The 105,612-nt window shown below is 40.0% G+C and overlaps 5 protein-coding genes across 10 annotated transcripts; 2 read left to right on the top strand and 3 right to left on the bottom strand.

Moving 5' to 3' along the window:
• Positions 1-5,711: 5,711 nt before the first annotated feature.
• garre1 (granule associated Rac and RHOG effector 1) lies at positions 5,712-17,851 on the top strand. The gene is made up of 13 exons (XM_055154791.1): positions 5,712-6,961; positions 8,922-9,134; positions 9,559-9,699; positions 9,778-9,873; positions 12,423-12,584; positions 12,731-12,886; positions 13,344-13,441; positions 13,662-13,787; positions 13,870-14,990; positions 15,315-15,483; positions 15,622-15,759; positions 15,832-15,907; positions 15,970-17,851. Exons 1-13 carry the CDS (start codon positions 6,464-6,466, stop codon positions 16,306-16,308), a joined length of 3,333 nt encoding a protein of 1,110 aa, XP_055010766.1. The 5' UTR covers positions 5,712-6,463; the 3' UTR covers positions 16,309-17,851.
• On the bottom strand, positions 17,816-18,870 carry ss18l2 (ss18, like 2). Its single transcript, XM_020941351.2, has 4 exons — positions 18,624-18,870; positions 18,243-18,319; positions 18,084-18,174; positions 17,816-18,007 (listed from the first exon to the last, which is right to left on the bottom strand). Exons 1-4 carry the CDS (start codon positions 18,690-18,692, stop codon positions 17,945-17,947), a joined length of 300 nt encoding a protein of 99 aa, XP_020797010.1. The 5' UTR covers positions 18,693-18,870; the 3' UTR covers positions 17,816-17,944.
• Positions 18,871-19,392: 522 nt separating this feature from the next.
• Positions 19,393-27,130, bottom strand: lsm14ab (LSM14A mRNA processing body assembly factor b). 2 transcript variants are annotated; one of them, XM_020941582.2, is made up of 10 exons: positions 26,796-27,130; positions 26,270-26,433; positions 26,061-26,193; positions 25,755-25,952; positions 25,543-25,620; positions 24,825-25,001; positions 24,599-24,749; positions 22,118-22,144; positions 20,156-20,390; positions 19,393-20,082 (listed from the first exon to the last, which is right to left on the bottom strand). In XM_020941582.2, the coding sequence occupies exons 1-10, from the start codon at positions 26,917-26,919 to the stop codon at positions 20,059-20,061; spliced, it is 1,311 nt and encodes a 436-aa protein (XP_020797241.1). In that variant the 5' UTR covers positions 26,920-27,130; the 3' UTR covers positions 19,393-20,058. The 2 variants fall into 2 exon arrangements, with proteins under 2 accessions (XP_020797241.1, XP_055010769.1); XM_055154794.1 differs by having other exon boundaries at positions 19,393-20,079.
• Positions 27,131-27,572: 442 nt separating this feature from the next.
• LOC110175325 (transcription initiation factor TFIID subunit 4-like) lies at positions 27,573-80,924 on the top strand. Of its 3 annotated transcripts, XM_020941483.2 has the most exons (15): positions 27,573-28,920; positions 29,439-29,593; positions 31,975-32,115; positions 33,271-33,417; positions 33,933-34,055; positions 34,268-34,357; positions 35,176-35,361; positions 37,936-38,011; positions 38,888-39,002; positions 46,053-46,222; positions 49,181-49,311; positions 51,491-51,616; positions 53,508-53,564; positions 63,880-64,002; positions 79,226-80,924. In XM_020941483.2, the coding sequence occupies exons 1-15, from the start codon at positions 27,597-27,599 to the stop codon at positions 79,397-79,399; spliced, it is 3,138 nt and encodes a 1,045-aa protein (XP_020797142.2). In that variant the 5' UTR covers positions 27,573-27,596; the 3' UTR covers positions 79,400-80,924. The 3 variants fall into 3 exon arrangements, with proteins under 3 accessions (XP_020797142.2, XP_055010767.1, XP_055010768.1); XM_055154792.1 differs by lacking the exon at positions 31,975-32,115; XM_055154793.1 differs by lacking the exons at positions 51,491-51,616; positions 53,508-53,564; positions 63,880-64,002; positions 79,226-80,924 and adding an exon at positions 49,827-49,989.
• Positions 80,925-81,531: 607 nt separating this feature from the next.
• On the bottom strand, positions 81,532-103,093 carry LOC110175461 (BTB/POZ domain-containing protein kctd15). 3 transcript variants are annotated; one of them, XM_020941646.2, is made up of 5 exons: positions 102,581-103,093; positions 100,606-100,781; positions 95,009-95,153; positions 90,055-90,360; positions 81,532-83,791 (listed from the first exon to the last, which is right to left on the bottom strand). In XM_020941646.2, exons 1-5 carry the CDS (start codon positions 102,587-102,589, stop codon positions 83,633-83,635), a joined length of 795 nt encoding a protein of 264 aa, XP_020797305.1. In that variant the 5' UTR covers positions 102,590-103,093; the 3' UTR covers positions 81,532-83,632. The 3 variants fall into 3 exon arrangements, with proteins under 3 accessions (XP_020797305.1, XP_055010603.1, XP_020797304.1); XM_055154628.1 differs by lacking the exon at positions 102,581-103,093 and adding an exon at positions 102,284-102,370; XM_020941645.2 differs by lacking the exon at positions 102,581-103,093 and having other exon boundaries at positions 100,606-100,808.
• Between the last annotated feature and the right edge of the window lie 2,519 nt (positions 103,094-105,612).

Here is a 105,612-nt window from a genome sequence, read left to right as displayed (position 1 = left end):
AAAGGAAACTCATTTATGTGACACATTTGACATTTTGACAGTTTTGAGGATTAAAATGTTTGTGTTTCATATGAACTTTGCACAAGAAGTGGTTCAATAAACACTTTTAGTATCACAGACATGATTTAGCCTTTATTTTTTATTGAACTGTATCAAATCGATTTGAAATGTATCATATCGAATTGAAAGTGCACTGCATCGAGATATGTATCGTATCGTGGCCTGTGTATCGAGGTATGTATCGTATCGGCAACTTCTTAATGATAACCAGCCCTAGTGCGCGCCGTGGTAATTAATTATATGTGTAAATGTTATCATTCACACCTCTATTCACAGCTCATTTACATATCAATGCTGGTCCAGTAACCTATATATACGGCCAATATAGTCACTTTACAATAGGACAATAGAAGAGAAAGCCTGTTTGTGTGGGAGCTACAGCAGCTAATCGCTAACCAATGAGAAATAACTAAGACTAGCTTCAAAATCGACACATTTCCAACACTCACCGCTCACACAGGCTCATCCTCACATCACATGTCTGCACTAATAAATGTCCTTTTAATCCTGACTTAAACCAATTGTCCGTAAAAAGAATATAATCTTAGTGTTTGAATCTATTGCTGCAGGTGTAAACAAGAACATGTGAGTGATGTGACTCTGGGGGTGCATTCATTGACAGTACAGCCACACACACAGACAAATAGGTAGATAAATACTGATGTGGAGCCACATATTAGGACATTTATCTGTCTGTAAATTGGATTAAATGAACATAATGTAGAGTGTAAGCTTATTGTTATAAGTGGGTATAACATGCCCATATGAAATATCAGCCCATATTGGCAAGATTTAGGCCGATCGCCGATATGTTTCCAGGCGCCCGTATCAGCCGATAATATCGGCCGGTCCCTAATTTGCAAGTTTGAGTGACCCTTTATTATTAGTTGGTCTACATCTCTGAAGCTGAAAATGCTCTGTTCTACCTTGTGATGTCATGAAGAAGTGGCTTTTATGTTAATGGCTATCTTTTACCTTTTTGTTCAGTAGAGATTGGCAATTCCAGGGCTGAAATTATCCAAATGATTCTGTTGATGGTATGGAGTTTAAAATAAAGTAGACCACTTCCTGTATTACAACATGATCTCACAAAGTGCTTTCAGTCTGAGAGAAGAACTCAGCCTAAGTATGTAGGATTTGAGTGTTAAACATGTATGAATGAAACTAAACGCAACTCTTTTAAAAAAAATGAGAATACAACATTATAACATAGATCAGAAAATGGCGTAATATGGACCCTTTTAAAAAGGAATTCCATTACACCAGATACGCATCAATCATGCATCAAAACACAACACAAAGAAGACACAATACAAGCATCATTGATACATGCCTATGCCACTAATATATTTTTGTCGGCTGTTTGTCCAAGGGAGGAGCATCTCTATGTGCATCCGTCCCAGGTCCTCAAGTTCTGTGCACTCCACCACATATAAGTGTAATTGGTGATATACTTTTGGTGGATCAGTATTTGTAGTTGGGCTATTGGTGTTGTTATTTAGATTATAATAATAATGTTATTATTATTAAAATTTTGACCTCTGTAGTCACTCAGTCGGCTGTAGTTGTATTACAGTAATTCCAAATTCAACATCTCACCAGCCTGGGCTATCATATAGTCCAGCCCAGTAGCCCAGCATATACCTATATTTGAAAGACTAATTTGTTAGTTAGCTGTGAGTTTGCCTGCACCACACTGATACGTCGTCATCCCCCGGTCCTCCTGAGTGCAAAAGCAAAATACAGACTGTATAGATGTGTATGTATTGCACTTAGTAGGAAAAGAGGCTGGGACAGCACCCAGAGATCTCATGGGTGCGCTGTTTGTAAAGGGCTCAAGAAACTTCCAGGGAAGGCATTCCTGTGCTTCATTGGCAACAGATGTAGGAGCACGATTATTCCCCTTTTGAGCTGAACTCCTCGGAGTGTCTAAAAACAGTGGCTGTAGACTGAACAGCAGCTGTTTAGGCCATGGAGGCCGAAATAGACTTCACGAGAGGCTAATACTGGTCCAGGACTGTGGCTTCAGCAGCAAAAGGCCTGTGGCTCGCACAGTGGTGCACAGATAAGGGGCTGTCAGCACGACTGACCAGCAGCTGTCCTGTCTGTATATGGGGCAGGCTAATATCACTTTTTCAGACTTTTTCATGCATGTCGGCCTCAGAGATCCCTTTTCAGTAGGAAAAACAAAGACTTTGACAGTGAATTTACTACAATACAGACATTTATGTGTTAAGATGTGAGAGTTTAGAGTTGTCTGAAACAAAGATTTTATAAAGGCAGGAAAAAGAGCAGATAAAAATGCTACAAATGCACAATGTAATCTTAAAAAATGTTATAATATAAATTCATATGTGGAGTATATGTATTTAATTCATATGTGGTTGTGGTTAGTTGAGGTGGGTGATATCCATTTTTTAATATCATCATACCGGCATAAGACACACATGGTGTGTAAAATGGATCATATAGCGTTCTTTCATTAAGAGAATTTTGAATTTTGTTGCTTTAAATGCAAAATACACAATTCACTGACCAACAAGCCTCTTGTTTCTGTCCCCTCCCCTCTCACACAATTGTCTGCTCCTGCCCACTGACACCTCTTAGCTCTTCTTTGTTTTGCCATTTTAAACCCCAATAACAAGTACATGTGTGAAATTGTTACAGTAAATAACATTGGAAGTTTGATTGTGAAAGTCAGTGCACAAAGACGCATTGACAAAATGACTTTCTTTCCTCTTTTGTGGATGCACACACAGACAGCCAAGCTAACACTGTACTTTAATTTTAAAACACGACTAATGCATTTGAAAATATGAACGACTTGCTTCATTTTGTGCCATATGCGCAGGACAGCAAAATAAACCATACAACTATAGAGCTATCGATCTATTGTAAGAATTTCAATGATTTTCATCTGTGCAACTAATATATGATGCAAATTCATATGTTTAAGAGCTAAACTAAAAAGCAAATGTGCAGATTTGAGAAGATTCCTTATTTGGACTTGAGAGGGAGGAGTGGAGGAGCAAATACACCTATAGATCGATCAAATATAGCCTGGGCCTGTGGCTGGGCTCTGACTGCATGATTGCACTGGAAGTGAGAAATTTACGTTATGTTTTATCAACGGCCTGCTGTTAACGCATGGATATACAATGCGTTCAATTGAAGGAAAACATAGTACTTCTCTGTGTATAAATGGCTTCACTCACCTGTTTGTCTTGTCCAAGTGACTCCTCCTCCATCCAAAACAGTAAATCCAAAGTGAGTACATATCCATGATGCATGAGTTTATAAAGTGAGAATCTTATTCATAGCTTGAGTCCAGCTCCACATGGTCCACATCGCTCTATACGTACTGCACAGTACTCCACTTGATTTGATTGTGATATACTGTGTCCTAGCATTAGGTTATATTTTTGCTCATTTTTGTTAAACTTTACATTCATTTTCATATTGTGCCATACTTGACTCAACTTAACCCTGATAGGCATGTATAAGCACATTTCTGATATGTGCCATAATTCTGTTTTGGTGTGAATATTCTTATAAAGACTTTTCTGGTCATGTTGCCACTTGCCAGAGTTGTCCATGTGCACAGAGAGATACATCACACATGGCTGTGTGATTTACTACACAAGGGCATAGTCCGTCAGTTTTTGTTACTGGCGACAGGGAGCTTGCTCCAGGAAACCTAAGCTCCATCTTGTTGAATCAGAGCAGCTGACATGTGCGGTGAGTGAGGAAGCAGAGCTAACATTAGCACTAAGCTCCGTGTTGGAGGAGGAACAGAGGAAGCTGGCAAAAGGCCAGTCCTTCCGTGGGGAGGACTCTGCATCACATGCATTTGTTTGGGTGCAATCTCTAATACTGGAGGCTGGCAGCCAATGGAGTTCCCTTGTTAATATTTGATGCCTTGTCGACCTCACTTGGGCAAATCTCTTGAGACTTCTAATACTGGAATTAGACATTCTGTTCAATATATTTTTGTACATCACAAAATAACAACAGCAGTGAAGTTAGAAAATCAAACAATCAAATGGTCTTTATCAATAACAGATAAGCAGGTTAACCAACATTCACAGGAAACAAGCAATTGGATAACTGTTCCAGGGTACTTCAGACACTTTGAGGAAAACTCCAGTGAAGGAGAGAAGTGAGAGATTTTCACATGAAAAATTAAGTTTGTTTTGTATTGCCATAGTCCAGTGGTTTTCAATAGGTGAGGCCCGTCTCCCCTGGGAGGCACTAAAGAGCCACTGAGGAGGCGCGACTCATGCGGACTAAACCAGAACTGAACCAGGACTGAGTGGAGGTATGCCCACGTAGACCATCAAGTGACCATGGACAAAAGGACCGGCACGGGGCTCAGCGCACCCGTCGCCCAATTGTGCTATGTGGAAACCCTGCTCCACCGACTTGGGGTTCTCACTCTCTCACTCTCTCACTCTCTCACTCTCTCACTCTCTCACACTCTCTCTCAAGTCCAAGAATAGTCTGGTTTAGACCTGGTTTAGACCTGGTTTAGACCTGGTTTAGACCTGGTTTAGACCTGGTTTATTCAAAAAATATATTAAATATATTAAGGACTGTGTGTGGAGAAAGTGAGCAGGGCGGTTGGCTGTCTTTACTTACTCTAAGGGGAGGCTCACATTCACCCAATTTGATAAACCCCTGCCATAGCCAATCCACAATAATATCCTATTTTATCCTCTCAAAACAAAACCACAGAGATGACACGGTCAGCCTTTTTGAGTCACTCCAGCTCTTCATTTGTATGTCTTTGAATCTCTGTAATCCATAGAGTGCACAAGTTAGCCACTGTTGATGTGATGTTTCCAAATTGAATTTTTTACATGATGAATTAAAATATAATAATAAATAATCAAAAGCCAACAGGAGAAATGCATTTCTTATATTGCTCTGGTATTGAATGAAGATACTGAATGACTCCCACAGCATGAAGACCAACAGATTAGTCTGTTCTCTAACAATGTCCTCATGCTGAAAAGTGTGTGCTTTTCAGACAGCCAGTGAGGTATGAAAATAAAATAATAAAATAAATCCATAGGCCTCCAGATTGACCACCTTGATTTTATTCAAACTGCAGCTTTATAACCTGTCATTGCAGTTTTATACCCATTGTACTGAAAATATAATGACAGCTTCCTCAAATTACCAATGTAGGGCACCATCTAAAGCAATATGATAATAAGAAGCAAATATGATAGTAAAAAGAAATATCACTGGGGACTGAAAAACATGCGAGAAACATCATTTTGTTGGTAAATGAGAGCCCAATGAGCTCCTTCTTTTAACCTGTGTCATTGGAATAAACAAATCTGATTGCACGAACATGTTGTGATTCTATCTTGAGACACAATGGAGGCTGCGGGGACCAGACTGATATCCATCTATATAAAAATACAGAGATATCTTTCTGAATTGCCAGGCAAGATGTCCACTACTCTTCAACATGGACAACTTTAAACAAAATAAATACAAATTAGCTGATGGAAAGACACACACACATACGTGCCAGAAATTCAGAAGGGACACAGCTCTCTGTGAAAAGTTGGGAAGCTACTGTTTGTTCAAAAATACTGAATGTGTTCTTTTCTGTTTCTGCCCTTTTTTCCATAGGAAATGACCAAGAGGCCTTACAGATACATTTGTGCTTTCGTCATTCAGTCTGCTTCCGCAGCCCATAGTGAGATCTGGAAGCACACTTGTTTCCGCAGTGACTGATATCTACCTCAGCCAGCTGACAGGAGAGACCAAGTGCTCCAGAAGTTTAGAACGGACTGAGCCATCGTCCCATGCCCTGCTCTGAAGAGGCGTAAAGACAGACTGGATCTGTCTACCATTTGGCTCCACAGTAACACTACCAACGGGCGCATGAGAAGACCTCCTGTCTATCTAGTTCCAGCATATACTTTCCACAATTTCATGATTTCTTCCATTGATTAAAATGAACTACTGCTCTTAGAGCAAGTGATTATATTTCATATACTTAAGATGTAAATATTCTACTCTATGAAGGAGCCCTCACCCCTCTTCTGAAGAAGTAGTAATGCACTTTAAAAGTTGTGGCTGTACTGTCACCTTTTACCATTCAATAAGGAGGGGTCATCCTTGGCTCCATTACTATGATTCTTCTGTTGGAGACTTTGCTGGTTTTTAAACTGGGCCCGAAGCATCTGCAGCAGTGCTGCAGGTGAGCATTTTGACTGACTCCTCTCACACACTTCTGAGATGTGCCTCTGGCAGGTGGAGTCCCCTAGATTTGTTTTTACAAAACTTGAACAGGTTCAGGACAATTTGATTGAGTTTTTGTGAAGGATAGAATTATTTGCATCAAAGACTAAAAACAGGAGCTTCCGGTGCTGGTGCACCACTTATGTATTGTTGTAGTGCGCAGGAAAATAAAATGGACTACAAGCGTCGCTTTTTGCTCGGCGGGTCCAAGCAGAAAGTGCAGCAGCACCAGCAGTACCAGATGCCTGAACTGAGCCGAACCCTGAGCGCCTCCCTCGCCTCCACATGCTCGGCTTCTTCAATGGGAACAGGGGCGGTGAGTGGCAGCGTACACCCGCCTGCTTCTGGTGCCACTACTGCTGTTGCTGATATTCAACAAGGCATCTCCAAATACTTGGATGCTCTTAACGTGTTCTGCCGGGCCAGCGCCTTTCTCACAGACCTGTTTAGCAGTGTGTTCAGGAACTCTCATTATTCCAAAGCAGCTATGCAACTGAAGGACGTGCAGGAACACGTCATGGAGGCGGCCAGCAGGCTGACTGCTGCAATAAAACCAGAGATCGCCAAAATGCTTATGGAGCTGAGCGCTGGGGCTGCCAATTTCAAAGACCAGAATGACTTCAGCTTGCAGGATGTTGAGGTGAGTTTGTGCTGAGAATATGAGTCTGTGTTGAACTGTGCACAAAGTCGCTTCACTGTCACTCACTGTTGACTGTGGCTGGTTTGACCTGTTATTAGTACTTAGTAATACTTGACTTTGTGCTGTGTAAATATTTTACTTCTAAGGCTTTTGGCTCACTTTTAATCTGCTGAATCAGACCACATCCCAAATCATTGTTGTCTCACATGGCTTTATGGTATCCACTGACTCATGACGTATGCTTTTCCAAATGCTAAGATGCTAATAGGTGTGCTGTCAGCCGCCTGGTTTCATGAGTTTCCCTGCTCCAGTGGCATTCTCACACCCAGTGTTAAGCCTGTGTCAGGATCTAAGCGCTAAGTGTGAAAAACACTCAGGATGTGAGATAGAAAGTCACTCTGCATACCATGCAATCTTTTCACTGCTCTCAATCTGATATAATGCATAATATTTAATACTGATATCAGACAGGCTTGACTTGTGATTAAGCACATGCTATAAGTCTATAAACTGAATAATTGTTTAATAATACAATGTAGTTATTAATGAAATGGGTACATTTATGCCACTGTCTCTTAAATCCCCCACAGTGTAATTGTGAGAGTGGACAATAGCTGTGATGTGTCATGAGTAGGAATGCAATGAATGTGGCTTAAACCATAACAGGAAGCACTTTTGAACCAGTGTTGGTTGGATTCTCTGGGCTGGGCTATTAGTTATACAGTTGAATATTCTCTTAAATTATTTTATGGCAATTATGGTAGTTACAAACCCAGAAGTAACTGGATGCACTTGTGGCCTAAATCCAGGTCATAAAGTGTTTAATCCCTGAAGAATTAAATGCTTTGGTCTGGTAAAGCTAGTGTCATCTGGCAATTTTATTATAATAAATCAAATAATTATACAAATAAATACATTTTAGTTATTTTAAAGAAACACTAATCTACTGATTAACCATCTAATAAATTTGTTAGTTTTGGAGAAGATTTTAATTTTAGTTTGGCTCTGCTTCTTTTTTAAAAAATGGGAAAAAACAACACACACATATTCAAGTCACCTTCCACATTTTTAAAATCCAGCCAGTCCAAATCACCAGTCCAGCATTTATCAACCTGAACACAGCCTTGCTTAGAAAAGGCACCTGTCTCTTGCCACAGCTATTGTTCCGTGTATCAAAATACCTGTGGTATTGTCAGTGGATCAGTTTCTTCTATTTACATATTCTTCATTCACATGTTTACGAAGATTATGTTTTATATATTACATTATGTGTTACTTATGTATTGTATATTTTTGGGTTGTTTATATAGTTATATATTTTCCTCAAATTATGTAATTTTAAATGTACTGTAAACTCACCTACAACGTTTTTTTTTTTTTTTAACTATAAATCTTTAAGAAAGCAGTATAGTCATGTTTAGTGCAGTTATCTCTTCATATTAAAGTCTTAAATAACTTGTGTATGTTCTAGCCAGCAAACTGACCAAAACAAAATATCAACTTGTGCTGTTAGATTTAAGGCCGATAGCCAAAGCGCTAAAAAGTCCATATATCAGCCAGTCAATCTCTACATATTACTAGCCCACTCAGTGCCATGTGCTTTAGTTTGTATTCCCTGTTGTCATCTCACCCAAATAGCAAATACTTGTGGTGTAACAACATAGCTACCCTCTGAAGATATTTTCAGCTGGTACCTGAAAAAGCACCCATTGCCAATAGTGGACTATGTGGTGTCCAGTTTCTGTACTCAGAAGTCTGTTCTTCTGAAAAGAAAGATTTATTAAAAAAACACAAAATTTTAATTACATATAGTATGTCTGTTATGGATGGATAGATAGCTATATTGATACTGCCAAACATTTAAGATGAGTTAAATGATTTAGTCAGCCTTACAAAGTTGTTATGCTTTGTGGCTTCTATTGTGTTTGTAAGCACAAGTGTTTTTCTATTTGTTTTGTAGGTGTTGGGGAGGTGCTTCCTCACGGTGATGCAGGTCCATTTCCAGTTCCTGTCCCAGGCATTGCAGAAGGTGCAGCCTGTGACCCAGTCATGTTTGGCAGAAGCTCTGGCTCAGGCCCAAGAGCGTTGTGCCAATATCCGCTCCCAAAGCTCTGAGCATGCACCCCTTACAGAGCTAGATGAAGCCTCTCGCTCATGGAGAGGAGCAACTGAGGTATGTTGTGGTGACAATGGGTGCCACAGGATCTTGGTTTTCTCATTAGACTATGTGTATAGCATGCCTACACTGGAAAACTGTTCAGCAAATGCTCTACGGTGTACATTGGAGGAAATCTCATTTCCTTCTCAAGTTTGAGATAATGTTTATAACCTCTTTTTTTCTATTGCTGTGTTGATACCTGTGAAAGTTCAGCTAAAGCATTGGTCAGTGGTCATCAATCACATTGGACTTGTGAAATGTATTATAACATGTTGTTTACAGTTTTGTGCTGACAAGAATTTGAGATAAAAATATTACAGGTTGTTAGTGACTAAGTTTGCAGAGACTTGTGTTGGGGTGTTTTTTATTGGCATGTTCTTCCTGTTACATTATTGATGCATTACAATGGTATTTCATGAACTTATTGGACTGTTCTTAGGCAACAGCAAGGCTAAGAGAAAGAGGCCGAGATGGCTGTCTGGCAGGCATCCAGGTTCAGCAACTCTTCTGCTCAAACACCACCACTATTCCTGAGCATCAGCTGAAGGAGCTCAACATGAAGATTGATAATGCTTTACAGGTACACAAAAATCCAATAAGACCAACTTTTCTCATCACTATTTGTTGTAAAGTTTGTTGGTTTGGCATTTAATTCCAGGCATACAAAGCAGCACTAGAAAGCCTGGGGCATAGTGAGTATGCTTTGAAGGCCGGCTTTCACCTCAGCCCCAAGTCCATAGAGACTGCCTTACAGGTATGATCATTTTGTATAAGGATATATATATATATATATATATATATATATATATATATATATATTAGGGCTGGGCAAAAATAAAAAAATGTAATAGTGATTAATCGCATGAGTTTGAGCGATTAATCACGATTAATCACATGTTATACGCAAAACCAATTAATGAATTAAAAAGTAGAGTATAGCGGAAATGTAAATGAAAGAGCCACACATTTGTTGGGCAAACAGCATTTCTTTCACAGGGGAACCCTCTGAGCCTTCAAGGTATTCAGGGAAGGCTCAAGAAAAAATATTGAATGGACGTTTGTACTACTAATATATTTATTGAATATTTTTTTATGCTGTGAGTAATGAACACTACACTAGTAATAATTTTTAGATCAGTGTTATAAACTTGGACTGATATTTCTTAGGAAACAAAGGGTTAATATAATGGAATGGAAATGGACCAATCACATTTTTTCTTCCAATGGTATCTGGGTAAATCAGTTACTCCAGCACTGAACTAAAGAAATAAGCTCAGCTCAGAGCCGGTACCCGCGGCTGAGTCCGCGGCCGGAGCCGGAGCCCGCGACCAACGCCCGCGGCCGAACTCGCGGCCGGAGCCCGCGGCCGAACCCGCGGCCGGAGCCGGAGCCCACGACCAGAGCCCGCGGCCGAACCCGGAGCCCGCGACGAGAGCCCGCGGCCGGAGCCGGAGCCTGCTGCCGAACCCACGACCGGGCCAGCGGCTCGCGGAGGCTTGGGCACGTTGCATCTCACGTGGTCAGAAAAAAGTGTCAAGAAAAGACGTCAAACTTAAAGAAACGCTCGCGGTGGACTTTTTCAAAATAAATGCCAGTGAGAAACAGACGTTTACAATAAAATAAATAAATAAACAATAAAAACTGCGTTAACGGCGTTAAAAAATAATTGTCGGTGTTAATGACTTTATTAGTTAACGCATATATATATATATATATATATATATATATATATATATATATATATATATACTATATATATATATACTAAATATATACTAAATATAAAGCCTGAACCAATACAAGGATAAGTTGAAATTTATTTGATAGTACTATTTGATGACCAGGTCCAAGCCAAGTTTAACCACTGTACCATTAAAGAAATGGGGCCAAAATAATTGAAACCACACTAATACAGGTCTAATTTAAATATTATTTATGAACATGGATTTTTTTTTAATGCATGTTTTGTGAATGTGGGCCATTGGAATACATTACATTGCCTTTTGTGGTCTTGTGTTAAGTTTTTTCTGTAAAACCCATAGACTGTATAAAAGAAGTGGACTAAGTGAATGTGACGTCACCCACAACGTTCAGCGCCACTCAAATAAACCTCCCAATGCTAATGGTTACAGGAGCGAATTTGGAGCCAGTGTCCATATTCAGAAATCTGACCGCGATTATCATAGCACCCACAAGAGCCAGTCATGATTGAGGTCATTAAATGTGCCTGCCCTTCTCACCGGAAAGTGGGAAGGGGGCTTACTTAGCAATGAAATGCATTAGCTGTCATTCAAACCTGCTGCTAACACTAGCGGGAGCGACCTTGGGGAATGAAGGCACCTGATTTGTCCGTTATTTATGTTCATGTCTTGTATTAGAGACAAAATAGTGAAATGAAAAATTCAGGATCATGTAGAGCGGGTTAATACGAACATTTTAAGACCAAAATGACGAGGCTCACTGCAGCAGTTGCAGAGAGAGGGGCGACAAGATCCCAGTGTAAGTGAATTGGAGCCAGGGACAGAAGGAGCCAGAAGAGCCCCTTGGCACACTTCCTATTTGGAACGTGGCTGCTAGCGTGTTAGCTATGTCCATTCATATATATACGGTCTATGGTCAAACCCACATTTTCAAAGAAAATTGTAATTCCTATTTACTTAATTGCATATTTTGTTTTGGACATAGACTGTACAGTCTATGGTTTAGGCCCAACTAGCCTCAGAATTCTCAAATTTCCATCAAATTCCCATTTCAAAAATTCAATTCTTCCTTTCTTTATGGGCTGCAGCTAATAGGCTAATGAAAAGAATGTAAGCATACTGGTTATAAGGTTAACTAACAAATGTGTTTTGATGCAAAAAGCTTCAATTGGTGTTGAGCGGCTTAAAGGTGCCCTCTGTAACTTTTTGGTTGAGGGTCCGTCACCTGCTTGTTTCTATGGATATGTCATTGCTCTGCCTGGAATGTTAGATAGTATGACATTAAACAGTTCGACCTTATGTTTATTTAATTAGAGATGATTTTATAGCAAAAAAAACTAGAAAAAATTTAATTTTGAGTGGGGTCGCTTCTCCACAGATCTGACCTGTAACGTGGCCTGTGTGAAGATAGAAAGATTTAATGCCATACTGTGAAACATCCTAGACAAACCATGGAGAGAAGCTTTTGCTGGACCCTCCACCATAAAAGTTACACAGTGCACCTTTAACATTTGTCATGAGCTTAGGTAGCATGATTTATTCATTAGAAAAAACTAAATTTATCCTGATTCTTACCTAGTTTTATTTTGACCTTTGTGAACAGGGCTGTTGCAGTGATGCAGAAGCCCAGCAGGCTGGCAGGATGCAGACCACCTCTCAGCCAATCCAGTGTGAGCTCCCAACAATCCCGGTGCAAATCGGCTCGCATTTTCTCAAAGGAGTTTCTTTTAATGAGTCAGCAGCAGAAAACCTTAAACTTAAAATGGTACGTGCTATGTAGCATTAGAGACACACAGGTTGAGCACCACTGTTGGCAAGACATATTGTTACCTTCCTACAGGAAAGCATTACTTCTATCACAGAGTACTGGCTGAGGAGTACATTTGTTTTTGGAATTCTTTATTTTTTTAGCACACAATGCTGCAGCTCCTAAAGGATGTGTTGGGCCAAAATGGAGTTACCCCGAATGAGTCTCCTGTCACAGAAGTTCTTAACCAGGTCTGCCCTTCCAGCTGGAGAGGAGCATGTAAGACGGCTGTCCAGCTGCTCTTTGCCCAGGCTGGTCTGGTGAGTTCTTTCATTTTTTGTTAGTCTTTTGGGGGGATATATAGAATTGAATTTATATGACGCATTCAGCAACATCCATGTTTTTACTCCTGATTCTACCATTTTGAATGCAATTTTTATTTGGCTGCTTACCCTATGGTTAGTGAAGTCTATGGTGTATTGAGGAGACAACTCCTGCTTAAATCAAAGTAAAAACATACACTCATGTCAGATTGTTGCCACAAACCCCACTGCCAGCACATTTTCCTATTAGACACCTGTTAAACAATGGTGTAACTTCCTGCATTTCATGATATAAATTTTCTCATTTGCTCACTGTTGACATCGAACTAGCTGCAGTTTTAGGATTAGTTTCTTATTTTTTGTGGTTGCTGGATATGATTCTAAAATCATGTTACTATTATTATTTTTTGCCATGTGGCCTCATATGTATTTGTGAATTTGTGTAATCTCACAGGTGGTTGTTGACACAGCCCAGATAGAAAATAAAGAATCCTATGCCCCCCAGATTACATTGGAGGGATCGAAGGTGTTTGTGCAAGTTCCCTCTACATGGTAAGTGAAGTCACTATGTAGCGCTAGTGCAGAACTTGACATTATTTCAAAATGAGTCCAGAGTATGAATACCTTTAGGCTAATCTTTAGGTGTTAAAAAGAAATATGTATACGGATTGATTTAACCAGGGTACACACAATTGGGGCTGGGTGAGGTTAAAGAGGAAAAGGAACTTTTAAAAAAATATATTATATTTTCTTATATATAAAATATATTCAGGTGCCTAAAGGAGGACCCAGCTACAATGTCCTTGCTTCAGAGGAGTCTGGATCCAGAGAAAACCCTTGGGCTTGTAGATGTTCTGTACACTGCAGTGTTTGATATCAACAGGTGGAAGGAGAGAAAGTATGTTTTAGGCTTATTAAAATTTAAAAAGCATGATACAGTGTGGTAGCTGATAAATGACATGTGTTATTCCTCTTTGAAGAGAGCAGGCCCTGCCTACTATCCAGATTCAGTTACAGCGGGAGAGTCCAGATTTCAGCAACCAGACAGAACTGCCCCCGGGTACCAGCTCAAAGACCTCCAGTGGATTGCCGAAAACTATATCCAAGCTGACATCTAAATTCACCAAAAAGGTCTCTTCTAGCTCTAATAGCGGAGGGAGTTATTCTATTCCTAGCACCCCATCTCGCAGCATGCTAACAAACAATGCTTCTGAAGAAAAGAAGAATCTGACCAACAGTGATGGCAGGCTACAGAGTATCCTACCAATGGGGAGCCTGCCCTGTGGCCCCGCCTCCACACAAAACCAGCTAGCCAATGGATCTGCGGCTGACGACCAGGGAATGAATCTGCCCACTGACCAAGAGATGCAGGATGTCATTGACTTTCTCTCAGGATTTAATATGGGCAAATCCCAGCAGGCCTCACCCTTAGTGAAAAGGAGAAATTCTGTGGCCTCTGCCAATCCAGCTGAGCTTAAGCCCCCCAGCGGAGCCCCTCCAACATCTCACTCCATCTCCCATAGCAGTCTCCAACCTCTCCAACCCACCCAGAGCCTGTCCCAGTCACAGCCACAGGGCGGCCCTCCAGCCCCTATTCAGAAGCAGCAGCCCCAGCCCCAGGCCCAAGCACAGCCAGTCCCTTGTCAAACACAGCAGCAGGTGCCTCAGCAGCAGCAGCAGGGCCCCAGCCCTCAGCAGCCCTCTCCCCAGGCACTGCCATACTACCAGCACCTCCTGCAGCCTATCAGTCAGCAGCAGCCTGCTTCTCCACATCCTCCACAGCCCACTCCACCTCAGGTCCTGCCCCAACAGAGAGTGGCTAGCAAGTGGCTGGGCCCATCTGGACAGCAGCCTACTGCACAGGGGCCCCCAGGCGGACTCTCACCTTTGGGACCCATTGGGCAGTGGGGCTCCCATGGACTGCCAGACCTCAGCTCAGACCTGTATAGTTTAGGACTGGTCAGTACATATATGGACAGTGTGATGAATGAGATGCTGGGCCAAAAGCCTCAAGGGCCCCGTAACAATACTTGGCCCAACAGGGACCAAGGTGATGGCTCTTTTGGTGTCTTGGGAGACACTCTGCCCTTTGATCCGGCAGGTAAGCAATGAATAATTTTCAAATTAATAAATATTTGGAGGTTTCACATCTACCATCTACTGGTGGCGGGGAAATAAATAAATAAATAACTATATATATATATATATATATATATACACACACACACACACACATACCACTAACGAACTAACTCTTGATGCTTAATGATTAATTCCCAAATATAATTATTCACATAAGAGAATTTGCATACCATTGTGTTCAGATTACCATTGTAGCTCAACAATGTGAGCCCTAGGTACATAAAAACAGAACAGCTGATTGTGCCAAAACTTATAGTTGCCTTTATCCTCTTTGTTTGCACAGTTGGCTCTGACCCTGAGTTTGCACGTTATGTGGCTGGTGTCAGTCAGGCCATGCAGCAGAAAAGGCAAGTGCAGCACATTCGTCGCCCCAGCAACAGTCGCGGTAATTGGCCAATGCCTGAAGAGCAGCAACACAGAACCTGGTCTCACCCGGAGTACTACAATGAGAGGTATGTATGTAAAAATGGGAGCTGCACAGTGCCATTAATAACCTGACTGATTAAAATATTTCACTACCACATGGAAGATGACTCTTCTCTACAGCTTCTCTCACCTCTTGATAAACGTTTTTCATATTTTTCGTTCAGCGACACTGTAAATAGCAGTTGGTCAACCAATCAAGGGGATTCCGCAAGCTCCAGTGATGAAACCTCCTCAGCCAATGGGGACAGTCTGTTCTCAATGTTTTCTGGCCCTGATCTTGTGGCTGCAGTTAAGCAGAGAAGGTATGATGCAAATACTAGAACTGAAAGTTAAGCTACTGCTCACTCTGAACTTAAACAACGATCGGTCCATAGAAAACACAGCTGTGGAGAGCCGGAAGTATGCACGCTGCCCTCACCACCACTTCACCACATTGGGGATGATAATCAGGTAAATTAACATTCCAATCTGACAAAGTGTACACCCTATTTAAATTTTAATTTTGTTCACAGGACAGCAAAACTAAAACCTGGCCTCCAAAAGCACCCTGGCAACACTCCAACACTCATACTAACACCATGCCCAATCCCAGCTCTTCCTTGTACCAGATGAATATCCCACCATCATCACAGTGGAGTGACTCAATGCAGATGCTTCAGTCGCCAGTGTGGTCCACTGCCAGCGATTGCTCCTCTGCCACGGGCATCTCCTCTGGTTTTCCCTTCACCCAGCAGCAGCAGCAGCAGCAGCAGCAACAGCAACAACAGCAACAACACAAACACATGACCAAGGGCTTTAAATCCTTTCCCCTCAAACATGAGCACAGGCCTTCTTACCTTCACCAGTACTAAAACTAGTAGTTCATAGTACTGGTACATAGCCTGGAGTTCTGATCATCTGTGAGCCACATGTGTAGGAATGCACTTGATAGCCCATACCTTCGATTGAAGACTGCATGGTAACCTGCCTAGTATAAAACTGTAAAGACACTGGCTGGCTTCATACCATACAAACCCATTTCAACACCAACATTTCTTGAACTGCCATATTTTACGTACCAATATATTTAGCAGTAGAAATGCTAATGGTCGTTTCTGTCTGTCGAACAGACTGTCAAACCAGTCTATCTCCTCAGACAAGAGCTGGAGACTTGCAGCTTCTGCAGCTAAATTTACAGTAAATTTGGAGTGGGTTGCAGAGGGGCAGGAATACTCTTTTTGGGCCCATAATATACTGTGTCAACATAGCTGTAACTGCCAAATCTCACAAAGATGACCCAGACTACAGCTAGCATCTACTGTTTCATAGCTTGTAAAATACTGAAGATAGAATATAAATATTTAGTTCTTTTTTTTAAAAAAAAAAAAGGCTTTGAGCAGGCTCAGCATTAATATAGTTTGTCACTGCAGTGGTGTCATTTGAAAGAAATACACTACTTTTTCAACAACTGACCAGAATTCTAGCAGTAACTGTGTGCCATGTTGGTATTGAAAGCACTTGCAGAATATTTTTTCCAACCAAAGCGTGCAAAAATGACTGGTGCTGGAGAAATGAGCGATAGAAATAAGCAGTGAAGTTATAGACCCCAGTTGAGGAAAGCTTTGGGAGACTTCACATAACTCATTTGTTTTTACAATTGATAGTTTGTTTGAGATTAACACTAACTCCCATAAATGTTTTGAATAATACAATATTTTTGTGCATAGTTGACAGTATTAATCTTATTTTTGTATTTTCTTACATGTTATACCATTACTGTATGTTAGTATTCTTGTAGGCATATTTCATAATACATTTTTCCACCTCCCAACATGTGAAAAGCACATTTTCATATAGTTATTCTGTCATCTTAAAAAGTTACCAAATATGCCATTTTAAACACTACAATTTGGTGTGATGAGGGTGTTTTGGATCCCTTGTTTCTTTGGTTTCCATATGGCAATGGGTTGAATTTAAGCACCCAGAATGTTATCTATTGTGATGTTTGCGGATGCCAATGTTGCCTGTATTTATGAGAAGACACCATGTTTTCAGAAAACTATGTTAACATGTTTACAGAGAATTGTTTGCTGTATATACATAAATATATCTTTTTTATAGTTATGTGCTTTGCACAATCAAGATAGGGTTTGTTGCTTTTTGTCTGTTATCCCCAACTGTTGCAGTCTTCTCACATACATCTTTACAGACCCTGGACTGTAACCGTTGGCTTCTCAGCTGTGTCAAATGGTTTACTAGCAGCTTCTACATAGTAAAAAATACACGTTGCCCTGATAAAAGATATAAAGGGGAACTGCTTGGCTTACGTTGCTTGTTGTTCTTGAGCTGGCAACTGAATCTTTACAAGTGTACCAGCAATGCAAAAAAATAAATAAAATTTATTAGCAGTACAAAGTGTCATGTGGTTCCTATTGTAAAAAGCAAAGAGGTCCTGAACCAATCCTACAATTGATACTTTGATAATGGCATTACAATAAAACTACTCATTTATGATCCATCTAGGTGACCATTTGCCGTTGATGTAGCAGAAGAACCTTCACCAGATGTGGCCTGAAAAAGGAAAGAGATGATGATGCCCTAAACCAGTACATAATACACAAATGTTTCATACAACACTTCTTTATACCTTTGAAGACGAATCCGATGGTTCTGTGTCAGGACTTGCATCAGCTATTGTTCCCAAATACACTATGTTTCTGTGCAATATCTGTTGATACCTGGAAAAAACGACACCAGAATATGAGCATGTCTAAATCGATAATAGATTTAAAATGCTGTGACTTACTGGACACACTCTGCAGCTCTTCCCTTCTGCATATATTCTGTGATACATCTCACTAACTGGTCGTTTTCATCTAGAAGCTGATGTAGAAACAAAACAAACGTTTCGTTATTTTGGTATTAAACAGACTTTTATTATAGTTCTATGATTAAACAAGACATTTTCCACCAACGCAGTTCTGCAGAGTGCTGCCACGACCCTGTTCCTAACCTCAACAAACCATAACACTTGTTTCTAAACCCAAACCACTTGAAAAATAAATATGCATTTACGCTAGCTCCTAGCATTGCATCCATAGATATTAGATTTATGCTGTATTAACAATTTTATAATAGTTTAGTAGACTGCTTGGTGAGCGGTGTGATAGATTAAAACATGACTTACTTGCTGTATTGTTTCTTGGTTAATTTTCGCTTTCCCTCGTAGCCTTTTTGGCACGAAAACGATAGACATATTGATGTTTCGGCGCTTGAGCTAACGTGTTATCCTCATAGACCGTATGGCTATCCTACATCTGGCCACAAAATTATAATAAAAGTCTGTTTATAGATCAATGCATCTTACGCATCTTACGCATCAGCGTTACGGTTTTTGTTCTTCTTCGACTACCCAATATATATGTCACGGTCTGACATCTAGCGCCTGCTACTGGACAGAACAAGCAAAGACAATATGTGCCATACATACGCACCATCTTGTGGACTTAAGTACAACTGCAGTGATCTCATACGCTCAACACGTTTCTTAATGGGTTTGTTTCTTCGACGTTTATAAAATCCTGTATTTAAGGATACAGTTAATGATATACACTTAATCTGCAGTACAGCATACTGTATATTGCACCCAGACATGAAGACCCTTTGTGGTTGAATTATTTTTTTTTGTCTAAACACATAAAAAGTGACCAGTGTGCTTACAGAAAGTTAAAATGTCACTAGCCTACTATACCTTAAAGCAAATAACCTCATTCCCAATTACTCTTAAACTAATCATTGCAGTTTTCATTTTATTTGTGCAGCAATCACTGCAACTTTAACTTAAAGAGAGAGCAGTGAAAACATAAAAATAAAACAAGTCATAGTTAAACAAATTTAAAGACTCAGATACAGATTGTAGTTTCCTCAAAAGAACAAAACCAGACAAAGACAAAATGTAAAACTAAATTTTGGGAAAAAATATCTCAGCTTTATTTTTACTGAAAGATTTGATTTGGCCGCCCCATACAAGAAAATAGCAATTAATAATTACCGACTGTGTTCTGTTACAATATCTTACTGGCTTGGTATATTCACAAATATCAGTGTTAAAAATGCAATGGACAAAATAAAGCGCCAACGCTGTATGTGTGGAAAAATGCCTATGCTTTAGGTTCCCATACATCACTTCCACAGGTGTGCAGATGTAAAAACATGGTTGACAAACAACTGACTGACAAAATGTAAACAGATGAAAAACAAGAGATGAATTCTGATAAAGATACTTTGCAAAATATGAGCAAAACATACATTCATAAATCATTATTTTAGTTTGAAGGCGTTTCCTTAATTTGGCTTTGTTACACTGACTTACTGGAGGAAAAAAAAAAAGCAGAACATAAACTAGCTACTGATCACAAGAAGTGATCTACTCACAGTAACAAAAGTGATTTTAGCAATTCACTTGCATTATCAACTTCTTTAAGAAAAGACTGTAACTGATGCAAAAATATTTCTTAAGGTACAGTCTTCAAACTCTTATGAGTATTAAACAACAGGGGCACAGTTGCGGTTGACAAAATTCATGAAGAGGAGCTTCACTTCTTTGTGGTTTGCTTGTGGAATTATGCTGCAACTTTGTTATCCTTCTGAAAGATGGGTAAAAAAAAGTTACACATTTAAAATAAAGAGCTTGAAAAGTTTATAAAATGGGTAATTTACCCTGTATTCAAAGTCAGAAAAGTCCCGTCCTCTTCCTCCTCTGTATCCCCCTCTGAACCCCGGTGGTGCATCACGAGGAGGCCCAAATGAACCCCGGCTGGAGGGTCGCCCACGTCCTCCTCGAGGCCCAAATCCTCCCCTACCACGAAAGCCGCCGCGGCCTCTATGCCTCAGAGGAATGCCAAAGGTCTCTGCATTCATGCGCCTTTCTTCTGCCCAGGTCGGCCTTCTGTCCCTGGCACCAGGACACAAGACTCAATATACTACTTTATGTAGAAAGCAAAAATAAACCAAATATTTCATGTAAAAGTTCAGTACTGGGTCCAAGACTGTCACTCTAAGGACATTGTGACTGAAAACACAACATAATAATTCCTTAGCATCAACTAAAATATTAATAAAACTACTGTTCTAATTTATGCAGGGTTCAACAAGCTTTTAATGCCATTAACAGATGTGGAAAGAAAGATATTTAAAAGTGCATTGTGTAACTTTTCTGGTAGAGGGTCCATCAAATGCTTTTCTCCATGGAAATGTTATTACTTTGTCTGGAATGTTTCACAGTATGGTATTAAACCTTTTTTATATTCATGGAGACCAAACCAGTCCAAGTAACAAGTCAGATCTGTGGAGAACAATCCCGCTCACAGGCAGAATGCCTGTTTTTCTAGGTATTTTGAGCTACAAAATCACCTGTAATTTAATAAATGTAAGTTTAATGTCATAGTGTGGAGCATTCCAGGCAGAGCAATGACATCAATAAAAACATGGACGTGACGGACCGTCCACCAGAAAACTTGCACAGTGCACCTTTAAGCTTTCACCTTGTCAAAGTGATCTTTTTGTGACCACTCAGCAGAATGAAAAGAACCTATAGTTAGTTATTATAATGCAAACATTTATAAAGCGTTAGGGATTTGGGATCAATGCATATATTGAAAATGTTTGCAGACAAAATTACTGTCCACTATAATATTGCTGGGACATGCACAAGAAACAAATGAAGACACACATTAAGCCGGTGCGACCTGCCCATAATTGAAGGTTTCCTTTAAAATACTCTTGGAGTGGTTGGTCCCAAACTTTTTGTAGTCACATACCCAGAGACTTTTGATGATTAGTTACATAGCTTTCCCCTACTGTGACTCGGAACACATTATATTATCTCTAACAGTAAAAATACTTACATTAAAGCATGTGCAGTTTTAAGTTTTTGTTTTTTTGTCCAAATTCCTATCAAAAAACACGGGCCCAATCATCCTACTCCAAATGTGCAAACTGCACATATATCCATAGACTTGGCACATTATGGAAGTGCAGGTAATTTGACAGTCTTTGCACAGACTAGCTTACACTTGTTATGCATTATGCCACAGTGCATTTAATGTTGTACATACTTTAGACACAGCAGTGTCTTATGTGGCCACTGCAATTGAATGTAAGCAGCATAAAGGGAAATTAAATGCCAAAGCCCTCTGAACAGCTCCTTCATCCACGCGAGTTTAACGGTTAACACTATCCGGGGCTCTTGGTTCCAAGACGCGATCAAACAGCTGAAGTCCAAGCGAGGGGATACAGGACATGCTCCACATTGGAACAGCAGCTTTTCTGCAGCAAGCCTGTCCCCCACATTGGACCACAACGCAACACCTTACCTGTCTACCTCGAGCACTCTGTCTACCCAGCTTGGGGGCACGCTATCAACTCGGCTCAGGGTGCATTCTTTGTTAGCTAGATACGAGAAATATTTTTGGCACAACTGCCAATATTTTTTATGTTGATTGAAATTAAATTTAATGCTTTTAGATAGGCTCCATTTAATGACTTAATGCTTTTTAATGCCCAGCTGAAACCCTGCTTTATAGTGACAAATGTTTGATTATTATTTCAATAAAGTCAAAAGAACAGTTAGGAGAGCATCAATGCTGCCTCCTTCAACATGACTAAAAAGAATTTACTTACTTTGAAAATCCTCTTTCACCTGATTTCCTTAAGAGAAAGAACATGTGGTTAGGTCCAAAAGTATTAAGACAGTAAACCAAACTTATTCAAGCTACAGTTATATAGTTATGGCCGTAGAGTACGGACAACATCATGTCTGATGGGAAATATCAGAAAAGTTTTATCTCAAACAATGCCCAAATTTGAGCAACAGTTCAGGGGCCTCATTTATAAAAAAACTGCGCAGGAGTTGTTGTAAGTTAGTGCGTACACCTAGTAGCTACAACAGGCGCCACGCAAACTCCATATTTAGAAAACCCACCGCACGCACCAAACCACGCAATCTTTGCTTTATAAATCCCACCTGCAACTACAATTTGCGCACGTAAACCCACGTCACGTCACGCCCTCTCCACACCTCCACCTCACCATAAAAGGAGCATGTAAAGTGACCGTGAATGAGATTTCCATAAACATGAGCCGATAATCAGTGGGTTTGGCCGAGACACGCGGGACAGAGGGAGGGGGACGCTCCACGCAGCACCACGCAGTTACGTCAAAGACTTTATTAAAGACTTTATTAAACAAGGTTTAATAAATAAATACAAAACTAAAAGTGACAACAATGACTCATCTGTTCATTTAATTATATTTCATAATATTTAGGCAGCACATCTTTGCAGTAAAGCCCATGTGTTTTTTCGCTGTTTCAAGAGTTTTATCGCTATATTTTTAAGTCTGTCTATGATGTGTGTGTGGACTGGCCCTATATATATATGCATATACACGTAGATATGTGCACGCGCTGATCTGAATGGTCAAATTATGAGCGCGTGCGAGAGATTCAGATGCCCTCCCCTGGAGAGGGAAAGGAGCGAGGGAGGGACACGAGGATACGAGGACACAGATTTATCACGAAACACATCAGATACAGATGTTATTCTGCCAATTAAAGTCCACACGAAACATCCAAACTGCTCACCTATGAGTGTGGGTCTGGGTCTGACCTCTGTGAGTGTGGGTCTGGGTCGGGACGGGCATTATTCTGTTCTTCATACACTCAGAGAGCAGCTCTCATGTGCAAGAGTTCCACATTACACAAAAATGTAGGGAAGATTTTGGTTCGGGTCAGGTTCGGGTAGTAGGCTTCGTGTTGTCCGCAGACTCGGGTCACTCTGGCGCTCGGTGCGTAAAGACTAAAGTAAAAGTGTTAAAGTTGCGTTCATTAAATCAAAGCCTGGCTCCTGCTGCATCCAAGGGAAGTTTTCTCTCAGGTCGGGTCATTATTTCGTCCTCTGTGTTGATCACAGACTGTGCTCTATAGAAGTGTATGGTCGCGGTGTGGACTGTGGGAGACTACGCTACACCGTGTCCGGGAATGTGGCCGCGCTCGTGCACGAGTTTCAAATGTATAATATTGTGGAGAATAATGAATGGAATAAGCAGCCCTTCTCCTTGTTTTGGCGAACCAAACATTTAAATGCGCAAATCTGAAGGTAATTCTTCTATATACGTGGATTTTCTGATCAAACACTTCCTCAAACTCTGTTCACTTCTGCTTCTCTCCACGAGTGTCGCTTTTTCCCTGTGTCTCCAGACTTTGCGTAGAGCTTACAGGAGGTCCCGAGTTGGCGTAGAGTTAAGCCAAGAGTCGAGTCGCCTTAGTCGAGTTTTATAAATACCGCGGTTGGCGTAGGAAGCTCGCTCGCACACACGGATTTTTGCGTAAGCAAGTTTTAGAAATGAGGCCCCTGGTCTTTAAGATGAAGCTGGGTCTTACTGGGGGGTTTAAAGTAATCAGACATATAAAAAGTACAACAAAAATGGGAAAGGTATGGAAATCTGCAGTAAAGACAAACTGGGGACGGCACCCAGAGCCTAGTGAGTCCGTTATTTGTTCATTTCTGAGCACTGAAATAAGGCAACTTTATTTAAAAATAGTTGCAGTTTCTTTATGCTACCCAGGATTTTCCAGATCAGTCTCCATTAAACCTTACAATCTTGAACTGCATCAGATTTATCATTCCAAATGCACTGCACTGGCATGCAGAACTCAAATAATCATGTTGTGTGCATTTTTGAACAAAAAAGTAACACACTACATGTATAATGTTCATCTTCAATATATAGAAAATGATTTGTGAGCAGCATGTGCCTGAGTCTGGAACCCATGGACATCACCAAAAGCTGGTTTGCCTCAATCGTGACACTAAGAAAAGTCTATACAGTTCTTGCTCATGTCCAATTACTTTTTAAGTAGAGCCTTCCTTTAAGTGCAGACTCAGCTTTGATCTGAGAGTATTAATGTCCAAATTAAAGCACACATCAGTTGTATACGGAAAATAAAAATACTACACTGACCACTACAGTCTTTTATCCAGTAACACTACCCAGTTGTGATACTCTTTTCCTGTCATCATTTTACTGCTTTGTTGAATCACTACTTATCCTTATATTTCTGGTATAGGACAGGCATGAAAAGGAACAATTAAATGGGTATACCTTGAGTCATCACAGGACAGGTTATCAAAGAAGGACTTGGATTTGTCATAATATGTGTTAATGACAGTCTCTTCCACAGCTGCCCCCTCATTAGGTGTATGTTCAGAATCAGCACTTTCCTCTCCATTTAGTGCCTTATCAGCTTTGTCATCTATAAGTAGTACCAAACGCAAGTCATTATTCCTACATGTAAATGCAGTACTTATTTGATTCAGCCATTTTATACCTTTGAGTTTAAGCTTGTTTTGCAGTTCCTTATCAATGTCATCTTTATGAAACTGAGCATTGGCAGTTTCAAAGTCAAAATCCTCTTCAAACTTCATCGTACCATCCCTGCGCATGTTTACTCGGCCTCTGCTGCGGTTTCCTCTTCCACGGCCACGCCGTACAGCCTGAGCAGAAGCTATATAAAAAAAATTTAAAAAAAGAAGCTAAAAATAAGGTTCATGTCAATATCAATGCCGATAAAGAATTCCTGATTAAAGAATAAGTGAATGAAAAACAAGTTTATCACCTGATCTACCATAGTCTCAACAAAACACAAATTATACACACATCATTAATACTTAAATTGCTACCTTTAAGATTTTTTTTTCCACAAGGAAGCACTACATGAAATATGTGGCATCATGTGTCTAATGCCCATTCTCTGAATGCCATAAGCAACCTACCAATGTGACAACCAATGTAGATTTAAGAGTATTGATCAGCAATGCTTGCCATTTCTCTGCAACAGTACTCATTACAACGGGTCTACTTTACCAATTTTGTAGTCTTTTCAAAGACAGTATTTAGCAGTTTAAGTGTGTGAAATGAACCAATTCATGTTTGCACTTTGTGTGATAAAGACATTCACAGTTGTACTTTAAAATTAAAATGATCACTGTGTGAAACTGGGGGTGCACATTTTTTATGGAAATTACAGTGGAGTAAAATATTCTTACCAGCTTGGTGCTTATTAGCATCTTGGGTTTCAGCAGTGATGTCACTTTCTGCTTCAGGCAATTTCTGAACTTCCAATGCTGTGAAAAATAAAGTATGCAATGAAATTAATTCAAAATATGAATTCTAACTCATTACATGTGCCTTTACATACAGTTCACCCATTTTCTGAGAAAAGTTCTAAAGCAGTTTATAATGCAAGACTTGCCCTTACATTTTCTCTGTTCAAGAAGGTCTGGTGGCTTCTGGCTGACACTAGTTGAGGAGGAGATGGGGGCCTTGGGCACTGATGCTACTGCTTGAGCCCTTAGCCCTACAGGTGCAGGTGGAGCAGGAGCTGCAGACTGAGGCGGCTTAGCTTGCTCTATGGTTGGGCTTTTGGTTAAGGCATCCAGTGAGGGACTTGTGCGATCTGCCATCATTTTAATGGTTGTCAACTTTTATTACTTAGAGGTCCACATCATACTTACAATTGTAAAACTTTGATGAAATTATATTTGAATTGTAAGACTACATTTACCTGCTACAGTTGATCCAAATTGATGGGCAACTCCAAACTGACCATAGGGTGCCACAGGAACACTGCTGAAGGAAGCAGCAGACTGAAATGATGAGGACGGTGCAGCTCCACTGGCAGAAGATCCAAGTGATGACTAAAACCATAGCACACATAGCTGCAACTGACTTCAGGCACAAAAGCACAATAACAATGTAAAAATTGGAACATACCTGAACAATGGCAGGATCATGTGGAGGGGAGGTAGTAGTCTTGGGTGCCTCACATACAGTCAAGTCCTTTATGTCACTGCCTCTAAAGATGATGTATTCAAATATCTCATCTCGAGGAGGAATGGGTCTATCAGTCGGCCTGTTTTCAGTCCCAAAAGACCGAACTGTGAAGACAATAAAACACAAACTGGTCCTAGTTGTTCTGAAAGTTTGCAATGTAATCCATAATGATTATATATTATGGGCACTTTCCAGGTGGTGGTGTTTAACGTTGTTTAGTTTTTTTTATCTTGTTTTAAAGTGCCCACTGTGTTCTCTTGTGTCACTATGGCCAAATGTGACTATGATTCTGATCCTGTTCTAATTTATCAAAACGTAAACAAAGAACGGAGGACAACTCCAACAATTATAGCATAGCATTAGCTGTAACCAGTTAGCTAACTAGCAACGCAACTCATTTTATTTACCCTCTACAGTTCTAATATTTTCCTCGAATTGTTAACTTACACTAAATTATTGATCTTACCTTTAGCAAGAGCCACAGTCGAGTTTAAAGTATCAATGGTGTACAAAATGCCTTCATAGCGGATCCCGGCCTTAGAAATTAGGCTAATTTTGCTGCCAATGTAAGGCGTCCCTCCTCCACTCATGTTGGTGCTCTCTCAATTTACACGATAAATAAAACCAACTGCGTACGCCCAGTGAAAAGGCAGCTGCAATTTAAACTGCGAGACAAAGCTAACTACATTACACGAGGAAATGAGTTATCCTCAGGTTTGAGTTGAACTGATCTACCACCACGACATGGCCGTTTTCATTTCTCTTCACCCACCGCTAAGCATGCTGGGAGAAAAGGAATGGGGGGGCCAAAACAGGACAAAGCATTTGATCAAGTTTCCTCCTCTTTTTAAACCCGCCACATTTCAATCATGACTTTATCACATACGCATTGCACATGCTGTGCACTTTGTGTATGTTTTACAAATCCTATGCTATAGCAAAGTACTTCAATCTGTGCAAAGAAATAGCGGCATTTGCTCCTTTCTTTTGTTATACATGGATTTGTGTTTTTATTTCTAGATCTAGACTCCTAGACTTAAATGCAAGGCTATAATTAACAAACATTTGTGGGCAAGGTGTTATGTAATTAAACAGAAATAGAACATGATTAATTATTAGAGGGTCACTCCTTCTAAGCCCCAAAGGTCCAGTCTGCACGATGAACCCCCTTGTCTGCTCCCTTTATATAATGACGTAAAACTCATTCCCACAATGCCTAGTAACACGCATGCGCCATGCAAAATACAACAGCTATCTGTGAGCAGAGATGGCGGGCGCCTCCGACCCCCTGGAAGATATGCTCTTTTCAGAGGTGGATGAAAAGGCTGTGAGTGACCTAGTGGGATCGTTGGAGTCTCAGCTTACAGGCCAAAGCAACGCACCGGGTAAACCAGACGAAAACGGAGGTGCTGGCTCAGTGGCACATGCTAACCATCACTTGGGAAAAACGCTCCCAGCTCCAGGAGGTATCATAACACAGGAACAACAACAACAAGGACGCTGTAATAAACCCGGGATGCGCCAGGGTAACAATTCAAAAAGCGCCATTCCAGATAAAAGCATCACCTCTCCTTCTTCGGACTGCTCACAGTCTTTCGGTGAGACATCCACTTCTCCACCTGCCGCTGTGAACGCCTCTAACAGCAGCCTACAATCACATGGAGCATCCGTCACAACACTATCTGCAGCTGGCGTGTCAACTCTGACATCTACGGTCAGCATCAGCACCGCGGCAAACCGGAGCCATAAGGTCTCATCCAGTCCGACCGAAACCTCAACGGGGGTTATATCACCGAGAAAGCGCTTAACTACCCCGCGGAGGACTGCTGCTGCTGCCCGCGTTAAGAGTTTGAACGGAGCCGCTCTAACGACGAGGAGGAACAGCAGCAACACCGCAACAGCAGAATCTCCCGGAGAGAGCAGCGCATCACCCAACTCGCCCAGGTCTGCACCTCCCTCTGCGAACACTTCAACTTTTACCCTTTCGTCAGGGCAGGCTGCGATTGCTCTAGACCGGGGTACTCCTACTATTGCTCTCCACAGACTACCTAACCATATCGTGGCCAGCATAGCCCAAAACGGTACCAGTGTATCCGCTTTGGTAGAGCGGGGTGCTCACATAGGACCCGTCAACACCACAGGAACTCATCACAGTACTAAAGAGGCTGGAGATTCAGTGACTCCCTGTACTGAAGAATCTCTCTCTAAATCTGAACTGTCAAGTCAGACTGCTCATATGAATTCAGATAACAATTCATCAGATACTGCCTCTACCCCCACAACATTAGCAGCTACAACAACAGTAACCACTACAACCACCAATCAACCTCTGAACTCTGCATCTATGGCTCCCAGTAATCTTTCAGTGGTGGCAACATCATCTATATGTGGTACTGGACAATCTACAGTCACTACAATTACTACTGTGGCCAGACCAGCCGCTGCCTCTCCAACACCTGCCGTTGTCACTTCTCCACAGCCCCGTCCAGGAGTCACAGCACCTCAAAGGATTGTAACTCCTCAGTTGATTGTCAGACCACCTCAACAGCAAACAACAATACAGCTCCCTCCTGGGTTCACCATTCCACCTGGTAAGGTTTAAATGATTGAACTCCCAAACAAAAAAAAAAACAAAACTTCAGTTCACACACATAATAAAACATCTAAGACAGTACTTGTTGGGTTTTATTTTTTCCTTGGTAGTGTAAGTATTCAATACAATATGTTTCAATGTCTAAAATGCATTTTGTTTGGTTCACCTTGTCATTTTTGTGTCTTTGTTAATACACAGATTAAAACACTGCAACACACTAACTGTATAATGCAGCAGTTGTCCCCTGTCTCTTTGGAATCCCTCATCTTTTTCCTGCTCCTGCTCATGCACGCTTGAAAAGAGTGTTTGTAATCAGAGAACATAAATATGATAATTTAACAATATTATAACAATATTTCAAATATTTAAAGGTCCTACCTCCAGTGCATAATGAAAATAAAAAGATATGAAGTGTAAGTACAGATATGTGAAGTGTTACCCTGCCCTATTTTGTACAAATCCATATCAATTGAAATAATCCACATTTTCCAATGTCTGTTCTTTGGTAACTTGCAGGAATGGTGTTGGTGCGCACGGAACTCGGGCAGCTCGTGATGGTTCCTCAGCATGCTTTGGCCCAAGCCCAGGCACAGGCACAGGCCCAAAACAACACTAGCCCACGCCCAGCCATGCCCACCACTGGGACTCCCTTCAGAGTTACTACTCCACAGGTTAGACTTGAAGAAACCTACATAGCTATGTGGCATAGTAAAGATTATGATCAACATGAATGCCACATAATTGTGATTTTGTTATTGAAAGTATTAGGTAGCAATACTGGTAATTTCAAATTTTTAAGTACCTAAAATTTAAGTAGCCTTTTACAAAAGTATGTCCATTGTTATATTATTCTTTAAAAAACATTTTCAGAATATTAAGACCATTTAAAATCCCCTTTCATGATTTGTTTTGTATTATTTGCAGAATATGTACACGATTTTTTTTTCAAATCAGTGCCTACCAACAGAAACTAACCTAAAATATAAATTGGTTAAGTTGCAGTGAATATTATCATATGTCATCAGAGGATAAGTAATATTAATAAGTTAATTAACATCTTATTGTTCCTTAATCACATTGGGAGCACTCTCATCAAACTTTAAAAAGGCACAAAATAATTAATAGGATTTTGCTTATTATCACCTTTGGATGAATCATTAATGTAAAAGTGGCCACTGAAAAAAAATGTATTAGAATAATTGGAATTTTTCTATGTCAAACATAAATTACAATGTATTTTAATCTATAGCAAAGACCTAAAAATGACACTAGAGGGCAGTAGTCTTTAGTGTTTCAAGTAGTATTTTCTGCTGACTACACCTGAAATATTTAACCTATAGTACCACCAATGATTTATTTTTTTTGTCATTTTCTAAGAACAGTTTAGAATAATAATGTGAGAAAAATCACCACTATTATTAGCATTAGTTTGGCTATTTTATATGATTCTATTGCATTGTTTTGCTTAAAACCAGTATTGCTAAAACACCAGTAGTTCTACATTTATGTATTGCTGCGTTTACTGTAAATGAGGCAACGTCTAGGTTGGAAGAATTAAGGTTATTCTGCCATACAGAATGAGTCCTAAAGGAAAGCCTCTCTGAAAAGAGAGACACAGATTGTCATTGGCTTTCACAGTCACATTGAAGACAAATTAGCAAGCTGGGGCATTGCCATCTCAACAGGAAAAGCTGGAGCAGAGAAATGAAAGGGAATGGTGTTTATTCCCAGGGCTCAGTGCCTCTGTCGGCCTGTCACTCTTCCCATGACCCTGAGGGGAGAAACGGAAGGCATCCTGAGCTTCCTTCCTTCCATACCTGTTAAATCATTCATCATCCAACTGCCTGATTATTTTAAAAACCTAACAAGGCTTTGGTTCTCTAGTTTGTGTATGTGAGACACGCAGTGCAGGAGCTACATGCTGATGGTGGGATGCATCCGCCGGTGGCTCTAAATATCTCCCAACCTCGTTTGTACCACCTTCACCACTCCTTTTCTAATCCTTCTCTGACTTCCTTAGTGAGCATATTTTAAATGATACAAAACTTTTAATACGAGGTCCCTCCTCCAGTTTGTTATTCTACTTTTCTCTTTGCTGTTCGTCTGTCTCTATCAGAGTTTTGGTTCTTGTACTAGACAAAAACAGTCAGTCATATGTCTTCACCATATTTTTTGCAACCATCATAATTTTTGTTATGAAACTTTGTGGGTGTCTCAGCATATTTTACTTTAACACAGTTTAAAAATATTTTGTTAAATTTTATGTGTAGCTCATAGGTCACTCATGTTCCTTCTCTGTTCATCCTCAGCCTTGTTTGCTTCTTTTTTCTTTCTAATATTCTCTTCCTTGTGGGGCTGAAAGATTATGTAATCAAAATCACAGTTTGATCTGCTCAGATCTCAAAAACAGTGAAATATTACAAAGTCACAGTTTGTCAAAATTATTTTGTTAACTGATAACTGTGAGAATAACTAATATAAACAAATATATATTAGGTCAATATACCTGTAAATTGCTTTTCATCTATCTGTTTAGGTTTGGTTTCATAAAGCTGGTCATTACTAGAGCAAAGGTGATCTTAGACAATGTGAATGAACATTTAGAATTTCACTGTTGTTCAGTAATGCTTTGTGAATAATCATGAATTTCTTCAATAATCTAAACTCCAAAATTCCACATTGTAAAATATTCATAGCCATTCATAAATATTAAAAACATTTTTGTTTATTTATTTTTCTGTACAGTGTATTGAAAATAAAGACATTATACTTGGGTAATAATGAAATTTGAAATTAAATAACAACATACTACCTTTAAATAACTATTAAATAACTAAATTTTGCAATGTTTCATTATTGATGCATATTGAATTTGATGCATATACTACTTCAGTACTCTCTCAAACATTGGAAAAAAAAAAAAAAACTGTAGTAGTAATAGTAAAAATTACACATTTTGCTAAATCATTCAGCCCTAATATCTACTGTCTGTTTGTGTTGTGATAACTTTACTTTATGTGCACTTTTTGTCCTGTGTGTTGCTCTCCTCCAGTCTCCTGTGATCCCTCAGACCAACAGACAGTGTGCTTTGACCCCATCCAAGATGGCCCCTTCTCCCTGTCCTCCTCCATCCAGTCCTGTCCACCAGACCCCATCGTCTTCCTCCTCTTCCTCCTGTCCTGCACTGCGCCCTGTGAGATATTTTCAGTTTGCTTCATTTTAGTTGTGCCCCTCTATCTTTTAGCACTATTTTGTTACTGTGAATTGACTTTACTGGACTATTTTACAATGTGTAATATTCTATTTTTGCAAGAATAACTTAAAAAATAATTTGAGTTAAATTGAACATAATTGTGGAAATTAACTAGAGGACCCATCTGCAAACCTTGAGCTAGACCACTGCTGGATGATTGCTTATTTTTTTAGTTGATGATAGATAACCAAAGTGCCTGGACTAAACCTGGCCAGACACGTGACAATATCCAAACACCCCACAGAATGGCTCCATCTGGGGGTGTTGTGAAGTGTGAGTGCTAGCCACTTTTTTGCCTTAGTACATTGTACATTTCTTTGATCTGACAATAAGATATCTATCTAATCTAATTAGATAAATCAGTTAAATAATATACAATATCTTTGATATTTGTTTTGTAGTACTTTATTATCCTTGTAGGGAAATTGTCCTATAGTGGGGAGCACATGGGGTGCTCGGGGACCCATCTCTGTGATCTTGTTGCTAGGCTTGGTCAGGACTACCTTAGCTGGAGGATTTTATCTATGGTGCATGTTTTTTGGGTTCATGGGGGAAACCGGAGTGCCTGGAGGAGGAAATCCACCCACACAGGAGAACATGCAAACTCCACACAGACGGCCCAGGTGACCCAGGGATAGAACCCAGAACCTTGCTGTGAAGCTTGAGTGGTAGCCACTCAGCCACCATGCCGCCATGCAGAACTGTCCTTTGATGATTCTATTTGTTGTGAAAATTGTCAAGTATGAATGAGCCCTCTAAGATTTAGGAGCTGATACTGTTTCATAGGAAGCTGCTGAAAGGTTGTTTTGTTGTGTTGTTACAGTTGTGTTGTTACAGGTTGAAGTTTTGAATTTCAATAACATGTAATAGATTTATAGATAAAAGTGAGTAAAACACATCCTGGAGATGTCTGTCAAGGCCTTTAGTCTTTCTCAGCCTCCAGCTTGTTCCTCCTCCTTGCCTGTTGAGTGATGCTGAAGTCAGGACACCAGATGTGACAGGACCGCTGTGGTGCCTGCCTCCTGTTCTCTGTGGCCTTGCTCCGAGCAGCGCGTCACGTCCTGTTTATCTGTCTGTCTCTCTGCACTCTTTCAGAAGGGCCCTGTGGCAGTGGCTGTGACGACATCACAGCAGACCCCTGTGGTGATTGCCCCCCAGGTTTCATCCCAGGCTGCTTCTCAGTCAGTGCCGGCGGCTCAGACGGCCATCGCCACCACACCTGGAGCACCTGTCGTGTCCCAGGTCTGTTCACCGCCCTCTCTGCTTCTCCACACTCTTCAGCCTCTAGGGGCTGGTGCTGTCACAGCTGCCAGCAAGCTGGCTGTGTCACAGGCTTAGCCCTGGACTCACAGCCCATCACAGCTGGCAGTGGACAAAGAGTCTCACACATGCTCACACTCATAAATTCACACATGCACATATAGTATCCAAAGGAATTGCGGGAGGCCTTCATTCAGTGATAGATAGATGAATCTAGATTTCTGCATGGTGAGTCTCCACTGCAGTTATAATGGACAACAACAACAACGACAACAACGACAACAACGACAACAACAACAACAACAACAACAACAACAACAACAACAACAACAACAACAACAACTACAACTACAACTACTACTACTACTACTACTACTACTACTACTACTACTAATACTAAAGTACTATTAATGACTGTATACTGTCTGACTGTATGTAAAGCGGTTTAATGTATTTAAGTTAATTATATATTTTATCTGTCTTTTACCTTGTCCTAGGAGATGCAAGAGAATGTGAAAAAATGTAAGAATTTTCTGGCTACTCTGATCAAACTTGCATCTCACAACTCTCCATCCCCTGAGACATCCAAGAATGTCAAAGCTCTGGTTCAGGACCTACTGGTGAGTCAAAGCATGATAATAATGACAGCACTTGTATTGCCTATTTCAGTCCTAAAGATGGCAGCATAAAACTTCCTGGGTAATCTCTAGTGACAGAGAGGGGGTCTCAGATTTGCTCTTCTGTATTTGTATTCTTATATTTCAGAATTGCTGTCCCTCTTATTGCAAAATCAAACTGTAACATGATGCCTCTGTTTCATTTTCACGGACAGGATGCTAAGATTGAGCCTGAGGAGTTTACCAGCCGCCTTCAGACTGAGCTGAAATCATCTCCACAACCGTACTTGGTCCCATTTCTTAAGGTTAAACATCTTTTTAACTGTCTCAAACAAGCAATAATAAATACTTTTTTTTTTTTTTTTACATTTGAGCAATTTACAAAAGTTAAATGTGCACAGTGCAGTATGTATACATTTCTGGTGGAGGTTCTATTACTTTCTTGCGTCCATTGTGATGCTATTGCTTTGCCTGGATCTGTGGAGAGATGAGTTCTCTCACTGTTAGAACCCATGTTTTTCAAGGTATCAATAAAAGCACTTGTAATGAAATAAACACAGTATATGTTTAAAGCAATACTTGGGGATTTTCCTGGCAAAGCAATAGCAGATCCAAGGAGGTCTTACACCCTCCACCAGAAAAGTTACATTGTGTACCAAGTACCAAAATAACAACGAGTCTAGTATTCTGTCTTGATCAATTTTCTAATATAATGTAATCCGATTTGAATGCTGTATAGTTTTTTTTGCAGACTATGGGACTTTGGTGTGGTCTCATGCACTATGGCCACACCAAAATATAAAGACATAAATACTTTGCATATGTCCCTTGGCCCGATGACTCTCCTGAGACATCCTGAAGTCCTGAAGTCAGTCTGTCCTGTAGCCAGTAGGTTTTTACAATCTGCCGTGAATAGCCACATCAAAACAGCGACCAGGCTGTCTCCAAACACATGTACATAGTCTGTTGAAACAGTCAGTATGGACCAACATTTCAGGTTTCTTTTGAAGTTGGATTTTTCATATTCAGAACTTTCACATTATGGAAATGTTTATTAATCATTTAGCAAGAAAATCACAGCATTAATTGAAAGTAAACATATATGTTACACTCTCATCAACAGAAAAGCCTACCGGCCCTAAGACTGTCCTTGCTGAACAGTCAGCAGTCACTGACACAGCCTCCTCAGCAGGGAATCAAACCCGTGCCCAGCAGTGTGGCCCCTGCCATCGTGACTGGACCAGCTGTCCGCACACGACACCCTAATAGTGTGACCACCACTATTGGTGCCAGTACTCTTCCTGCAATGGTATGTTTACCCTACTGTTAAAATGACTCTGTAATATTATATTGAATATGTTGTCTTGGTTTGTAAATTGAAATGGTATATTGCAAGCTATCATTACTATACATATAGTTTACATGTAATATTTCTGTATATCCGTCAGGTAGATTTCCCTCACTGCTAACATATGATAGATGTGAACCTGCCGGGCTGTGTGTGTTGGGGTTACTTATGTTACATAGTAAATCAGCCTCAAGAATGCCATAGGTAAAACAAATGAAATGAAAGAAAAAATGTTAAGGCACTGAAATACTGCAGAAAATGTTTAGAGTTTAGCATCATCATCTTTTAATTTTTGCATTTTGTGGGTAGATCATTACATAGATTCAAATTCTCCACTGCATTTTCTATATTCTGTGTCAAATGATACAACTTCACCTCCAAGACCACTGTGTTTGTTACTACCAAACCTGTGAATGTTGATTCAGTATGTACCAACTGAGTGCTCTGTGTGGGTATTCATTCATCACTATGAGAACTGAAATCTATATTGTTAAGTCAAACTTTATTTCTACAGCACCTGTAGTGCAGCTGACTGAAGTGCTGGCTAAGTCACTAATCACTAATCACTAAAACAATCCAATAAAACACATACTGTATGCATGTATGGTTATAGTCATTTCATGGTGACATGCCACCACCACTATAAATAATGTATAAATTCAACAGTATGGTGTAAATTTAGGTTCAGGTGGTTTATGGTTAAGGTTATAGAGAGGATATGTTGCCTGTGTTTTTCTTCTCAATATGCAGACAGATCATGTGTCTTTTGAAGGCTCCAGAAGCTCCAGAATTCACTCATAGGCTGCACTAACACTATTGAATAATTGGTTGCAGGGGCTGGAGGTTATATAGTGAGTATTCAGATCATAGAAGGTCCTTGTGTTTATTTCAAACTGGTTGTAGATGTGAGAAATGGCAACCCAAATGATAAATTCATAATGAGGCTCATTCTAATTTCTGATTAGGTAATAGTCTTGAGAACACACCAAATAAAAATCCAGACTAGTTGTCATCATGTACAAGGCATCATGTACAAGGCATCATGTACAAGGCATCATGTACAAGGCATCATGTACAAGCCATCATGTACAAGCCATCATGTACAAATCATCATGTTCAAGTCATCATGTTCAAGTTTTTGTAATTAATAATACACCATTAGTTTTCAATAAATGCAATATTTTATTAGAACTTTTTTTTTTTACCTCATATCTGTATGAGGCTGTTCAATTCACCAAATTTTTATTGAATTTGATTCATTTAATTGTCAATGATATGCTTGGGTCTTATTAATCGAGAGGTCTACAGCCAATTGTTTGTCAATAAAAGCATATGATTTGAGTTCAGACTTTGGACGAATTAAATCTGCTTTATTTATGTTCAGCAGTATATATTGAAAGCCACCTTTGTTTTTAGTAAGGAAATTGAAAATCAAAAGTGATCCGTAAATTTGATTTAAAAACATATATTTTTTGTCATATCGCCTAACCCTATATCTGGGGATGTTTAAGAAAATTGAAATCAAATTATGTATACCCTACCTGGGACAGAGACAACATCTTGGCATTTGCCTTCTTTTGATGCTCTCCTATTCTGTTCTCTTTGCAGTTCTTCTCACTGTATCGCCACCCACATGACTTCTCCTCAGCCCCCCCCACTCCACACACACTCCACACGCTAACATTAAAAAGGGTGAAGCGAGGTAACTAGGTCAGCCCCAGGTCAATGTGAAAGCGTCCGTAGTTTATGTCCAACATGCTCCTATCCTCTTCCACTCTCTCACCATTGCTTTTGCTCACATACCAACACAAACACAAGCTACAACACAACATATTACATTAAATGATTGTTATGGGCACAACAACAGTATAATGCCAGAGAGATGTGGCAGTAGGCAAAATATAATGTTTGTTTATCCAACTGCCGGATTCCTATTAAGAAATGTGATTGATGGTATCAGTACTATTGATTTTACCATGAACATTGGTAAACCTTAAAAAATAACAACTCAGAATATGATATTTGAATTTTCTCTTTGCTTATTCCCAAACTATACCTGGGCTCTTCTAGCCAGAGGGAGTAGCTATCTGTGTGCTGAATGTATTTCCTTTTCTTCTATCCCACAAGGCCCTGCAGTGCATCTCTTGGACAAATGGCCAATGTCTTATTCTGTCGCTTGAACAGTAATACAGCATGTGTCAGGGAAAGAAAAACAAGGTTAAAAAATATGCAGCAAGAAGCAAACTGGAATCAATGGATGACTAGGCCTGAGGTTGAGCCATTGGCTTCTTCCAAAGACACAAGTGACTCTAATAGTCCACCATAGGCCCTCATTCCTGTAATGTTTCTTTTACTATCTATTTTATCTTTGTGTTGTGACGATTTACTAATCAAATTCAAACACACTGCAAATATTACCGCTGAACAGGACATAAATTCGACTTTTCTCTCCATAGATGAAGTTCAGATCTTTGTTACATTTGTTGATTTAATCAGTTCATAAGTAGGCTATTATTAACATCTTTTATTTTTTAGGGTGTCAAGGCAACTGGTGCTGTTAGTGGGCAAGTGCGCATGCCAGTGGTGATCACGCAGTCCATTAGAGCACAAGGTAGGCTTCGTTATAAGACAGCTCTACAATTCATTTTATTACATTATATTGGTTGTTCTGTTGTGAAATTCAAAAGTCCAAACACAATTGCTTACATATGGCAACAATTTTTCAAACAGCCTTGCCAAATTCAGTCTGAGCTCCCGGTGAAATAAGCTGAACTGAACTGGCAGTAGGCTATAAGATCTGTAAACAGATAGGAGCCACAGTGAGACTAGAACAGGTGTTTTTCTGCCTGCTTATAAAGCCTTCTCAAACATTTGTGCCGCTGCTTACTCACACTGATTCACAAACACTCATCCCACTGAAGCCTGCAAATATTGCCGGGATACAACACAAACGTTATGCTCCCCAAAGAGAGCGAAGTGCTCTCAGGTGTTGTGTGAGTCTTTACCTGTTTTTGCTTATATGTTTATGTGCACGCACAATCAGAGGTGCATACAAATTTGATCTGCCCCCATCCTCAAGACTGCCTGTAGTGAAAGATCTGTAGGTTGTTTTATGCCCACAAATTGGAATGCAGGGATGGTTCTAAAAATATGTTTTATGCCTTTTGGCTAGGAACATGCCTGTTAAAATCAAGTTTAAATTCACTCTGGCAGTCCTTGTGCCTCTCTGGAAATCATGTCTGGGAGCAGGATGCAGTTTAGAAGTGTAAGGAGTGCCGCTGAAGTGCAGTGATATTGACAGAATGATGCTCTCCACACCAACCTGGGGAATGTGACAGCCCCTCTGTCCTCCCCTGTGAGGGTGACAAATGCAGTTGAAGGTAGTCATTCAATAGAAGGATATTTGATGCAGATGTGATGGGACACTTCCTTGGTAACGGGACTCCTTTACACTTTTTATGTTGTTTCTTTTTTCTTTGCTCAACAGGCACAATGGGGAAAGGAACCACTATCCAGGCTGGCAAAAGTCCCATCGGCCTGGCTGTTCAGATCTCTGGGAATCAGAAAAACAAGCTCAACGACCCCGGAGGAGGCTCTTTCAGGTAACATTCTCCTCACCATAGGTGCACATCATTGTTCCTCGGAGCTGTCACATGGGGGCAGCATTTCACTTAACTCTACATCACTATGGGCTACTCTCTCAGCTATAGCTTCTCAAGGGTGTCTTTGAGGTTTTCCAGTTGCCTTCCTGGCCACCTGGCTGGGTGATGGAGAGTCCCTGAGTCTCTGCCTCTCATCCTAAGATCTTATTGATCACCACCTTGACTGCCCTTCTTGAATCAGTGTCACAACCCATCACCAGAATACAAATGAACAAAATCTTGATTTAGAAATAAGTTAATTGGATCCAGATGGTTAGAATTTCTAGATGCAGCTCTCAAAATACCTTTGGTGAAGTCAAACATATGGTATTTAGCCTGAAGCTTTGCTCTCTCCCTCTCTTTCCTTTGCTCTGGTCTTGTATTCGCTTCTGCTGGGCTTTTGTCTCCAAACATAAAAGGTTCATCGCCCACATACTGGCCTTTGTGGGCCATGTTTGTGTAACTGTAATGTCTGTGTGCATGTCTATACATAAGTGTACGTTTATAGTCACTTGTGTGCCAATAAGATGCATGACAGTCTAGAGTCTAGTTGTGCAAAAGTCCTTTTGGCGATTTTATTTTGTTGGTTAGTTATTGCTTTTTGTTCAGCTGCATACAGTGTAACTGAGGTTTGGCCTGGCCCGATGTGACCGCAGCAGAAGAAGAGTTTGGGTCACATGGGCCAGTGGGTTCATGATAATGGTTCCCATCTCCTGGGGGCAAAGGCAGTGCCCAAGGCTCTTCATTGATAAGCCAATAAATCTTTAGCTTCATTGGTAATTAAGCTGTCAAGCTCGCTTGTTACTGACGACCTTTTTCTCCCTGCGGTTATCACAATGGCCCATCACAAACAAACACACTGGTACCACAACATGTCAGATAATGCACAGTACCATTTTCATAGATGAATGTAACTCCTTTAACCTGAGCTGCAATAATAATATAATTAATTACAGTTTTATTTTGTCAAACTATATCTGAAATATAAAACTAGGTCTGCACCATACAAATGTATGAACATTTAATTTTTAGTATATTAGGTAGAGTAAAACTTTGTTTGACAGAAAAAAATGCCATCTACTTAAACACAGGGTTAGACTTATTTTCTTTCTTTTTTAAACTTCTCATTTCATTTTCACCTATTTGTCTACGGTGTATGGTACATGAATTACCACAACTATATGGCTGTTATTTTTTATAAGTAAGTTTTTATTTATATAGCACTTTTCACAGACATATGTCACAAAGACGCTTTACAGATTATTATTCATTCACTCCATACCTGGTGATGGCAAGCTACTATTGTAGCCACAGCTGCCCTGGGGCAGACTGAAGGAAGCGCGACTGCCAATCTGCGCCATTGGCCCCACTGACCACCACCACCATCACTCACGAACACACCACTTTTATACGAGGCAATGTGGGTGAAGTGCCTTGGCTAACCACAGTTTTTGTAACTGCCGCCCCGCTGTGGTACCTGATTTTTCCAGCAGTCTCCCATCCATGTACTAAACAGGCCCGGCCTTGCTTAGCTTCTGAAATCTGACGGGATCAAGCTTTGACATATATATTCCATATATTCGGTTATATATTCTTGTTGTCTTCTATTCCATTCTGTTCTTGAACAATATCCAATGAGCTGCTAATTTTAGTCATAGTCCAAATTATTATTAAATTTTTATTCAGCATAGAATACATTTTGATTGCATTTTTTCCCTTGTGGATAAACACAAAAGTACTTGAAAATGAGTCTGGGAGGAATAGCCTCTTATTATACAGACAAAAAATCAATAACTTCTCTCACCTCTAATGAACAGCATTTAGTTTCTCACCAGTACATCTGGCACTGTTTGAGCTACTAGCTGCCTGCCTTTCCCAACCATCACCAATCTTCGTGACCTTTCAGTTTTATCAACTACAGTTAGTCTGCAGTCCTGACGGGTTTATCTGACTGACTCTTGGTCCTGTAGAAAGGATTAATTAGGGGTCTGTCTTGAAAATGAGACATTATATCTTAAGAGGCTCATTTATATAAATAAAGGATCGATAAAATTATGCTGATGCCCCACATTCTGATTTCAATTGCCCCCTAGCTCCTGTGTTTTTATGTTTGTTTGTGCAATAACCTATGCTTCGTTCACTGTCACAGTGCATTATTTGATTGCATGTATTAAAGCAAAGATAGCAGCACAAAGATGGAACACAGTCATTTTTTATTTTTTTTTCTGATTAGCTATTCCGACTGTCACTCACTCCGATCGGAACTCAGATAAGACCCCTTCAAGACTATACGTCTTTGTTATGTATAGGAAAAACTTGTACTTTTGGCTGCCCAGGTTTTGCACAATCCACCTTCTCTCTCTTCAAATGGAGTGAGTGGCGTGTGTTAGACTGTCACTATGAGCCACTGGTCCCAGCGGGCCAGCTGTAGCTCACACACACTGCAGGGCCTGTGCAGGGCCTGTAGGGTTTCCAGTGCGTCTGCAGCCCCCTGTAAGCACTTGTGTTGTGTGTGCTGTGTAGTTTACAGTACAGAGTGAAAGCAGCTGCCTCAATGCTGCCCCACCTCCTCCCCTCACCAACCCTCTGTAAACACTCAACATCCGCTGTAATCACAGGCGAGCCAGCCCAGGCCCTCAGCCTTCTGCCAACCTCCAAGCTTGGGCTCAGTTCCTCGAATCCTACAATGTCCCCAACACGCTGGACGCAGACCTCTTCCCGTAAGCACATAAACAGTTTCATAACTGCATTGAAGAGGCAGACGGATGCTTGTTTTAAAAAATGGAACAAAAGTGTTTAATCTCAAATTCCAGTTAACACTGGAATGAAAAAGGCCTTTTCCATCGTCAGCTAGCAATGCAACTATAAACAGTCTCTGTGGAAACCTGCCCTGTTGTTCTGTAAACTGACAGGTTGTGTGCCTAGTTTGCTAACAGGCTCTGCAAATAACACTGACTCAATTAAAAGTTAAAAGCGACCTCCCAAAAGTGTTCACTCAAAGATTTGGAAACTCAGCAGCCATAAGATTGGATTATGTTCATAGAAGTATGGTACCATAACTTTTTCATAACTTTTTAAAATTTCAAGTTGCCATAACGGATGTGGAAGTCCAAAGAACAGATTGCAGATTTTGAAAGTTCAGTCAATAGGGATATGTAACTATACAGTATATCGACATGTCAGGCCAATAGGTACATTTTTTAGTTTGTTGGCTTCTTTGTCTAAACCCCTCAGCCTCGGAGCTCTCAAATGTCTACTTAGTCACTAAGATTAAATGATGCTTGGGTACTGAGGGTGGAGATCTGGACTTCTCTGCACACATCAACACACATACAAGCTCTAAATGGGATGCAGCCCACCCACCACCCACAGCGTGCCCCGCTGAAGCACAAGCTTGATATGGAAACGACATGCATATGTATTCATGTGACTGCCGGCTCTATGTCCCCGAGCAAAGCTGAACCAATAACTGAGAGGCTGCTCTTTAGCTTCTGTGGAAGCTAATTACATCTGCTCCATTAATGCTGAGGTATAGTCTGGACTTTTCTGCATTTCATATCTCATTCCCGCCTTTTAATGTCAAACCTGTTCATGGCATTCACATTTGATTTGAGCTTTAATTTGAATTCAATTTTTGTCACATAATACTTACTCTACATCATACTTCTTAATCATACTTCTTATATTTGTTAGAACGTATGGGACTCAGTGTATTGATTTGAATAAAATAAGTCTCAGGTTAAGTACTTCCTTCAAGTAGCAAAACAATTCAAACCAGTTTTTGTATATTAAAGCTTTTGACTGTCACTTCCTCAATGGTAAGTGCACACATTCACCAGCCCAAACTTTGAAGGATCAATTTCTACTCGGACCAAATTGTTGTTGTTTGAATATGAATGTGGTGTGTGTGAGTGATTAGACTGATGGCGCAGATTGGCAGCCATGCTTCCATGAGTCTACCCCAGGGCAGCTGTGGCTACCGAAGTATCTTACCACCTTGAATGTGGATTGAATGAATAATAACTACAGTGTAGCACTTTGAGTGTCTGAGGAGAGACAACATTCCCTGCTTAAACTGCTGCCCCTGCGATTCATAAAGCATCAGATTAGCATGCTTCATGGTTTGAAATATGCACAGTAAATATGAAAGAATCTATATTCACTCTGTGAATATGAAGTGTTTCTTTAACCCTCAAGGACTTTAAAGAACAACAAGTAACATAATACATGACATCATGTAAAACCAAACATAATGTAATTGTTGTAACGAGTGTCTCTAGTAGAATGTTGCTAACATGATAAAGTATTTGTTTGGTGGTAATCATATACAGTTTGGAGATGGGAAAGTTGTTGAGTGCCTTTTTTACCTGAGCTAACATGGCCTCAAGCACTTCTCTTTTTAGGACAGGTCATGTTATTCAGGAGGATGTGATATCCATGGGGAAGAAAGCTGCACGGCCTGGGGCGCAGCAGAGGACATAATGCAATGCTGTGTTGTCTGTGTGTTGTGTTTTTTCAACAGTGGAGGCAAAATTTAAAAAAATGAAAAAAAAAATAGGTGTATGAAAGGGTCCCTCTAATTGTCTTTGTCAACCTCCCACCGTGGTGTCAAGTTTCATATCAGCTTTAAGCAGTCAAGAAACAAGGAGGGCCTCAGTGGGATGGAGTTAGCTGATGGTGCGCTGCCCTAAGAGCTCAGGGCCATCACATAAGCCACACGACTATTGTGCCAGCGATGATGTCATGTTCTTGTTCGTATGACTGTGTAGGTGGACCAGTGAGTGAGGGGTCACCCTGAGTGTGTTTTCTGTGCTCAATTATATCAGCAAAATATAAATGAAATTCTCTGAGCTAAAACTTGATTTGAGTTGTGGGCCCAAAATTAAGTGTCTCAGAATATGAGAATAGTGTATAAAAGCTGAATATTGGGAAGTCATGGTGTCACACCGTAATCACCTAATTAACTGACTAAGTAACTAACTAACACCTGCAAAAGGTCCGTGACCCTTTAAATGGTCTCTCAGATTGGATTGGTGGGCTACACAATCATGTGGAAGGCTGCTGACTGGACAGATGTTTAGAAGACAGTCACTGACACCCTCCACAACAAGGGTAAGCCACAATAGGTCACGCTAAGAAGTTGGTTGTTCAGGGTGCTGTATTAAGGATATTCATAGAAACTTGAGTGGAGGAAAAAATGTGGTAGGAAAAGGTGCTACAAAAGGGATGATCGCAGCCTTAAGAGGATTGTCAAAGAAAATCCGTTCAAGAATTTGGGGAACCTTCACAAGGATTGGACAGAGGCTGGAGACAGTGCATCAAGAGCCACTACACACAGACAAAGCCTGTATTGGGCATGGGACAATGTCAGATGCATCTTACCTGGGCTGTGGAGAAAAAAAAATTGACTGTTACTCACTGGTCCAAAGTCCTCCTTTCAGGTGAAAGCACATTTTGCATATCTTTTGGAAATCTAGGTCCCAGAGTCTGGAGGAAGAGTGGAGAGACAATAAATTCATGTTGCTTGAAGTCCAATGTGAAGTTTCCACAGTCAGTGATGATTTGGGCTGCTATGTTATCTGCTGGTGTTGATCTACTGTGTTTTCCGAAGTCCACAGTCAATGCAGCCATCTACCAGGACATTTTAGCACTTACTGCTTCCTTTTGCTGACAAGCTTTATGGATATGCTGATTTAATTTTCCAGCAGGACCTGGCACCTTCCCACACAGCCAAAGTTATTAAAGATGGCTCACTGACCATGGTGTTACTGTGCTTGATTGGCCTGCAAGCCTGCCTGACCTGAACCCATAAAGAGTTTCTGAGATATTGTCAAGAGGAAAATGAGACACCAGAGCCAACAACGCAGATGATCTAAAGCCCGCTAGCAAAGCAACCTGGGCTTCCATTACACCTGAGCAGTGCCATAGGGTGATTGCCTCCATGCCACGGCACACTGGTGCAGTAATTCATGCCAAAGGAGACCCAACCAGTACTGAGTGCATAGAAATTAGCATACTTTTCAGAAGCCTGACATTTCTGTTAAAATATAATTGCTTTTAATTGATCTTATGTAATTATGTATGTAATAAATAAATAAATACATTTGAGGTTTTCATTATTCATTAGCCTCTATGTGTTAGGAGTTTATATAATATATGGGTTTGACTTTCTGAAATTAGATTTTTTTTTTTAAACTTTATTAATTTCTAATCTAAACAGCATACCAGTCAGTTAAACAAAAATGTGTATTTCTTATAATTCAAAACATTATGAAAAATGTGCAATGAACTTGGATCAAAATACTTTGCAATTTCACATTGCATTTTACATTACAATTTCATTGTCATTATAAGTTTGACTCTGTTCTATGGGCCTTTGTCTGACACTATTGGTCTTCTGTAATAAATATAACATTACTGAATTAATTAATCATTGCAATTATATAGCGCCTTTCAAGACACCCGAAGCACTTCACAGTTTATTGTTCATTCACTTCACACTGAGTGGTGGTAAACTACTATTGTAGCCACAGCTGCCATGGGGTAGACTGACGGAAGCGAGGCTGCGTCTTTGGCCCCTTTGACCACCATCAACACACACTCACACTCCACTTTTTTAGTAGGCAATGTAGGTGAAGTGTCTTGCCTAAGGACTCAGTAACCCACTGTGGCACCTGGAATTCTCGGTGGTCTCCCATCCAAGTAAGGCCTGGCATTGCTTAGCTTCTGAGATCTGACAAAATCAGACTTTGACAAGCTGATATGGCCACACATAACAGGGGAAGGCTGGTGAAAAAGGTTTGCTGAAGCACATCAGGACAGTATGTCCCCACAGTCAACTTCCCAAGTGGTTATTTCCCTTGTGCCATTTGGTCACCCTTCAAAAAGACAGCAGCCAACTCTATTTTTTTTTTGGAGACTCAATTTGAACTCAATTATAACCTTTTAAATACTCATCTAGAAACAAAAAACTTCTTCATTCAGATTTAATCTTTAATGTATTTTTTTCAGAGATGACGATGACATCAATGACGTGGCCTCTATGGCTGGGGTAAACCTCAATGAGGAGAGTGCACGAATTTTGGCTACCAACTCAGAGCTGGTGGGAACCCAGATCCGCTCATGCAAAGATGAAGCCTTCTTACATCCAGGCCTACTCCACAGACGCATTCTCGAAACAGGTGATAATACTGGAAAAATATATGTATAATAAGAAATGTTTGCTGTACAAAGTCTGTAGGTAATCTCTCCTTTGTGCTGACAACATATCTGTACATCTGATTATGCCATCAGAAAAGACATTTTGGATTTAGACTTTTTGTTGCCTTTTGTTTGGCCTTGGTTTAAATTTGATATACTTAACAATTCTTTCACCTCTTCTAATGAATTCTTCAGTGACTGTCTGAACTGACTGAACCTCAGGCACATACATAAATACTTTATGGGTTTATCTTTTGAAGGCTGGCTGTCAGATTGTCCTTTAGTCCAAAGAAGCAGAATGTAGAGGAATGAGACTTTGCAGTAAGTCACTCTGATCATACACACTGTTGCAGGAGCTAATCAATACCGGCAGATAGTTCTAGGTTTGCTTGCAGTATCACATGAAAATGATAGTGTCTTCATTACCGCCTTTGCCATAGGCAATAACTTTTATTGCTTGGAATACACTTCAGGCTCTTGCTGCATGGTGGAACCTGTGAAAATGTGTAATGAACGTTATTACTCAAAATAAAACTGTGCCTAGTATCTTGCTCCTGTGCATCAGATCAACACACAGTGTAATTCCACGTGACGGGAGTCTAGCGCTCTCATCGTGCTTCATCTCAATTAAAGAATCTTTTAGTGCAGCACAGAGGCCCGGAGGTCACGTTTTGTTTCATGGACTCCTAGCATGGTTGTTACCCTGTGACCTCGAGGTAGATCCTTGTTTAAAAATATAAATCTGACCTTGGGGAGGAACCCAGCATGATACAGGGCAGGAGGCTAGGGCGCTCCCTGCTGGGCAAGTGGCACTTATGCAGCTTTATTGTGTCAGTGATTGGTCTAGCCGCACTCCCAACTGACAGCAGTCCAAGGGAGGCTCCCGAGGCCTGCCAGCTCTGTTCAAGCTCTATTTTTTAAATCAACACCCATAATAAAACTTGTGCTCTGTGTTTCTGTTCTGACTCATTGTCAGACAGTGTTGTTAGATTAGTTGGAAAAGTATATAGTGGTTCGAATGATATCTACCAACATCTTTGCAATCTGATTTTTGTTCGGATTGTATGCTGATTTGTGTATTCTCTTTTATTTTGCTGTGTCTCTTTTATTGCCTCGTACCCTTGGGACAAACACCGGTGCCCTCCTCCTTTTGTTTTCTTTCATGACCTCAGGCTTGTCCTTAAACCAGTGTAGGAGTGTTCATTTGTAAAGCTGCACACACTTCAAGCCCCACTAGGCCCAGCAACCACAACACAGGCACAGCATGAGCTCACTACAGCATTCACAGAGGAGTAATGAAATAAATTGAAAATAAATAAATAGCTCCGTGATTCTCAAACTCCTCAGTTTTTACCACTAGGGATGCAACGATACAGTTTTCCAAAGATTCAGTACTTATACATACGTGGGTCGCATTATCTGTTCCATTTTAATACGTTTGATGATGAAAAAAAATATATATCATATATTTTTCCTGCTAATATGTATAATATAATAACACTGATATTAATGAAACAATACATATATTACATACAATACATTACAATACAACCACTGTAAAGTTGCAGTTTATATGTGAAAGATTTAGTTCATTTGGTTCTATGATTTATAGCATTTTTATTCTGTGAAAATAAAAATAGTGCTTTCTCAGGCTAGTTTGTATTTTATAATATGACCAGTCTACTATTAATATAGACTGGGGAGTTACACTATCAGGCTTTTTTTGATGATGATCTCATGATTTCTTTTCTTTTCCTCCTGAGTCTCAGTGCATTCACATGGGCTCCCTGTGTCCATCTCCAGCAGCAGCAGAGACAAACAGTAGCTCCTCCCACACTGCCCTGTTCTTTTTACACATACTGCTTTCTACCATCTACTTTCTGAACACTAAACTATGTTATATTACATAGAAATGTCTCAACAAACAATTTTCTGACTAAAACTTATGAAATTGAATCTGAGAAAAAGATCGCGTATAAATTTGCAGCTGGCATTGTGGGTGCGTATATGAGCGCATTTGATTTAAACCGATGTAAAGTCAAAAGAGATTATAAAGTATTTAAAAATTATCTTTATCTTATCTTTCTCATTTCTGGGACTGTCAACGTAAAATAAAAAGTGACTGAATGAAAGATAAAGTCCACGTCTGTTAGAATATTTCACCTGTAAGTCCCTATGGAGCTGTTTTCATGCCGCCATAACCAAAAGAAATGACAACACAGCGCGCATGACAGGACATGTACATATTGACTGAACATGTGTATCGAATTGTGACACCAGTATCGAATGATTCGATATTACAGTGTATCGAATATCGTTACATCCCTAATTACCACCAAGACAAATGGAAAAGAGAGCTGCACAACAAAAAAGTGCTATATATGACAAGCATGGCCAGTATCATTGTGATTCCATTGTGCGTTTGTGTATTAGTTTAGTGTATTATCTTAATCTTTGTTTAAATGGACAATGTACAGAGACTTTAAGTTACTAAAAACAGAGCTGTTCCATACCAGGTTATACTTAAATGGCTAGTTTCTGTCTGCTTTCCCTGATTTACAGAAATACATTTTACAATACACCAATCAATAATAAAATCAATTCACACTGTCCAGTCTCTGACTCATACACACTCACACAATATAACAAATGTAATACAACTACACATCTCAAACAGTAATGAGCATTTTGCATTTACAAAATCATGAGTTAGCTTGATCTTTTTAAATACATATTAATATACCATTTCCACATTCTACTGTTACATCAGTCCATAGATTAACAAAATGCAAATATACAATGTGATACACATTTTACTGTGTGGTATTGCAGTGCTGGCAGGTTGTATGGAGTGGAATTTTCTGTGCATAATATGTTCTTGTCCCAGTTGTTATGACTGTTGTTGGAATGTACAGGTAACACTTTGATTGCATTCACAGCCAAGAAATATGGAGTCACAGAGGTACCAATGGAGGCAGTGACATTCATTTCACATGCCACGCAGTCTCGACTTCGGACAATGGTGGAAAAGGTCTCCACTATTGCGCAGCACCGACTTGACTCCTGTAAGGTAAGACAAGCACAAGCTTTGACAAATGTGCCGTTAACAACTTTGACTAAAAGATCAGTAATAGTAAGTAATATAAGTTTTTCCTTCTGGTTTTTGCTTACTGCTGACATTGAACTTCACTGAACATGCACATAAACACATTATTAAAAAATAATCAATCACACAAAAGAAAGTTTGTTTGGCAAAAAGGTGGCATATGCCCTCAAGTTTACAGTCATTGGAAGCTTTCTGTGACTTGTGAAAACTTGGGAGCGTATACTTTGTATGCAAGGTTTTAATATAAGAGTCTTTAACTCACTTAGAGTAAAACCATATAACCATATAATTGGTAAACAAGTTCACATTCACCTCCACTTCAGCTCACAGATGCGGGCATAGAGAAGAGAACTGAAGGAAACTTTGAAAGTGTGTTTTTCCAGACACTACGATAGGCGGGAGCGCTGGAGCGGTCCCCATCTTGTTTTGCGCTTTTGCTTTTCATTCGTTTGCTGGCTTTTTGTGGTTTTGTAATTGAGGTTTGTGAGAGACATGGAGCTTTGTAAAGCCACACTGTTGACATCAGCGAAAAAAAAGAAGAGAAAGAAAAAGACCAAAAGACAAAGCGGCCTTAAAGAGCAACCGGGCTTCGGCAGCAGCGGCGGTGGCAGGAGCTACGGCAGGAGTGCAGGCTCAGCGCGGCAACAAAGACTAGTGAGTGGATGAGAGAGGAGGGGGGCAGGAGGGGGCAGAGGGGGGCAGGGGATGTTCCTCGTGTGATGTGCCTTTGTGCTCTGTGCCACCCAGCTTCTCTCACTCATGGAAGCACAGACACCACTGACAGTGATATCCAAATTAAGTTTGAGAGGCAACGTAAAGTTAAAAATTGTGGGAAGAAGCAATTATCCTATTAACGTTTGATGAGCCAAAAAGTTATACATGACTAGTGTCTTTCCCTTCCCCATGAGTGAGATACACAGCATATCAAAAGAAATACCATGAATAGAAGTTGTGGGTGCTGCTGTGTTTAGTATTCTTGTGGTATTCTGCTTGGGGTTGTTAATTAAACCAAATATTTAATGAATAGATAACTTCTAACTCTATTATACAAATTTTTGAGGACAGATAATCTGCACATATAATAATAGTTCATTAGAAGTCCATTCAATAGTTCATCCTGACATTTTATACTATTAATTGTAAGGTTTTTGCTTGTTTCATATTTTTTCCAAAATTGTGCAGTCCAGCCAAAGTTGGCAACAGGTACAATAAACAACTTAAACTAGGCAATTTGTCATGTACTGAATGGGCATGAGTGCATTATCAGCATATTAGTCTACTTACTATTTTACAATATTATCGGGAGGAGGCATTCAACAAACTGTCAAGGCCAGGAATTGTTCTTATGCCGCTGCGGTGACAAAGTGGTCCCATAAATGTGTTGCAGCTTAGATCCATTGTCCATCATGAGTCACAATATACAGATGTTATTCCCCTTGTTGGCATTTTCTCTCTTAATAAAATTGTTGCAATTGGTATGAAATGTTCACCAGATGCAGAAGTAATCCACACATGCAAAGAAATCAACCAATAGATGAAATTAAGATCTACACAACAATGTGTGACAAGTGACAGGCAAAAAAAAAGTATTTGACACATTTACAGAAGATGATAAAAAATATTGTCATATTGATCTCTTAACAACAGGCCTCTTAGCTATAACTTATAGAGTTGCTTTGTAGTCTTGGGTATTCTGTGGAACTTGGAGCCAAAACCAGTTTGGCCATTTTGTTTCGAATTTGAGGTGCAATCACTGTTATCAGAAATGGCAGAAGATGCGAATGCTTCAGGGATGTTTGCCCTTCTGACATTACATCTTCACATGGACACTAAGGAGCTCAGTCAGTATCACCATTGGACCATTACTAAGGTTTTTCTTGTTGAATTGATCACTTTGGCTGGCGAACCAGTTCTTTAATGATAAAACGACTATTGCTTTGGTGAAACATGAATTGAAAAATTTAAAATGAAGTCAATAGCACCTATGAAAAAAATGGTGATGGTCCAATAATACACAGCCAATTTACAGCCGCTGTAAAAAAAAAAAAAAAGACAATGATCTTTAGCAGAAAGACCAATTCTGGATGAAAGACATGAATTACCCTTGTGCTTATTGTAGTTCTTCTCTGTGTGTTCTGCACAGGAGGACGAGAGCTATGAGCAGACTGCAGATGTGCGTTCCCAGCTCCGGTTCTTCGAGCAGCTGGAGAGAATCGAGAAGCAGAGGAAGGACGAACAGGAGCGAGAAATTCTACTGAAAGCTGCAAAAGTATGCTTTTGTTTATAAAGCAATATCCCTATGCAATAGTGTGTGTTTGTATACAGTTTCACGTGTGTGTATGTTTGTATGTTCTTTTGTGTACGCAGCTGTGTGCACGTCTGTATATGTCTGTGTACATCTGTGGGTACGTCTATGTGTTTGTGTGTTAGCTAGGTGTACATCTGTTTGTGAGTCTGTGTGCGTGTATGGTGATGTGTACTTGTGTGTGTACGTGTATGTATGTCTGTGTGTATGTGTGTGTACGTGTTTTTATACGTGTGTGTGAATGGCTGTGTACGTCTGTGTGTATGGCTGTGTGTACATGGGGGTATATATGCGTGGGTAAGTCTTTGTGTGCGGCTGTGTGCACAGCTATGTATATGACTGTGTGAATGGTTGTGTGCACGGTTGTGTGTATGAGGTTATACTACTTGCTCTGGTCCTGATAGATGAATTAGAGTGTGACACCAGTGGTTGAAGTGACCTCTGCGTGTCCTCTCAGGCTGCTGGCCTCAGGGCTCCTCTGTCCTGCCTTTCTCCCCGGACACGGCGAGGAGAGGGCAAGTGTCCTGTAAAACACACAAGCCCCTTGTATCCCCATGTTAAAAGTATTGACAGCTCAAGTGAAATAGAGCATCAGATGTACAAAGATGAGCGCAGGTGTATGAAAATGTAAATACATTGTAGCACAAAAAGTAGTTTGATTAACAGTCAAATCACAACCTAAAACCCTTTAAAGCCCCTTTTGTCACAAAATTTCTTGAAAAAATATTCAAAAAGAGAGACCTCAAATCTTCCACAAATGAAAATGCCCTGTAGTGCAACATTAGGACAAAGGTGGGTTAACTTAATTAATTTTGAATGGAGCCAATGTCCCAGTAAAAATCCTCATTGCAGCACACCTTACTGTCTTAATTGCACCATTACACTCAAGTCTTCCTATGCAGGATATTAGACTATCTTCTGGTTGATGAACAGAGACCACCAAACCTCCTGCCCATTTACGTCTGTCACGTCGCCATGTTTGTTTTGGTTTGTTTGGCCGTTTCAAACCTTTGAGCCCACACAAACACAGATGCGGGAGCTGTACAAGATGGATTCTCAGAAGTTTAAGAACTCAGTACTCAAAGACCCTCTTTATTAAAGCCATTATTTTGAGTTTAGCTTAAGTACAGGACAGATGTAATGCATTGTATTGCCAGAATATATATATATATATATATATATATATATATATATATATATATATATATATATATGCTGGACAGAACAGGAAATAGGAACAGGAAAAGCACTAGCTACTCTGGCCACTTTGCCCTGTAAACAGTCCACCTCCCAGATAAACACTGGGTTTTAGCAAAAGGCGGCATTCAGGAAAAAAGCATTGAATCACAACATGATGATTTAATCAAAAATAGCACAATGTCAGATGGTTGGAGCACAATAAAACAATTTTATCGCCACCTTACCCAGCCCTAGTTGATCATTAAAATAGTGGGGAGATGTTCTTACACCTGGATTACATACAACACATTTCACAATGACTCAATACAACATACACAAAGCTACCGTTCTCACCAACACCCTTTGCCCTATATGTGAGTGTGTGTGTATGTGTGTGTGCTGGCTTGTGCAGAATTTTTAATAACCTCTTTTGATTAGAATCCCCCTCTAGCGGCTTATTTAGGCCCGGATTTGGAGCGGGTGTAAAGGCCACAGCCCCCTGAGGGGTGCTCCATTGCACCTCTCTGAATTCAAATACAATGTCCTTGACACCCGAGTATCCTGTTCCCATTTTGCACTATTTTTGCAACAGCAGCAGCAACAGATGAATAGTGAGGGAGGGGGTCTCCTTAAACCAGCTGTTAACCTGTGTCTCCCACCTCCCTTTGCTCCACAGAGCCGCTCCAGGCAGGAAGACCCAGAGCAAGCACGACTGAAACAGAAAGCTAAGGAGGTAAGCTGTGCCGAGATCATTACCCTTGACATTTCCTCGGCTCATGTGTATTAATTTTTCATGCCTCTCTCTACATATGTAATGCCATTTAAATCGGACTTTTAAAAAAGTTTTGAGGTATTTTTCATTTTTGATGGACAATGATGCTCATATTATTTACCATACCATGATGCTTATGTTATTTGTTGAGTCATGATTCTCTAGGCACAGAACAATTCTGAAAAAGATGCCTAAATGGGTTTTGTAATTTGTACCAGTGTGTCACTGCAATATGGTTTTAAAATGTCATAATAACATGAATGGGGCTAAAAACTGCAGAAGTGATAGCATTGCCTCGTCGTAGTGGCAGTTTTGACAAGTTGCTATGCTACATTTTACATGTATTACTTGGAGTCTTAATTCTTAATAATTACAACTAAGTACAGGGATGCAGGTGGAGTAAGAGAGCGGGTGACAGCAAGAATACACTAGTGTACGTGAGTGATTAGTGTCCAAAGAGCACCACACCTTTATTCCAAATATTTGGGATTGTTTGCTGCTATGCCTGACCTCCAAAGTTAAAAAGGCGTAGATAATAATTCATAGTTGAATGCTTTCGTTTGTTAAAGGAACACAAATTCTACACTGCATCAATAACAAACCACATTCACTTTTTTTCTCTACAAAGAATGTTTTTTGTGGTTTAATAGACCCTTGCTGTTATGGAAATGAAAACACATTATACTTTTACGTCCCTTTGTTGACAGTACAATGCTATACGCTGTCATACTAAGTTGAGGACTTCAATAGTAAAATCCCAGTGGAACTCAAAAGTAGACCATCTTCTTTTTGTGGTTGGTTTAAGTTGTTTACGCAAACAGCACAGTGATGTCACAATAGAACTTTGCATTTCTTTTTTCCTTGTTTACTCCAGAAGAACTTCAGTGGTTGATTTTAGTGCTTGGCTTGCTAACAGAGATCAAGAGGTGTGTGTAGTGTTCCGAGTCAGTGTAGACAGGAAGAAGAAACAGGCAGCACCATTCACCTGTTGTTGTTGATGTGCAACTTGTGGAAGCTTAAATGGTTACCACTGTGTGTAGGCTTTTATAAAGAACTTTCGTCCATTCATGTAAAGTTTGTGTTGAGAATGTATAAAGTTTATCCCCAAACTGTGTTCAACATAGTAATTTGACCTGACAGCTCTATAACCATTTGCACTGAGAAGTATGAAGTATGCTTGACTCAAGGGCAAACTATTGTTTAGAACATTTAAATGTTAAATTTTTAACACCATTGTATTTTGCTGAACTTCTGACCGACCTTCAAATGACAAGTGGACTTTCCTGTCCTCAGGTGTTGGCAGTACTGTGTCTTTGCTCTGCCTCCTCTGTGGACATCTTTTGAGCAACATTGAGCTCTGCAGCAGTTAAGAACATTCAGAGTAGATCTCAGCCTACCCATAAGCCCCACATATGCAAATGAGGGCGCGTAATAGGCAGTGCGATAGGTTTGCCCCAGGGGCCATGTGATCAAAGTGGATCTCCTCCCTGTTAAGTGGCAGTCCGCTCATCATCTGGATACGGTCAGATTAGCTCCTCGTGTAGAGACGCATCACACACGTATGCACATTTTCATTTTCATCAGGAATTTTAAGAAGGCGGTTTAGAAATTGTTACTTTATGTAATGCTTTCCCCACAAGAAAGTGAAACTCCATGTAGCCCTGCAGCACACAAGCGCACATACACAACCATGTACAGCCACACTCCCACACCTATTTCTTTTTTGCTTAATGGCCGTCGTTTCTCAGCCCCCGTGCCTCTCTGGTTTTCATCACCTGACTGGCTCAAGGGGACAGAGCTGGCTGTTTGTGTCACTGCGGAGTCTGTCGGCAGCTCACACATCTGTGCAAATTTCATCAGGATAATGAGCCCAAGCTACTCTTCCAGGCGACGGGCAGAAGAGCCAGCCTCTCCTACAGCCCCTCTGCACTGTTCACACACATAAAACGGAGCCTGCAAACAACGATCATTTGGGCAAGATGGAATTACAGTGTGTTATATACTTGAACTAAAGTGTTGGAGCATAAATGATTTGGTTTGTTTGTGGAACCACAGGTGTAGTGCATTGTGGAAGTTAATGTTCACTGTAGTGTCTACACAGCTGCTTATCAAGTCTATAAAATGAAAGATGACATTATTTCTAACACCATTCTCTGTGCATGATGGCTGGATTGTTTCCCTTTTATTTTTAAAAATGAGCCTAACAAATGAAAAAACTCAACTAAAATGGCAAATCATATGCCAATAGTATATAGTATAAATGTATATTTAATATTAATGCAGTATGTTGTGTGTGCAGTACAAAGAAGATACTGGACTAAGAAATAATAAAATATGAAATTAAAATGAATGCTTTTTTTTCTTTTTCCATGAATAGACAGTGCAACAAGTTGTCATAATTATAGCAATTATTATAGCAAGACAAGTATACTTGATGGATATATCCATATCTGGTTTGAGTGGTTGAGTGTCATATACTATTTTCATAATTTGTATTAAATATATATTTTATTCATATATTTTTATATTCCTTGTATGTCTTCTGGACTAGAGACTTAAGTTTGTGTAATGTGTTCTAATGAAGCTAGTGGCTTAAGGTGTCAAGTCTTGATACGTATGTCATTCCTTCACAGCTTCACCAGTGTTTAACCTACGACTGTATCACTCGTAGTCCTGGCTGTGGAGAGGTTTGTGTTAGGGAGAAACACAACAGTCTAGCGCCTCTTGTTTCCTCTTTTCACTACCATTTGGCCGAAAGGTCAGATGGGCTATTTCAGAAATGCCCCCAGTGAAAATCAATGGGCAAATCGTGAAGCTCAGTTCCCGTTTGTTGTCGGTGGTAGTGGTTGTGGGTCTGTGTGTTTTGTCCGCTCCATCACCGAGGCAGGAGGGCAGGCAATGCCTAATCATTGAGAGCCAGAGAATGGGCGAGAGGGAGGGACGGAGACAGAGACGACGACTGCAGGGCGAAGGGAAGAGGGAAGGTAGAGATCGAGAGGGAGTTATGGCCAGTGGAGATACATCACTATGTCAGACACACAGAAACACTGCAGCCAGAGATTCATCATCACAACAGCATCTGCGGGCACAACTGGACACAGGAAACAAGTGAACTGAGGAAGAGGAGGAGAGCGTGGACAGGAGAGGAACGAGGAGGGAGAGGGAAAAAGACAAATTGGCCACAACAGCTGGACAAATTTGGCCAACAGCTTTTGCTTGGGCCAGGTCAACTGCACTAGCAAACCAGGTCAATGCAAGAATACCAATATTTCTACTCAAATGTGGGCTGGATTGAACTGCTAAAACTGCAGATATGGGCCAGACACTATAAAATGGACTAGTCTGACACGCTTACTGTGTAAACATGAACTTTTACAACCTGCATTTGGAATATATTGTATTTCCCTGAAGGACAACTTATACTGTCTGATCTGAATTATTGTTGTAATTATGTAGACAATAATTCTTACAAAAATAAAAGTATTTAATAGACTACATTAAATCAAGTGTCCATCCAAGATCCCATTGGCAGTAAAACAGTAAACAGAAAATCAAAATCACAATTTGAATTAACGAAATTGTAAAGTCTCCAGTTTTTGAAGAAGTACCATAATTTTCATTCACAAACAAGTAATATCCTGTCTTATTCTGCATAAAACAGCTTACCCTGTAATTAACATCTCTATAAACATGTTCTAAAATGTGATTCTTGTATTAGTTTATCATTTCATATTTTAGTTTTTAGCCTTTTGTCAGTTCTTCTGGACACATTTATAATGTAAGCTTTGAACAGAATCCTTTCATTAAAACATAAACTTGCTAATTTATTCAGTATCACAAAAAAATCATTTTTCCCCAGATCATTCAAGGATGATGATTAACATGATCACCTCAGCTCACTGTCATTATGGAAGCATGATGTTCCAGCAAAACCAGAATGGTTCAAATTGGATATTTTTTTTTTTTACTGCCTTCAATTATAAGCCCTAAGTTGATGCTCTCTTAATAAATGATACCAATGCATATAAATTAGCTTCCTATACATTTGACATAAGCATACCAGTGGTCAATGTCATTATGTTTACCTTTATTTTAAACCAGAAGACAGATTATCTTTCTGAACATAGTACATTTTATTTAAATGTATGTGTACACAAGGCATTAATGCACATATCCCTGTTTTTGGATTAGCCTGGCATCCTCCACAAGTGACCAGGTCATGGAGAGAGTGGAATCCACCCACACTGAGTGCCCTGTCAGCCAGAGCCTCACACTTCTCCAGAGAGGGTATGCTTTTGGGTCAGAGGACAATGGGGCAGCCACTTAGTTTTTATTAAGCCAGTTATATCTGCAAGTTCATAGGCTCCCATCCTCTGGCCCTCTACAAACTGCTCAGCTCAAAGAGGCACTCTTTCCCTGTCAGGCAAGCCCCAGGGCAGCAGCCATTTTCTCTCTTTTCTGCACAGAGCTTCAAAAAGAATTCCTGCTGTTTTGCGTGTCCCAGTCTGTACACATTATATTCTGTTTCTTGCTGCTCACCTTAAAGCGACCTTAAAGATCATGCTTGTGGTGGCATACATTTTTGTTATGCAATTATTATATATTTTTTCTGCATTTGTTCTCTAACTGTTTGTGATAATTGAATGATCACTGGATGTAGGTCTTTTGAAGATGTACAGGGGGCTAGTGTATGGAAAGTCTATTTTTATTTGCGGCTTTGTTGTCAGTGCACTGAACTTCCGCTTCTTTACCACCTCCAGACATATTACAAGAAAAAAGAAGTGGGCTTTAAAAGTACCTTTGGAGTTCCTGTGTGTTTTCAAGTAGTACAAAGTGCCGTAATGAGAGGAAAACAACAAAAAGGAGATTTTGCCTCAGAGGAAGATAGCTCGTCTTCTCACTCATAAGCCTGTAGGTTCTCTTTTCTCTTTGTGTAGCACTCCTTGGGACCAGAGCGACAGGGGAATTGGGTGTGCTGAGCTATGCTGGTGGCGAGGTGCCAGCCTCCTTTGCTTGGGATATGAGTGAGCAGGAGGCAGGACACATTTCAATTAGGCAAAAATACTGTACACCCTGGTATAGTGGAGAAAAACACCTCTACAGCTACTGTGGCAGCTCTCTCTGACCTCTGCCTGATCATTCCTCCTACATACCGCTATTCCACCTTTTCATTTAAAAGTATCATTTCAGTGGAATGCAGAAGGGAAGGACAGTAGGGAGGGTCTGTGAGAGGTGATGCTAAGTGTGCCAGCGTGGCCTGCATGTTCCATTAGATTGTCATGTTGGCTAATTAGAGAGCGGCAGCATGATTCACCTTGTTAATTAGGAAGACTTGCACACCATGTGCCTGAGGGTGGTGGAGGCAAGAAGAGCCCAGCCTCAGAGCTCGCCAGTCGCCTGCTGCCTATGAAGATTCTCCTTCTCATCTACCTTCTTTTCACTTGCTTTTTTGATTTGCAAATGAATAAATCATTGAGACCGTCCTCTCTCCAAGTGTGAATATCTGAGTTCTCATCTTTTCCTGGATGCAAATTAGACGTGATCAATAGAAGGTGACGAGCAGCGAATCTAAATCTCAAAAAGAAAAGAGACGGGAGAGAGAAGAGTGCTAGACGAAGCATGGTAGCAGAGAATGAGACAAAGTGGGAGAACATTTAAAGTAGGAGATTTTCCTTAGATAAGCAGTATTTTTAATGATCACCTCTAACACTTGTCACTCTGGTGGAACCCTGACAGTATATGCTTTTTGCTGATTCTGTCTGCAATATCAGAGAGTGCAAATAGTGTATATGTACAAAACATACATTTTCAAACCTTTTTAATTTTATGTTACATACATTTTCGCAGATATTTTGCAGATATCTTGTAGATGAAAAGGAAGTGTGAGGTTGTGGTAGTGACTCTCACATAATGGCCTTAGCTGTGGGCACAGCTCACAGCTCTAAATAATTGGTCCTTGTCCCTGCAAACTTCTGACACATAGAGCTTCAGAGGAAAGGAAGCAGTATGAGGCCAAACCCGCACAATACAATGCATTATACAAAATATAATCAAGAAACCAGTTAAGCACATTATTTTGTATGACTTTTAGGGAACAATAAAAATTACTTTAATTTATTTAATTTGTGGATGTATAATGGAGCAAAAAATCACATTAGCCACACAGTAAATTTGCATTCCATGCCTAAGATAATCATATGCAGTCAAATTTTATGTAAATATAACACATAGTTTACTTTGAAAGTAAGGCCATACTGAGGCTTTGTCAGTCGTTAGTACAAAGAGGCTGAGCTGGACTCTTTACCGTTCAAGTGCAGATGGAGAATAGAAAGCTGATTGGTTGTTGCAAATGGTCTTCTCCCTGCAGCAAACTAACTGCCAGGCAATTCACATAAAGAAAGCCCCAAGATGTAGCTAGCAGATGTTCATGTAATGTTGGCCATGTGGGTGTCAGGTGAATGAGATCCATGCAATAACAAAATGCAAATACTATCACATAGAGTAAGTAAACTGTCCCTAATTTTTAAAACACACCATTGTATAGATACTGTTGAAAAGAAGGTGAAGTTACTGTCTAACCTGGGATGTCCACTTGCACTCAAGAGTGTTCGTAGAGTTTTGCTTATACATTTAGTTTTACAGGCTTGTTGTTTGAGGTTAACAGTTGGACTTTTTAACAGTTGGAGTTTCACAAGCTGCACCTTTAAACCTTATAGCGTCTTAACACACTGCATTTAAATTACACTGATATGTTTCAAATATACCAACCAATCCAACTACATTTCTAAAGATATTTGGGGTGGTCCAAAAACAATTCATGATAGAAACGTTACTTTTTTAGCTGATAGATGATTGATCTGATTGACTGACATGTTTTTGAACAAATCCCTGTTGCAACCATCTTGATTTATGATTGTATTAGAGAACAACTATATAAAAATATCAAAAATATAAAATTCAAGATTTTTTTCAACAGTCTAAATCTACAAGAGGATAGATAGCATTTATTGCATTTGGTTCTGATGTGATCATTGCTATACAATGTACAATTTTGCTTGCATTGTAGATGAATGTCGAGTGTGGAATGAAGTTAGTGCAGGGCTATTATCAGAGATTAGACGCCTGCTGGTGAAAGCATCATAATATGTATGCATTAGGGCTATTTGGTGAATGAAACAGCATTGACCAGAAGTGGCATATGTTATGTGTGTATAGCGAGATGCTCCCTGCTGTGCCCTGTTGGACCAGAGCTGGGTGGAGGAGGGGTGTAAGACCCACTCCAAACCCACAGTCTGGCTTTTGTACTTTGGTCTTTGTAGGGACCAAAGCCTTTAGCTTCCTTCACAGCCCTTGAGCCGTTCTGACGTCAAGCAGAGCATGTTCTGCTCTACCAAGGACATCTGTCTGTAAGCGTCTGGACGTCCGCAAGCAACCCCTCCAGCCACTGGGGGGGGGGGGGGGGGGTTTAAGATTTGAGAATGGCAGGTTGCTCCTCATGACTACACTGAAGTGATTTCCACACTTTGGACATCTTTGCATCATAGTAGGGCATTTACTGTGCTGCTCATCTTATTGCAACAAAGCCCTGTTATCTGTTTAGGTTCTGACAGACATTGTTGCAGTTACAGTGTCAAGATGTCAAATAGGTTTGCAAAATGCTGGGAATTTTCAAAGTTGGAAATTGTCCATGGGATCTCAAAGGATTTTATGGACACAGTGACTGGAATGCAGTGGAGAGTGTATGAGTTAATGAAAATATACAAGGAATTACCTATCTGAAAGTTGTCTGTTGAGAGATGGACATGAACTGGACCTTAATAGCCTGATTTATTTACAGTACATTTACTGCAACTCTGTGCTTTCTCTATAACACCCAAAAGACTGACAGTGTCAGATAAATCTTTATCTGACCACTTGAGTTTGGTGAGGTCCAAGTTAAAATACCCTAATCTTCTAGGCACAAATGTTTGTTTCTTTGTGATGAGACAAAAACACATAACTTCTAATAGGACTTTGATAAAGTGACAGCAACTGTGCTGAAAAGGCAGAAGGTAGATTTAAGTTCCTGCAGAAATCCATGACATGTTCTTCTGAATAAGTTTCAGTGATAATAATAATTATTATTATAATTGCAAAGTTCCTTTCTTGCTTTTAAATTACAAAGAAACTATTGGGATTTGGTATTAATTTCACTTTTATACTTATTTCATACATTACCTGACCTTTGCTGATAATTGGAGTTACTATGTCCATTTCTTAAAGGCCATTCAGGCTGTAAACAATGTGATTTAAGTGACTTGAGTTGCACACATCTTTGATTGATCCAACCTGGCAAATATATGCGCTTTACAACTTATTTTTTCCAGCTGCTTCATGATTACTGACCTTTACTACACAATATTACCTTGTTTCAAATTTTGATAAATAGCAAAATATGTGAACGAATTGTTTGCCTGTCTGTGCCACATTGGTGGCTGTATTCTTAGCATTTTTGATATTTGTAATGGTAATTGTTCAAAATGTCTCATTTTGATTGTTGTCACACTAGTCTGCTCACTGCTACTGTCCTAGAAGCACAAACAGCTCTTTTGGCTAAAGCAGCATTTGTCTCCTGTGAGCAATAAAACAAAGGTAGATTGAAAAATAATGGTATCAGAATGGCACAAAAAAATCAGTCCTCCGTGTCATGGTGGCTTCCTTACGGTCGGGAAATGTGGAAGGTCTGCAGATGGTACAATGAAGACTTAATTTATCTTATAGTCATAAATCTGAGAATGCAGGCAGTAGCTTTGGGCATTGGAAGCCCATGTCTGGTGCCAACTGCCAGGCAGAGATGCCGGCATCCTGGTGCCATCAGAGAGACAGTGGTCCTATCTGCCCCACTGCACTTTCTGTCAGTTTATTTCTTCAAGGGAAGGCCTAGAGAAATCTTTTTTTATCTGTGAACCCATACATGTTTCCTATACATGTTGCTCTTTGACTGGACTAATAATGAAGTTAGTTTCCTTTGGCCACTGTACATAAAATCTAATTCTATTAATTACTTGTACTGTGAAGAAACCCCAGACTTAAACCCATTATTATTATTATTATTATTATTGCCTAGTATTTTAAACTATGAATTAAAATGTAGTGTATTCTTCTGGTTTGCTCTTCTACTGTATTATTTTCTCTTCTTTGTGTTGTCAATGTGTTTGAATCTTTCAACAGCTCCGCCATGCTAAATGTGAAGTGGCAACACCCTAAAGGGCATGCCTTGCCAGTGGGCTTTTCAGAAAAAATCAGAGGCAACTGCATGCACTTTTTAGATTAGACTTTGTACACCAAAGCAACCTTTTACAGAGTGCCATCTGAAAGTAACATGAAATTTTCTCCTGATCAGACAACATGCATGCCTCACACAAACAGCAGCACCCACAGAGCACATGCTGTGCGCTAACATAAAAGAACATGAAAGACATGAAAGCGCCCATCGATTGTCCCTGTTTGCTTCAATCCGGGCCTCTCTCCCCCAGCAGGCAGTCACGCAGGCTGGCTGGTGGGTAGACATTCCCTGTGCTGTGGCCAAGATTGATAGTGTGCACTGTGTGTGCATGTTGGAGAGAGTGCTGACACCCTCTGTGCCATGGCCCCGGGCTGTCACACGTCCAGCCAATAGAAAGGGCAGCTCTTAGCGTCGCAGGCCTCCCCCCCAGCCCTGCAGCTAGACATGACATTACTTTGGGCAGTGCCTCCCCCAACCTCCCCCTTTTATACAGCATCAATTGCAAAAAGTAATTGGCAATGAAGCCATATGACGTGATCCCTTCTCTCACATGTACATGCTTTCTGATTTGTGTTAATGATTTAAAGCAGGTTACCAATTTCTAACAGATTTCTTAACATTTTCTCCTGTCCATTATTCCTCACTCTCAAATATATATTTTATAGTGTATATGTATTATGATAATATTCATTAACATTAACAATATGAGTAATAGTGTTGTTACATTATTGGACCTTGCTAGTAAGAGATGTATACTGCCAAAATTTAACCTGGGGTAGGTTAAGTTTTGGGAGTATACATTTCTTACTAGCACTGCTGGTATCTCATAATGATATTAGGAATGCTCACCTCAGCACTTATAGCTAGTTCAGGGACAACAAAATTTACATAGTTATAAATGCCGTAAATGTTCCTTACTCTGAGGCTATATGGAATAGTATAGTATAGTATCCACTGTGCTATTGTCTGTTGTGTTAGTAAAGAAAATGTCTTGTCTCTTTCTTTTCACAGATGCAACAGCAGGAACTAGCGCAGATGAGACAGCGAGATGCTAACCTTACAGCCCTAGCAGCCATTGGTCCACGTAAGAAACGGAAGCTAGACTCACCTGGGAGCACACCATCAGGGACAGAGGTAATGTTAACCTCTCAGAAATTTCACACTTTCTAAATGGTCTTCCCAAGGAGGAAGTCAGATAAGTCTTTAATTTATCCAGAAAATTAAGTGTATATTATTTGAAGTAACTGCACTGTTGGTTCCCTGAATAATTCCATCATTGGTAGAGATCGACCAATATGTTTTTTTGGCTGGTACTCATACCAGCCATGTTTCATATCCCAAGCAACCAATATCAGTTAGCCCAAAACAAAATATTGGGCTATGCTAGAAGCCAGTTACTGATACGCTGAATCAGCCAACCAATTGATTGGCTTGTGTTTCTATATTTTACTGTCCCTGACAATAAAGCAGCATGCACTTGCATTTGGGAGTGGGATTTGGACAGAGAACAGTGACATACTCAACTGTGACTTGCCTCATCTGCTCCTAATTAAACTGAACTGTTGCAGAGGATCTGCTCCTACTCAACATGTAGTGACTTAAGCATTATATTTCATACACACATAACCAAAGTCTTTAAGTAATTTTTCCCCTTGGACATCATAGCATTCACATTCATCTGTAAACATGATGAATGTTAAATCAAACTGAATTTTGAATGCCAATTGGTCATTTTAATAACCTGCTTATTGAGCTGCATCCTCTCATCCTTTGCCTAGCAGCAATATGCTGTAGAGAAGCATAGCAATGGAGCTGGTAAAAAGCATAAATAACAAAATAAAAGCATTACTTCTGGTCCTTGAGTACAGTGCCTGCCTCTTTCAGAATGGTTTAGCCTGATGGGCAATAATCCTACCTTACGCATTTTCTAACAATGCTTTCTCAAACTGAGGTGCCTGATGTAAACATGTATAAACATTATTCTAGTATATTCTTCCCCCTTTGTCCCCTTTTTAATGCTGCATTCATGTTGATTAGAGGGCCATAATGAATTGAAGTCACACCACCCCCCTCTAGTGTGGTTGTGGAGGGCGGAGGAGGAATCTTAACTTATTTTCACTTGGTTTTCACCTCCTCACATTTCTTCATTTCACATGGGCTGGAAGTGCCGGCGGCGTTCTCTTTCCCTTCTCCAGAGCAAAGTGAATGTGACTTTTCTAAGGGGGTCACAGGATGCCTGCAGGCCTGTGGGTGTTACTGGACTGTTGCCTGCTCTTAGCTTCACTGAGGGGCTTGTCATAGATTTCATCTCCACTGAAATGAGCCGGGGGCCCTGGCCAGAAGCACAAGCAGCCAACGTTATGAGGGCCCACGCTGATTATTTCCCTCTGACATCGCATCCTGAGCTTTCCGCATTAATCCCAAACAAAGGCAGCCCTTCAGTACTTTGCCAAAGCTCAAATTAGGAGCCAGATAATGGCCATGCTGGGATCCCACATAAGCAGAGTCCCAGTGAAATCACTCCTCCCTATTTCTTCTTCATTTGGTTTAGTTACTAATCAGCCCACCTTTCCTCTGTGTGTTGGAACTCTAATGGAATTCAGGTGACAATTTCACTCAGTTCTCTCAAACCCAGTTGCCCCTGCACTTGGCTGGGCTTGGGTATGTACCTGTATGGCCACAGGCTTTGAAACTGATACCAGTCTGTCTCCGGTCTGTTCTACTCAGTGAAAAGGAAACACTGAGGTCTTAAGGGGCTCCCTCCTCATAGAGCAGTAGATCCAACCATCCAGTAACCAGTCTCTGTCAGGACCTCTAACCACTGATAGACAGAGACATGCACATCCAATAAAAGTTCTGACTGCGTGCTGGATCCAAAGACAAAAACTGTGCAAAAGAAGAAACAGACCTACTCTGCAGTTTTTTGAAGCTCCCAAATTTTTGTTTTTGTGACATTTCGGGTCAAGCCTTTCTTCAGACAACCAGACAACCTCTAACCACTGGCCATCACTATCATACACTGCCTCTATAGCAATATATACTTTCACACTGTTTGCAATGTATTTGTTTTGCTCTACAATGAAGTAGAGCAAAACAATGCAACTTAAAACCTTTCACAGTAAAAATAAAATCAGACTATATTAGACTTTTCACACTTTTTCTTTCATTGCAGCACATTATTGAGCTTATGTTATGATCTGTCGTTATGATCGTATTGTTACAGTGTGTCCTGCCTCAGTGCCATGTCTGCTGTGTTTGAGACACTTTCCCACACTACGAGGCTTAGAGATGTCTAATGTCCTGTGGTGTAAAACAGAGGTTTGAAACATCCTTGACACATTTATAAGCTCGCAGTTATCACTGCGGCACTTAGGCCATATATCACATCAAAGCAAGAGCTTTGTTTGTTGACGTACAGGCGACAATGGAAGCTGAATTGCCGGGTTCGAACCACCTTGGAGTTTTTCTCCTATCTTTTTCTTCCAGGCGCAGTTCGAGGGATAAAGGTAGGCAAGCGATTTAATAGTGCGCACAGTCTATTTTTCCATTTGAATTCATTTCACCTTCTTTCTTTGAGGCTGTAGATCAGAAAGAAGGAGTGAGGCAATAGAGTGAGAGGGGAGAAAAGCACAAGGAAAACTGATGCCCTTTCCTCCAGCGAAATTAACAGGAATCACGTGGAAAACAATCTGAGTCTCCAATGAAGGAGGAGGAGGGGGGACCATTAAAATTAGCCCCGAGCTATGGACTGCACCCAATATCACTAAAGCTGCACTCACTACAGATGTGGAGGCTGGCTTACAGGCAAACTATGCTCTGTTCTATAGCTACAATTAAAATCAACCTCGCTGCCAAAAAATAGGAGGGGGAACGAGGGGGTAGAAAGGCAGACATAGAACATCAAAGACAGATTGAAATGTGTAGTCAGTAATAAGAGTGGTCTCCAAGCCCCGAGGTTCTCCACGGTCCCCTTGTTAATGAGAAATTTTGACCTCTGGTTTGTAAGTTAAACTTGTAATCTCGGTTAATGAAGTAAATCAATCCCAACTCGAGAGTGTTCAGTGTCTCTCCCTTCTCGCCTTCTCCCCGCCAACCTCCCCTCTATCCTCAGTTCTATCTCTCGCCTCCTCCTCTGTCCCTCCTTGTGTGCAGCCTTGGACTAAAGTGGTCAGGTCTTCAACCATACAAACAGGAAGTTAGTGAAGCACAAGTGTTCCGGAGCTGGAAGGGTTTTGAAGACTCAGAGGACTAGGGCACACCAGGCTGTTTGGTTAAGGCCAGATGAACGCTCTGCAAAAGGGCAGTATTGTAAAGAGTTGCTCCTCCTTCCAACCAGTATTTTAATAGTGTTAAACTACTCAGTCTATTGACATGCCTGTTTAAGCTTGACTGCATGTATAATTGTACTTTGTGTCTTTATGTTTTATATAGGTCTTTTTTGGATGTTCAGAAGCGCCTAACATTATTAGATAGATTATTCATTCACGACATACTCATACATATAAGCTACTATTGTTGCCACAGCTGCCCTGGAGTATTCTATCAGAAGCAAGACTGTGATCTGCATAACCTCTATATTACAATGTAACAAAATGATATACAGTACAATGATGTATACAAAAATTTAGTTTGTTGCAGCAATTTTTTTTTATCTGGGAAACAGCACAGAATTCTCAGAACTCAAAAGCAAACTTTGACTTTATACAATCTTATGTATGCACATAATGGGAATAGGAATCTATAGAAAGGACAGCATCATTTAACCTTCCTGTTTTATTCAACATGGAGATCCAATTTTATCCTTAACCACACAAAGTCCTTTAGTCCATGCTTTAACCACTGAGGGATTGCAGTGGGTTGTTAGCATAACTCATATGGATTTATAATGAGGCATATTTATTCGTGTGTGAGTCCTGCTTCTTTCAATACTTCATAAATATGATTAATAAGGGCACGCAGAGGCTGCTCTTAGTTTCGTAATGTCAAGAAGATTGTAATATTAGTTTGACTTGAGCTCTCAAGGCGATGGTGTAGATCCAGGGAGGACACACAAGACAGAGGAGTCTTCAGAATGGTTACAGGGGCTCTTTGGCCCAGTGCCATGTGTTCTTAGAGCTTTAACTGAGTGCACTTGGCCAACTTTCCCTTCCCTACTCTACACAGCACAGGGATTCTCACTAAGGGTTGTTTTTATGGTCTTGGGTTCAAGTATATTCAAAATGCACAATAATTAGCATAAACCCAACCATGTTTATTGTCTCATAGACATGATAAAAATAAACAGATAAAAATATACAATAACGTCTATACTAGACTCTTTGTACATTACCTATCATAAAACAATGTGAAAACAATTAATACTATTGAACCCACAAACATATATCTACTCACTATAAACTCCTTACTTTTTAAAAATATGTTTATCCTTGTTGCCAAAAGCCTATTATATAATATTTAATTTACTTTATTTGATTAAATAATATTTTTGGTTATTTGGACACTTAAAAATCATTGTTAATCCTTTCATCTCATTATTTGAATGAGATGAATGAGACCCTCCTTTACATTCATGGTCAAAAAATAGTGAGCCACCCCATTGCCTTTAAAACTTTGCCCTGGAATAATGGTTAAATATACAGTTTTGACAACAAAGTTAAGCCTGGGGCACTTAACAGATACCATCTTAAAGAAATTAATTACCTCCCTTGTTAATCTTGATATAATTAAATTTCAGAAGAATAAAATTGCTGTCTTTTTTCTCCCTCCCCCTCATTTCTGTGGAGGCGGGTTGATAATGGCTGCCTCTCTGTAGCCTGTTAACCAGGGATACAGGGACCGCCTATAACGTCCTGGGCCCCTGCTGTGAGAACCGACTCCAGTCCTCATCCTACACTCACCACTCAGGGATAATCACACTGGCTTCCATCGCTGTTTCTCCACTGTGCACCTGTGGCTTTGGTGATTTCAGAAAAAGTGCTAATAAAGCTGTCATTGCGATACATGATGACTCTCTCTGGCTCTCCGAAATTTCTGCCTTTGTCTAAATACTTTTTTTTAGGACCACCCGTCATGCTGTTGGATTAAACCTTGATTGCTTACGTGTGCCACAACATTACCTAAGAGCCATGCATTTTCCTCTTGTTTTGAATTTAAGTTTGTTTTCTTTGACTGTGAGTTTTTTGTCAGCTCCATTGTCAGCTGTCAAGGTTGGAGCCTAGGGAAAGAAAGGTGGAAAATATCTTTCATTAGTTGCTAGCAGGGGGGCAGAAGAATGCCAATGAGGGCAGGGGAGAGATGTTAATATGTCTGCAGTCGGCAAAATACTATAACTAAGAAGCAAAAATGCCAACCAAGAGTAATTTGAGTTTTCCAGAATCTGATTCAGGGCTTTTCATTGTGCATGCGTTACATTATGCATCCTTCCAGCAGCAGCCAGCAGTGCTTAAAACTAAAATACGTTCAACCTGTCACTTTGCATTTTCTAATGCATCATTTATTTTTATGCAAAGAAATGTTACTGTAAAACTATATGGAAACGTATGAACATGTGAGAGCAAAGGTCAGCAACAAATTAAATAGAGATTTGAAATGTCACTTGACTCATCAGTCATCTTGTCAAAATATGACCTATCCATACTATTTATGCCCTGCTAACTGTAGCATCAATCACAGTGTGTGTGTGTGTGTGTATATATATATATATATATATACATATACATACATACATACATATATGTGTGTGTGTGTGTCTGTGTGTGCTCTTATGTGTGCTCCTCACCTTCCACAGTGGTTGGTCTCTCTCCCTCTCATTCAGCTCGGGTCCTCTACCAGAGGCCTGGGAGCTTGAGAGTTCTGCGCAGTATCTTTGCTGTTCCCAGTACTGCACTTTTCTGGACTGAGAGGTCCGTTGTTTTTCCTGGTATCTGCTGTAGCCACTCTTCCAGTTTGGGGGTTACAGCCCCGAGTGCTCCAATCACCATGGGCACCACTGATGCCTTCACCTTCCAGGCCTTCTCCAGCTCCTCCTTGAGCCCCTGGTGTGTATATATATATATATATATATATATATATATATATATATATATATATATATATATATAATATACATATATATATATATATATATATATATATATATATATATATATATATATATATATATATATATATATATATATACACCACACCACACACACAGTATATATATATAAATTCTTATTATTCTTTTTATTTTATTTATTATATTTAGAAAAGATCTCATTACCCTTAACAGTCCCCATTATTCTACTTTGTAAGCCTTTACCACAAGCCCTAAAAGTATTTTTTTCTCTTAGTGTCCCATTGGGAGAGGCCCAGTTTTTTGCTTCCAGATCCACTCGAACAGCCCCAATAACAGACCAGTAGCTATTTAATTCACTCGGAGCAATTCCCTGCTTTTCCCGTCCTTCACTTCAAGGGCCTTTTATATCACTGTATTAAACTATTGTTGTGCTACAGTGTCCTCAATTTTGGTATTTTAGCACAAAACAGATCATCTAAAATTAGCTTCAGAAAACAGTGAAAGAGAACAAACAAGGCGATCCATTAGTGAGGATGGGTTATTGGCTGACTTGCCTCTTCTTATGGCGGCCCATTAAAAGTGATAATGTGTGCCTGCAGCAGTGCCTGGGGAGGAAGAAAGAGGCCATGGAAGCCATATTTCACATGCATCACACGCTGGAATTAAATAGACCAATGTTCCCTAAAAAGACTGAAGTACATCTCCTTCTGATGTGCATCCCGGGCAAAAATTCATTGATCTCAGAATGTCCCTTGGCAATTATAAAATATTAAATCCAAGTCGCACTTTTCGGCTCAGCTTAATTTTTTTCCTCTCGCTTCTCACTGCTTTCCATTTGACCAATTTAGAAAAAAATAATAGAAATGAATGGCCACAAAAGAAAAAAAACAAACCATTATACAGTAAGCTGGTGCTGACTTTTAGATAGCTTTTGTTATGATATTTTCACCAATGATTAAATGGGATGAGGGTGCACTGGCAAAGCAGTGCAACATGCAGTTTTTACTAGGGCACTGGGAACACAAATGAATATAAGGGACACCAGGGAAAAACATGTCTGACATCTCTATTTCTGAGCGCAGGTCTTCTGAGAGTATAGTACACTGGAGATGCCAAATATTTATCAGCTGTTCTTTGTCAGGCCTCTGCCCCTTTGTGTCCCTTAGTGATTAGAAGAGACATTCTCCCTAATTATTCCCCACATTAAATTGAACATATCTCTCAATAAATGTAACCATCCAGCTGTTTGACAAGGTACACAGTCCATTAGGTCCTGTAGCTTGTTTGTCGTTTCCCTAATTAAGATTTAGAATCGATCATTGGCGGTGTAATGTACAGTATAGCCTGCCTTGCACTGGGAGGCTCGTGCTCAGAGAAAAAGAATGGCATCCACTTACTAAAGCTTTACCATTTAGCACACTGACTGCAATGGGAATTAGACATCCTGTGCTAATTAGGGAGGCCAATTAACTGTGAAATTTAGGCATTTTTTGACAAATAATCTCTGCAGAAATTCAACATTACTGTGCTCATGAATTGTATTAGTCTAAAAGTGGAGCAAAAGATGTTGTTTTGTCACTGCAAATGATGAAATTTGTTGCTTAATCGTAAGTGTTTTTTCATGTTAGTTAGTTTGAGAGTAATCGAATATTTCTCTTGAAATTGACACAAATCCATACAAACTATACACACAGGTAGCACTGTAAGTAGTTTGATGATGTTTTTTCTTTGTCATTATGTAATTCATTGCAGTGATTGACCTCTTCCTTATTGACTGCGCCACGATTGGTTGTGTTTGGCTAATTTATTGCCGCTGTGTATCCTCCATACCTCTTGTACCATCTCTAAAGCAGAGCTGCTTCTGTCTCATGATTAATGACCACATGTATTTTTTAGATGTATGAATTATGTATTTGTTGGACTAATGAACAATCTTCAATGATAGAACTTTGGAGACTTCAGAATGGCTAGATGTGGCCTCGATTTCATACCACATTTCTATTATGCTAGTCATAGTTGTAGCTTCATTGCCATTTGAGCCAATTCATCAACTTTAATGCAACTTCCTCCCGTGTTGGCTTTTGTCACTTCACACCACAGTCCACCGTTGCTTGTGTATGATCTAACCTGTTGATGGCTATAAAACAGGCTCCTGCTGCCTCTCTAACATAGCCTAACTGCTTTAGTTCAACAAACATGGAGGCTGGTAGCACCATTTATTCACCATTATTTTCTGTGTTCAGTGAAACAGGAAACCACCATTGCACCAGGCTATGTGTGAGGGTATATTAGAAATTACTTTGGAGTTTCAGGGTGTGCTAGAGGTGTGTTTGCCTGGTGCCAGTGGGCAAATCCTGCAGCAGTGTGCCTTAGGTGTAGGAAGAATCAAGTACTTCCTTTTGCAACATGTGTAATTATGATAGCAGACAAGAGAGTGGGTTTAAACAAAGTCAATATGTAGATAAGCGTTATATACACAGACATGCACACAGCTGCCTAATGGTGAATTTGTATGCAAGATAATGGAGCAGGATGCCAAAATGCAGTGCAGGTAGAAAGAAAGCCTTCTGGGTCCGAGAGATGAACCTGATGGGAGGGAAGCGGCTTCAAGAGAGTGTGAAACAAGAATAAGAGGCTCAAATCGTGACCAATTATTTATTTATTTATTTTTATTTTATTTTTTTTTTTATCAACTGTCAACTTTCTTGTCACAAATTTCAATAGTATAATACTATTACAGACATTTTACTTAATTGTTCTGAGTGTATCTACTATAGTATGACTGCTTATAATAAAATGTTTCTTTATGTATATTGTACAGTTTTAATTATTATTCAAATTGGTTTTGCTATAATACATAGCAGATCATTTTAGGTTAAGTTCCATTAGAAATAGGAAGTATAGATCTTATAGTTGTGTTCTCTTGTGCAGTTGAAGAAACCGTTTCATTGTGATAGCATATATAACTTCAGCACCCTTTTGCCTTGGCAGCTTTTATGATAAACACAATGGTACTGGGGGTCAAAGATGCTTTGTAAAGACCTCTCTGTAAAGTTTTATTCTGTTTTTTCTCGTGAAACATGTGATTCTGTTCTTTCCCCAGAAGAACCAAGATTTCAGAGATCTCCTCTTCTTCAACTAGCATTGCCCTGCCAGTTTCACTTAGCAGGCGTCACATTAGTTGCACAGGGACCAGCCGCAGCACCACAGAAACACAGTCTGTGATGGGTAAATGATGTCAAAAATGGCCCCATTTATGTCAATTTGAGATCAAGGACCCAGTCTTACTGAGAACCTCTGCTGTAAATGCCCTTTTTAATCTCTCCATCTACATATCCACAGCAGCCTCTCGCTGCTCTTTTTCTTGTAAGTGAAATATGTCACAGATCATAGGAGGATTTATGGAGAGACTGACATGCTGCTGCCACTTTCTCCCTTAACTCATTCCCCAGTCAGTACGTGCACCGACCTGGCTTCCTCTTCTGCGTAATATTTTGCTTCACTTTTTTTTTTAATTAGGTCATTTGCAGGATGCCTTTCATTAACTGTGGTCATTTATGTTCGATATACACTTTGTTAACTGGTTATTCTTATTTTGTGCAACAACATCAAAGGCCAGACTATGAACCTCATTTGGCAACTTCTCCCAGCTATCCATTGCCTGCAAAACACTCTAGTGCCGCGATTATTAACTCAGTCACCACCCTCTCATTCAACTTGAATTAAAAATTTAAAAGCTGCAGAAATGACAGTGCCACACCACTGAAAGTAAAGTGTGGAAAACCAACAAGGGCTCATTAGTGAGTAGTTCAGAAGACAAGCATTCTGACTTGAGACTCATTACACTTCTCCTATTTTAACTCTAATTGGGTTCATTTTATATATGAAACGTCTTCAATATTTAATGTAGGAAAAAAAAGTTTTACTTTCACACTTCTTCAGCCAAAGATACTTGGCCTGTGTTAATTGTCCAGGTTATCAGTCTGCCCTGCTGCAGCTTCTCACTGCCACAAAGAAAAGGACTGCAGATAGTCTAGATGGATGCAGATCAGTCTAATCTCAGTATTTTATCACTATTTATGTCACTGTAATTATCAATACTATTGTGTGTAAAGATGTAAGATTATTCATAATAGCGGTCAAATAAACTAATAAATTCACAGATACTAAAATAGTTTTAGATTCTTCCTGGCACGGGCAAAATGCAAAGACATGGCAATAGAACCTTTGTTGTACTTTACAAGTTACTCAGCTAGCCATGCTTGGAGCACTTTAATTAAAGTGATTAAAAACATTGTTATGGTTTCCTCTGCTGTTGCCTTCACACAATCTTTTGTTTCTCCCAGGTTGAAAAGAATGAGAGAAGGGAAAAAAGCCACGGTTGTGTTTCCAGGCAGGAAAGTTGGAAGTTCTTTGTTTGGAGCAAGGTTGCGGGTGCAGCACACTGTTTAGCTTGGTGACCCTGTGACTGTCTTCTGAGGAATTGTGTGAGCAGCCCTGCAGAAAATGCTGCAGGCTAAGCTTTCATCTTAGCAGTAACCTGTGGACTTTGAAACTCAGGGCGATGGAATTGCAGCTTTGTCAGTACACTACTAATTAGAAAATTCCTGACCTCAAGCAAGATGTTTTAATTATGTGTTGTGTCAACGAGTTTGCAGATTTAATCCACCGTTGATACACACAAGTGTGCACACTGTGTCGCACATTGTAGTACCTCAAGTGGAATGTCTCATGTCTCAGCCCATATAACCTTGTGCTGCTCTGGTACCCTGCTTGTTAAGAGCCATCACATGCTTAAGAAGCCAAATTAGACATGCACTTAATGTGTTGGCTTGTACATTGTGACAGTATTGTGTCGAGTGTGAGCTCTCTGTTGCAGTGAGTCAGTGAGAGAGAAGCCAGGAAGGGGTTAAACAGAAATTGAGCGGGGATGCTGGGGGCAGCAGTGCTGCAGAACATAGCAGTGTTCGTGCGAAGGCAAGTCATTTCCCGAAACACTGCAGACACATGGCCTGCGGCGCTCTAAAACCTTTGGAGACCAAAATGGCTTGCAGGAGTTAGAAGTAATAAGGTGTTTTTTTGCCTTCTTTCTCCTTGACTGAAATTCTGCACGGTTGCTATGCATCGCCATGGAGCTGTGTAGCTGTTTTTATGTTTTATGTGGGCATTAAGATACTTCGCAACTGGCCATTTTTGAGATTTGCTGTTCTTTAGTTGTGAAGCAAATGGAAGTTGTTTCTATTGAAAGTAATTCTCTCATTTTTCATTATGATCCAAGTGTCAGAGTTGACTTTATCCATATTGTATTTCCTCTTAGAAAATGCAATAACAAAACCTGAGGAGCACATATGAGAGAAGGTACATGGTTTCTGCTTGAGAGCTTGTAAGAGCCCAAATCACCACCAGGTCAGGTGTGGAACCTGTGACAGGAACAAAGGCTCTGTGTTGGCTGGATGTTAATCTGTGGTATTAGTCCATCCTGACCTCTTTGATTATCACAGTACAGAGCCAAAAGCCCTTTCATCCTTTCTCCTGGTTTTGTTAATCTTGGCTTACTTGTCTGCTTCAAAGGAAGCCTCGGCATATAATCTGGCTACGTACATCTGTGAATTATTATTCTAATTCTTTATACGTTTATTAGAGCTGAATAAACTCCACATCAAATACATCACTCGGGCAATGTCAGAAAGCCCGGGGCACATCAGCCGACATCTGTTAACTCTTTCAAAATGGCCTCATCCAGCATGTCTGTGGGCGTAGAAGAGCGAGGGAGCATGGAGGCGAGAGAGAAAGGCTCTGGTGCTGATTAATGGCGGCCGTAGAAGAGGCATTTGAGGCCGAGTGCGGAGCTGAAGCGGCCTGCACTCCCACGGCCCGGCCCGGCACTGCTGTAAACACTGTGCAGGGACAAGGCAGCGTTCCCCAGATCAAATGCGGCGTGGAGCACAACATGTGGGAAAGTTTTGCTGCCTGGCACACAGTCAGTCAACCAACCAGTCTTTCTTCCAATAGATTAGTGATGCAGTCTGCTAGATTTCAGGCCTACCAGGTCTTCTTTTACCAAGTATCCTAAATTATGCTGCAGGTCGTGCTCTGCTGTAAAATACTAAATACAACAAAATTTACTGGACATGCACCAGTACTCCAAGCATAAAGACATGATTAATTAATAATACTTACCAATTTGAGCTTCTTTTGACCTTAATACACCTAATATTTTATTGTTTAGCAATTAAGCTGCCTGTCTCCATTGTGCTATATAGTGTACTATGCCCTGAGCCAAGATATTATAGTTTAGAGACAACATCAGATTTAACAAAAAGAGTTTGGAAATGTTGCATCATAACCAGCTTATGTGTTTCAAATAAACATAAGGGTATTATTTATCCTTCAGCTTCTCTGTTCACTTCTCTTAACATGACAGTGTGTTAAACTTGTTCCATATCAGTATAGGCGTGCTGGTTAGTGTGCAGTTGGAGCTGTGGGGAGGACAGTGCTGAGACAGCAGCTTGTGCCGAGTGGCGCACTGCTCCATGAGCCTGGCAAAGTGGGCCATTAACCTGGCGCCTTGGGCTGTGACCTGGGCCAAGTCCAATATTGGCCCGAGCATCAAGGCACAGGTGCCACTCAGAGTTCAAAGCCACGTATCAGCAAGAAAACCCCACTTTGACTCCCCCTGAAAGAGTTCTTTGAATTGTCTTTACAATATTATTTACTCTTTATAGTTTCATGTTACAGCAAGCATATGAGTCTGTGTTGATTGTGGGTTGATTCAGAAAACAACCTGAAAGAGGACTTGAAAAAAGACTTTTCCTGGTGTTGTGACTATATCAACTTTTTTAGAAGGAATGCAGGAATCTTGAAATGGCCTGAATATGTGCGCCTGTGCTTTGTGTCCCTCACTCCAGTCAAATGTCTGAGGAGATGTATCAAAGTATCCGTATGCTCGCCGTACGATGGATATGTCATATGACATAATGCCTCGCAGCAGCCATCACACATAAAATGACAGATGCTGTTTTTTGCCTCATGGATCTTTCCTGGCTGGGCTGATTTCTGAGTTCGGTTCTTTGGTCTCCACTTCTTTTCATGACCTCCCAAATCCTTTCATTTCCCTCTTAATTACATTTAGGCCCCATTATTGTGTAATGGCTGGTGACAGTAAAAGCGTGGCCCCTGATGTCTTGTGCTTAAACTGGCACACTGCCATCAGCTTTGTTAAGTCTTGGTGTTTCCACCCTCACCACGTGTCCTCTTTTACAACATGATTATCTTCATGTAGTGGCTCAGGAGAAACCACTCCATAGATACCAGTAACAACATAGTCTGAGTCACAGGCATACACTGGTGTCTGTGGTACAAGTGAAGAGAAGCCTTCTGCAGAAGTAACCTTTCTGCTTGTATGTGGATCACTGAAGGCTGTTCTACCCCTAAAGAGAACAAAGCATCCTGAGAGTGGTGGTACCTGGACAAGCTCCAAGTTTCCAGCCAGCAGACACTTGATAACTTCCATTTAGGTGGATAGATAATGCTTGTGAAAGGCACTTATGTCATTGTCCAGATCCTTGTTCCACATGTGGTCAGTGGTTATTGACCTCAGTTGTTTAATATTGCTTTCAAACCTGGCGTACTGTCTCTGGATACTTTAGAGTAATCTGCGCCAAATGAAACAGCCAAAGACATGGATGCAGGCTGGCATAGCAGTGGCCTGGCTACCTTCACTCATCGACTGTAGGCTAGCAAGTATACATACAGATATTATAGACAAGAACCAGCCTCTGAGGCATACTTTGGTTTGCCTCTTGTAAATTCATACCCGTCATATGTTTGCAATTAAGGCCTGTCTGTACTGTGTGTTTACAAAGCGCTGCAATCAGTGTAATTGTGAGAGGGTGTTCCTGGCCTGAACATCAGACCTGCCTCTTGCTGCTTGGTTCAAGTGGGCACTCGCTGGATCTGTTTCAGGGTTTCTCATTTTCAGTGTAAACAGATTTGTATCATCCTCTCACTGTACTTGCTTTATTCACATTGGGGACATAGGTTAGGTTTGCCAGTATTGTTTTGGTTTTGTTATAATTTGTTATAATTTCAGCCAATGTAAATGTAAAGAGTTGGAAGTACAGTGTATTATATTAATCTAAAGCAAATTATCTAAATGAGAGGTGAGATGAGAGGTCAGATTTTTTCTTGAAACAGATGTTTGAAAAATGTCATTAGGGGTGTTGTCATTTACTCAATTAGTCCTTTAAATTGTTGATGTGTGTGTCTTTGTCAACTACAATTTCTATTAGTGCCTCATTATTTTATTTAGATCATAGGGATTTTTACAGGACAACTGCAGAAATTAGTGAGAGTTGATCTTTTCATGGCTTTTATATGTAAAAAGATAGATCAAACCCATGATTGATAAGTTTATATATATATATATATATATATATATATATATATATATATATATACACACACACACACACACACACACACACACACACACACACACACACACACGCACACACACACACACAAATACATTGTACATACATTCCTAGAACTTTTCTCTGCATAAATAGTTGTTTTTGCATGAACTGCTGTGCATTTGTAGTTGTGTTAGTGCAGTTTGGGCAGACACATAGAAACCTAACAGTTTTCAGGGCTCACAACCCATTAGGGGGCATGGGTAACTGGAACCCACCCCAGTAAGGGCCAGTGTTGGACTTTAATCCACATATGCTCTTTGAGCAACAGAGTTTCTCTTATACCCATCTCCTTCATGATTGTTGGTTAAAGCCTGAATATCTTTATATGATTAATATGATTAACTGAGATTCAGGAGCAGGACCACACCTCAACTGCCCTCTCCTCCTCATCAGCGAACCACAACTCACTTCGACCACACCCCTAATTTCCCAGAAGCCTTGTAGCACCCTTTCCCATCATCCCAGTTCGTCTCGGCTAACTCGATCCCACCCTCCCACGCCCTATCTTGTCCGCCTTTCAGCCATAAGACGCCTACGAGGGGGGTCCCGTTCCGGCTGGCCCAATTGAAGATTGAGACGAAGCCCCCACCCAGAGTCTCAACCCAGCCATCTCTGCCCCGCCTCATACATTATCAATAAACTTATTCTTCTTTGCACGATGTCGTTATTGATGTGGTCCTTGCTAGTGAAGATGAGTTTAGTAGGGAGAATTTACCCATAAAGTTCGTGTCAACCACTCAAGATATACCTTTGTTGAGTTAAGGTTTGTTATTTATTCAGAAATGGTACATGCTGACTCTAACCTGTCATTCTCTTACAGGTTGCTGGTAGTATGGCCAGTTCTCCAGCAGGCTCTTCAGCCCCTTCCTCCTCCTCACGCCAATACACACGCCAGCGCATAACTCGGGTCAACCTCAGGGACTTAATCTTCTACATGGAGCAAGAGAGAGACATGGCCCACTCAGTGCTGCTGTACCGGGCTTTGCTCAAGTAGCAAACAACCTCCTCCTCCTGCCACGTGCCTTCAGATCAGGTCCAGCGTTTCAGCTCTGTATTTTCTCTTTCCTCTAGTGATGTCTGTTGTCATTTTAAAACAAAAATAAGAAACATAAGAAAACATTTTCTTATCACATCTTTTTGTATCATGTTCATGCATGTGGTATGTTTGCTTTACATATGTTTCACATTTGATGGTAGCTGTTTGTTAAACATTGTTAGCAGTATCTTTGATAAACCACCTCAATGAATAGATTATTTTGTGGTAACCTCAATATTCAGTTTGAGCTATTAGTTCAAAGAATGTAATAGCTGAACACTATACGAGATTACTATATGTTGTAGATTCCACATCACAGCATCCACTTCGATCCTGTACTGTATGTGTAAATATCTGGATTATTTTACAGCATGTATATTTTACTACGCTTTGTAAACAACTAAAAAGAAGAATCCATATGTCAGTGTTATATATGTTTTAAAACAGATGAAAATTATTATTACTTTTTTTTTTTTATCAATGGAGTGTGTTCCAATGCAGACCCTCTGAAGGTCACATGACCACAGTAAGTTTCCAATAGGTCACCACAGATTCTACACTGATGTAAAAATAGTAGTACTGACTTGATGTTGTGTCCTTGAATGTTGGTTTTAGCATGACCAGAATTTTTGGCAGAGGGACGAATCTGAATAAAACTTATACTTAAAATTCAATTTCACTAAAGGAATTCCTATGAGCCTCCAAACTCTGCAACAAACTGAAGCTCAAAGGTGTCTGCAGAAGCACTTAGTTCACCTCCATTATGTCTTACTGCATTCACATTTGAAATAGCAGTCAAATCATTCCATTTCTTTACCTTTTATCTTTTTAATTGTATGATTTTTAATACATTTCATTGTTTGTTGCCGTTTTAATCATGTATTATGCACCATTGTCATTTATGTTTTTTTATATATTATTTAAATATTGAACTCTATGCAGCTTGTATTCTTGTAATTACAAAAAAAAATATGAATTTAAAATTCTGACCGCACTTTTTATTACCTTTTGCCTGACAACTAAAAGTTGTCCCTGTATTTTAGGAAAAAAAAAACGAACAACTTTTAATTAGTAAACATTGTTGCCAATTGTCTGCTTTTTTAACAATAATATATTTAATTTTTCTTTTTGAATTGGCTTTTATGCGTGACACATTTTGGTAAAAATGAGCTCTATGTTTACTGACAAGCACAACTCACTGGTGGAGAGTCCAACAGTTTCTGTGGTTTCAGGCGCTTTCACAAGTGAACATTTCTACAGCTTTTTAGCCAAAAGACTAGAACAATATTCCTGATGTACTCACAAAATATCTTTTCAGTTGAGAATGATTTGTAAATATTCTTTACAAAACTATGTGATTATTAGAACCACAGTATTTTTGGTAAACCGTTGTACATATCTTGAAAATGTTCTGTTTGTGTGAAAAACAGTACTTATGTATTTGTACCTATTTTGTAAAGGAATAAATAAGCTGTTTACTAAATGACACTGATCACTGTCTCTGTTTTGTGTATCAAAAATCACAGCTGTAGTAAGATCTAGATTTAATGAAATCTACACAGCCACTTGCTCTTTTCATTACCAGGAAAAATAAGCTGTTCTGCCTTTTCTAGACAATTTTACCAAAGTCAACTTCTAATGCGGCCTGCTTCATTTCCATTTCTAACACTGCACACGCTAAGTACAAACTCGGTCGAGCACCGCTGCTCAATGATGAAAAGTCCCTCTAGGTTTCTGCTGCTAATTAAGCAGGAACATTTTTGAAAAGACTAAACCATTTAACTTGGTGCAAAAATATTGGGCTTTGGGAGCATATTGGTTTTCTAACACCAATGGCCTCTTCCTTAATCCCTCCAGAGGTCTAGACAGGCCATCTTTCCCCAGACACTGGATCAGCATATGTACAGTACATCTTTTTATTATCTCAAATAAGCAAGAAAAGTCCAATGGTGACACTGTAAATGACCACATGCCCTGTAATACCACAGTCTAAATGGATGACACTTTTTTTTTTTTTAAATAATATACATCTGAACCTTAGTATACCCTTTTTAAGTTCATATGTACACAATGGAAGTATTTTTGTCCTGTATTTTCAGTGAGACAAACATGTCTCTTGAAAAAAGCCCAGAGTAATGCTTCTTACACAATAACTGTACAAACAAACCTCCTGACCGGTATACAATAGTGTGCCTTGTAGTGATGGTGGCCCACTTTGTCGTAAAGTTGGTTACAGTTTGAATTTAACTTGTTGTTTGTCCTGATGCAGAGCTCTCCAATGCGCTGTGTTGCATGTGTGTTTGAAATCCAGAGCATGGCCATGACAGAGCAGCAGGGGGTAGCACAGACCCAAGTTTTCTAGTGGCACAAGAGGGGGAGCCCTGGGGAAGAACGCAGGGGGCAGAGCAGTGCTGTGAAGAGGCTCACATGAAAAGGGCCCTGGTTGGTTGACCATTCCCTTTGAGGCGAGTGGATGGAAAAGCCCAGGCCACCGGCAGGTCAGAACAAACACACACTTGATTGTGAGTGCCAGAGTAGGCTGCAGGCAGAAGCTGACATGGGGCTAGGAGCAACATTAATCCCCTCTACACACTCTTTAATCAGCAGGCCATCTGTATTGACCAAACACTGAAGTCAGTTTTTAATAAACATATTTGCACTTTGTTGGAATAACAACTCAAACAACAGTTTGCAACTACAAAAGATCTAAACATTTTTTGGAATGCAGAAAAACTTGCAAATAAATAGCAAGGAAAAAAACTTGGTCTTTCGTGTTGCTCTCTTTGATCCAGAAATGTTGAGAATAAGACCAAAAGAACAGGACAGAGTAAACGCCGCCCACTCGCCTCGATGTGGAGAACACTGATGCTGAGTACAGTTCACTTAAGAGCTACCAAATATACACGAGATCATCAAGGCTTACAAGTGACAGACACTCTATCTGATTTAGACCTGCACTGTGAAATAACTGGAACAACTGCTAATGCCCTTTGTCTAAATGGTATTTTTGTTTTGTGGTATTAGTATTAATAATGAGACTGCTGTGATGCAGATAGAGAATACAGCAAGATTGCATTCTCCCGTTGTATCCCTCCCATTGCCTGTATGAGTATTGCAGTGTTTGGACAGGGTATCATCTGTAATTGATCAGTCGGGTTAAACAAGTCAGTTAGGGTTGGGTAACTCCAATGTTACGTGCAAATAATATATATTTTTTATAATTTTATAGTACATCTCTTATTGGCAAAGACATACTTTTCGAGACCTCAACATTCAAACTCAACTGCAATTCTTTTCAGTTTGTGCAATCAACCCAGCCTGGATGAATCCTTAAGAGATATGTTTTAGCATAGGTTTTCAAATTACAAAGCACTTTTTTTTTAAATGTGTGCCATACATTTGAGTATAAACATCGTTGAAACTCCCAGGTTCTGTTCCATGCAGCGTTTGAACAATGAGACTTTTTCCGGCTCGGAATGCACAGCCAGCCAGATCGCTTTAGCCACATAGCCTGCGGCCATCTTGAGTTTGTGCAGCTACTGCCAAGAAATGCTCTCAACAAGCTCTCCAAACGCCTAATGAATACAGCATTCATACATCCTTCATATTTGAGAAAAAGAGACATTTAAAATAATCCTATTAATAATAATTGTTTACACCATGTCATGATAGGAACAACAGAAACAACAAAGGAAAAAAAACAGTACTAAACAATCATTTTGGCGAACAGTGCTGTTGTTTGAGGCCCCTACAGAACAATGGGGCCAATGGGGACAATGGGGTGTATGGACAAAGGTAGGGGAACTTATAGTCATAGTCCCAGACCAGGCTACACATGTCCCCAAAAGAATAAATCTTCCCCAAAATTACCACAAATAAAACAAGCGGAGCAGAGTTCAAATAGTCCCAGATTCTTTGGGCGTTGTTTAAAATATTCAAAAACGTGTGTTGCTGATGCATGTTTTTTTCTTTGTTTGGTACTACATTCCCCTTAAGTGTTCTGCAGAGCTGGCAAAGGTGCACATGCCTCTGCTATTTATAAGAGTTATACCTATAGCTGTCCAGTGCAGTAGTTTTTGTATTAGAGAAGGGGCAGTGGAGTTGTGGTGATCCCGTGGAGGTGTGGAGGGGACAAGGGACTGAGAAGGTGGGTAATGGGGTAACTTTGAAGTTCATCTCTACACTGGGGACTTAGTCCAGAGGTTCTTGTTTTATTCTGATGGGAGTGTTGATGCACAGACTTCGCCGATCCTCGCGACACAGAACGTACTCGCTGAACTGGGATGAGTCCACTCCACCACCGCACGATGCAGCCACACTAAAGCCCTTCTGGAAGAGACGCTCCAGCACCTACACAAGAGACAGACAGAAACAAAGGGGAGATAAGAAAACAGAAATATTTCTTATTTAAGCACTCACAAAATTGGATGAAATTGAATTTGGTACCAAATATTTTACAATACTGAAGCCTTTAATTGTCTGTAATTTGTTGTAAGACAGTGCAATTACTCAAATTCAGTTAATTAATTTCAGTAATTTCTAATCGCCAATGATATGCTTGGATTTTTTAGTGAGGTCTACAGCCAATCTCTGGACCTCAAGTATGTTTATTTTTTGGCAAAGCCCAGCCCAGCCTCAATTTGTTGTCAGATCTATTGTCCTTTAAAGTTACCATTTGTAATTAGATTGGGCAACCCGCCCCTGTTGTATTCTCACATAACACCAGCTTGAGCATGAACAAAGGTCAGGTGAGGAGAGGGGGCAGGTTTCACATCAGCCATCTACTGGCAAAATAAAATCTTTCTTTACAGGACTAATCAAGTTTTCTGTTTCTCATTCTTATTCAGATAATATGTGTTGTAAATGATCAATTATACAGTATTTTTACTTTTTGCTACAGAGTTGCAGTAAAGCCTGAATAATTCAAACAATTTCACATTCACTTACAGTGACTGAGATTGTTATGTTAAATGCAATAACAAACCAACTGCATACAAAAAAAATAAATAAAAAATTCAGCCTTTAGTCTGCATCATGTAATACCAATGGAACCTGCTCAGCATCCTCCTATCACACATAGGACTTGTCTAAAACACACAGTGCACTTTGACATCACAACATCTCTGTAATATTCATTCTACTTGTGAATCCAACCTGCGGCACGAGCTGAAAGGAAAGAGAAGAGGCGGCTGGGCACGTCGAGGTAAAGGGTCTGCCCTGCGTAGTGATTACTGGAGCTCCTAATTTGCGTAATGAGGAGTGCTGAGGTCCACAAGTGATGACGACGTGTAAGGAATAACGAGAGGGAATAAGGACATAGGAGACTGATAGCCCCTAGTACGCCATGTGGATTCACTTTGAGATACTTGAACTCTGCATCAGTTTATCTTCTGTTAAAATTTTGTTTTTGTTGAGGGTATATCTAACTAAATCCTGCAGCAGTGTATTTACTTATTCCCACATCCTTTTAATGGAGTGTGCAATACATAAAAGTGAGAGGTCTAGCTGAGGGCAAAACCCTTCTTCCAAATGCGTGTCTCAAAAAGTTCACACAAAATAGATTACTTTAGACACTGCAAAAAGTATACATTTGTGAGCATTGAATCATAGCTTAAAAAAAATAAACATAATGAAATGCACTCTGCTCACACACACACACACACACACACTCTCACCCACTTGTTGAAGCAATCGGAAAGCGAACATTTCCTAATTAAAGCACAAATGTGGGTTGACATGCTGCTAGAACGGACCACTTGCTGCAAAAAATTAAAATAAAAAGTTTAAACGCCCACTTTTATTGTCCTTGGGCCATACGGCGCTGACAAACTTGGTAATGTGTGAGACAGAAGGGGCGGCCAGACAGCTGATGGTGCGGACGCCTAATTAAGAGACCTGCCCAAGCATCAAACACTCTCCCCAAATCCATGACAGATGACAGAGGAGTCTAACGATTATGGAAATGATATTACATAGGCTGCTTTGATCATTGCATCACATTGCATATTTTTTTTAACCCCCCGATCATCTCATGTGGGACTCGCTTGCAAAGATATTGGTCACAGAGGAGAATGGCCCGATCAATAAAGATACAGAATACTTTTATCACTTAATGGCAAAGAAGGCTTGCGGGTATTATTTTAGATAGTTTTGGGATATTTTAATGACTGTATGAGGCCAAACTGTGAATGAAAGCGCCGTAGGGGGATAAACAAAATAATTAAGATGGGGTTTAAAAGACCACGGGACAATGCCCTGAAATCTATCCCAGATGATGACATACAGAGCTTTTCCTGGTTGGTTTGGTTCAACAGTGTGCACCGCAGGCCTTCAGATCCAAGCTTATGTTGTACTTCTCTGCTTATTTTCCTGACCAACTTGAGCGAAACCATAACAAACTACAAGGGAAGCAGAAAGTCGCATGCAAGCAAGCAACCTACCCGTAAGAAGTTTTTTGTTCTTTTTTCAAACAAGGGGATTTGTGTGAAATGGAATTACAGCTTGTTAGCATTCACGTCTTCTAACTGTACATGTCTCCTGCATATATTTTTGTGCCCACAGACTGTTTGGAGATGTTTTATGAGAGATGGGATTTATGGCTTTCTAAACACAAAGAAATCTTAGTAACAAAGACAAGTTACTGAACCAAAAAATGACACGATTCAAAGCAACTGCCCTTTTGAACTTTGCATAATTTTTCAATCATCTTTAAAAATAACAACTGTTTCTTACTTATGTCACATACATATTTATGCAGACAAACGTTCAAATGTATTAACTAGAGACAATTTCAAAAGTTCAGGTCATAAATTTCAATGCGTGTTAAACTAGTTGCTTTCTGTTAGTTATGCACTAATTTTATATTTCCATTAGAAAAAAACTGTATTTATATAGCGCCATTAGTAATGCAAACAATGGTAGCAGAAACATATCCTTACTAATTTCACTGAAATATCTCTACTACTACTACTACTACTACCACTACTACTTCAAAATAATCAACTAAACTTGTACCCATGATGTGACATTAAAAGATATTTCACACCCTAATGTTTTACTGATAATATATTCTGTCCCGAGATGGAGTTGAACAATCTTGCCTCTGGCTTTCAAAACACAAAATATAGAACACAAAGTCAAGATTGAGCCCTGAACTTTGCCTGTGACTAAAGCCATTTGAATAACAGCCCTGTCTCCGTGCACCATCCCTCCTGACTGTAACAGATCAGGATCACTCTCATGTATTCTGACTGCGGCTACACTGGGATCAGCCCTCAGACTCTACACCTTTCATTCACTGAGCTGCCACCCATCAGGAGAATTACCCTGCTTATCCTAGCGCTAGTCACCATAGCATTTAGAGCGGGGAGATGGTGGTGTTGAAATCAAAGTGAATGAGTCTTTAGGCTGTGAACCAGATCTCTATGTATTATTAATGGTCACTGGAGTGCGTGCATTCAGGAGAGGCTAGACATTTGCACCACATTAGTTGACTGACACCAGTGACATGAAATAGTTCTTCCGTCTTTAACTATTTAAACTCTGTAATGTACTATCAAAATGAGCTAACTGTACTCCACAAGTTTTGTTCTTTATTTACAGCTACTATCTGGCATAAAATAGCCAAGATGCTCCCTCTCCAAATGAAGAAATGCCTCTGCCAAATTCTCCACAAAAATGTATTTGGACAATGAGGGTGTAGCTTGGCAGTACAATATACACAAGCTGGCATTAAAAGCTCAACTACATGGATGGACAGGCACATATCAGTTGAGTTCAATTGTATAATAAAATGTAAATAAAATATAAATTCAATACATATCAGTAGTTTAAAATGCTTGTATAAAATGTATTATATTAGGACAATCTTACATTGTATTCCCATTTGGAGGATTAAAATGAATGAACGGTTCGACAAATAATTATTAAGCGTGCCATTTTAATCAGAACTTTGCTTTTTTGATATTAATATTTTATTTATTTGAAATATTGTTATAATATTTGTATGTATGTATGTAGATTAATTGCCGTCATGGTCATGTTTGGTGTGGAAGAAAAACACTTTATCGCTCTATTTCTCTTTTTTCGTTTTGTTACTTTTCAGAGCTTGGCTAATTGTCCAATCCTTTGCATAAAATTAAGAAAACATTTTACATTAATTATTATTACCATTAACTCCTCAAAAGCCCAGTGAGACAAAAACATCCTCGTCCATAGTTACTAGACATTCTTATCACCGAGTACTGGTATCTCTCCTCCGAACACAGTAGCAGTTTGATAGAGTAGCGGTGTGACATAGGAGTCTATTGGGGCGTGTTGTGTGGTGGCGCGGGCACAAGGGGACAGGGGGGTCTTGTCTAACACTGGCTATGCTGTCACTTTGATGAAGGACAGATTGGACCAGGGCTGATCCCAGTGCTTTATCACAGTGATGTATGGAGCGGGAGGATGGGCGCGTGGGCACACCTCTGTGGCTCTTTGGCTAAATGTTTTCCCTGTTAAACTGTGGAGCAACATCACAGAACAGGTGGTTTGTATTATTCGCTAAATTCCATTGAGGGAGAATCACTGGCCAAGGTGGGGTTGTTTATTCGCATTCTTGCACATTTGAATACACAACAAAGACAGTGACATAACATGAAATTAAATAGTTAAGCGTTTTGAAGACAAAATAGTCAGACAATGTGATATCCGAAGTCCACTAGTTGTGTCAGAAAGGGCATCTCTAGAAAACTTATATGCAAATCACAAAAAGGTTTAAAAATAATTTGCTTGTTTATCTTGAGAATTCTCTGTTCACTGGACAGTAAATATAAACTGTGCATTCCTGTTGTTGTGGCTAGTAAACAATAAAAACTGAGTAACATTATCTTATTGTGACCATATTGAGTATCACATGGTTTTGCAGTTTTGCAGCCTGAGGCGAGATAGCAACAGTACCTCCATCCTGATAAGATCACTCCAGACTGCCATAACTTCTTTTTCTATGACACAAACATTTAAAGGTCTTGATAAACAGCTCTATGTCCTGTCAGACCCTAGCCCTCTGTCCCTGTGGGCTGGGTGTGGTGTCTGTTCCCCAGGGTTGGGGTCCAATAATGTAACAAGATCACAGTCTCTTTGTCTGCACAAGGACACAAGGCCAGCACAAGGATTATTTAGCTAACCTTCCCATACCTTCACGCAACAATGAGAGAGGACAGAATGAGTAAGTTGTTTAGAAAAATCTCCCCTTACAGTGAAAAACACCTCCATCTGCTCCGTGTGTCTTCATCTACATCAAGCCAATGAGGCGGGCCATGTCCTGCGCTAGCATATGTGTCTACAGCAGAGGGCGAGTGAGTGTGAGAATAAAGACAGCACTTTGTGCCAGTAAAAGTGACTAAAGGAAACAAGCAGCTCCTATGGATACAGCCACTGTCTTCCTCTGCACTTTACCTCTAAACAGGATTTGATTTTGGCTATTAAAGCTGCACAATAAAAAGTCCTTTCAGTCTGTGTTAGAGTGATGCACTCACATCCAGCAGCAGCTCACTGGTAAACAGAGGGAGAAAATGTTGTGTTAGTTGATGCGGCCAATTAATATTGCAAGTCATTTAAAAATCTATAAAAGAAGTATAAACCGGTTTAGGCTGTTTGAGAAATTGTAAGTATGGTATTAAAAAATGCAATACGTGTATTTCAATTGCCTGAGGCAATGTTATATTGGAGTCTCTTTTTTTAAAGAAGCTGTGTCTTGAAAAGGAGTAAAGCGTAAATTATGCATATCATTTCCCCCTCTTTTCCATTCCTCTTCTTCATTTTTCTCAGGAAAACATGGCCGCAGTCCATGCGAGCTTTGTCCGCCTGTCGGGCTATGCTCTTTGGAGCGGTGTCTGGAGCAGAATGGTGTGGAGGGGGTGGTGGGGGTGAAAGGGGGAGGAGGAGGGTGGAGGTGTCAGAGTCCACATTGGGCCTGAGAGAGAGAGGGTGCTCCGGGGCCAGGCTCGTCTCAGTCCAAGCCTACATGTGGCTGTAGGCTCTGTCTTACTCTGCGCCTGTAGTGTGAGCTTGTTATGTTTCCACTTCTCCCTTTCACACAGCTCTCTAACTTTATATCTCATCTGACTGGGGTGTTGCATTTAGAGTGAATCTCTAAATATACCACCATAGCCCAGAATTGCAAAAGGTAAAATTACCTCACAACTTTGTGATATTCTGTGACATGACTCTTATATAGAATGGAATATGAAATTGACTGAATTTTATCAAATTAGATTATATTATGTAGAAATGTCAAAACAAAGTATTGATTATAGTGAAAGACTCACTTCTCTCAGTACCAGTGACACAGAGCTGTACAGTTGTCAACAGATTCAACACTGGACCAGTAACTAAAGACTGATGCTTGCTCAGCACTGGGCTTTGAATTGTAAATCCCAATGAAAAGACAAAGACTAGAAATATGTACTAGAAATATGTATCCTCAAAACACAAACAAACACACTGTCAATCCAAAGTCAGACAGTAAACACAAGAGGCTATTTATAAACAGTCAGTTACTTTGTGTTAAACCATGGGTTTAAATTCTGCTGACACAGACATGCACACAGATCAGGCAGTGTGGACAGTACCTGCACAGAGTTGAGCCTGCAGTAGCCGTTGAGGGGGAAGCGGATGACGTGCGTGGGGTCCTGGTTCCAGCCAGCGTTCACAGAGTTACACATGACATCTCCGGTCTCAGGGAAGATCTCCTCGATGAGGACCTTCTCTCCACTCAGAGCAATCCTCTCACCCAGGTCGGGCGTGACCCGCACCACCAGGCAGTCACAGGGCTGGGCCATGCGCCGCTGCTCACGCTCCTGCTTCCAACGCTCCAGCTCCTTGATCATGGGTGTGAGCTGGTAGTACCGAGCCTCCTCATACAGCAGGTTGAAGTCCTGCGCACAGACACACATAGGGTCACAACAATGTATTGTACTTGGACTTGTACTCTGGAGGTAGCTAGGTATACTAAGTACATTTATGATGCTGCTAATGGATTGCCTGCAGCGATTAATAATAAAGTGTCCTTGAGCAAGACACTTAACCTTTAATTACTCAGAGGCTGCTGTGCACTTTGCCCTTTGCAGACACACCTGGGTGGTAGCTGCACATGATCTAATATGCTCTAACAGACTTTCTCTCAACTCTATAATGTGATTTTGACCACATATGGCATTTGTGTTAGTACAGGACTAAAATTAGACAGAAAAACAATAAATATGCAATAAGTTGGCCTTTGATCATCAGGACCATTGTGTCCATAAACAAAGCATCTCTATTCTGCTCCCTGTACAAAAGCTGTTGGCAGCGTGGCGTTAGCCTTTAGCATGTCTCAGTGAGCAGGCTCCAAAAGGCTCTGAGTGTAGCTCCAGTGAAGTGGGCCTGTGCATTCCTGTATGCAGTCTGCAGCATTTTCAGCCTCTCCCTCCAGGACATGGCTTGCTCAGGGCAATTTGCCCCTGTGCTCTTGCCTGTAATTTCCCACTAGACCAGATGGCACAATCATTCACTGCTACCATTGAAGAAAAAAAGCCGGTAGAGGTTCTCCATTGGAGGAGGAGAGAGGGTGAGGAAAAGATATGTGCAAGTGAACATGAGGATAATCATGAGCCAAGAGTTTAATGTATTCATTGTATAAAGTGAATGTTATGCTAATGAGGACTGTGTCCCCATGTTAAGCTGCTATTAGAACAAGATTTAATTAGGTTAGGACTAAACAATGAAAAATCTTTTGGCTAAACAATTAGTAATTAATAAATCCCTGCTCTGATAAGTGGCAGAATGAAGCCGCTTCATTCTGACTAATTAGTTTAGACATCAATGTCATTTAGTCTTAAGCTCTTACATTATGAATAAACTTTGATTTTGTGCAATGTAAAAAAAGACCTGCATATTGATATTTTGTGAGCAGATGAAATGCCCTTGAAAAGCTAATTGCTGTGGTGTGTTCACTCTCTGGAAACAACATACGTTTACTACAGTCTTACTGTATATGAATTCTCCAGAGCCTTAGGACTTACTGGACCTCGGTCGGGAATAGAACCAGCAAACAACATCATTAACCCTGCTGCTTCTGTCAGACTCTTCGGCCTCGAAATGTCTTCCTCCTTGCTCATCTGAATGACACTGACTGTAACTCTACATATGGTTTAAATGTTGATGCAACACATCATAAGATGATGGTCCAATATTTAAGCAAAGTGAGTCGTTCTGTTTCTCTCATTCCTGTGGTCCTCTTACACCAGCTGACACTGATAGAGAGACAAGGCGCTTGGGGCTTCTCTCTGTATCAAAGTGCAGCTCCTCATCCTTCACAGGTCCAGAGTCGTGGATGGATATGTTTTTAATAGGGGTCTGACTGCCGGCCATTTTAGTTATTCCGAGCAACACAAGGCTAATGCTAAGAGCGCTAAGGTGATGAGACAGGGCCAGCTCCTCTGTCCTGTCTGCTGCTATGCTCCTATGCACCGCTGCTAGCTTTCACAGACGCTTCACTTCTCCGATCCTGTGTCCAGACAGGGCCGTTTGAGCTTCAAAATAATGATCTGACCTGAGCGCCCACCGGCAAGGCAACATCTCAGAGAAGGACAGACGGGGCACGCACAAAGGCTGAGCCAGAGCTGAGATGAAGAACAAGTAAGTGATGAGATCTGTCACAAGAAACTCCCCAAAAGTCCACTGTGTGTTCTGGCAAAAAAACCCACACATGGAGAGGTTAAATGGAAACTGCACTGTGTCAGTTTGTCTGCTATAGGAAATGAGTGTTTATTTCAAAAGAGAATATATGTTCTAACTCCTACTAAAAATGATTTATGGAAAATAAAACTTTACAAAGATGACTAACCGATATACAAATGTATCAATTATTTATTTGGTCAGGACAGTGCACGTTGGACAATGCATGCATGGTGAGTTAAGTATATTACTCAAAAACACAATGACAGTATGCACTGATCTGAGTGGGATAGTGCTCTAATCACTGAGCCACCTCAGCCCCACACCTGATATTCCCAGCAGTCTCACCTCACTAACCAGGCCTAACCCTGCTTAGCTTCTGAGCTCAAATGAGAATGGATATTCTTATGGTATGGAAACTTAAGGTATCTTGGGACATAGTATTCAGAATGACCCTAGTAAAATTCAATATTTCACAAGCTGCCTTACCCATCCACAACAAGCTCTAAATACCTGCAAAAACAAAGCATTATTGATTTGAGCCAGAATAAACCCACGCGGATGCCGCTAACTCTTTCTCCGCTCTGTAACCGTACCCTCAATACGACTGAGCAATGCTTACAGTCGTGTGATTAATTGTACTTTGAATAATGAGACGAGGAGGGTTATTAATGGTGAATATTTTGTTCCACTCATGTAGGCTGAGTAGAAGTTTTGCATTTTCTATTCTGCTCAGACGTTCACATTGATTTAGCAAAACACACAGCGCTGTGGCAGCCAGCAGCACAACAGAGCCAGCCCTGGGGCGACGGCAGCCCTGATTGTGTTCCAGATAAGGACATGCACTATTCACCATTTGCATTTTTCTCCTTTTGCCTACACGCGAATTGTAAGGTATGCATATCAGCACACAAGCTCATACAGAATGGTCATGATAAGTAGGAACAATGATGCTGTTGCATTTATTCACAGGGGTCGCTCCTGATTGGACTGTCAAGGCGTTATATGGAAGCAAATAAGAAAAGTAATGGTTAGTGATTCACAATATCATTTGCCAAACATGCCGTGCTTTCAAGTGTTGTATAAGGTTTGGATGTGGTTCAAATCTGGGTAGCCTGGGGAGCTGGCCGCTGGACAACATGTCATGAATAAATGAAAGATGCAAAAATTACACTGCAATATAGAAATGAATGTGCTGTTCAATAGTGCAAACATGTAATAGGTTTTCACAGTTACAGTATATTATTAGTTTGGTTTTGACACAGAAGCAGCCAAATTGATTAAAAATTAAGAGAAAAATCTCTACCAATCAACCAAAAAGAAATGTCAAATGGGTACCATGGAAACAAAATGCCACCTCAATTTGCACAGCTGACCTAAACTCATGTGTGGTTTTAATTATTTATTTATAGCATGCCTGAACACAAGCTCATTTGTAACAGTTTACCCTCACATTCACTCATTTGGGATTTGCGCCTGCAGCACCCTTTATTTCTGATAGGAAAGGCACTATTCAATACCTGGCATTAATACTTAACAGCTGCTGGCATAGAAAAAGTTTTTGTTTTTTTTTTTTATTTGTAAAACACTATTTAACACAGGGATGATTTTTTTTTTTACCATCAAGGTGCACTTTTGGATAATTTATCATTATCAGTGTGTCTGTTGTTATTACTTAACATACAAGTCACCCAACTGAACAAGTGTACACAAAATTCAAAATTGTGTTGTCACTGAAATTAAGTTCAGAGCATCAAACGCTGCATAGTTTTGATGTAAAGTGTAATAGCAGGTGCAAGACTCCATAAATGACCCTGTATCATAAATAACCCAATTTCAGTCATTCTTAATCACTGGCAAAGCATGATAACTTTGTAGCAACCTGGATGACTGATGGATTACACATGATAACTTTGATCAAATGTATCAAATTATGCAAGTGGTTGCAAATAATAGAACTTATAGAAATATTTGTCAAAACATTTGTAGCTGGACTGAAATTTTGGAGGTTGACCTGTATGGCATATGCACAAGCCCTACACTCAGTCACACTAAGCTACAGTAATTACAATTCTTACAATTCAGTCTCTCACCTGAATAAAAAAGGGACTTTGATTGTGAATCAATAGTAGGCCACAGCTTGGCACATTAGCATTGGCTGTGCTCCATTTAGCTGGCCACATCAACATTACTGTACTTACTTAGTGGTCTATATTTCATTGTGTGCCTAATTACTGCTTGTATAGGTAATTAACATTATGAGTGGAAGGAAGTGGGAAGTGTATTTGATGAGTTATAAAGATTTATTTGCTTATTACACTATGTATTTTTGGTGACGTGCTATTTTTAGGGTATACTTATTAACATCTAAATAGCTGCTAATTTATTTCTTCTTTATGTGTTATTCTCCTGCTAATTAATTACTAATACTTGCCTGATAATAAACCCCTTATTTCCTCCTTTAAAGCTTATGAGTATGTTTTAAGGACATTTTGTGCATGACTAAGTTCATATCTTAATGTTATACTATTAACCTGCTATAAGGAGTTTATTCATAGGGTAATTAAGAGCTCATAAACATCTAATTAGCAGTAAGGTTATAAGGTAAGGAAGAATAAAACATAAAAAATGTCCGAATAAAGACTGATAACCACTTACGAATATGCAAATTAGCAGCCAGTTAGACGTTAATAAGTGTACCCTAAAATAAATTGTTACTGTATTGTTAAAGGAAAGGCCAGTGTTACTTCTCTCCCTCACACTGGCAGAGGCTTTTATGTTGTTATGGTGTTGAAAACCGTGAAGCGAACAAATACACAAATCACTGACCATTTGTAGAATGCGCGGAGCTGTGGGTAGTGCTCATACCTTGAAGTCTTCTGGAAGAAGCAATTTGCTGGTCCTGAGGAAACTGAGAATGTAGCGGAATATCTCTCCATCCCGGTCTATGAAGTAATGCTGCTTCAGACTGTCCAACACGATGGGCTCCGTGCCATTGAACAGGCGACTGATTCTGGAAATTGAAACACGCACACAAAAACACACACACACAGACATAATAGAATGAGCAACTCCCTTCAAATGCATGAAACAATTACCCTCCATTTATTTTTCAATTTTATTAGCAGCGAGCTCCAAACGCATTAGCATCCCAGGTTGAAACAAGGGGCTTAAGGCGCACTCGCTCCATTTCAGACTTGTTTGAAGTGTCCCTTCTGCGGAGATTACAACAACACACACGCCCGCTGCCTGTACTTACAAAAAATTAATAGCATCAATGTAGCATTACGGCTCTATTATTCCAGCTGTCAGAGGGAATGGAAAGAGGTACGAGCCGGTGGAGGACAACAAGGCACACCTGGCAAAAATGTGTTTTATTATCAGACCAAATGTTTTAAGACTTGATGGTTTTGGGCTCAGAGAATGATAAACAGTGACGAGGATTTGTAAGGCAGGATATTTACGGCCATATTGATTTGTAATAAAACAAAAGTGTGGACTAATTATTAATAGTATTATAATCATACATAGTAAAGTACACTAGTAACTAACTGTTACTTTTGGATGTTATTGTTGTTCATTCTTGAAAGCTAACTGGTCATAATATGCTACTAATTGTGCAAAGATTTTGACATTGCCGTCTAGGATTGGGACAGAGTTTCAATACACATATTTACATTGCCAATGTTGGGACTATTTAGATAGCTTTTTTTTAATAACTGAATAACTTGGAAACTTTGTGCTATATTGCTTGAAAATATAGTTTGTATTTAAATTTTTGTCATTTTACCTGTTGCGGGGACCACAGCAGTAACCTAGATTTGTTTCAGATTTGCAATTCTTGTTCTCTATTTTCCCATCCCTGATTCTCTGACTCGTCTTGTACTCAGAAAGCGAAAAAATTTAAAATACTTTTAAACAGCTCTAAAATATTTCCTTAAGTGTTTCAAATTGCAGTGAGACCAACACCTAAATTGCACTCATTTACTTTCATCTTTCCCTCTCTGTGCTTCTGTTGCCTTGGCGAAGTGAATAATCCGTAGTAATGATTTACACTAGAAGTTGTTGCGTGTAACCTCTACCCGTTTCCATGTCTTTTGAGAAACTGCTCTTGGCGCGGCACTGCGTTGCTGCTATTATCTTCATTTTGATGTAATCAGCTCTTTAATCACACAACTGCCTCTACATCAGCTGACAGAGCGACCTGACAATGAATATTATAAAACCTATTTGTAACCACACATGTAAGCCTGTAGAGGAGAGGTTGCATTGTCTTGCATTGATTTCTCAGGGAACACTGCTGTAATCCTATCCCTGAGTTAAACCAAACCACAGCAATTTATCATTTTACACTATAAAGATTTGGAAAGTCAGTATAAATGTGACTTCTCTTTGAGTGGACTGCACTAAAACCACACAATAAAGCCTCTGCTCTCTCCTTTTCTCTGCCTTTCTTTTACTTTCTGTCTTTCTACCGTCTCCATCCTTCTTCTTCTGCCGTACTCTCTGGAAATCGATGCAAAATGCTTTATAAAAAACCAATACTCATCTCCCTGTTTGGCCCGAGGTGTTCCTTTCTCATATGGTCTTGCAATTCTTCCAGCTAGAATTTCACCATACCCCTGCAGGCTACCTCTGTTTTTCATCTCCACTTTTTTAAAAAGCAATTAAAATGCTGCCTGTTTTTCTTTTCTTTCTCTCTCTCTCTTCTCTGCTCCCGCTCTCACTTTCTCTCTTTCTGTGTTGGTCTGCTCATTCTTGCCTCTCATGCAAGAGACACAGAGTTTTCAAACAGGTTGGAGCTTATAGTAGTGGACAACTTTAACTACCGGCAGCCATAATATTAGGTTCACTTGTTCATTTTCCCTGTGAACATTGGAACTGTTGAATCCTAACTATATTAATCTGTCAGATGGCCTTTCTTGGGCAGCCTTCTCAACTCATCCAGGCTTGTGTACTTTCAATTAAAGGACATTTAGGAAATTGACACATAACTTATTTGGAGATTTTAAAATAGTTTGTTAAGTCTTCACTATAAAGACTAGAGATTGAAAATTTGAACAACAAACTCCTAACGGGATGTAGAGATTCCTGTTAAAATATAACATGAATTTCATAAGTGGTAAGAACTTTTGCGTTTGAAAAAATATGCATAAAACAAGCCTTTGCGTATTTTTGTAGATCTATCTATTTTTGCTAATGAACTCATTGTAAACTTTCACATCACATGGCAGCAAATCAATGCATTTTACAAGATCAGAAATGCCACAACAGTTTCATTTTACACTGACCACTGACTGGTTGTAATCTGTTTCTGTTCTTTTTCTTATTCTTTCAGACAATTTTAAGTAAATTCCAACATTGTAAAGTCACGTTGCATGTTTATGTATTTCCCTCAATTCGGAAGCTTGATGTATACTTTATACTTACCTATACTATTACATTGTTATGGTTGACTAAATTTTGATCACTGCACTGAGACGCATATGCAGCTGTACCTAATAAAGTGACCTGTCTGTGTATAAACATAACAAGAATCTATAACTATGCTACAGAATGTGAAAAAGCAGAGAAGATGAGGAGGGAGGAGGTGGGAGTGGGAGGTTATCAAGGACAGAAACAACTCAGATGTGCCACCCCAGCCATACACAGGGAGGCCAGGCAGCAGGGCAGTGGGTGGGCATGATCTGGCAGGATACAAGCTGCAGTGTAACTCGGTATAACAGCCCCAGGACAAGAGCTGAGGGAGGTGGGAGTACCCAGGTATCAACTAAACACAAGCTATCTGGAAATGTGAGCGACTAATGGACAATGAAGGCCAAAAATGTATGAAAGCTGGAGGTTGCAGTCTGAGATACAACTCTATATTGACATTTTTACATTAGCTAATAAAATGTAGTGAATCTACACTTAAGTGTCTCTGTTGAGAATTTGAACGATTATTTTCAAACATCATCCTGACCTAAATAAAATTTATACAACTACAATTTGAACTATACACTAGAGCATTGAATTGAACTGAAAACAATTTCACCTATTATTGGAATAAATGCAGCTCATTGTTTAGACTCTGCAATAATGTATATGTAGTACAATTAAGCTAATTTGTTTTTAGTTCCTGAATTGAACATGAGTGTTCCTCTTGTTCCTTTAGAACAGTGTAACACTTAAACACTTAAACTTAACTGTGTAAGTGTATTTAAGTGTAACTTGGGTTTACATTTAACCCAAGTCAAAATGTATTTAATGGCAACTATTTAAATTTTTTTCAGATCAGTTCATTTATTTGAGCAACATTTGAGCAGGTTTTTGCCAGTTTATATACAGTGATAAACAATTATTATATCAACAACAATAATTAACAGAAACTGTGAATGCTACCAGTAGATACATCTTATCAGTATAATAATTTGGCCTAATTCTCCAGCAGTTCAAGTAACAGATCCACTGCCTCGTGTGAATCTACGCAGAATTACATCAAACTTTCATGACCCTTGTCCCTTAATTTGGGCCGTATAGAAGAAGATGAACAACCAGACATTAGTTACTAGACTAACTTTCTCTTGGCACGCTGCATAATTTAGCACCAATCTATTAAAAGTAATCCTCAACTTGAATCTCTTTAACCCTGTTCTTTTATACTTGTCATCTTTCTTATGCACCTCGAGACTGGACAGGGCCATATGCGGCGTATATGTATATGCCTTTGCTCGTGTGATTGTTTTGCTTTCTGCTGTCAGCCATTATCCTAATTCACACAAAAGAGCCCCTCCTTCCTCCACTGGCTCTAGCAGAAAGTGAAGCCCCCGGGCCAAATGTACACTGAGGAGGCTGGGAGAGAGAAAAGAAAGAGACGTGGAGGAGAGAGTGGGAGAGCACGCAGAGGAGAGAAGGGCTAAGACAAGAGAAAGAACATTCACACTAGTATTATTCAGCCTACAACTCCCCATTGCTTGACATTGAGGAGCTTGTCAGATATGGCAGGCCCCTATTTCCATGATTTCTATTAATTATCCAGACTGAAATTAAGTGAACAACATTAAACAAACGCCCAGTGCAGAAGATAAGTAAATGTATGTTCGTATATATGAGTTTCTTTTAATTATACTCACTATGATTAATTTTTCCTTTGTAGTTTAATAATAAAATAATTCAATAATGTGGCAATAGTGAGGCCAGTGAACTACCTGCCACTACGAGACAAGATAAATACAGAGTTCCATCGTGTTATAATAACACATAACAAATCAATAATGGTGCCCTCAGAGGAAATGCCAGGAGGAAAAGATACACAATTCAAGTCAAAATATTACCAAAATTATATGACTAATAATTCTTTATAAAGTATATGAAAAACTAAAACGAAACTTTGCCTGTTTTGGGCTCTTTTAGATATATTACAAATGTGTCACCTGTTTGTCTTTAGACATGATGTGATCTTATAAAAAAAAAAAAGATTCATTTTATAAATAGGAAACATCTATATTAAGAATAAAAAACATGGAGAACTGTTTACAAATCCACTGAGAACTATTTGTTGAATGCCAAAAATATCTGTAGTCCACATGTTATGGCTACTGATTGAGCTATACAACGCCATGGTTCCAGGCTGAAAATGCGTCTTAATAAATAAAACAATGATAAATCCTTGTCTGGGATGAGCCTCTTTCTTCTCATGACATCTTACAGAGAAGAATAAAAGAGAGAGTTTGGAGGGATTTCCTGTCAGCGGACTCAGTGAATATCAAGACTTTATTACCAGGGGATTATGGGGGATTGTTTCCTGTAGCCAATTTGGCAGAATTTCTAACAACCTCCTGTATGTTTACCTTGGCCCACATGGGAACCTGTCAGCTGATGCGCAGTCTGAGGCGGGAGTAGTGCTGAGTGACAGGCTGTATACAAGGGAGCAAATGCAGAGGGCTTAAACGTAATATATTCTTATCGAGACTAAAGAAGCAAAAAAGAATAGACCAATAATTATCTTTACCAGTCTTTATTATAATTATTCAATCAAATTAAAAGATCTAGTAACCTACTGATCTAATTAATTGTAATGCTCAAAAGTACACTATTTAGAAAATGTGAATGTTCATTGCTAAATGTAAAAAACTGTCACTTATAATCCACCAGGCCAAACAGAGCAAAGCATTATGAGCATGAGTCGCACCGGCCCTGTCATTCTGACAGCTGTATAATATAGCCTAAAAAAGATACAATGTGCCTTTAAGCTTTTTGTATTTATTAGACTCCATAAAACAATTATGGCTCAAACAAAAACATTAAAGGCAGTTTATTACTTTATTCCTAAAAGGATCTGTTATCTATAACTATAACACTAATAATCTAGGTATATCTTAATGTGGCACAGCAAGAGACACTCAATCACTGTCAAAATCAATTGTCAAAATTCTACATTAACAGATAATTCAGAAATAAAATGGCTGAAATAGTTAAATGATTACCTTGAGTCGGGGTACTTGGTGAGGGTCGCCAGGCTGCTGGTGTACATGTGCCCTCCAACGTCAATGTGGACAGGCGCGTTCGCCTTGGTGAGCTGCGCCGGCAAAGGGATGCCCTGAGCGGCCAGAGGAGAGACCGGGGACCGGGTCAGCGACAGCCGAGACATGCTTCTGCCCTCCTGAAAGCAAGTGTAGAGAAAAGCCATGGGAACCACAGAAGAGGAAGCAGTCCGCACACACCGTGATCCTACACGGGGGAGCACCAACTATCTTTTCTGGATACTATCATATCACTTCCATGACTGTCTGGTCGCATGTTTAGCCCGGAAATTATTGCCACCGCTCTAATTAAGTATGTTTGCATCTTTTCTTGCTGCACCGGAGGCGAGGATCGGAGAATGCTTATTAGAGGAGCAGGGCGAGAGAGAGAGAGATAGACAGGCAGATATGGGGAGAGAGAAAGCGAGAGGGAGGGAGGAATGCTAGGTGCCAGCCTCCAGGGGAATAAAACAAACTGCTGCTGCAACATTCTAATTAAAGGTCGCCTTATGTGTTAGACGTGATGCGCCCAGACACACCAGCACCAAGAGGACAGAAAGAGTCTCTCCCTTTCAGCTGACAACTTTTACAAATCAGTTCACAAGAAAAATAAAAGCACAATCTATCTCACATGCAAGTTGAAATTGTATTGCATCATTTATCTGTCTTTATCTGAGCCAATTACCTGCCTACACAGTGAGCACGGGTGTCAAAATTTCGCACTGCGAGGTCAACATGTGGCAAAAAAATCACGAAATTGTTAGTAGCCTGGTTATGTTTAAATCGTTTAAATAACGGAACTACAGCTGTTGGTTTTCAGTACTTTTGTAACCTGTAATAAATGAAATTATAAAGCTAAATCTCAGTAATTGCTATAAACAGACAATATGGCTCAGTGGCTAGATCAGAATGAGGGCAGCTGCTATTTGAGTGTAACTGAAGGCCAGATGTGCCCCCAGGCTCTGAGCTGGAGGTGCCTTTGTACTAAAAGTGAGACTATTTTTCCACCGTGTTTTGTCTCGGTAGAATGTTGGGTTAATGCGATTACAAGAGGACGACATTAAGCTGCATTGCAAATCCGTGGAGAGGGAAACTTGGACAGACTTGACAAGTTTGGAATCCCACGCACAATTGTGAAATACCTTTATTTGTCGGTCACTTTGTACAACATCCTCCTATAACGCGCACAAACCTCTACTCGATGAAGAATTCCTTCACAACACCTGTCCATACTGACTGTAAAGGCATTAACTTTCTCATAGGAGCAGCTATTCTTTGCACTGACCCCATTCATTTAAAACGAGTATCCTGTTTCCTCTCATGACATCCATCAAACACACTGAATACCCCACACGGAAAGCCGCCACAAAACCAGCACAAAAAGTCTCTGCAAAAAAGACCCGCACATCCAGAGCATATCCTAATTCTACCAACTACTCAACATGGCGTCTTTTTCCTGATGTGAATTAAGAGCTAAAGCTCGAAACGTGTAATTCAAATCCTGGTTGAGAAAAGAGGATAGTGTCCAAGGTGTCAATGACAATAAGTATCACCGTTAAAATCAAACAATACTGCGCGATAAAGGCTCAAATGTGTAGTACATGTGATATGAACAAAGCATGCAAATTAATTTTAGCCATACCGTTTCAAACATTGTTGTGGGTCCGGAAGAAATCCGTACCGGCAGACAGTCCCAGTCGATGTTAACGCAAGGTAAATAGTCTAGTATTGTCTCCAAGTGCAGTGGAGTTGGTAAGAACTAGCTCCTCTGTGATTGCTACGCTGTCTCACGGAAAACCTCTGTACCGGGCGAAAGTGTGTGACCGAGATGGACTGGCTGCAAAGAGTCTCTGTGGCTTTAAATGGTTCAATTGCACGGCTGCCTCGACCTGTCCTCAACAAGCCTCTTTGTACCAAAGTGCACAGGAAGCGTCCTTACCTTGAACATCGATGAGACGATCTCCTTCCCCTTTTACGCTCTTATTTGGATACGCGTAAAATCGTGCGCTCCTGGTGTAAACTGGATCCGTATTTGAGCTTCTTATCTGCCTTTTTGCCTAAATGAAACTGCCCCTTCAGTTTGTTATGAGAAGAAGAAAGCCAATAATCCGTCTCTAAATAACAGAGCAGGGCTAAAAAAGAAGATTCTTGCTCCGGGCTGCCCATGCGCCTCTGGGCCAGGGATTAGGCTACAATTAGCTCAACTCCACTCTATCGCCCAGACAATTTTCTCAAGGAACACAACGTGATACCCCCTACTCTCCAAACGATTCCAGCTCACGTTTACTAATTTTCAACTAAAAAGTTGTTAACGCGTTTGCCCTTAACGACGTAAACTTGGTTAGAGGGGATGTCCTAACAGGCAACTGCCAGTCTCTGTCTCCGAGAAGATTTGAAACAGCAGAAACACATTTGAGTCATTGTCATTTGGTCTGATGTAAGTCCCCAGGCAGTTCCAGCTAAGAGGCATTCATTTCCATATCCATCTCCATTCCCAATGTAAAGTTTACAGTGCCACAATCCCGCTCTGAAAATGTGTAGCGGAATAAATAACTTGTTGATGAAGTCTCAGTAGATTAGTAAATATGTTGAAAATGTAGAGATCCTTCACCCAAAATGTTTGACCCGGTGCTTTCCCCGCGTGCCCGCTACGCTCCCCTGTTCTTCGCTCTCTCGTTGCCTTAATGTCTGGAGTTGCAATGCCAAATTTCCTGCAGGCCATTAAAATCAAATGACGTCCATGGACATGCACGCGCGCCGCCGCAGAAAGCGCCCTCACAACCTGCCTGCGGCCGAATGCGCCATTTCAATTATAGCGCGGGGCTTAGATGGAGCTATCTCCCCGTAATATTCTCACTTCACAGTCAAAACGGGCAGCTTCCTCTCTTTAGGGGAAATACAGACTGTTGAATTACTGTTCCATTCTAAACACTGGATACAATGTGAAGTCAGAGCCACACGTTTATTGAGGCAGGTGCGCTGAGAGAGCACCATGTGTGTTATGTTTGTTTATTCAGTAAATAAATAACTGTGAATAGTTGAACCCAGGGATGACGAGTATGACTCTGGAACCAAGTCTAAGAGGGGCTACTCGGGTTGATTTCTTGATATTTGGCGCCAACCAGTGTAGAAAGTTGTTATTGTTCCACTGAAACAACTTATTCAAAACTACTTTCTTTCCTTGTATTTTATCTTTATGATGTAGGAGACTATAACCTCATCAGCCTGTTTCAGTTCTTTGTTCCTGCACGTGTTCCGCCTGTATATCTTATACTTTTTAATTTACACACATTTCAGTGAACTAGTTGTCTTATATTTATTTTAGACAATAGAGAGCAACATTACCATGGTGTTAAAGTCAGTTGGTTTATTTGCTGAATCTGACTGCACTAAGCTCGTGAGAGTGAGAGCGCGTCTCCTTGAAGCGCGCCAAGTGTGCGTAATTAGACAGACCTCAGAAAGCTCCCATCATCCCCTGCGGCGAAGATTTGTTGTTTCCAGCCAGGGGTTCGGACTGGAGGGGAAACTGATTTTTTTCTCTCATTAAAGGAAACAAGCCCGGAGTTACTTCAATTACATGAAGTATGCAGGCATGTTGTAAATTTAAAGATTTAAATAGCTTACAAAGTGGCCTCGGGCTGCATCAGTTAATTTCCTTAATTTATGGATTTTAAAGGGGTGTCTATGTGAAAGGGGAAGTAGGTCATCTGGAAAATGTGTGTTCAGTTTTTGGATGCAATGACAGATATAAACATTGGCTCTAAAGGCCACCTGCTCCAGAGCCGAGAGGTCAAAGGACAAATGTACATCTTTACGTGAGGTAAAACAAATACTGTATTAGGAGCTTTTATAACCTGGCATTGCACCTGGCTTTAATGAATGAATGCATGAAACTTTAACTGCAATATTGCCTCTAGTACAATATGCAAATGCTTGGGGTAACGCTTTTTATATTTTTACACTATCTTTCAGTCAGCCACATTTTGTTTATATTTATGATGCTTTCAACAAAACTTCAAAAGAAAAATCATTTGAAATACAAAGATATTTTCCAGATTAGAATAACGCACAATATGAAGCAGGTATGTAACATAGTATAGTACCATCTACTGGTGTACTGGCAAATTGACTACGTTAATTATGTTTTGAATTAAGATGTCTTTATTGTTATTGTAATAATACAAATGAAAAAAACAGCAGTTCAGTTTCAGTTGAATTCACTTTTTAAGTCCAAGCTTATCTCACTTGGTTTAATCAGAATCTCGTGTTCACCAAGTATATGTACAGTAGTTTATGCTGTATCAGAGCATTGAAGTACAAAAGTTTATGCTATATACAGTCATACAGTCAGATTCACCCTTCTAAATTTGAGCTTTGTGAAGATTTCTTTCAAGCAATTGCTATCAGATCAACACTCTTACATCCCCCTCAGGCGTGTGGAGAAAGTTTGGAAAGAACACGGAGAACTTGCTCTCAGTAATCTGCATGCCTGGCAGAGCCGGTGGCTGTCAATCGCTGGGTTCTTGCAGCCATTTGACATTCTGCTTGATGTTGTGTGTGACTGAGGTGGCGTACTGACACTTATTGTTCATTATTTCTGGGAGAGAGAGAAAGATACAGCTGGAGAGATAGAAAGACTTTGTCAGTGTGTGAATAACATTTGCAGGGTTGCACACAATTACCTAACAAGCACAACCATAAATGTACCTGCTTGCTTAATGCCACCATTTACGTTTGAGTGAGAGTTACTGTATGGAGCTACTGCAGCTTGCAATTGCATCATGTCTGGTGGAACTCAAATTGAGTGTACATATAATAAAATATACTTAATTTTCCATATCTGATTCTATTTCAAAGGAAACTTTGGTGGTAATGGTAAATTATTACAAATGATTTAACTTTGATAGTTGTAATTTTGTATTTCCTTTATTTGCATCACCTTGTATCATCTCTGCTGTTTTATAAAACAAG

Source organism: Boleophthalmus pectinirostris, unplaced genomic scaffold, assembly GCF_026225935.1.
Source record: "Boleophthalmus pectinirostris isolate CB_2022bp ecotype Guang Dong unplaced genomic scaffold, ASM2622593v1 HiC_scaffold_19, whole genome shotgun sequence".
Classification (NCBI taxonomy): Eukaryota; Metazoa; Chordata; class Actinopteri; order Gobiiformes; family Gobiidae; genus Boleophthalmus; species Boleophthalmus pectinirostris.
Note: the sequence above shows the minus strand (reverse complement) of the source record. Positions and strands in the feature narration are given on the sequence as shown.

Excerpts from the sequence above, each read along its gene's own strand:
- garre1 (XM_055154791.1), top strand. The coding sequence starts at position 6,464 with ATGTATTGTTGTAGTGCGCAGGAAAATAAAATGGACTACAAGCGTCGC. Across the intron at positions 9,700-9,777 it reads AGATTGATAATGCTTTACAG|GCATACAAAGCAGCACTAGA; the intron begins GTACACAAAAAT and ends ATTTAATTCCAG. Across the intron at positions 9,874-12,422 it reads CCATAGAGACTGCCTTACAG|GGCTGTTGCAGTGATGCAGA; the intron begins GTATGATCATTT and ends CTTTGTGAACAG.
- LOC110175461 (XM_020941645.2), bottom strand. The coding sequence starts at position 100,808 with ATGGCTTTTCTCTACACTTGCTTTCAGGAGGGCAGAAGCATGTCTCGG. Across the intron at positions 95,154-100,605 it reads ACCAAGTACCCCGACTCAAG|AATCAGTCGCCTGTTCAATG; the intron begins GTAATCATTTAA and ends TTCAATTTCCAG. Across the intron at positions 90,361-95,008 it reads TTCTTCCAGAAGACTTCAAG|GACTTCAACCTGCTGTATGA; the intron begins GTATGAGCACTA and ends GTCTGTGCGCAG.
- lsm14ab (XM_020941582.2), bottom strand. The coding sequence starts at position 26,919 with ATGAGTGGAGGAGGGACGCCTTACATTGGCAGCAAAATTAGCCTAATT. Across the intron at positions 20,391-22,117 it reads GGTGAAAGAGGATTTTCAAA|GGACAGAAGGCCGACCTGGG; the intron begins GTAAGTAAATTC and ends TCCTGGTGCCAG. Across the intron at positions 20,083-20,155 it reads TTTCTGACTTTGAATACAGG|AAGGATAACAAAGTTGCAGC; the intron begins GTAAATTACCCA and ends CCCATCTTTCAG.
- LOC110175325 (XM_020941483.2), top strand. The coding sequence starts at position 27,597 with ATGGCGGGCGCCTCCGACCCCCTGGAAGATATGCTCTTTTCAGAGGTG. Across the intron at positions 34,056-34,267 it reads CTCTGGTTCAGGACCTACTG|GATGCTAAGATTGAGCCTGA; the intron begins GTGAGTCAAAGC and ends TTTCACGGACAG. Across the intron at positions 53,565-63,879 it reads TGAAACAGAAAGCTAAGGAG|ATGCAACAGCAGGAACTAGC; the intron begins GTAAGCTGTGCC and ends TTCTTTTCACAG.
- ss18l2 (XM_020941351.2), bottom strand. The coding sequence starts at position 18,692 with ATGTCTATCGTTTTCGTGCCAAAAAGGCTACGAGGGAAAGCGAAAATT. Across the intron at positions 18,320-18,623 it reads ACCAAGAAACAATACAGCAA|CTTCTAGATGAAAACGACCA; the intron begins GTAAGTCATGTT and ends TTTCTACATCAG. Across the intron at positions 18,175-18,242 it reads AGAGCTGCAGAGTGTGTCCA|GTATCAACAGATATTGCACA; the intron begins GTAAGTCACAGC and ends CGTTTTTTCCAG.